Genomic DNA, 144,179 nt, shown 5'->3' with positions numbered 1-144,179 from the left:
GCTTGGTTATCCGTTTCGAGCAAAAGAGGTTGGTGCTCAAGGGAAAACCGAAATTTTTCTAAAGCAAATAGGACCGCCAAGGCCGCACATTCGTAAACTGAGTATTTTGCCTCAGCATCATTCAAACGGCCCGAGACATAGGCCAAAGGTTGCCGCCGACCTTGCCATTCTTGTAATAAGACGGGTGACACACCCGCACTCGACGCGTCCGTCTCAACTATAAAAGGCTCATCAAAATCAGGCACCCCAAGCACCGGAGGATTAGCGATGGCGGTTTTGATCTGTTCGAAGGCCGACTGCTGGGTGGGACCCCAAGTAAATTTAACTCCTTTTTTTACGAAGCTGATTTAAAGAGGCAGCTAAGGCCGCAAAATTCGGAAAGAACCTCCTGAAATAATTTGCCATACAATAAACTTAGCGACTCCCCGCTAATCAGTAGGAGGTGGGAGTGCGCGCAAGGCTTTAGTGCGCTCTTGGTCGATCCGAACCTCATCGTCTGAAATGGCTCTGAGCACCATGGGACTTAACACCTGAGGTCATCAGTCCCCTAGAACTTAGAACTACTTAAACCTAACTAACCTAAGGACATCACACACATCCATGCCCGAGGCAGCATTCGGACCTGCGACCGCAGCAGCCTCGTGGTTCCGGAGTGAAGCGCCTAGAACTGCTGGTCCACAACGGCCGGCCAGCTTTAGAACATCTCAACTACAAAACGTAGAAGAAAACAGCGCAAAATACCTTACAAGTAGCGAAAGCTGTCCTGCAGATTAAGTCAATCGAACGAAGTCACTCTACAAACAGGGCGCACTTATATTTACATAGCATCTACATCTACATATACATGACTACTCTGCAATTCACATTTAAGTGCTTGGCAGAGGGTTCATCGAACCACAATCATACTATCTCTCTACTATTCCACTCCCGCACAGCTCGCGTGAAAAACGAACACCTAAACCTTTCTGTTCGAGCTCTGATTTCTCTTATTTTATTTTGATGATCATTCCTACCTATGTAGGTTGGGCTCAACAAAATATTTTCGCATTCGAAAGAGAAAGTGCGTGACTGAAATTTCGTAAAAAGGTCTCGCCGCGACGAAAACGTCTATGCTGTAATGACTTCCATCCCAACTCGTGTATCATATCTGCCACACTCTCTCCCCTATAACGTGATAATACAAAACGAGCTGCCCTTTTTTGCACCCTTTCGATGTCCTCCGTCAATCCCACCTGGTAAGGATCCCACACCGCGCAGCAATATTCTAACAGAGGACGAACGAGTGTAGTGTAAGCTGTCTCTTTAGTGGACTTGTTGCATCTTCTAAGTGTCCTGGCAATGAAACGCAACCTTTGGCTCGCTTTCCCGACAATATTATCTATGTTGTTCGTAATTTTAACACCCAGGTACTTAGTTGAATTGACAGCCTTGAGAATTGTATTATTTATCGAGTAATCGAATTCCAACGGATTTCTTTTGGAACTCATGTGGATCATCTCACACTTTTCGTTATTTAGCGTCAACTGCCACCTGACACACCATACAGCAATCTTTTCTAAATCGCTTTGCAACTGATACTGGTCTTCGGATGAACTTACTAGACGGTAAATTACAGCATCATCTGCGAACAATCTAAGAGAACTGCTCAGATTGTCACCCAGGTCATTTATATAGATCAGGAACAGCAGAGGTCCCAGGACGCTTCCCTGGGGAACACCTAATATCACTTCAGTTTTACTCGATGATTTGCCGTCTATTACTACGAACTGCGACCTTCCTGACAGGAAATCACTAATCCAGTCGCACAACTGAGACGATACCCCATAGCTCCGCAGCTTGATTAGAAGTCGCTTGTGAGGAACGGTGTCAAAAGCTTTCCGGAAATCTAGAAATACGGAATCAACTTGAGATCCCCTGTCGATAGCGGCGAATATTGAAGTATATATTTGTATTAAATTAATAAGAAAGTATATGAACGTATTAAAAACGCGAAAGTTGGAAAAAATTGCAGACTCGAATTACAAACACATTTGACTTTTCCTTATAAATCTATGCATTTTTTTCTTTGCATTTTGTTCGTTATTTCGTCGTAGCGGACGTCACATGACATCCCTTGAAGCTCGTTGGCGATCCCTTCACTCAGTTTTTGGTTTTTATTACAGAGTCCAGCCAGGTCTCTGACCGAACACGCTAAGCTACAGTGCCGACATTCATTGAGCTCAATCGAGCACTAAGTTTGGCGGACTATATCTAGCGACTTATCGTGTCATGAAAGCTCTAGTCGTAGCTGTATTACTAACTGAAATTTAATTATAGCAGATTATACCAACACCAATGCGTTTTTGATGGATCCTCAACATGGCGTTGCCTTCAAATGCTATACTCTCATAATAAGCAGGTTACAGTAATTCTTTTACCATCAATATTATTTTACTCGTCATTTTAGTGCAACGAATCGTACAGTTAACGTAGTGTTTTCGAGAGATACTCGTTCTCCTGTGGGTCGGAGACAGAATATACACATACGGGCTTCAAACAGAAACCAATAGGGTGCCTCGCAGCTCTGTACAGAAGGGAGATGGCGTGCGTATGACGTAGATGGCGTCCTGGCATCTTACTGGTTAACGTTGAGATGCACGTTCAGAATATCTGACATGTCAGATACTGATCTGCACGTTCGGAAAGACTCCCCAACATGCTATTTCATTCTCTGGCGCCACAAACTCGGACATCTCAATGTTCGGATGCATGATCCGTGGCCCGGCAGCTTTAGGAGGACCTCGTCTCGCCTGCGTGGCTGTAAGGACGTGTGCCACGGGGCTTTACGAGACGCAGCTTATTTTCTGTCACTTCCAACCGCTCATCCACCCATCGACATACGACTGTACGTCAACAGCGAGCGACAGCATGCAAAAGAGACACCACACTAAAGCAACTGAGGATTACGACACGCCGCCTTGTTTTAATTTTCGCTTTCTGTGTGAGTGATTTTAATACCTATCTTCGCAGTTCAAATACCTGCCATTAGACACTGGAGAGTCAAAGAAACTGGTTGTCTGCTTAATATCGTGCAGGGACCCGCGAGCACGCAGAAGTGCCGCAACACGACGTGGCATGGAGTCGACTAATGTCTGGAGTAGTGCTGGAGGGAACTGACACCGTGAATACTGCAAGGCTGTCCGTAAATCCTTAAGAGTACCATGGGGGTGGAGATCTCTTGTGGACAGCACTTTGCTAGGCATCCCAGATGTGCTCAATAGTGTTCATCTCTGGGGACTCTGGTCGGCAGCGGAAGTGTTCTAATTCAGAAAAGAGTTGCTGCAGCCACTTTGTAGCAATTCTGTGCGTCTGGGGTGTTGAATTGTCGTGCTGGACTTGCCCAAGTCCGTCGGAATGCACAATGGACTGAATGGATGCAGGTGATCAGACAGGATGCTTACGTATGTATCACATCTCACAATCTTATCTAGACGTTACCAGGAGTCCCACATCACTCAACTGCACACGCCCAACACCATTATAGAGTCTCTACCAGCTTGAACAGTTCCCTGCAGGCATGTAGAATCCATCTACCACGAGGTTGTCTCCACATCCATACACGTCCATCCGCTCGATACAATTTGAAACGAGACTCGTCCTACCAGGCAACATGTTTCCAGTCATCAACAGACCAATGTCGGTGTTGACGGGCCCAGGCGAGGGTGCAGTCATCAAGGGTATACGAGTGGGTCTTCAGTTCCGAAAGTTCACATCGACGATGTTCTCTTGACTGGTTCGCACGTTGACACTTGTTAATGGGCCAGCATTGGAATTTGCATCAGTTTGCGGAAGGGTTGCACTTCAGTGACCTTGAACGATTCTCTTCAGTCATCCTTGGTGCCGTTCTTCAAGGATCTTTTTTCCGGCCGCAGCGATGTGGGAGATTTCATGTTTTACCGGATTCCTGATATTCACAGCACACTCATGAAATGGTCGCATGGTACTGGTCGTATTACATCGCTACCTCGGAGATGCTGTGTCCCATCGCTCGTGCGCCGCCTGTAACACCACGTTCAAACTCACGTAAATCTTGATCACGCGCCATTGTAGCAGCAGTAACCGATGTAACAACAGCACCAGACACTTGTTGTCATACATAGATGCCGACCGCAGCTTCGTATCCTGCCTGTTCACACGTCTCTGTATTTGAGTACGCATGCCTATACCAGTTTCGTTGGCCCTTCATGTATATCAACAGAGTCTCTGCAACGTTCAGCATATAGCTGTACCTGTGCACATAGCCAACCCTTTCTCCATCTTCTGCTTTACTTCAGTCATACGATTCTTGAAGAAACTACCTTTTAATCTGTGTTTTGTCCCAAACCACTTTGTGTTGAAGAAGTGATTAAATTTCTCCCTGTTAGCAGTGCCCTGTTGGTATCTGTCACAGCTCTCTTCATTCTGCCCAGCAGTGAAACCGCTACCTCTGTCACCCTGTCAACACTACGCATCCTTTCCACGTTACTGTGCATTTTCGTTTTTTTTTTTTTTTTAACCGCTGTCTCACCTGGTAACTTAACTCTTGTTGCCGGCCGCGGTGGTCTCGCGGTTAAGGCACTGAGTCCGGAACCGCGCGACTGCTACGGTCGCAGGTTCGAATCCTGCCTCGGGCATGGATGTGTGTGATGTCCTTAGGTTAGTTAGGTTTAAGTAGTTCTAAGTTCTAGGGGACTGATGACCACAGCAGTTGAGTCCCATAGTGCTCAGAGCCATTTGAACCATTTTTAACTCTTGTTATTTTCTCTCCCTCTCTTACGGCAACCAGTTTACCTCTTCACCAGACTGGATACGTTTTGTATTGTTGCCGTGTATTTCTGTTGTTGTTGCGTTCTTCAGTACGAAAAGTGGTGTGATGCAACTGTGTTCTGTTGTCTGTTCCTTGTGAAGCTGCCGTCACACCGAACGGTAGTGTTCAGCGAGTCCAGTTTCTGACGTCACAGCTTGGAAAAGAAAACACGTTGTGGAGTCTTTTCAAACGTGTATTGCAACAACTAGCATATCAGATAATCTGAAAGTTTCTTTGAACTTGGAGCAGTGAGATTGAAGAACACATCCTACGTCCAATAGCACTATCTCTCTTCAATACATATTGTCTTCCAGTTGAAGTCTTCTTCTCGTGGATTATATACGAATGTATGCTGTTTCAAAGTATCACTGAACTTAATTGTACGATGTGTTGTGACAAAATTACGGGAAAGGTCATACTGGTGATTTAAGAATTTTCCATCTTTAACTTGCGTATTATGAAACCATGCCATCTTAAGGCATCGGCACATTCAGGCTCCGTCAAAAACGCGTAGTTCTTGGTGCAATGTGTTGTAATTAAATATCAGTTAATAACATATCTACGATTAACACTGTGAAGCGATTTAAGAAGTAAAGCATACCCTTCATCTTCTAAGGTCGGTGTAGCGTAATGAGCGGAGTGGCAGAGATGCGGTCATCAGTCCCCTAGAACTTAGAACTACTTAAACCTAACTAACCTAAGGACATCACACACATCCATGCCCGAAGCAGGATTCGAACCTGCGACCGTAGCAGTCGCGCGGCTCCGGACTGAGCGTCTAGAACCGCGAGACCACCGCGACCGGCGCAGAGTTGTAAGATAATGTTTGATAGGTTTGTTTATAAATAACATATAAATAACATTTCTGCTACCAGTCACGATTTTCATTTATTCACATTATACACGACGCGTTCCGGGAACTGATTCCTATTTTCAAGTCTATTTTCTGTTTGTACTATGCCATATTAACGTAATGTTTTCGATCTGTGCGGTTCTACTTTGTTTTGTAGACTTTATTGCAATATATAAAAGACGTGCAATTCTTAGTTAGTTATTGATTTTTATATGTAGTTATTGGCGAAATTTGGAATAACTTGTATTTACACTTTCCTTACGGTCCATCTGTACAGGCCCTCACGCGTTAAACATCACACACAAATTTATCATGTGTGAGACTTTGCACAGTTGGAGCGTAAAGAAACCATAAGAATAATTTCTTCCAAATTTGGCCACTAACTACACACAAAAATCGATAACTAACTGAAAATTGCACATTTTTATATATTGCAGTAAAGTCAACAAAAGGAAGCAGAACGCCACAATATCACGTAAAAATGGCACAGTACAAAGAGGACAAAAACTTGAAAATGGGAATCAGTTCGCGTACAAAACGAATAAAAGAAAATCCTCGCTGGTAGCAGAGAAGTTAATTATAGACAAACCCATTGTTTCCATAGTCGCAGGCTTTCGCAAAACTATTTATAATGGACAAAATCAGTAATGTGTGATGTTTTGCAGTTTCGCACCTCGCTACATTCTAATTTGTTGTTACTCATCTTCGCGTTTCTTAATAGGTTGTGACACTCTCTTATTAATTTAATAGACTTAATTAATTCTATAATATTCGACGTTATGTAAATATAAGTGCCCTCTCCTGGGGGGAGTAAATTTCTTCAACTGGCTCAGTCTAGAACACTTGCATTACGATATTTTGCAGTTTGTAGTTTGAAATCTTGTATTTCACACGTTGCAAAGATTCTGTTACTGAATAGGAAGAGTAATCAGGTAATCAAGTCAGAATGGACTTAGAGGTTTACCAAAAAGTGAGAACGATGACATAATTTTTGTATTATGCGAAGAACTGCTTTAAATTTGCGCCACATTATTTGCAATGGAACTTTTAAAAGATGATGTCCTTATTGACTGGAGATACTCGTAGTACTTTACTCTTCGCTTGATAACGTGTTCATGGATATCGAAGTTTTTATTTATGTTTGCTACAGTCAAAACAACGCAATTAGCGTTTTGGCAAGCGATGAAATGTGTGTTTTAACAGAGCTAGCACAGAGATTTTGCGCCTGTGCATGTAGTAAACAGTGTGATTTGCGAGCCAGATACAGCCGATAACTGACGCTGCGATCTCGTATATCGCGTTGAGACACACGTACCCTGTGCCGTATTCGCTTCTTTTTTGAGTGTTCAGCAGCAATGAGAACTCGCCACGATCAAAGTCGCCGTTCGAATGAAAGGTCCGTGTGCCGACAGCGTAAGGCTGTTCGTCTCTACATAACTGCCGCAACACACGCCCATTTGGGTCTGCTTGCTGTAAACACATCTTGATCTCCCTGTACAGTTATAACCTCCCACTCCCCCCCCCCCCCCCCCCAACACAAACACCCACCCACCCACCCACACACACACACACACACACACACATTTCCCTCCAGTATCAAGCCGCCGATTCCTCACTGCCTCAGTAAGTATCCCAGCGAGCTATCGCTTCTTGTAGCCAAGTTGTTCATTAAATTTCTTATGTCGCCAATTCGATTCAGTGCATGTTCATCACTCACGGGATCTACCCAACTAATCTTTAACGGTCTTTCAAACGCTACTACTCTCTTTTGGTCTGAAGTGTTTATCATCCACCCCTCACTTCCATACTAGGCTGCACTCCAACCAAATACCTTCAGAAAGTACTTCTTAAATCATATATATTCATTGCCGCGTGGGGTAGCCATGCGGTACAAGGCGTGTTGTCACGGTCCGCGCGGCTCCCGTAGTCGGAGGTTCGACTCATCCCTGGGCCATGGATGCATGTGTTGTCCATAGCATAAGTTAGTTTAAGTTAGATTAAGTAGTCGGTAAGATTAGGCACCGATGACCTCAGCAGTTTGGTCCCACAAGACTTTACCACAAATCTACAAAATCTGTATTCACCGTTAACAATTTTCTCATTTTCGCAAGCGGTCCCATGTTATTCCCAGTCGTCGTTTTACGTCTTCTCTACTTTGGCCATCGTTAGTTGATTTCTTACCCAAAGAGCAGAACTCACGCGGTACTTTTAATGACTCATTCACCAGTCTAATTTCTTCAGCATCGCCTGATTTAATTCGACTATTCACTGTTACCACGGCCTTCATTTCATTGATACTCATCCTATGAGTTCAGATGGCTCTGAGCAGTATGGGACTTAACAGCTGAGGTCATCAGTCCCCTACAACTTACAACAACTTAAACCTAACTAGCCTAAGGACATTACACCTGCGACTGTAGCAGTCACGTGGTTCCGGTCTGAAGCACCTAGAACAGTTCGGCCGCCACGACCGGCTCTTATCAAGACACCATCCCTTCACCTGAAATGTCTTTCTAACCATCTCGGACAGTTAAACATTTAAATTATGTACGTGCGAATACGAACATGACATACATGACGCCTTCCAGAAAGAATGGGCAGTCTCGGTTGCAAAATGGTTATTTATTTATTTAAGCCTTCATTGTTGAGTAATGCTTGCGAAAACATAAACAGGTGTCGAACAAACAAAACCGAAGACAAAGCAGGTTCTGGTCCTATTGTGGGATTATCACAAGGGAGCAACATTCAAATTAAAAGACAAATAAGAGAGGTAAAACGAAAAATGTAAAGTGTGCAGGAAAATTGTTAAGAGCTCGTTATAAGAATGAATAGCAAAATGTTACGTATAAAAACTAAGGAATTATCCATTAACTCTGAGAAGAGGGCTTAGACCATTTCTTCCCAACCTGGGGTAATTACCCCTGAAGAGTGAAATGTAATTTTCTGAGGGTTGAAAACAAAAGGGTTCAGTTGTATTTCAGTCACAAAATTGAATTAATTTTAAAACTCATTACTATTATCACTGTTTCGTAAGATTGTGATACTGATTACGTAAGTTACAAGAAAGTAATTTTTTTTGAACTGTTTGCATTGTTATATAACATAATGCGGTGAAGATTAGAGCTTGCAAAACGAACGTATGAACAATATCTTCCTCACACAGTGCATCCACTACACACGTACTTTGTACGATGCGTCTATGACAGTGAAATTGAGACATATGTATCACATCGAGTATGCTTAAGTATCTGATGGCAATACCTTCCACGCCTTGTAGGTGGTTCCCGCAATAGATCAGGATTTGCTACATTAGTCACTTCACAAAAATAAATTAATTGACAGCATAACAGCCGGCTGCTGTGGCCAAGCGGTTCTAGGCGCTTCAGTTCGGAACCGCGCTGCTGCTACAGTCGCAGGCTCGAATCCTGCCTCGGGCACGGATGTGTGTGATGTTCTTAGGTTAGTTAGGTTTAAGTAGTTCTAAGTTCTAGGAGACTTACGACCTCAGATGTTAAGTCCCAGCCGCGCGGGATTAGCATAGCGGTCTAGGGCGCTGCAGTCATGGACTGTGCGGCCGGTCCCGGCGGAGGTTCGAGTCCACCCTCGGGCATGGGTGTGTGTGTGTTTGTCCTTAGGATAATTTAGGTTAAGTAGTGTGTAAGCTTAGGGACTGATGACCTTAGCAGTTAAGTCCCAAAAGATATCACACACATTGGAACGTTTTGAACATTTGTTAAGTCCCATAGTGCTTCGAGCCATTTGAACCATTTGACAGCATAACACAACACAGACCACCACAGGGTATTGTTATTATTAGTGGCAGTAGTCAGACACGAAACATTGACAGCCTGAAGTCTTCCAATTTCCGACAGGCAAGCGGTTTACAAACAGTAGGTCAAAGTACACGAGACACCTTTTAATTTGGTTGATATTAACTGGGGTACAGGGAGTAGGCGAAGCAAGTGTCTGCAGGAAGAGGACTTGTACAGAGGAAGCACGTTCTGTAACGAGATGTCTATTCTCAGTGCGGACTCGTAGCTTTCTTTTCTGAGATTACTTTGGTCAGTCTATAAAGAGGTTGTTAGAAATAAACAGTACCCATTACTTCATTGATTCATCAGTACCAGGTTTTATAAAACATCTTGTGGGGGGGGGGGGCAGGTAAGATTCTAGTTAATATCTTATTGCACTGCGGGGTAATGGTCTCGGAAAGCTTGGGAACCACTGGCTTAGACCAAAGAAATTTTTCTGCGGATCTAATTCCGTAGTCTCGTACTCGTGCGCTTACAGTCTGTTCTTGATTCCAGTACTGCATGCACTGCGAGAGGAGAGGGCTTCGCTACCCCATACTGGTGGGGGCCCGCGTTGAGCTTTTTTGCTTCTTAAGAATTTCAGGATCGTCTGCAGTGCGGTCGCTGTGGTCGGGCCGATGTATCACTTTTCCCGCGGTTGGAGCGAGCGGAAGTCGCCTCCATCTTGTCCGAAACTCAACCCTGAGTTTAGGAAATTCAGAATAGTCAGCCAGAAACATCCATTACTTTCCTGACAGCAGTTTCAAATGGTTCAGTGGGTCTAATCACTATGGGACTTAACAACTGAGGTCATCAGCCCCCTAGACTTAGATCTACTTAAACCTATCTAAGGACATCATACACATCGATGCCCGAGGCAGGATTCGAACCTGCGCAGCAGCACGGTTCCGGACTGAAGCGCCTTGGACCGCTCGGCCAATGCGGCCGGCTACAGCAGTTTCGCGTTGCGCGATAATTCGCCACCGCATCCGATGGCAGTGGCCACTACTGGTTGTTTGCCGGCAGAGTCGGAAGTAGGCAGTTCGAATAGCGGTCGTGACGTAGTTCTCAGTGATACTATGTGGTCGGCAAGTAAAGAAATGTTTGGCGTCCAGTTTCTGACCACCTACGTAAATACGGCCGCTCCCCTCGCAGATTCGATACAGTGCTTGGTATCAAGTCCGATTCCTAACTAATGCAACCTATTGCGCACAGTTTGAGTCGCAACACGACTATGGCTGCACCAAAGCATTATTGAACATGTTGCCGTTGCTGTCAGGGTTCCTCCGAGCCATAATCCGTAGCTAGCACTCATCGAACGCAGTAGTAGCCCTTGCGCGGCCTGAGCGAGGCATGTCATCGAAGGTTCCTGTCTCTCTGTACCTGCTCCATGTCCGAACAACATCGCTTTGGTTCACTCCGAGACGCCTGGACACTTCCCTTGTTGAGAGCCCTTCCTGGCACAGAGTAACAATGCGGACGCGATCGAACCGCGGTATTGACCGTCCAGGCACGGTTGAGCTACAGACAACACGAGCCGTGTACCTCCTTCCTGCTGGAATGACTGGAACTGATCGGCTGTCGAACTGATCGGCTGTCGGATCCCCTCCGTCTAATAGGCGATACTCGTGCATGCTTGTTCATATGTTCAAATGGTTCAAATGGCTCTGAGCACTATGGTCATCAGTCCCCTAGAACTTAGAACTACTTAAACCTAACTAACGTAAGGACAGCACACAACACCCAGTCATCACGAGGCAGAGAAAATCCCTGACCCCGCCGGGAATCGAACCCGGGAACCCGGGCGTGGGAAGCGAGAACGCTACCGCACGACCACGAGCTGCGGACTCACATGTCTGGGAGGGTTTAGTGACATCTATGAACAGTCAAAGGGACACACAACGTCTGTCTTCAGGAGTTCTGGGAACCGGGGTGATGCAAAACTTTTTTTGATGTGTGTAGTTCAGAATACAATGCTAAATGTGGTAATTATGCTGTCGCCGGGCATATTATTAGTCAGTTCCTCTTAGAAGAGCAGCACTGGCCGCTCTGGAACGTCGTAGATGGAATAAAGTCGTTAACAACCTTTCATATTATACTCCGCCACTGACATTACTCACTGCAGTGAAGTGGTGTAGTCGGTTATATTGTAGCCGGTTGTATGTAGACAGGAGAGTGCAATGTGTCGAGCGTGAAGACGTCACAGAGTGGCGCAACGGAGATGTAGTAGAGTCGTAAAACTACCGCAGGCTACTGTAGACTACCTTAACTAAGCGTGGAGTACAGTAGTTGTCTCAGTAGCTTTGGTCAACTAAGATCGTACGTACATCACCTGTGAGTTAGGTATGGTGCACACCCATCGGACGTTGCCTCATAACCGTCGGTTTCATTATGTATCCGTGTCTTACTAGATTCTCCAAAGAACCGGAAGCAGTGAATTGTCTAGAAATTGAGTGATGACATATAAAGGATCGGGTAACCTACGGAACATTCTTGTTCTACATTGTTATCCTCCTGTCTGTTACTTGCAAATAAACAGTAATTACAGCAAAACCGAAACTGACAATGTTTAATTTAAGTTGTATTCGAAAATTGGTGATTTCTAACGTGAAATAGGTGGATGATGGAGTAAAATAAAGAAGACAATACCGATTTATTACTCAGCGCTAGAAAACGCAATTTCGTCAATAAAAAGGTACAATTAAAAATCGCAAAAGAAAATATATATCAAACATCGCTTCAATATATCGTCGATCTGATATAAAACCTGTTTCCGTTATTCATAAACAACTGTAATTATATGTGTCTGCACATAAACTGTATTTGCATCAAAAGTAATTGGTTTGGTTACGTAAAAGCGCAGAAGATACGCCGTCAACAAATTTTTATTATAAAATGCAATTTATATTGTGCAAGGATATAAAACACACTGTGAATGACGTGTCCGCAGCTCGTGTTCTAGCGTCTAGCGTTGCTGCCTCTAGATTACGGGATCCCGGGTTCGATTCCCGGCCGGGTTGGGGATTTTTTCCCTGCCGCTGACTGGGTGTGTGTGTTGTCCTACTACTTAAACCTAACTAACCTAAGGACATCACACACATCCACGCCCGAGGCAGTATTCGAACCTGTGACCGTAGCAATCGCGCGGTTTCGGACTGAAGCGCCTAGCACCGCTCGGCTACTCCGGCCTCCGCCTAGAAGCGCTTGGCCACAGCGGCCGGCTAGAATTTTACAATGAAGGCTTTCACGTCTGGATGTTTCAGCTGGCGAGAATTCTTCCGGATTGTATGGCCGTGGTCCATGGAACTGTTCTATCCGTGATAATCCGTCCAAAGCTACGTTGGACACCTTCGGAGATGCTTTTGTGCTGAGTCTTGCCGACTGACGAGTCGGACGTCGAAGAACGGCCTCAGTACCGTGGAAAGTGGACGTGGTCTGGATTTCACGTGATAGCAGAGATAAACCTTTTGAAGGATAAAATATAATTATCGATCATGGTACGTCAACTAGATAAAAACTTCTCATTGATTCTGTAGCGCCACTGTCCATATATCGCTGAGTTTCATAGCTTCTTCTTTTCTGTTAAAATTATCCCCATGTTTATATATTTCGATGGGTTCTCTATATAGCCGTGGATAACAGTTCGTCATAGCACATAAAACTTCAGTTTCCGAAAATGTCACTACGTCATCACCCGACTGAAGAGCATCTTCCGCCACGGCTGACTTGTCTATTTTCCCTAGTCGCCAAAGATTTTTATGTTCCTTCAACCGTGTATTCACACTTCTCTTTGTAGTTCCAATGTAGACCCTACCACAGTTACACGGAAGCTATGGACAGTGGCGCTTCAGAATCGATGAGAAGTTTTTATCTTTGGCGTACTGTGATCGATAGTTATATTTTATCCTTGACAAGGTTTATCTCCGCCATCACGTGAAATCCAGACCACGCACACTTTCCACGGTATTTAGGCCGTCCTTCGACGTCCGACTCGTCAGTCGGCAAGACTCAGTACAAACAGCAGCACCTCCGAAGATGTCCAACGTAGCTTTGGACGAAACGTCAGGGATAGAAGAGTTCCATCGACCACGTAAATGCAGCCCGGAAGAGTTCTCGGAAGATTAATCGGATTTACAATTTTTTGTGTTAAAACCTCAACAATGATTTAAATATATGGAAAATAAATAACTAAGCACGAAAAACTTAATTTTTATGAGCTTTTCCCTGGAATGAAACAACATGTTACCAGTCACTTCTTAGCTCCTTGGCGCGTTTCGCAGGTTTAAACCTCCATCACCTGGTGGATTTACTTTTGTTAGTATGACATATGTGTGTGTGTCGTGTTACGAGTTTTGGAGGGACTTGTGTCACTGTCTCCAGTGGTCCCAGGTTCCTTTCACTGTCGTAACACATCGCTTGTAGACTGTTATATTTTGCAAAAGTAGGAGTAAGCTATAGGTAAAACCGGGTAACATACAGTATGTACAAGAACTAACAGGGAACAATAAGAGTGTAAGACAAAAAACGAAGTGCTCGGATTAGAAAGTGTGTAAGACAGGGATGTATTTTTCGGCCCTACTTTTCAATCTGTACGTCGAAGAAACAATGAAGGAAATAAAAGAAAGGTCCAGGAGTGGAATTAAAATTCAAGGTGAAAGAATATTTATGTTAAGATTTGCTGATGACATTGTTATCTTCAGTGAAAGAGTTATAGGAATGGATCGAACTCTCTCAAGCGTAAAAAATATGGGTTGAGAGTACATCAGAAAAATAGAAAAGTAATGAGAAGTAGCAGAAATGAGAACAGCGTGAAATTTAAAATCAAAATTGATGGTGACGAAGTAGACGAACGGACGGAATTCTACTGCTTTGGAAGTAAAATGACAGACGGAGCAAGGAAGGCATAAAGAGCACCACAGGCAAAGAGGAGTCTAAACATCAAACTCAGGCCTTAATTTGAGGTATAATTTTGTTAGAGTGTAGTGCAACACTGTATGTGAGTGAATCATGGGCTGTCGGAATATTGGAAAAGAAGAAAACAGAAGCGGTTCAGACGTGATGCTACAAACAAAATGTTGAACATGAGGTGGACTGAGAAGATACGTAAAGAGGAGGTTCTACGCAGAATCTCCAAAGAAAGGAACGTATACAACACACTGGCAATAAGAAGGGATAGGATGATACTGCGTGTGTTGAATCATCAGGGAATGGCCTCCATGATACGAGAGGCAGCTGCAGAAGTTAAAAACTGTAGGGGCAGACAGAGCTCGGAGCATCCAGCAAGTAAAAAGGGCGTAGGGTGCAAGTGATGCCGCGGAATGAACAGATCATCGCAGGAGAAGATTGATCAGAAAAAGAATGATGGTAACGATGGTAGAATGAAATATTTTAGTACTTATCTGATTACGGCATCAGTAGTCCAGGGGCTGCAATAATATATTCTAACATTCCTTTCAGGTCCAGGTTTTAAAGTTTTACAGATGGAATACAGTTTTAGTTTTTCTAACTTCACAATTTATTCCGTTGAACTTCATATAAGCTCTTGCGAATTTAACCATTGTGTCACAACCAAAATTTTCCCAAATATCAAATTTCATTCTCAAGAATTTTTTATTGTTACAGTTCTTAACAGTCTGAGTTAAATACGTCCGACTTCTCCAACAACAGATAACCAACTTCAAATACATACATAAAAAAGTTATGCATCACCTCGGTTCCTAGAATTCCGGAACCTGTACAGAAAACTGGAATAGAGATCAACATCATTTCCTCTTTTTTTATTACTCATGAAAACCACACATTACATGTTGTACCACCACACAACGAGACCTTCAGAGGTGTTGGGCCAGACTGATGTACACATTCGTACCTCTAATACCTAGAAGCATGTCCTATTGCATTGATGCATGCCTGTATTCCTCGTGGCGTTTTTTTTTTTTTTTTTTTTTTTCATCAGTATACTGACTGGTTTGATGCGGCCCGCCACGAATTCCTTTCCTGTGCTAACCTCTTCATCTCAGAGTAGCACTTGCAACCTACGTCCTCAATTATTTGCTTGACGTATTCCAATCTCTGTCTTCCTCTACAGTTTTTGCCCTCTACAGCTCCCTCTAGTACCATGGAAGTCATTCCCTCATGTCTTAGCAGATGTCCTATCATCCTGTCCCTTCTCCTTATCAGTGTTTTCCACATATTCCTTTCCTCTCCAATTCTGTGTAAAACCTCCTCATTCCTTACCTTATCAGTCCACCTAATTTTCAACATTCGTCTATAGCACCACATCTCAAATGCTTCGATTCTCTCCTGTTCCGGTTTTCCCACAGTCCATGTTTCACTAACATACAATGCTGTACTCCAGACGTACATCCTCAGAAATTTCTTCCTCAAATTAAGGCCGGGATCGTGGCGTACTAGCCACAAGTTCGTCGATGCACTGTTGGTCCAGTGTGTCCCACTCCTCAACGGCGATTCGGCGTACATCCCTCAGAGTGGTTGGTGGATCACGTCGCCCATCAACAGCCCTTTTTCAATCTATCCCAAGATTTTCGATATAGTTCATGTCTGAAGAACATGCTGGCCACTCTACTCGAGCGACATCGTTATCCTGAAGTAAGTCATTCACAAGATGTGCGCGATGGAGGCGCGAATCATAGGGTTCATGTCTGAAGAACATGCTGGCCACTCTATTCGAGCGATGTCGTTATCCTGAAGGAAGTTATTCAAAAGATGTGTACGATGGGGGCGCGAATTGTCGTCCATGAAGACGAATGCCTCGGCAGTATGCTGGCGATATGGTTGCACTATCGTAGACACATAAAAAAAAGGTTTGCATCACCGCGGTTCCAAGAACAGACGTTGATTATGCATATTGCATCACAGACACAGTCCCTTTGACTGTTCAGAGATGTCACTAAACCCGCCCAAAGATGTAAACAACCATGCACGAACAGCGCCAGTTAGACAAAGGGGGTCCGAAGGCGATCAGTTCCAGTCATTTCACCAGGAAAGAGGTACACGGCTCGTATTGTCTGCAGATCAACCATGACCACCAGCTGCGTACTTCGTCCCCACACAATGCCACCCCAAAACAGCAGGGAACCTCCACCTTGCTGCACTCGCTGGACAGTGTGTCTAAGGCGTTCAGCCTGACCTTGTTGCCTCCAAGCACGTCTCGGATGATTGTCTGATTGAAGGCTTATGCGACACTCGTCGGTGAAGCCAAACCTGAGCGGTCCATTCGGCATGTTGTTTGGCCCATCTGTACCGCGCTGCATGGTGTCGTGGTTGCAAAGGTGGACCTTGCCATTGACGTCGGGAGTGAAGTTGCGAATCATGCAGCCTATTGCGCACAGTTTGAGTCGTAACACCACGTCCTGTGGCTGCACGAAAAGCATTATTCAACATGGTGGTGTTGCTGTCAGGGTTCCTCCGAGCCATAATCCGTAGGCAGTGGCTATCCAGTGCAGAAGTAGCCCTTGGGCGGCCTGCGCAAGGCATGTCATCGACAACTCCTGTCTCTCTCTGTATCTCCTCCATGGTCGATCAATATTGGTTCACTCCGTGACGCCTGGACACTTCCCTTGTTGAGAGCCCTTCCTGGCACAAAGTAAGATTGCGGACGCGATCGAACCGTTGTGTTGACCGTCTAGGCATGGTTGATCTGCAGACAACACGAGCCGTGTACCTCTTTCCTGGTGAAATGACTGGAACTGATCGCCTTCGGACCCCCTTTGTCTAATTGGCGCTGTTCGTGCATGATTGTTTACATCTTTGGGCGGGTTTAGTGACATCTCTGAACAGTCAAAGGGACTGTGTCTGTGATGCAATATGCATAATCAACGTCTGTTCTTGGAACCGCGGTGATGCAAAACTTTTTTTGATGTGTCTACGATACATAACTGACAGAGGTACAAGGATGCCAGTTTGGCGGGATCACGAATTCAAAGAGATCGTTACACCAAAGGTACATATTTTAATATTTAGATCGAAATAAATGTTCTTTATTTATGACAAAGTTGTCTACCAAATTTGTATTAATGCAATAAATTCTTTCGTCCAATTCTTTTTTACTTAACAAAATTTGAAAGTTTATTTATTTTTATTTAAATGTATCTAAATAAATATCAAGATGACTAGCTTTCTGGGGTACACATATTCTCGCGTAAACACCTTAGCAAATATTTTCAAATATCAAGAGGGATAAAGAAATAGCAATGAGGAATAAATGCCGTAAGAAACCAAATTTTCCAGCAAGTACTACGAACCGTGCAATTACCACCAGAAACGTTTTCGGACGTTCATAAATAAAGAGACCGGTGTCAGTCGATTCAATTCTGAAGAAGAATATCAACCCAGGATTGTTACAAGTATCCTCCTCCCTTGCCCTCTCCACTGATGACGGTCCTTTTCCTGTACGCTTCTCTCTCATTGATCCTCTGGCATATTGGTCGGTGCGTACTTCGCTTCTAATTCCTTTCGCTTCCACCTCGACCCTCAGTTCAGACCAATCCCTCCTGAGTTCAACAACCAACCCACTTGGTTCCTCTCTTTCCTCTTGTCTTCCTCGTTGTTTCCCATACTTATTTCTTTTCTCTGTCCGTATTCATCCATATCAAACGTCCCCCAAACTTATCCTTTTTAGACACATTTAACGCCTATGTAAATTTCAAGTCCCCAGGATGGGGGACGCCGGTGCATCGGGTGGCTCCGGGCGTTATTGCGCCTCACTCCCTGCCTCCCTTCGTAACAGCCTGTGGCTGCAGGCAGCACGCCTCGAAGCCACGTACCTGTGGCTTGCCTGCCTGCCCGGCGCCACTAGCTACCTCTGAACTCTAACACATCTGCTCTGCTCTCACAAGGGGAGGCCACGACGTTTGGAACGCGGATTTACTGCAAACTTCGTACACTCGTAGTACTCCATGGGGACAACAAAATGTGTGAGCAGTAGCGCTTACTCCTCAAGCGTTACTGAGAAAATCGCTAGATAATTTCGGTCGTCGAATATATATGTGTGCGTGGCCATTTTTACCCTGTAGCGGCTGCAGTGGTGCCGGCACCGTAGCCCAGCGTGTTCGGTCAGAGCGTTGCCCAGCGTGTTCGGTCAGAGCGTTAGCTACCCTTTGCAATAAAAGAACTGAGCGAACGGATGAACGAACAAACTGAACGGGTGTCGTTGGACCTCGCCCTGAACAAATTCAGCGAACAATATAGAACAAAATGTATTTTTTTTTTTAAGTTTTTGGCGTTCAGGCCGCTGGGTCGAGTTTAGTTCGCCAGCACTTTTTTTTTTTTTAAATTTCCGGCACAGTCATTTTCTTTACTACCTATATTACAATTGATATAAGGACTTGGAAGATCAGCTGAACGGAATGGACAGTGTCTTGAAAGGAGGGTATAAGATGAACATCAACAAAATCAAAACGAGGATAATGGAATGTAGTCGAATTAAATGGGTTGATGCTGAGGGTATTAGATTAGAAAATGAGACACTTAAAGTAGTAAAGGAGTTTTGCTATTTGGGGAACAAAATAACTGGTGATGGTCGAAATAGATAAGATATAAAATGTAGTCTGGCAATGGCAAGGAAAGCGTTTCTGAAGAGGAGAAATTTGTTGACGTCGAGTATAGATGTAAGTGTTAGGAAGTCGTTTCTGAAAGTATTTGTATGGAGGGTGGCCAAGTGTGGAAGTGAAACGTAGACGATAAATAGTTTAGACAAGAAGAGAATAGAAGCTTTCGAAATGTGGTCCTACAGAAGAATGCTGAAGATTAGGTGGGTAGATCACATAACTAATGAGGAGGTATTGGGGAGAAGAGGAGCTTGCGGCAAAACTTGAATAGAAGAAGGGATCGGTTGCTAGGACATGTTCTGAGGCATCAAGGGATCACCAGTTTAGTATTGGAGGGCAGCGTGGAGGGTAAAAATCGTAGAGGGAGACCAAGAGATGAATACACTAAGCAGATTCAGAAGGATGTAGGCTGCAGTAGGTACTGGGAGATGAAGAAGCTTGCACAGGATAGAGTAGCATGGAGAGCTGCATCAAACCAGTCTCTGGACTGAAGAGCACAACAACAACATCTGCAACTGAGGCCAGAGTAAATTTCACATTAAGTACCAAGAAGTAATCTTACAAAAGAAATTTCTCTCACTGTCTGCGTTATAGCTGTTGCAGTACTGTGACAGAGTACTTTGCACCACTGCTTCTCTTATTAGCGAATTCTTATGTTCCTTTACCTCGATTCACAAGCATATATTTCTGTTGCAAATAAGTAGAAAGTTTGATTAGAAAACGTAATCACTTTGCTATTATGAATCTAGCGGCCTGTTTCTCGCAATGAAACCAAACGAGCGACCGCTGAGGTTCTGACGTGCGAGCATAGCACAATGCGTCACATACGACTCGAAATATCTCGTGTTGCAATTCGACAGGTTTGCTCTATGGAGCACATGATGCATCTTAAGATTTCGTTCGCGTGATGTGTTCATATAAATTCAACAACAAAAAAGTTTTCCCACATGCCTAAAATTCGGCAACGTCGTCATGACACAGATTTTCGTAAACTTTCCGTGCACCCCTATGCCCTTTAAAACTTGCTACCGCAAATTAAACTCGAATGAAAACTCAGTGCAATTGTTACCGACGACGTTGACAACAGTTACGTCGTTGTACTGTGAATACTGTATTAGTTAAGTGAGATGTTAACATAAACTCAAATGAAAACTCAGTGCAATTGTTACCGAAGACGCTGACGAGATATCCATCGTTGTACTGTGACTAACGTGTTAGTTTAAGCGAGTTAAGTGAGACGTTAACACCACGCGTATGTTCTGAGCTAGACGTAGCAACTCCGCTCCACGCTACCACACCACGTGCTACTGCCGAATGTCAAAACTAAAGCAAAAAATATGGACCGACTGCACAGATTGTAGTGTTCACCATGACGCTATGATTGTGGCAGGGGTAAAGCATGCTCGCTGTTTGCGGTGCAGGCGTACTCTTCGCAGGGACCGCATGTGCAGGCGAGGTTTATCCGCAGCGATCCCGAGGGACAACTTGTAGAATCCCCTTCCGGGCGGAGAGGGTAATCCCCGCTACTGTAACAAGTGGTCGGGGGAGACGCCCCGAGAACCTCCTGGCGGCGTTACACGTGCGCGGGAATTGCCCTGTGCTCAACAGGTGAAGGGGGCCGAGTTTTTCCTGTTATAACAACGAGTAAACTTTCATCTGAATCTACAAGTACACTATACAAGCCACTCTATGTTACAACGTAGCGCTAGTAGTTATTTTCTGTCCTATTCCCATCGCGTATTCAACGAGCGGAAAACGACCCAGTTCGTGCCTCTGTGCGCCCCGGTATCTCCCTCACCTTCGGACGTCGCACACGGATCGTGCTTTGGAATATCCATGTTCACTGTGCCGAGTTCAACGTGGGCTGGACGATATGAAACGCTGCAACTTGGGCCTGCGGTTCGTGCGTCTCAACGTGGTGTACACAATCTCAGCGCGCTCTAGCGTCAGGCGTCGGCTGTATCTGGCACGCAGATCACACTGTTTACGAAATGGACGGCCGTGGAATTCCTCTGTTATCTCTATTGAAACGCACATTTCCTCCCTTGTCCATATGCTAGACACGTTGTTTCGTCTACAGTAGGGCCTGGGCTCCATCTTTGGCCGCTAGCTCACGTACGACCACTTTGATGTAATTAGTGAATTTTCAAGCTTCTGCTGAAAACTAGCCGATCTTACAACACTGTACTGCAAAGAACATGAAATGTGCTAGGGGGCCGCGCGGGGTAGCCGATCGGTCTCAGGCGTCTTGTCACCGTTCGCTCAGCTCCCCCCGTCGGAGGTTCGAGTCGTTCGTCGGGCATGGGTGTGTGTGTGTGTGTGTGTGTGTGTGTGTGTGTGTGTGTGTGTGTGTGTGTGTGTGTCGTCCTTAGCGTAAGTTAGTTAAAGTTAGATTAAGTAGTGTGTCAGCCTAGGGACCGATGACCTCGGCAGCTTGGCCCCATAAGAGCTTACCACAAATTTCCAATTTTCCAAATGTGCTATTTGATTAACAAACAGTGCAAGAATAATGGAGTATTCCCAAAATTCATCAGCGTGAAAATTAAAGCTTCCTCCACGACAGCAAAACGAGCTAAAAAGCTGCACTTGATAATGGCCTAAGGTCAAAATTGCAGTAGCAGAAATAAAAAGTTTAATAGTCACTGGCGTAAACATGATGTCTTTCACCAAATTCGTCTAGTTCTGGTAACAGCTAGTGGGATAACATCGGAACCATATCACAGCATGAGGGGGTTGCTGGTTAATTTCTTCGCAATAAGGAAGGTAGTCTTTTCGCCCAAATGCAAATATTTCGAGACCGGAAGCTAAGATACACTGCACATTCAGCTGTCATCACAACCTTAGTGCGAGCCGCCAAAGTTGGAAAAGCTGCAAGTAATTGTTCGCAAGAATCACGTCACGTATTCGTATCATGATCACTTACCCTCCGCCACACACCTTCCGGTGGCTTGCGGAGTATGGATGTAAATGTAGATGTAGATGTAATTCCCTCATGTTACCGGATCGAAATGAGCGGTGACCTCCTTATTTCATCCAGTGACGCGTGCAGCTACTGGAAATGTTCATGTCTGCCGACCGCTTCCTTGTCAATTTTGCTGGTGGACGAAGCTGTGGTGCATTTAAGCTTTCCGTGACGTCATTATCGTTGCCATTTTGGTCGGGTGTTCCACAGCATGGTGCGTCTGTCGCAGATCCAGTTGCAAAGGCTATTCCTTCCAGTTTCCGAAGAATAGCAGCCACTGGCACTTTTCCTTGAAGCGATTAAAAAAAGAAATTCTCTAACCTTATCGTATGTTCAACCCGTTCGTTTCTTTGCATCCACCCATACGCTGAAAAGAAAATATTTTCCAGTTGTGAATCTGCTTGTACCCGCCGGTGTAACACAAATATTAACAACAGCATCAAAAATGGTTCAAATGGCTCTGAGCTCTATGGGACTTAAGTTCTAAGGTCATCAGTCCCCTAGAACATAGAACTACTTTAACCTAACTAACCTAAGTACATCACAAACATCCATGCCCGACGCAGGATGCAAACCTGCGACCGTAGCGGTCGCGCGGTTCCGGACTGTAGCGCCTAGAACCGCTCGGCCACCTCGCTCGACCAACAGTATCACCTTGGTAGGAGAACTGAACACCATCACAAGCCAGGGCATTCGCCTGCTTTATTGTAATCTGAGTGACCTCTACCAGAAAACAAAGGTACTAAGGGCAGGGTACATTATTTTCAACCTACACTACATCTCCAGATCCACGTAACGGCCAGGTTATATGTTAAGTTTCCTGAATGCTTTTCGATCGTGACAGCCTTCACAGGGAAGTAGGAAAAATTTCTTTAATTTCTCTCGCTGCTGGTTTTGCAATTTAGACGACCAACAGCGCGTATAAGCGTTGGGGTTTTCATTTAACCGCACACAAATTTGCGTCTGTCTACGGCAAGGAGTTCACAAATGGTATCAGTCACGTCATCTACGAACCTTACTTTTCAGATAAAAATAAATCTATGATACGTTGCCACTTACTTGTGCGTTTATGCTCTCTGAATTACTTTAATCAAAGGATTGCAGCAGATACCTCTTTCGTTCAGCTCCTTAACGTAGTTATATCCTGCATGCTGCCCTACCAGACTTTCGCTGCTGTGGCGCTGATAATGTTTTTGTGTGTTGAGTCTGCCACGGATTTCAGCGATCAAAGGTACATAAATTGTGTGTGTGTGTGTACAGAGAGTGACAGACGGTCATATGAATACAATGCTGTTATATTGTCGCAAAAGCCCGTTTCCCACAATGCATTGTGTCGTAAAGGAATAGTTATCCTCTTGGTGCTAAGTTTCTTATGTAAAGCTCAAAAACTAATAATTTAATAGGCCCATTTTAAGAAATAACAGCTCTGAATTTACGAGCTACGGTCAAGTTCCAATGTCTCCGACCTTCTTTTTCGTGTAATAGTTGCACAAAAAATTGTACAGTTGCATCGTTTCTCAGAGCCGCAGCGAACGCTTCTTTAGGAATTTGTTTTGATCACTAGAAAGTCGCAGACCCACGACTGAACCTATGTGATCATTTGATTTCGTTTTCCTACAAAGTGTTACACCCAGGTATTTGTGTGAGTTGGACGATTCTGGCAGTGATTCAGTGATATTGTCATTGAATCTTTTTTTTCCTTTAAGGATTTCCGAGATCTTCGATTCCCCAGCACCTGGGGAGGGGCGGGCTGACAGCAGCTTAATACGCTGCTCTACAGCCAAGAGAGAAGTTACACAAACAATGGTTAGAGAACAAACAATATAAAAAGGCGATACAACGGTGACTTTGTTAATAACAGTAAAATGGCGGAAAGTTGCGGAAGTTAAATTACAAAAACAAGACGTTGATGATGCGGAAGAAGACACACAGGAAGAAGAAATGCCCTATTAAAGAACGCGGCGACAGTCTGGTTTCTGAGATAAAAAACACAACTAGCGACAATGTGGTGGCTATTCGCAACACTGACAGGGGACGCACAACACTGAACACTCACTATAGTAACAATGGCGTGTGACGAGGGCCTCCCGTCGGGTAGACCGCTCGCCGGGTGCAAGTCTTTCGATTTGACGCCACTTCGGCGACTTGCGCGTCAATGGGGATGAAATGATGATGATTAGAACAACACAACACCCAGTCCCTCAGCGGAGGAAGTCTCCGACCCAGCCGGGAGTCGAACCCGGGCCCTTAGGGCTGACAGTCCGTCGCGCTGACCACTTTTTTTTTTAATCTCATTTTGTTCTAAATTGTTCGTTGTGTATGTTCGGAGCGGTCGTCCTAGGACACCCGTTCAGGTTGTTCGTTGAGCAGTTCACTCAGTTTTTTTGTTACAGGGGGCAGCTAACCCTCTGACCGAACACGCTGAGCTACCGTGCCGGCGGACCACTTAGCTCCCGGGGGCTGACTGAAGACTCACTAAACCAGCACTGTAGAGGCCACAGGGCGGGGGAAATTGTTCAATCCTGCCTTGTCGTGAAATGTGTGGGGCCTCGGAAGCCTTCCTCCCCGGAATGCTAGTCAACACTCAAACAAATCGTCTTAATGAGTTTTATTTCGAAATGAACAATGACAATACTTGACTTTCTCGATAACACAGAAGCATCGCAAGCAAAGGGCGACGTGCAAATAAGAGATCTCTTCAATATATACAATTCCTAAGTTCTGAAGTGCCTAATCTTGATTGTTAGCACACTGGACACGCACTCGGGAGGACGACGGTTCAATCCCGCCTCCGGCCATCCTGATTTGGGTTTTCCGTGATTTCCCTAAATTGTTTCAGGCAAATGCCCTTTGCAAGGGCACGCCCGATTTCCTTCCCAATCCTTCCCTAACCCGAGCTTGCGCTCCGTCTCTAATGACCTCGTTGTCGACGGGACGTTAAACACTAACCACCACCACCACCACCGCCTAATCTTGATGCTGCCGTAGAATTTGGCCGCGACCGTTCGGTAGCGTCGCTTATGTTTTCTTCGCGTAGAGGCCGCTGCTGTCTCGTTGTCGTCCTAGAGCGGGGTCGGTCAGCGTGCGATTGGCCGACGTCTTCTTCACATCCCTCTCTGCTCCCTCGTTACCGACTGCCGTTCCGGCGCTTGACGTTACGCCGCAACAAGTACAGTCACAGTATAGTACGCTTTTTCGTTTCGTGAAGTACAGAGTTTTACATTTCTGAACATTTAAAGCAAATTACCAGTCTTTGCAGCACTCTGAAATCGTATCAAGATATGGATGATTGTTTATGCAGCCTCTTTCAGACAGTACTTCATTATAGATAACTTGACCTGTTGTGTTAGACCTTTATACCTCTCAATGAGTGGATTATGGCTGAATGTTACGTTCCTACATTCTATTAGTGACTACACGAAGTACTGAAAGTCAAATTTTTGTTGCTCTTGCAAGCTATTAGACAGGGAATCTACACATGACCAGGTGACCGGGTGACCGTTTTAGGCATTTTGCTCTACAGATTGGACCGTGATGAGACTAACTTGATGTTTCACTTTTACCTCTGCTTGATTTGCTGCTGGCTATTTATCTGTGTTGATCAGACAACACTTGCTGTTATTAACTTTTCATAACTGGGATTCACAGCCATGCGAAGTTTCTTGAAAGACATCATGTTTACGCCAGTGACTGTTAAACTTTTTATTTCTACGATTGGAATTTCGGCCTTAGGCCATTATCAAGTGCATCTGTTTTGGCTTTAAGCCATGTCTACTTTATACAAGCTGACACATTTATATGTAGTTGTCATTTGCTGTTATACACATATATATTAGCAGCGATACAAACTTATGTAACAGCAAACATGTATATAATATCTTCACTTGATAATCGCCTAAAGCCGAAATTTCAATGTTGTTGTTGTTGTTGTTGTTGTTGTTGTTGTTGTGGTCGTTGTGGTCTTCAGTCCTGACACTGGTTTGATGCAGCTCTCCATGCTACTCTGTCCTGTGCAAGCTTCTTCATCTCCCAGTACCTGCCGCCGCGGTGGTCTCGCGGTTCTAGGCGCGTAGTCCGGAACCGTGCGACTGCTAAGGTCGCAGGTTCGAATCCTGCCTCGGGCATGGATGTGTGTGATGTCCTTAGGTTAGTTAGGTTTAAGAAGTTCTAAGTTCTAGGGTACTGATGACCTTAGCAGTTAAGTCCCATAGTGTTAAGAGCCATTTTAACCATTTTTTTTAATAACATCGGATATAGGCTACAATCCTGTCTCACTCCCTTGCCAACCACTGCTTCCCTCTCATACCCCTCGACTTTCATAACTGCCGTCTGCTTTATGTACAAATTGCAATAGTGGAAATAAAAAGTTTAACAGTCACTGGCATAAACATAATGTCTTTCAAGGAATTGCTGTTGTGTTTTTTAAGCCTCTGGCGATGCCTCCAAAATAGGACACGTTGTGCAGAGAAATGTGCCTTATACCGCGGTCTAATCCCCATGTAGGGTGTCCCAGCTATCTTGTCCTCCCAAAATATCTCTGGAACAATAACAGCTATTGGAAAACGATTTTCACAGGTATCAATGTAGGGCTGGGGCCCATGAATGTACATATTTGGAAACATTCTAAAACGAAAGCATATGTGTTTTTTAACACAAATTTGTTTTTTTTAAATGGACCTTCTATATTTTTTCTTCAACAATCCATAGCATGACAAAGCACATATACAATGGCGTTGATTGCATCGCAATATTCCCATTACATCCCGAGATATTGAGACGCGAATTTGACGCTTGAAACACCAGACATGCGCTGCTAGCGCACGTCTTGAGGCTCAGGCGGGAACCCCGTGCTGCCCGTAATCGCGATGTGACTGACATGTGTAATCACACCTCCATACTTATCAAGAGGTCCGAAACAAGGGTAAAACTTTTAGTCCACTTGCTCGTTTCACTAAAACCATCAACATGAATTTTACTATTACGAGTGAATGATTAAGTGTCACTTGCGCTAGATCTACAGTAAAGTCTTAACGTTGAACGGAAATACCTTTTTAGTAACGGATTAACGATAAGCGAAGTTAATTTTGTGACTAACGTTGCGGTACACAGATATGTTACAGAACCGCATCACCTCTAACTTATGGGATAAATACCTGCTGGAATGTACGACGTTAATGCAGGATGGCAGCAGACCGTATTATTCGTTTCGGACCTCTTGATAAGTATGGAAGTGTGATTACGCATGTCAATCACATCGCGATTACGGGCAGCATGGGGTTCACGCCTGAGCCTCAGGACGTGCGCTAGCAGCGCATGTCGGGTGTTTCAAGCGTCAACTTCGCGTCTTAGTATCTCGGGGTGAAATGGGAATATTGCGATGCAATCAACGCCATTTTGTATGTGCGTTGTCATGCTATGGACTGCTGAAGAAAAAATATAGGAGATCCATTTAAAAAAAACGTAAGTTTGTGTTAAAAACACGTATGCTTTTGTTTTAGAATGTTTCCAAATATGTACATTCATGGGCCCCAGCCCTACATTAATGCCGGTGAAAGTCGTTTTCCAATAGCTGTTATTGTTCCAGAGATATTTTGGGTGGACAAGATAGCTGGGACATCCTGTATAATAAAAATCAACAAGAATGTAAAATGTATATATGAAGACAGTAACTGTGCTCGAAAGAACAGATACTGTTGATGACAGTGCAGCTTTTCCCTGGAATAATTGATGACTAACTGAAACCCTCAGCTGCCGACAGGTGTTGTTGATATACCTCGATGTGGACAGCTGAAAATGTGTACCGAGCGGGACTCGAACCGGGGATCACCTGTTTACATGGCAGACGCTCTATCCATTTGAGCCACCGAGGACACAGATGAATAGCGCGAGTGCAGGGACATATCCCTTGCACGCTTACCGTGAGACTCACATTCCCAACTGTCCACAGTTTCTCTTACGAGAATCGCCAAAGCGTGCGCGAGTAATGAGTGGATGGGCAAATGTCTATAAGGTACATTACATATGTAGAATTGTGGACAGTTGGGAATGTGAGTCTCACGGTAAGCGTGCAGGGGATACGTCCCTGCAGACGCGCTGTTCATCTGTGTCCTCGGTCGTTCAGACGGACAGAGCGTCTGCCATGTAAGCAGGAGATCCCGGGTTCGAGTCCCGGTCGGGGCACAAATTTTCAGCTGTCAACATCGAGGTATATCAACAACACGTGTCGGCAGCTGAGGGTTTCAGTTAGTCATCAATTAATGTAAAATGTGTCTCATACGGGCAGCTCTTCCTGTGTACTTGCTCGTGTACGCCCCTCTACAGAAGAATGCTGACGCAGCTCCCGCTCTGCTCTCGCGCAGGATCCTCCGGCGGCGACGTCGGCGTCGTCCAGGGCGTCGCGGCGGCTGCGCTGAGCGGGCGACGGCGCGGGCGGGCGCCGGCGCCAGGCGCGCCAACCCGTCCGCTGTGAGGCGAGGCCGCCATGTCACGGCGGGCCGCGCCGTCCGCAGTTGGCAGCCCTGCCCCTGCCGGCGCCGACCGCTGCGTGCTCGCCTGACGGGGGAACCCCCCCGCCGCTCCGCCGCTACTGTGACTCTTCGCCGCTCCGCTACATATCTACCGAGAGCTACTCGCTCGCCCTCTCTTTCACACACACACACACACACACACTCTTTTTAACCTTACTCTCCGCGACAAGCTCCTGCTCGGCATTCCGCGGCTGACGTTCTTCACATCTTCGTACACTGACATTGTGCTACAGACAACAGTGAGCCGAAAACTCGAAAGTGTGGCTTACGAAACGGTACGTGTCGATGGATGTATAAGACTGCCACTGTGAAAATAGATCACAGTTGTATGTAGTCTAGTAAACTTAATGCGCACAATACTCCTTTGTGCCAGACGAAACCAAAGTTGCTACGTTTCCTTGAAAACGTATCTGTAAACATTGTGAACTGACAGACTGTCACTTTATTGTAAGTCGTTTGGGTTGGTGTTCGATCTGTGAGGACATTTCTGGCACTGCAGCGAGGCAGTTTTTGCGGTGCAGAGATTGACCACGCGATCATAAATCACTCGCTGTGTTACCTGATCGTAGCAAGTAACTGGCGTGTTGTGCGTCACAAACAAGTTGGCACAGTTGTACAAGACATCTGGAACGAATCTGAAGTAAAAGTGTTTACGTTGTGGTGTTTTGAACTGCTGCAGCGTTTGTTTATGTTGCGAGTGGCGCGAGTAGTGATATAATTCGTGTCTAGCTGTGAGATCGCCAAAGCTGACCAAAGATCGTGCTGTAGAACCTTTGGGCCGATTTGCGAAGAGCTTTGGGCCGTTCAGTGCCGAGGCTAGTGCGACCACGTGTAGTTGTAGTGTGTTTATCTGTGGTGTCGGAAGCAGTATCGAAGTACTGCAGCGTTTGTGTGGTGAGGATTCGAAGCAGGCGTGTGTGACACAGGCTTTAGTGCTGCGTTTGAAAGGAATTTTACACTGAGTGTGAAGTCGTGTTGGTGAGCGACGTCTTCTCCGGAAAGAAGTGACGAGTGTTTACTGTTGGTGTTAAGTGATCGTGTAGTGAGGGCACTGAGTGGCGTTTAGTATCTGTTTAGGGTGAAGCTGTGTCGTTCAGTGCGTGCTGTGGTGACGCAGAGATGCGTTCCCCGGCGCCACGCAGTGCTCGCGCCGCCCCGGGCGGCTCGGGCGCCGCCTCCACGGCCCCCGGCGCCGCCCCCGGGTCTGGAGGCGGCGGCTCGGCGGCATCGGGAGGCGCTGCGACGCCGCCCCCGCCCCCAGCATCGTCATCCGCCGGCGCCGCTGCGTCCGCGGCGGCCGGAGGCGGCAAGAGGGGCCCAGGGGCGGCTCTGCCCCCACCGCCCCCCAGCAAAAAGAGGAAAGTGGTGAGTACCATCTTATCCGCGATATATACGTTACGCTGTCATCAATTACGGAATAGTGCGATACGACGAGTCAACTTTGAACGATGACACTGCGAGCCCGTATGGCGGCCATGTTGTCATACAAACACGGTATATGATCAAAGGATTGGGACGTCCTCAGACATACTAAAAGTTACGTATTGCCCTCTGTCCCCTGTAGTGGCAATATTTGTCTGTACTGCTTGACGACTGATAAATGAAATATAAATGATTACGTTGTAAGTTAAAATTAAAATAATCTTGATCATTTTCTTCATGTGGGGCACCACAGTGGCTTATATGCTAAAGGACATTTTGTATTTTTCGCTTCCGCTGTTTCTCACAGGTATTAAGTTCATTTTACCTTGCACGATTCGGGCTTACATACCATTTCCAAGTGTGTGTTTACAGTTAACGTGTTAATAAATGGGTGTAAATTTTAAGTTGACAAACCAGAATAACTCGAAAAATAAGCTTCACACGGAAAAATGTGTAGAATCCAAAGTAGATTATTTTCGAGGGGGACATCTGCTGGTGCTAAAATTAGCCCGCCACCCCGGTCCCCTGCGGGTGGGGCGGGAGGGAACTTTAAAATTTCAAAAGGGAACCCCCATTTTTTAATTTCTATCTAAAAAAAACTACGTACATTTTGTCTTAAACATTTGTTTAGATTCTTGGTAGTTGGCGCTGTAATTCAAGAAAATCCATGCTCTCATTTTTGCGTGTAAAGTGGGTAGGAATAAATAAAAAAAAAAAAACGAGCTCACTCGTTAGTAAATAGGATGTTTGGTTAGTTAGCTAGTCAGATGATTTGTTTTATAATTAAAGTTGTGTGTGCTTATGACCACGAAACAAACAAAACTTACCCGAATCTGCAGAAAAAAATAATATTTGGGTCAACATTTGTAAAACTCTAATTCCTCTCTCTCAAACCCCACCCTATAAGAAGAAAGGGAGAGTTTTAAACGAATCAAAATTTACGAAATACATAAGTATTTTTTATTTTTCCGTAACCATTTTCCACGCAAACATGAGAACATGGATTTTCTTGAATTACAGCGCCGACTGCCAAGAATCAAAACAAATGTTTAAGACAAAATGTACGTAGTTTTTAAGTAGAATCTGATTCTGCAATTCAAGAAAGGGAGTTCCCATTTGAAACTTTGAAGGTGCCTCCCGCGCCACTCGCAGGGGCTAATTTTAGCACCAGCAGATGTTCCCCTGGGAAATAATCAACTTTGGATTCTACTCATTTTTTCGTGTGAAGCTTATTTTTCAAGTTATTCTGGTTTGTCAACTTAAAATTTACACCCTGTATAACGTGCAAGCGTTTGAATTAAAACCAGAAATCTTACTGTGTGCTGTAACAGTAATTATTGTAACTGCTACTTATAGGAAACTGTATGTGCTCGCTTTCGTTGGCGAACAGGAAATTGTTCGAAATATATACAATATAACTCAGTTTGTGTTTTTATGCCTGCCATCAGGTATGGTGTGCTAAATATTCCTATCAGTAAACCAGGCCAAAAAGTAATACATGGTAATTCCATTTGTTAACCAGTGTTATGTACATTTGTGTCACTTAAAGACTTTAAGTACAGTATATACTAGGCAGACAGTGGGAAAACACCGCATAATTCAGAGTCAGTGGAATGATCTGTGTCGCTGATATATTCTCATTACTCTGTGCATCCCCCATTATTCGTTGGACATCTTTCACTACTTTTTACCTGTCTTCTGGTATCACATTCACAATTGCCTCTTTCAAAACTCTTCCCACGTCAGTCAACGGGTTTCTTTTTTTTTTTTTTTTTTTAGGAATATATCGTTCGACCTGATTCCAAATATGTTTTGTCGCATTGAAATGGTAATGGATGAGACGGAATCTGAGCGCTTTATACCTGTCTCTTTTTGCCATTTTATCCACAAAGTAAACGGATACTATGGCTTGTGTTGCAAAACAGATTCTAATAATTTATTTACAACAGCAGGTGTTGAAGACTTTGCTGTAATCTTCACGGTTTCAAAAATTTTTGTAATAAAATGTACTCACATTGAGCCGGAACCTCATGCCAAGTTGTTATGTAGATGAATTGTAGCACATTATGAAACGATTTGCCATAAATAAAACATTTAAAAGGCACCTTGTGCTCGTGGCTGTGTGTGTATATTTAGATGATTGTTACGTCATAAAAAACAGTACACAATAAAATGCGTAGCAGCACATCTAGACGTATTGTGTTGTGTATGATGTAACAATCATCTGTGATGTACACATGGAGCTTTTTGGTTTTAAATCTTTACGCTTGACAAAGCTTTGCATAATGTGCTACGTTTTATCTCTATGTCCACCTGGCGTGAGGTTCCAACTCAAAATGAACACATTTTACATAAAATATATTTGAAAACTTGGAGGTCGAAGCAAAGTCTGTCGGAACTGGTTGTTATGAATAAAGCAATATTTATGCGATCTTTGCTTTAGAAAGGATTTACCAAGTAAAACTGATCGCTCCTTCTGATTTCTCAACATGAGAAAGCTCAAGTCTTCATGCGTCTGCTGCAAAAAGCAATTCATTGACGGGAACGATGTTTGGGCTTGTTGTAAGTTACATCCAGATAAAAGTTTATAAATGAAGCTGTGATCAAAGGCTGATCTGTAGCCTAGTCCGGTCGAGATTGGAAGTTAACAGTTTGGGTGAGTGTTGACAAAGTCAAAAGACACGATTTCACAGCAATTTCAATAAGACACATTGCACTTTTCGCGGTTGAGACATGCTTTCCTCATAAATAAAACATTATTTAATGCCACTGCTCAGGTATATTCCTGATCAGTATGTTCCAACCCGTTAGTCATTTCAGAGGTTCGCATATGTGACGTCATCAGGTCGACCTAAGCTGTTTACAGCTGGTAACTAGTCCTACATTTTTCATCCACTATAGAATATGTATAAAATTACCTATCTCAAATTTTACTTTTGGAGTACTAGGTGAAAAGAAAAATTTTCTTTATGTGCAAAAATGTCGGAGGTACATTGTTTCCCGACGAGGACTTTTGACGCTATGGTTGTTCAGCGAACGAGTTCAAACTTCCTTGTGATGCATATTGTTTTATATGTGTCGGTAACATAGAGGGAAGATGAAGCTCTTGGTATACGAGACGCTCGGGAAAAGCTGGGTGCCCGTACGAGTGAAATTACAGCCATTATTCGTGAAACACCTGCGGGTTACACAATCATTAGAACGCAACTGTCATTTGTGCGTTGATGTAAACGTATGACATTTTCAGCAACATTTCTACAGCACTGTGTATCACAAGGCTGTTCGAACATCATCTCAACATGATTAGCTACAAACCCTCAACGCACCCTTTGCGGGGGAACAATGGAACTGTGACATTTTTTGTCACTAAAAAAATTTTCTTTTTATCTCCTATAAACTAAAATTTTGTGAACATAATTTTTTACACTCTGTATATGCACATAATATACACCATAATACACACCATAATACACGTTGGGCATTTGCCTATTAACTAATACTTTTTTCCGAATTTACCGTGCAGTTTTTATAATTTAAAACGGCAGGTCCGTCAAATATTTAGGGAACGAGACCTAATGAAAATAGCGATACTGCCTTAGTGCCGTTAACCCTGACATTGCGATCTGCTGTATTTTTTAATGGAGGCAGTTGCGTCTGGTATGTTGCGTTAGCCGAGATCCAGGTCAGGTTTGAAGGATGTCTGTTTGTCAGCCAAAGAAGGCAGTGAATGTTTAATCTTTTCGTTTCTCCTGTACATTATGCGTTCCGTCGTTAGACTTATGTCCTATCTGGAAACGACAGTGTCTCTTACGTGGTCAGATATTTTCAGGTGTCGAACATCACCGGTTCTCGCGAGATCACCGAAGCGCTGTCGCGCGTGGTCGGCACTTATAGATGGGTGACCATCCAGGTGGCCATGCGATGTTGCCATTTTTCGGGGTGCACTCAACCTCGTGATGCCAATTGAGGACCGAATAGTAGCGGCTTCGGTCAAGAACACTATCATAAAGACCGGGAAACCGGTGTGCTTACCCCACGCCCCTCCTATCCGCATCCTCCTCTGAGGATGAGACGGCGGTCGGATAGTCCTGGTAGGTCACTCGTGGCCTGAAGACAGAGTGCTTTTTATTTTTTTATTTTTTTTTTACATGTTCGAAGGTGTTACCTATAAAATCATTCCCGCTCAAGAGCTCTGTAATGTGATTTACGACATCAGAGGCTCAATGAATACGTGAGGTATGTGGACAGCGAGTCTGGTATTTATAAAGTTTAGTACAGTGACTTTCTTGAGCTGCTTGGCTTCATTTAACTGATAAAAGATGGCCAGTTGTATCGTATGCTTCACTAGGTCGCCCCTACCGCTCTTAATCCGTAGATCATGTCCACGATAAAAATTGCGTAGGGGAATGTCTCATAGAATTGGAGGGGGGTTTACGCTACTTGAGCCAGTGCAGACGGAAAAGTACGTCTCGTATGGGTACTCCAGGATATAGAAATGATGTGTATAGCATGATCTGCCTTGTTACAAGTGTCATTGCCGTGAATTGCCGTTAGGCGCCGCTACTGGTATCGTGACGTAGGGTTCAAACATTAGCGTCAGTGTGCCCCAAAGTTGCAGGCAGACAACGTGGGTTTGGACAAGTTGAGCCGGTCTGTACTAGTAAAGCAGTTTTATCACAACAACAGCATTAAAGGAATACGGGGACGTCCTTTTTCTGCACGGCGATGGAGGAAAATGATTCGTAATTTCTAATTAATTCACGATACGGGAATTGTTCCTAGGAGAGACCGACGGCCAGATGGTACACAAATTTCTGAAGAAGTTGCCGTTGCCGTGGCTTAGAATGTTGGACGTAATGTGCGATCTTCAAGCAGTGCACGAACTGCGTCACAACAGCTCAGCAATCCATGGTCCACCGTCCGAAAAGTGCTGAGAGCGATTGTGAAAGAGTATCCGTACAAATTTCACACAACTCACAACTTTTGGCACGTGACATTTCTTGAATGGGCTGAATTTGATGATATGGGGCTGTAGAACATATTGTGGGGCGATGAAGCACATTTCATGCTCTCTGGGACAGTGAACAGTCAAAATTGTCGAATTGGGGGATAGTCACCGCCAACGAACGTTCACCAACTTCACCTGCATAGTGAACGCGTCACTCTGTGGTGTGGCTTCACGTCACAGTTCGTGATTGGCCCATTTCTCTTTAACGAACACGGACTCAAAGAGCCAAGGATAAGCAGCGTGAACGACAGACATTACTATGATACGTTACTCTGACGTTTGATCCCTGCTCTACTGGAGACAGAAGCTGTGGACTCAACTGTTTTCATGCACGATGGAGCTCCACCTCACATTGCTCGTGAGGTCACTCAGTTACTCGTAAAATATTTGGCAAAAAAAAAAACTATCGGCCTATCGGTCCAAGCTGCGTGGCCATCAAGGTCACTAGATTTGAACCCATGTGATTTTTGGTTGTTTGGTTACCTGGAGGTTGGGAAGTATCAGAGAGACGCTAACATACGGTGGAGGTTGAAGGCGAGGATGGCGAGAGAGTTAGCGAACTTCGCTCCTGTGATATTTCGGGCAGCAGTGGAGCAATCAGTAGAGCGGTTCCAGGCTGTCGTGGGTGTAGATGGTCACTTTCTTTATGCTTTCTAAGCACTGTGGGACTTGACATCTGAGGTCATCAGTCCCATAGGCTTAGAACTACTTAAACCTAATTAACCTAAGGACATCACACACGTCCATGCCCGAGGCAGGATTCGAACCTGCGAACGTAGCAGCAGCGCGGTTTCGGACGGAAGCGCCTAGAACCGTGCGGCCACAGCGGCCGGCGATGGTCACTTTGAACGACGTTTGTAACCTGGAACGCAACCATGGAATCCATCTAACAAAATGTTACCGTCTCATGTGGAAATTCCAATGTTTGTTTCAATGGTTTATTCGTCGTTTCTCTTCCGAAAGTCCTTAAAATGTTTCCACAAAGTTTCATTGTCCCAAGATCACTCGTTTTTCATGAGGCACTCTCTTATATCGAAAATATAATTATAACATCCCTGTACTTGTGCATGGGTACGTAATGGCTGTTCAAGGAATCCTAATTCACTACCGACGTCTATTAAAGAGACATGTGTGTGGCAGAGACATGTTTAATCTGAATTTAATTACATTATTAATGACATAATGCAAAAATCATTCGTAGGGCTGTTCGACCACCACATGTTCAGCGCCCAGTGATAAAGGAGTCTTGAGGGCCACTTAAGTTCACTTTCCTTAATCCTGACACGTTTCAGTAATTATTATCTGTAAAATGAAACAAATACAGGAAGTCCAACAGCTCCAAAGAGTCACTTGAAAAACTGTTAATACGCTAGATGAATGGAAACAGTCATGTACGAGGATAATCACAAAAGTAAGGTCTACAATTTTTTTATAATTACATAGACCTGGTTATTCTACAATGGTTTACATCAGTTTACAGTTTGAACATTTAGCTATTTTTCGACATAACCACCATTTCTATCGATGCATTTTTGTAGACACTGAGTATTGTGCACCTGTTTTGACGAACAGTCATCATACAAGGCTTGTAGATACTCAACTGAGTACGAAAATGCGCATAATATTTGGCGCAATCAGATCTACTCCAGCTTATTGGCTTCCACTGTTAACCGGTATAACGCCTCCTGATGTACGCAGATGTACTGCCCTTATGAGAGAATTCCACAAGATCTCCAGGAATTCTAACCTACCCGTGCATAGCGACCTGCCACTTTTAAATCGTAAGAGACTGAAATCACACCATCCAGCTCTGTGCGATGCTGCTGACATGGTTGCTAAGGATTTCAAACCTCTTTGAAGAATGGAAAGGTCGGCGGGGAGCGTTGACAGATGTGCACCTGCATAACATCTTCTCGGGTGCTAAACTTCCAAGTGGATTCGACCTACCACGCAAGACCTGGACTACTCTCAACAGAATCCGTACAGGCCATGGCCGATGCAGGGATGCTCTCTTTAAGTGGAAGAAGCTGCCTGATCCAGCCTGCGACTGCGTGGCTCCATATCAGACTGTTCACCACATAGTCAGTGAATGCAGAATTCGAGTCTGTCACGGCGCCAAAGAGGACATCCTGCTAGCAACTCCAGATGCAGTCCGCTGGATTGAAGGACTGGATACTCAGTTGTAAAAACAAACTTAAGTTTCTTGTGTGTCAATATGTTCATATGTATATGTAATTTAATTTCATGATGTGTGTGTATTAGCCACACGGTAAATAATAAATAAATGTAGACGCTGTGGCAGTTTTTGTATGCCCATGTCATACCAGCTCGCCACCATGCTGTTCAGAAAGTTACGAACCTGTTCTTTCACCTCGTCGTCGGAGCTGAATCGCTGGGACCACAATTAACGCTGACAGGTACTGTGAGACTGTGGAAAAACTCAAACGGGCAGTTCAGAACCGGAGAAGAGGAATGTTGAGCAAGGGCGTACACATTCTCCATGACAACGCTCGCCCAAACATCGGTCGGCAAACCGTTGCTCTTCTGCAACAGTTTCAGTGGAACATAACCACCCACGCACCCACCCACCCAACGATCCTGTAGTCCTGACTTGGCGCAAAGTCCCTGTTCCCTAGGTTAAACGAACATTTGCCCGGAAAGCGATTCAGCTCCGACGACGAGGTGAAAGAACCGGTTCGTAACTTTCTGAACAGCATGGCGGCGAGCTGGTATGAGATGGGCGTATAAAAACTACCACAGCGTCTACAAAAATGCATCGGCAGAAATGGTGATTATGTCGAAAAATAGCTAAATGTTCATGCTGTAAACTGATGTAAACCATTGTAGAAATAAACAGGTATATGTACTTATAAAAAAAAAGGAGATCTTACTTTTGAGATTACCCTCGTATTAAAGATTTTTCTCAAGTGACTCTTTTGAACCGATGGCCTTGCTGTAGGTTTATAGTCCGATTATGCGGATAATCTGCAGATAGTGAAAGTCGCATCTGAGGAAAATATAACAGCCATCAACCCTTCTGTTTATCACTGGGTGCTTTAATGCACTATTTCCCGTCTAGCTTTGCAACAGTGATAAGCAAGGAGCGTCTGCAAGAGCTGATAAGCCACGTAGGCTTAAACTACAATATGAGTTAAAGAAAAACAGTTGCTGTTGAGTCTGTCATCCCTTCTCTTTAACACACCACGTAATCGTATGTTTTAATCTGCATTTAAAGTAAACTCCATACACAGACCCTGGTGAGCTCATCTGTACCGACTGAGCGCCGTGTATTCCTCCGCGAGTGGTGACATTGGGTGCGATGCGGATGGGGGTGGACTCAGCACGCCGCTCTCCCGCTGTTTATTAGGTTGTGAGCGTGTGGGTTCTACTTTGTCATTCTGCGCAACGGATTAATCTAAGATGTACCCTTTACCCTGTGGCTCCTGCAAGATGCAATTTCCACTCCCCCCCCCCCCCCCCCCCCCACACACACACACACACAACTACAGAAGTCAGACAGACGCTCCTAACGTTCTAAAGAGAAATGCCTGAAAAACTTTCAGCAATAAATGTCTTCTGGAGTCGTCCCCTGTAAGGAAATGACACAAAAATTCACATTACTTACGTAACTAGTGGGGTACTTGGGTACTGGTGTAGTGCTAGTTAGTGTAACAAAAACATGAAACTAACGAAAGTTATTATTATTATTATTATTGTTGTTATTATTAATGTTATTATTATTATTATTATTATTATTATTATTATTATTATTATTATTGCAAAAAGGCTGAGAAATCACAATGGCACTTTTATTTATGAACTGAACAAGTTATTTCCGGATTTTTTCGTAATGTGAAGTTACTTCTTAATGATAGTATTTACTAACGAAATTTCTATACGAAGATTAAGATTGTTATTGACGTGGCAGAATGGTGAGAGCCGCGCCTACTCAACTTGAATAATTATCTGTTAGAATATTGCTAGGTACTGTCCAGGCTGCCGCATGTGAAATGCAGTGAAGTGTACTGTTGTGGAGGAAATATGGGGCTCACGAGAGCTGTAGCGCACAATACCGTGAGCTGCGATGACTGCTGTCTGCTGCGCTCGCTGCTGACAAATATGATAACTCTCGTTCTATCTATATTGACCTTCGCCAATCACACTCTCCCTGCGCCTTGATGAAGTCGAGGACTCCTATTCGCCCCTAGTCTAACTATTGGCGTGGTACAGTGGTCAGATAACCAGTCCACCTCGATGCCACTCAAAAATTCGCTCGCAGGCGTTTACCTATAACTCTGCCCGTTCACACCGCACAATAAGTGTGGCGGCGAACACAGTGAACAACGCTCAATCGCAAGGACTCAATATAGAGTCGCACTCCAATTCGCTCTCGACAGAGGTGCTCCCCCAGTGAAGTACTGAGGAGAGACTTGTTCCTCACTCTTTGAGTACACGTACGAGCGCACACGCTCTCGTTACGTGTCCTCGCTCCAACAGTGACAACGGAACGGCCCTCTCCACGCCAGACGCGAAGGGGTATATCTTTCGGTCTCGTCCATTATCGTCTGCCAATCAGCATTGCTCTTCTAAAACGGGAGAATCAATTAAGGCGACCAATCCGGAAATCTGTAGCATCGGCGTTTGGCGTTTGCTGTCTCCCTGTAAAAACCTCTGAAACTGCATGCTGTGTTTGTAAAGAATGCGTAGGCTGGGCGCTCCCACACATGAAGCGGAATTTGTTTTTAAGCCGAACACAGGGTCGTTCTCCCTTTCACTCGGGGAAACGCTGTCTGCTCTACGGGCAGTCGCTGGCTGACGTAGATATGTTGACTCGTCCTCTGAAGGGACAGTGTCTCCCCCCCCTCCCTCCCCCCCCCCCCCCCCACCCTCCCGGCGTGCGGTTTGCCTCTCCCGAACTACAACCTTTTGTGACCACCGTGTCTTGAATGTGTGTGTGTGTACGCCAGCCTCGAGTATTTCAACCACGGTGTGAACTTGAGATTTCTCGTTATTTTCATATCGTTTACATGAATTCATACAACATTGACTTTATCAAGTTCGGTTCGAAGGAAGCGTTTTGATTTGCGGAATATGATTGTGAGGGCGGAATATGTAAGCAATGAAGGTCAGGAGACCGCGACGTCTTACAAGGTCTCAGGACCTGGAGCAACTACAACTCGGTTAAGTAGCTTCTCAATTGGCATTCGGGCATGAACTGTAGATAGCGAAACCAGCGTTCTAGTTTTGACTGTGTCATTAATATTTAAATCACAGTGTTCCTTTCATCTAACAGAATTGTTATTCTTGATTCGTTACGTGTTTCGACTCATGCCATCTTGTGTTGGAGACCATTGAACGTAATCATACAGATGCCACAACAGACACCTTCGATTTTTACCACACTTGAAGCTCAGGGCGCTGTCATCAATTGCCTAAAGCAGTCTGACGAAAAAAAAAACAAACAAAAAACTCGAAAAATTTGTGTTCGAAAATTAGAAAATTACTGTTAACTGGAAAACACCTGCACAGGACTAACGCTGTCGTCAGAAGCTGAGTGCACACTGTGGAATCTGACAGTTGTACCCTACCTGAGCCAAAGAATATGGGCACCTCTTAGTGGACATCAATTCAGGGTGCATCCACCCTGCCTTACGACAGTTTGAAGTGTACTGGGGCGCTTTGTGAGGTGTCGGCCGGCCGGTGTGGCCGTGCGGTTCTAGGCGCTACAGTCTGGAACCGCGCGACCGCAACGGTCGCAGGTTCGAATCCTGCCTCGGCCATGGATGTGTGTGACATCCTTAGGTTAGTTAGGTTTAAGTAGTTCTAAGTTCTAGGGGACTGATGACCTCAGAAGTTGAGTCCCATAGGGCTCAGAGCTAATTGAACCATTTTTTGCAATTTATTGAATTGAAATGTGAATAAACAAGGCCTGGATCATAGTCTTTTCACGTTTGATTAATAATTGCGTGAAAATGCGAATGTCCGTAATAACAGGAGTTTCGTTTTGGAAATCAGCTACCGATACTGTGAATTTGTTTTACCATTCTTTACTTCTTTAGCCTTTCTGCACGTCTTAACTGAACTATATTGTCGGTCTCCAGTTGAAGATAGTCTCTAGATCCACAGTGATTCTTTTAAAATATATTAGCTGGGAAGGAAGAAAAACTACATAAAGCTTAGAGGCTACTAACTTCGATAACGAATATCCAAGCAGGAAACTCTGAAATCGCTTCAGAGTGTCTAAAATAATGCAAATGAAATACTCTCTTCCCGGGCCGATCACTGTATGTTTCCGGAAGGTTTTAACAAATGGTTAATAAACTGCATCACGAGACACTTAAACTTATTCCACATTAAATTTATAGTACTCATATACAAAATAACATGCTAGAATTTCTGCTATAATGTGTGTGTCCAATCCATGTCTGTGATAGTCAACAGGCGACAGTTTTCCCGCGCGAATTCTAGCGACAAATTAAAAAAAAAAGGCTACCACCCGTGCATATTGATTGTCGTCTAGACAGCATTGGCTACGCTGTGTCTATATAAGCTGACTTCCCTGATAGTCTCACTCAGCTGTTTCCGCTCCTCTACTGATACTCCACGCCTCCTTTTATACTGGCGGGTCCGCCTATTCGTGTGATCATTCCGGTATCTGGTTACTTTTGATTGGATAGTGTATAGTTGGTGGTTCGAACCCCGCTAGTAAAAACATTCCTTTTACTTCAAAAAAAAAATCCACATTCTAATAAATATGGAATTTAAATAAAAGTAAAAAAGACATACTATCTAGATTGGAACGAGTAGCTTTAGGATTACAATACTTTGACGCATTACATTTAGCCACTGACGCCTACATTAATATGACGTAAATGTTTAACAGTGATCGGAAATCTTGTAATCCTCAAAGGCGTGTTTCTGAGAATTACATCGTACTGTCTTGGGAACATGCTGGCATAGCATTGAATTTCAAATGCTATAAGTATCACGAAAGACAACCTCCCCCTCCCCACCCCCCCTTATCCACCAAGCGAGGTGGCGCAGTGGTTAGCACACTGGACTCGCAATCGGGAGGACTTCGGTTCAAACCCCACTTCTGGCCATCCTGATTAAGGTTTTCCGTGATTTTCCTAAATCGTTTCAGGCAACTGACGGGATGGTTCCTTTGAAAGGGCACGGCCGACTTCGTTCCCCATACTTTCCTAATCCGATGGGACCGGTGACCACGCTATTTGCTCTCCTCCCCCCGAATCAACCAACCAACCCTCCATCCAATCCCCTTACCAGAGATACGTGTGTGACCATACAGAGTATAACCAAGAAAATGTTTTGTGCGGCAATGATTCCGCCCTGTATATGAGCCCCAAGGTTTGCAACAGAAAATGCTATGAGTAACATATTCTAAAAAGAAAGTGTTAAACTTTCAGAATGAATCGTCATATTGGGGTTGAAGCTCTTTTCCCTTTGTTTGCTTTAACAATAGTATGTTTCGATGCCCTGCCAGGCATTTCCGAGGAACAAGATTGATTTTTGCTAAAGGCAGACCCTATCCAAATACATATGTCAGAATGAATTTTTCACCCCGCAGTCGACTGTGTGCTGGTTTGAAACTTCCTGGCGGATTAAAACGACAATGGATTGAGATTCGAACTCCGCACTTTTGCCTTTCGAGGACAATACTCTTACCGACAGGCCTATCCAGGCCAAGGTTCTTGGTTCGAGTCCAAGTGTGTTACAAGGTTTCAATCTATCAGGAACTTTGAAGTCAGTGTAAGTCAGCTGAAGAGTGAACATTCGTTCTGAAAACCACACCCAAGGTTGTAGCAATCTACACTCCTGGAAATGGAAAAAAGAACACATTGACACCGGTGTATCAGACCCACCATACTTGCTCCGGACACTGCGAGAGGGCTGTACAAGCAATGATCACACGCACGGCACAGCGGACACACCAGGAACCGCGGTGTTGGCCGTCGAATGGCGCTAGCTGCGCAGCATTTGTGCACTGCCGCCGTCAGTGTCAGCCAGTTTGCCGTGGCATACGGAACTCCATCGCAGTCTTTAACACTGGTAGCATGCCGCGACAGCGTGGACGTGAACCGTATGCGCAGTTGACGGACTTTGAGTGAGGGCGTATAGTGGGCATGCGGGAGGCCGGGTGGACGTACCGCCGAATTGCTCAACACGTGGGGCGTGAGGTCTCCACAGTACATCGATGTTGTCGCCAGTGGTCGGCGGAAGGTGCACGTGCCCGTCGACCTGGGGCCGGACCGCAGCGACGCACGGATGCACGCCAAGACCGTAGGATCCTACGCAGTGCCGTAGGGGACCGCACCGCCACTTCCCAGCAAATTAGGGACACTGTTGCTCTTGGGGTATCGGCGAGGACCATTCGCAACCGTCTCCATGAAGCTGGGCTACGGTCCCGCACACCGTTATGCCGTCTTCCGCTCACGCCCCAACATCGTGCAGCCCGCCTCCAGTGGTGTCGCGACAGGCGTGAATGGAGGGACGAATGGAGACGTGTCGTCTTCAGCGATGAGAGTCGCTTCTGCCTTGGTGCCAATGATGGTCGTATGCGTGTTTGGCGCCGTGCAGGTGAGCGCCACAATCAGGACTGCATACGACCGAGGCACACAGGGCCAACACCCGGCATCATGGTGTGGGGAGCGATCTCCTACACTGGCCGTACACCTCTGGTGATCGTCCAGGGGACACTGAATAGTGCACGGTACATCCAAACCGTCATCGAACCAATCGTTCTACCATTCCCAGACCGGTAAGGGAACTTGCTGTTCCAACAGGACAATGCACGTCCGCATGTATCCCGTGCCACCCAATGTGCTCTAGAAGGTGTAAGTCAACTACCCTGGCCAGCAAGATCTCCGGATCTGTCCCCCATTGAGCATGTTTGGGACTGGATGAAGCGTCGTCTCACGCGGTCTGCACGTCCAGCACGAACGCTGGTCCAACTGAGGCGCCAGGTGGAAATGGCATGGCAAGCCGTTCCACAGGACTACATCCAGCATCTCTACGATCGTCTCCATGGGAGAATAGCAGCCTGCATTGCTGCGAAAGGTGGATATACACTGTAGTAGTGCCGACATTGTGCATGCTCTGTTGCCTGTGTCTATGTGCCTGTGGTTCTGTCAGTGTGATCATGTGATGTATCTGACCCCAGGAATGTGTCAATAAAGTTTCCTCTTCCTGGGACAATGCATTCACGGTGTTCTTATTTCAATTTCCAGGAGTGTATTTCTTCGGCAATATCTTCTCTTCGCTAACAAGATATGCAGGATAACTTCTGTGAAGATCGGAAGGCATGTCAGAGGTGTTGTCGGAACTAAAGTGGGAGGGCGGGTTCTGAGCCCGTATTCGAAAAATAACAAAAACCAAAAACTGTAATGCATTTGTGCTCGGAAGACAAAGGGTAACGGTAGGAGTCTGCTGTCCGTCATAAAAAATTAATCTGTCAATATGTTTCAGCAATAAATTTATTTTTCCAATTATTCTAAAAGGCGGTTAGTATTGGCCAGTTAAGCTAAAACTGGTATGAAACTCTGGCTGTTATTTTGAAATAAGGTATAGCTGTATAAAATCTTCACGTGGACATTTGGTTTGGTGTAAATTATGGAGAAAGATATTTCGAACCAATACGACTCAAAGCAAGAAAACATTTTCATAGACTTATAAATACATATATTAAAGAAAGTGTGCTACGGGCCATTCAACAAAATAGTTTTCTTTAAAAAGAAATGGGTGTTTGTGGTTTTTATACATGAAAAGTTCAAAATAACAAACTGTTGATTAAAAATCCTTTAAATATGTGGTTTATTGAGCTTGTCACAAGACATTAACTTTCTGAACTGATGCTTTCTGTAAGACAGTTCTGGCAGGTTATTGAGAAGGTTTCCATAGAAACCTATAGCTGTCAGTTTATTTTGTCTGTTAAATCTGTCAGGCAGCTTTAACTCCTCGGCCAGTTCGTCAGCCAACTTTTGAAACTGAATCTTAGCTAGCTGCACTCTAAATCTCTCATATGTAGTACAGGATTTACTCGTCATTTTCTTCCAATGCTGATTTGAAAAACCCCGTTTGAGAATTTATAGAGGTCTACTGGTTACCTACAATGATTTCAGTTTTCTTCGCAGTGTAGCTCTAGGAATGATACAGCGATCGCCAGCAGGCCTTAAGGTCATTTCACCTTCCAAGACACTTCAAACCGCTCGCTCCCTTGCTGTCTCGGACAACGCCCATCGATTACCAACGGCACCCACGTTATTAGAGCTTGACATCGTGCCCTAAATTTTCTGGGGTAACTCATGACTTAGAAAGTGTTGATTGCACAAAAGCGAGCAGTAAGAATAATGTGTGGTTTTCACGGACGGATGTCATGTTGGTACCTTTGAAACGAGCTAGGCATTTTAACTGCGCCGTCACAATACATGCATTCGATAGTGAAATTCGTCACAAATAATGAGTCTCAGTTTGAGAAGAACAGTGATGTTCTAGAACACTAGAGGGAAAAATAACCTTTATTATGTATTATTTAAACTTTCAGTGGCTGACAAAGTAGTTCAGTATGCAGTAACAAAAATATTTGATCATTTGTCCAGTAACATAAACTGTCACAGGTAACGAGGAAAGTTTTCAATCTAATTAAAAATAATTTCTCCAGGACAACTCCTCCTGTTCCATTGACTAATCTCTATTTAAAAGCTAGTAACCAGTAAAAGAAACACAAATAATAATAATAATAATAATAATAATAATAATAATAATAATGAGTGAAGTTTCATGGGAGTGACTAAAAGTAATGTTAAGTTGTCGCTGTATTCAGTCCAAAGAGTAATTTGATGGTTGTTGATGTTTAGTTTGTGGGTCGCTCAACTGCGCGGTCATCAGCGCCCGTACAAAGTCACAATTTTTACGCAGTCAAATTTTTTACCAGTCCAGTCTGTCACGAATGATGATTAATGATTATGATTATGATTAATGATGAGGACGACACACACATCCAGTCAACGCGCAGAGAAAATCCCCAACCCGGCCGGGAATCGAACCCGGGACCGCGTGATCCAGAGGCAGCAACGCTAGCTGCTAGACCACGAGCTGAGACTGATTAGATGGAGCACTCCATGCTACTCTGTGCTGTGCAAGCCTCTTCATCTCCGAGTAACTACTGCAACCTACATCCTTCTGAATCTCCTTAGTATATTGATCTCTTGATCTCCCTGTACGATTTTTATCTCCACGCTTCCCTCCAGTGCTAAATTGGTAATCCGTTGATGCCTCATAACATGTCCTACCAACCGATTCCTTCTTCAAGTCAAGTCGTGCCTCAAATTCTTCTATTCAGTACTTCATCATTAGTTACTTGATCTACCCATCTAATTTTCAGCATTATTCTGTAGCACAACATTTCGAAAGCTTCTATTCTCTTCTTGTCTAGTTATTGTCCATGTTTCACATCTATACTCCATACAAATACTTTCAGAAAATATTTCCTGACAGTTAAATCTATACTCGATGTTAACAAACTTCTCTTCTTCAGAAACGCTTTCCTTGCCATTGCCAGTCTACATTTTATATCCTCTCTACCTCGACCACCCTCAGTTATTTTTCTCGCCAAATTGCAAAACTCTACTACTTTAAGTGTCTCATTTCATAATGTAATACCTCCAGCGTCACCTGATTGAATTCGACTACATTATAGTATCCTCGTTTCGCGTTTGTCGATATTCATCTTATGTCTCCCTTTCAAGGCACTGTCCGTTCCGTTCAACTGTTCTTCTCTGACAGAATTACATTGCCATCAGCAAACCTCAAGTTTTTTGTTTTTTCTTCCTGGATTTTAATTCTTGCTCCAAATTTTTCTTTTGTTTCCTTTACTGCTTGCTCAATATACAGATTGAATAACATCGGGGATAGGCTACAACCCTGTCCCAACCACTGCTTCCCTTTCATGCCCCTCGACTCTTTATAACTGCCATCTGGTTTTTGTATAATTGTAAATAGCCTTACGTTTGGTGTATTTCCCCCTCTAACCTTCAGAATAAAGTAATAGTGTTCTACAGTCATTTCGATAAGAGTCGATCAGATATATGGAACATATCATCATCACTTTTCTGCTATATTAGAAGTTCCTTCGCCTCCCCATTTTCTACGATCCATTGCTTCCGTCTTAAGGCTGCTGTATGTTGTACCGTCCATCGCGTCATCCAGTATCTGAAATCTCTTCCTTCCTCGCTTCCTTTTCCCTTCTACATAACCTTCTAAAACTGTTTTTATCAGTCCGTCATTCTTTCTTAATGTATGCCCAATGCAATTTCTTTCTCTCGTTTTTATTACCTCTACTAACTGTTTTTTTCTCTGCCACTCTTTTCAGTACCTCTTCATTTTTTACTCTCTCCATCCAACTTACTCTTTCCGTACTCCGCTATGTATACATCTCAAAAGCCTCCGGACTTTCTCTGTCTTTCTTCCTCGAAGTCCATGCTTCAGCGCCATAGAGAAGAACACTCCATACAAGACATTTTATAAATCTCTTCCTGATTTCTCTGTCCAGTCCGCTGCAGAAAATTCTCCTTTTCTTATAAAATGTCTCTTTCCTTGTTTTAATTTCTGCGGTGCACTTCCAGTCGGTGTCTATCTTGCTTCCAAGGTACTATTTTTTGCCCCTGTTCTAGTATTTCTCCACTCAGCATAATTTTTATTTCTTTACTGCCTCGTAGTGCCAATACTTTTTTTCTGTGTGTTAATTTTCATCCCATAATTTTTTCCGTTACCTTCAATGGTGTCCACTAAATCCTGTAATTCTTTTTTCCCTGTGGCGAGAAGGACCATGTCATCAGCAGACCTCAAACACCCTACTCATTTTCCTCCAATTTCTACTCCTTTGTCATGTAATGAGCATTGGTCAGTCATATTTTCCAAGTAGAGGTTGAGAATTATTTACGTGGTTTATACTGCCCGACTGACACTGCAAGTTAAAACATGGCGGAAACAGAAAGCGGCATGAGCAGAATTTCATTATTTCGATACAATGACAGAATTTCGTTAGTAAGATACTGAGGCTATTTAAATACTTTACATTACTACATCTTACTTTAAAAAAAATCTGATGCTGAAAATTACAGCATTCTGCTACACTGACGCTTAAAAAAAAAAGGGGAAAAAATTGTGGCGCAAACTCATTAACTACATAACTCAAGTTGTAGCAAATGGAGTAAAGTCTGTGCCTCACTCAAAGCACTGCCTGTGTGCGCTGTTTTGAGGCAAAGCCTGGTATGAGAACACAAAGAGACGAGCCGGTAATCCGCGCACCGCGCTGTCCGACGCCGCTTAAACGGGCGTGCACACACACACACACACACACACACACACACACACACACACACACACACACACTCGAAGCTGGTTAGCCTCCAGGAATGCCATTACGAACAAAACGTCTCGCGCGCTCAGATAGCACTCCAGTCATCATCACACGATTTTGCTGAAACTATTCACCAAAAATTTTTATTTTTGCGTTACTTACAGCTTCGTATGTCAGCTTCATGGTGAAGTACACTTCATTTTGTTACTGGTCTTACACTCATTCTCATAAATTAAGGATAATTGCAGAATGTGGTGGTACACAACGTGACACTACGCAAAACTAGCGTTAATAGCATAGGCACATAGGGAACACACACGACACAGATCTGCAAGTCCATGGTACTGGCACCAATCATAATCCCACCCCACACCATCAAACCACGATCTCCACACAGGTCCCTTTCAAGGAAATTAAGGGGTCGGTATCTGGTTGCTGGTGCACGCCAAATGAAAACCCGGCGAGAATCACTGTTCAGACTACACCTGGACTCGTCCGTCAACATAACCTGGGACCACTATTCCATGACCAACTACTGTGTTCTTTACACCAGGCTTTACGGGCTCTACTGTCACCAGGGGTGAGAGGAATGCACCTTGCACGTCTCCGGGCGAATAAACCATGTCTGTTCAGTCGTCTGTAGACTGTGTATCTGGAGACAACCAGAGGCTGTAGTAAGGTCCCAATAAAGGCCACCTGCAGTACTCCGTGGCCGTCTGCAGGCACTAATGGTGAGATATCGGTCTTCTTGTGGTGTTGTACACTGTGGACGTCCCGTACTGTAGCGTCTGGACACGTTTCCTGTGTGCTGGAATCGTTGCCATGATCTTGAGCTCACACTTGCTGTGTTTGACCAGCCTCCAGTCGCCCTAGTATTCTACCCCTCATAACGTCATCAATATGTATTCTTTGAGCCATTTTCAACACACACTCACCATTAGCACGTCTGAAAACTTCTGCACACTTACTCGCTGCACCGTACTCTGACATGCACCAACACACCTCTGCGTATGTGAACTGCTGCCAGGTCTTCACCCGAGGTGGTTTAAACTCGCAAACCGCCTACCAGAGCGTTGTTTCCCCATTTATCAGCATTATCCTTAATTTATGGGCATGAGTGTAGTTACTGTCATAGTGTGCATTTAAGTAACACACTGCACGAAGTTCCAAATATTTGTGATGAGAAATAGGAGTCGCTATGATTTTGCTTTTGGTGTGTATTACATAATACATTGCAGCGTGTGAAATTTTGCTAAAATAATAAACTTCTCTAGAGACTTGGTAGGAGGCCTTGTATCTCTCACCAGTCGCGAGAAAAATTGATTTTATGTAGCGCAACTCTTGCGATCTCGCGCACCAACGACAAAGCCGGAATGAAATATTAATAACACTCCTCATATCAGATAAACGGTTTGGTGTATCTACGCGAGATTGTGGCAAATGCCGCAAGCAAACAGGAGAGTATCTTTCCATATGGTTAATATGCGAAACTTCATTATCTTCCACGTTATTCTGCTAACTACAAGCCGGCTGTTGTGACCGAGCGGTTCTAGGCACTTCACTGTGGAACCGCGCGACCACTGCCGCCGCAGGTTCGAATCCTGCCTCGGGCATGGACGTGTGTGATGTCCTTAGGATGGTAGGGGTTAAGTAGTTCTAAGTTATAGGGGACTGATGACGTCTGATGTGAAGTCCCATAGTGCTCAAAGCCATTTGAGCTAACTACATATTTTTTCAATTAAAGAATGTTTTTAAGGCCAAAATGAAAATAGTGGAAAATCCAGGATGGAATAGCGAGAGTATTATGGATAGGCAGACTGCTACTCACCATCTATGCAGTTGCAGAGAGGCACGACAAAAAGATTCCTATAGATTTGAGCTTCCAACCACAAGACCTTCTAAAGTAGAAAAAACACCCACATATAATACGAAAATCTCGCTTAGATACACCAAATCGTTTATCTGATATGAGTGGTGTTATTAATATATCATTCCGACTTTTTCGCTGCTGTAGTAGTTGCTATATCTCAGCAGCCAGACAATGGTCGTATCGTCTCTCTCTCTCTCTCTCTCTCTCTCTCTCTCTCTCTCTCTCTCTCTCTCTCTCTCTCTGTGTGTGTGTGTGTGTGTGTGTGTGTGTGTGTGTGTGTGTGTGTGTGTGTGTGTGTTACTTTAGAAGAAGGCGTTGCGGCTGAACGTTCTAAGGTATAGCAGTCCTGATATGCTTGTCTCAACTTCAACGTCTCCTCTATATACAATATACGATATTGCAGCGCCTGTGTTGTTCTGATCATCGTATTTACACTGCAGTATCGTATTTATCTGCCGATACAGGGCAAGCGACTTTAAAGTACACCGTCTGACCTGTACGGGACTACACATAATGTATGTAAGAGCACAGGCCGTAGACGCACGGTTGACGACATACAGAAGTTTGGGTCTCGCCGTGAGTCGTGCACGGATAGTCGAGTGTGTCGCCGGCACGGTAGCTCAGCGTGTTCGGTCAGAGGGCTGCGTGCTCTCTGTAATAGAAAAAAAAAAACTGAGTCAAGGAATCAAGGATCAACTTGAACGGATGTCTTGTGTCGTCCGCCCAGAGAGGGGGAGGGGGGGGGGGGGGAAGGGTCAGGTGACCACTCGCGATAAGCGGGAAATCCGGGTTCGAGTCCGTGTCCGGAAAAAATTTTCGCTGGTGTCATTCCATTCTACAGCTGATGATTGTCATTATTTGCAATTCCGAATACATTTAATGTATTTTCTCTATATGGTGAGCAGCCCTTGCTCCAGTAAACGTCGACTTTTAAATATACTGCGCTTCTGTTTTGTTTACGTACTCACAGCGGTTCTTTCAGTCTTCTTTTCTTCATCTATAAGTTCTAATAACGCGACCATTAAGTTCAGACACACTTTTCTTGACGCTTGCCCATACGGCTCTATAGAACCAATTCTGTGTGTTACGGACGAAGTTGACCGCATTCGGTTAAAATACTGTCTACTTTATAAGTGATGTGGCCAGGTTTGTTCATTTTGATCAGTGAATACAATTTGGGTGTCCGCATGTGCTCGTGGAAAGGAAATCCCTTTTATGTTAACCAGGACATTATTTATCTCCTCACGAATTTGATGTTTGAGCACGAGTCACTTGATTATTGTCGTAAAAGGTGTTATCTATAACGAGGGAAGTAGAAGGTATTAATCTCTTCCTGAGCAGCTTTTCATAATTTGAGAAATGTATGTCGCTGTGGCAATTCCGCGTTTCCTTGCCCAATTTAAACCATACGTAGCCATTCGATTCAAAACGGTTCTTCTCCCCGGCATGCATGGCCACCAGCGTAGGTGATACTTGGGCTTCCTTTCGAAGCAGAATTGTCAGTCCATCCGTACGATGCTGTGTGACAAGCGTGAAAGCATGTCTCGTCCACATAAACAGTTGGACGACACTCACGTCTGTACTCTCGGGCGATAGGATATCTGGCTTCGTAATCGTTGTAGAGCAATTACAGCATATGTTATCCCTCTGCAGTTATTTAATACTAATACAAATAAGAGTTCAGTCGATTTTGATATTCCACTTATAAATACAATTCAGTCATTAAAGTTTTCTCTGTTATTTTCTGCCCATTACCAGCTTCCACGCTTTCCTGCTCATTGCCGCAAATGTTTCCCACTTCTTCAGTTATACTTCTTCTCAGGAAACAAGAACCTGGCCGTTCTAGCTGAATATAGATTATATGTTTTAGCATCTCCACATTGACAACTTCTGTTACTTCATATCACAACCAATTTATTTAATTGATTATGAATATTTCCGGCGTCTGACCAATAATTATGTTGACCATTAACAAAAACTGTACTTCTAGGACCTGTATTGTTGAAGAAACAGAGTATTCAACAACATTATTGGGCAGATCAAAATTAGAAAATAAAATTAAAAATTGAGTCTAGACCCAGAATCTAACTCGAGGATTCTAACGCAAAGCTCTACCCCAGGCAGTAATTGGCCATCCTACCTGCGGAGAATTAAATGAACGTATGCAAAGTGCTTGTGGGTACAGTACACTTACGTTGTATCTGTTTAACGTCCATCTACTGGAAATACGTAACTACTGTCCCCGTCTGAACGTGTTTCGAAAGACCCATTCGTTTCATCTTCAGTCGATAGGCGTCACTGGATGTGGTCGGCATACTTCCCTCCCGGGCGTTGTCAGTTTTCGTGGCCGGAGCAGCTACTTTTCAGCCAGGTAACTCCTCAAAGGACCTCACAAGCGCTCAGTGCATCCCACTTGCTAGCAACGCCCGGCGGCCCGGACAGTCACCCATCCAAGTGCTAGCCACTGGAGCAAGGCCACTGGCTTTCCGGAAACGTGTACGGTAAGAAGTGAAATTTTATTACAGACATTTTTGTACTGCTATATTCTACTCACTGTATGAACGATCTTGTTGTAAAGAAACACAGCGATTCGTCAATGGCCGTAGAACACGTTTGTAGGTGTTGTTACGCCATTGGAAGTAGACTGTATATATCTTTACATACATGCTAAATTTCTTATTTCAAATCTGTACCGAGCGAGGTGGCGCAGTGGTTAGCACACTGGACTCGCATTCGGGAGGACGACGGTTCAATCCCGCGTCCGGCCATCCTGATTTAGGTTTTCCGTGATTTCCCTAAATCTCTCCAGGCAAATGCCGGTATGGTTCCTTCGAAAGGGCACGGCCGACTTCCTTCCCCGTCCTTCCGTATTCCACTGAGACCGATGACCTCGCAGTTTGGTCTCTTCCCCCAAACAACCAACCAACCTTATTTCAAATCTGTGTACATCGCTTTCTCTGAACAATTCTGTGCAAGATGTTATGACTAGTCCTGATCGGTATTTTAGGTCATGCCTGCTCGGTTTGTAAATACCCTTACAGTTTCTCCTTTGAAGATAAAATGCCGAAACGCTGTAGTTTTCAACTTATTTTTAATAAATTCGAGATACATTGCACAGTATCGCCATGAAAATGTCAGCAAAATTGCACGGTTGTGGTAGCATACTGGATATAGTAACTGACTTGTATATGCAAGGTTGTTGGTTTCATTCCACTCTGTCACTTGTTTTAAATAGCTTTCGAAATTACGTCCTACGTCGTGCACTTGAGAGTAAATGGAGTGTACGCAGGAAAATCAGCCTTTCTATGTGACAATGCAGTGCTTACCATTCCTTTGTTTATAAGTAGTGCTCTTACTGTACCGCAGGATTAACTTGCCTACGTCGTTCTGAGAAAACATTCGGCGGGTGGTATGGTGCAAAGAACCTCTACCGTTGTAAATAATGACGAAAATGGAGGGAAGTCTCTCCTTCCCTCCTCTCCCCTCCCATTCGCTTCTCAACAATCACGCAGGCAACCATTGTGGCGCTTCTTCTTCGTGTTACCCATGCGTATGGTGAAAATGCATGAAACTGCGTCGTGTGCTTTTGTGAAACATGGAAGAGGAGCACCGTTAAAAAGCGGTGAAAAACTAATAGTTCTCATTATTTTTGAGAATTTATCGGAAAAACATCTGTCGCTAGCGGTAAAGTGGCTTCAGTATTTCACTCTACAGCAAAGTCTGTGCCATACGCTCTTAAAATCACGCGTTGCTATCAAACGTAAATCATATTGTGTTTGCGCAAGTATTTCTTGATGCTCTTTTTATAAGCTAAAAATATGGTTTGCGCCTGGGCCATTAAAAAGCGTATTACCAGAGTATTATGCCTTTTAAAATTTTAATGACATTTCAATATTTATTGTCTGCTGTTTATCGATTTTATTAATTATTTTCAAATACTATACCTGTCTGTGAGAAGAGATTAAATAAAGCAAATGGAAACAGAATAAACGAAACATTATTGACATTCAGCTGTTGAATGTCACGCAGAAACAAACAGGTTCCACACGATAATCTGCAGTTATTCACAATCAGTGCGGACTCGATGGACCGACTTTCCTTTTTAAAGCCAGTAAATCGTTGTGCTACGCTGCCCCATAAAAGGTAAGATTGTTTTCTTACCCGACTTTACACGGCTGAAGCTCCACAGGAAATAAAATCCAGTGACGTAATAGCAAACGCGGGTAATACGCAGCGTAATGTTTACATCAGGATTGTTGTTACGATCAGTAATGGTATGCAAGGAAGGCTGTGCGGCAGAATGCACGAATCTTGGGTCTCCCAGTATCCTCTCTATTCATTAAAAATGTTTTTGTTCATTTTCTTCCCTCAATTAGGGTATTTAAAAATAATAATTTACCTTTTTTCTTAAATTGGTAATATAAATGTAGCAGTACTCTGTAGTTTATCATTGCTACATTCCTGCAATACGACTCAGAGAATTGTTGTGGGAAGTAGCCAACCAAAAGACTCACAAGTGTGCTAGTTATTGCAGAGTTCATTGACAGGCGGAGGCGTGGTGACGGCGACTTGCGGAAGATACGTTGAGGGTGTAAATGTTGCATAGTTAGTGAGAGCCGATTTTTAGGAACAGAAGTGGTATGTGAGAACTATTCAGCCAATTTTGCCGTTCATAGTACGCAGACGGAGTGCTCCTTGGCAGTGTGTTTCATTTACTTTCTCGTTCAGTCATGTAGCCACTTAGAAACAGCCTTTACTTCCTACTCTTCTGTCGGGTTCCCAAAGTTCCAGAACGCGTTTGATGCAGTTCCACATCTACGAGCGCACGGAATATAAGAGCAACAGTGTGAATTGAAGATTACCCAGCAAACAGAACATAGCAATCGTTCTGAACGGAGAGGACTCTTCGGGCGTAACACTAACTTCGGGCGTACCCCAAGGGAGTGTTAACAGCACTATTACTTTCGCAGTCTATACGCTGAAGGGGTACACCTGCCTAATAACTTGTAGGGCCCCTGCAAGCATGCAGAAGTGCCGCAGCACGACGTAGCATGGATTCAACTAATGTCTGTAAGTAGTGGTGGAGGGAATTGACACCATGTATCTACATCTACATCCATACTCCGCAAGCCACCTGACGGTGTGTGGCGGAGGGTTCCTTGGGTACCTCTATCGGTTCTCCCTTCTATTCCTGTCTCGTATTGTTCGTGGAAAGAAGAATTGTCGGTATGCTTCTGTGTGGGCTCTAATCTCTGATTTTATCCTCATCGTCTCTTAGCGAGATATACGTAGGAGGGAGCAATATACTGCTTGACTCTTCGGTGAAGGTATCTTCTCGAAACTTCAACAAAAGACCACACCGAGCTACTGAGCGTCTCTCCTGCAGAGTCTTCCACTGGAGTTTATCTATCACCTCCACAACGCTTTCGCGATTACTAAATGACCCTGTTACGAAGCGCGCTGCTCTCCGTTGGACCTTCTCTCCCTCTTCTGTCAACCCTATCTGGTTCGGATCCCATACCAATGAGCAGTATTCAAGCAGTGGGCAAACAAGTGTACTGTAACCTACTTCCTTCGATTACGGATTGCATTTCCTTAGGATTCTTTCAATGAATCTGTCTGGCATCTGCTTTACCGACGATCAACTTTATATGATCATTCCAATTTAAATCACTCCTAATGCGTACTCCAAGATAATTTGTGGAATTAACTGCTTCCAGTTGCTGACCTGCTATTTTGTAGCTAAATGATAAGGGATCTATCTTTCTATGTATTCGCAGCACATTACACTCGTCTACAGTTCAGTAATGTTCATGTCTGGGGAATTCAGTGGCCAGCTGAAGTATTTTAACTGAGAAGAGTGTTTCTGGAGCCACTCTGTAGCAATTCTGGATATTTGGGGTGTCTCACTGTGGTGCTGGAATTGCCCACGTCCGTCGGAAAGCACAATGGACATGAGTGGATGCAGGTGATCAGACATGATGCTGATGTACGTGTCACCTGTCAGAGTTGTTCTTAGATGTATCTCGGGGTTCCATATCACTCCAACTCCACACCATTACCCAGAGCCTCCACCAGCTTGAACGTCCCCCTCCTGACATGCAGGGTCCGTGAATTCATGAGGTTGTCTGTATACTTGTACACGTCCATCGGCTCGATACAGGTTGAAACGAGAAGTGACCGACCTGGTAACACGTTTCCAGTCGTGAGCAGTTGCATGTTGGTTTTGACAGGCCCAGGTGAGGTGTACAGCTTTGCATCGTGCAGTCATCAAGGGTACAAGAGTGGGCCCTCGGCTCCATATCGATGATTTTTCGTTAAATGGTTCGCACACTGACACTTTTTGATGGTCCAACATGCAAATCTGCAGCAATGCGGAAGGGTTGCACTTCTGTCGCGTTGAACGAGTCTCTTGAGTCGTCGATCGTCCGGTCTTTGCAGGATCTTTCTGCGGCCGCAGTGATGTCGTAGATTCGATGTTTTAGCGTGAAGTGGTCGGACGGGAAAATCCTCACTTCATCGCTGCTGCTGAGATGCTGTATCGTGCCGCTCCTGCATCGACTGCAATACCACGTTCGAGCTCAATGACGTTTTCATAAACTACTATTGCAGCAGCAGTAACCGATCCAACAACTGCGCCGAGCACTCGTTGACTTACGTAGACGTTGTCGAGCGCAGTGACGCATTCTGTCTATTTAAATATATCTCTGTATTTGAATACGCTTGCGTATGCCAGTTTCTTTGGCGCTTCAGTGTGTATGAACATGGAATCTGACGTACTGCTCTTCGTTGAACCTTCTCCATTTGCTATATCAGTGCTACGTGGTACGCATCCCAGAGTGACGGGCAATATGCAACTATAGACGAAACGAGGTGGTTTTGTGCGCAGCGACCTTTGTTGAACGACTACTTTTCTTGAGGATTTTTCCAGTGAGTCTCAATCTCGCACCTGCTTTACCTGCTATTAATTTTATACGGTCGTTCATTTCGAACCGCTCCATATGCGTACTCCTAGATATGTTCTGTATGTCACTTCTTCCCGTCTTTTTGTTCTATCATGTAATCATACAATAATCTGTTTTTTTTTCATATTTGTGCACAGTATGTCACATTTATTTGTGTGTATGGTCAACTGCCGCTCCCTGCGCCAAGCGTTGATAACTCTGCAGGTGTTCCTGCGTTCCGCTACAGTTTTCTATCGTCTGTATCCAACAGCATCTTCCGCGAAAAGCCTCCTGGAAATTCCTACACCATCTAATGCATCATTTGTACTCTGACGCGCCAGAGAAGCTGGTGTAGGCAGTGCGTATTGAAATACAGATACATGTAAACAGGTACAATACGGCACTGTGGTCGGCAGCGCCTACATAAGACAACATTTGTTAGATCACTTACCGCTGCTATAGGGGCAGGTTATCAAGATTTAAGTGAGTTTCGTGTTACAGTCATTGCACGACCGATGGGACACGGCATCTAAGAGGCATCGATGAGCCAGACATAGTGGCTGAGCGGTTCCAGGCCCTTCAGTCCGGAACCGCGTGACCGCTACGGTCGCAGGTTCGAATCCTGCCTCGGGCATGGATGTGTGTGATGTCCTTATGTTAGTTAGGTTTAAGTAGTTCTAAGTTCAAGCGGACTGATGACCTCAGATGTTAAGACCCATAGTGCTCAGAGCCATTTGAACCATTTGAGGCTGTTGTGAACTGGGGATTTTCTCGTACGACCATTTCACGAGTGTTCCGTGAACAGCAGGAATCCGATGAAACATCAAATCTCCGACATCGCTTTGGCCGGAACAAGATCCTGCCTGAACGGGACCAACGATGACTGAAGAGAATCGTCCAACGTGACAGAAGTGCAGCCCTTCCGCAAACTGATGCAGATTTCAATGCTGGGCCATCAAAAAGTGTCAGCGTGCGAACCATTCAACGAAACATCATCGATATGGGCTATCTGAGCCGAAGGCCTACTCTTCTACCCTTGATGACTGCACGACACAAATCCTTACACCTCGCCTGGGCCCATCTACACCGACAATAGACTCTTGATGACTGGAAACAGGTTGTCTGGTCGGATGAGTCTCGAGCGCATGGACGTGTACGGGTACGGAGACAACCGCATGATTCCATCGGCCTTGCACGTCAGCAAGGGAATGTTGAAGCTGGTGGAGGCTCTGTAAGTGGTGTGGGGCGCGTGCAGTTGGTGTGATACGGGACCCCCGATACGTCTAGATACGTCTCTGACAGGTGACACGTACATAAATATCCTGTGTGGTCGCCTGCATCCATTCGTGTCCATTGCGTATTCCGTCGGCCTTGGGCAATTCCAGCAGGACAATGCAACATCTCACACGTCCAGAATTGCTTCAAAGTGGCTCCAGGAACACTCTTCTGAGTTTGAACACTCCCGCTGGGCACCAAACTCTCATGGCATGAGCATTATTGAGCATATCTCGGATGCCTTGCAACGTGCTGTTCAGAAGAGACATCCACCCCTTCGTACCCTTACGGATTTGTGGACAGCCCTACAGGATTCATTGTGTCATTTCCCTCCATCACTACTTCAGACATTAATCGACTCCGTGCCACATCGTGTTTCCGCACTTCTGCGTGCTCATGGGTGCCCTACACGATATTAGACAGGTGTACCAGTTTCTTTGGCTGTACCGTGCAGTAAGCGCGAAAGCATCACGGAAATGCTCCAGTGGCAGACGATGCAAGAGAAGCGTTTTGTGTGACGATCTGGTTTACTGTTGAACTTCAGAGAGCCTGGAAGTAGAGTATACAAATATAATGGTTTGCCCTACGTTTATGTCGGGAAAAATGCCATGAATATACAATTACAGAGACCTGAGTCTACATGGAGTGTTACAAGCAATCGCTTCCTTCCCGCGAACCATACGCGGGGCTGTGACAGTAACAGGAGTGAAATGTTGCACGAAGTAGCCTCTGCCACACACCGTAAAGCGGCTTCCGAAGTATAACACAGATGTTGTAAAAGCGAAATTTTACTGTCCCGGTGTGGCCAGTCATTGGCGCTAATCAAAGTAACTTCTTGGGACTTGAGCTCAGACGGAAAGTTTTGTTGAAAGTATCAAGCTGAAAGTCATGAGCAGAAACTGAATGCTGCCATCTTAACTATATGAATCATCTCCACCGCATGACACTGAGAGCCGGCCGGTGTGGCCGAGCGGTTCTAGGCGCTTCAGTCTGGAACCGCGCGACCGCTACGGTCGCAGGTTCGAATCCTGCCTCGCGCATGGATGTGTGTGATGTCCTTAGGTTAGTTAGGTTTAAGTAGTTCTAAGTTCTAGGGGACTGATGACCTCAGATGTTAAGTCCCATAGTGCTCAGAGCCATAATTAGTTTCGTCTTTTTTTTTTAGTTCTTCAAATCCTTTTCTTTCAATTTTCTAGTCCATATTCTGCTAGCTGATGAAATTCTCTCTGGCTTCTTGCTTTCGGTCGATTACTACTTGGCTATTGTGAAGTGAGTGTCGTCAGCACCTCACAATGACCGCGAAGCACTCAAACGAAGACACGTGGACGTTCAAGCGCTTGACGCGGATGGAAACCCGAGATAATTGTACCCGTATATATCTCCGATAAACGATGCATATTACGTACTGATTCGTGCCATGACCAAGTAACCTTTACTTACACGATCCGTCACAATCTCAACATAATTTTTCTTATAAAAATAAAAATAACCGGATTCTTTGTATGTACTTGCCAACTTTTCCTTCCGTCGGGACTAAAAAAACTTCAGATGGTGTGCACTGCTGCCTTATCTCCCCCTTGTTACGAGTGCATGTGGCCGACTCATCTTGCAGCCACGTAACGATTTCCTTGACGTCAGCCGCTGCACGCTGTGATGACGCACGCGTCACGTTGTGATTAGCAGTTTGCTCCACTGCCGAAGCTGTCCCTGCGTTTCCAAGTAATGCTGGCCTTCGAGTGACGTCACCGGCACTCGTTACTGAATATTCATAACGAAGCGTGGCGTCTAACACTGCCCAACACAAGGGAAGACTAAGCCCTTTGGCGCAGCGATTTCTACGAGATCCGACGTACCATTAGGGGGTTCCAAAGTACGTATATCTTTTGAAACTGTTTAGGTGGCAGACTACTGTAGAAATTCTTTTAGACTAATATTTCGTTAGCGTAAAATATTACGTAGAGAGTGTTTTTTAAGGATTTATCCATATGAAATCTGCAATAAATGTTAAATCCGCAATTTAATTCATCGTGGTCGGGCGCAGCTGAGCTCTCAACGTAGGCGATGTAATATTATATATTTACCGGCCGAATAGGGATTCTGTTACTTTCGGATACTATCACAGGGAGCAATTACTAACAACTAAAACGCTATTGTGAACAAAAGTTCTCTTCATAAAATGATTCATTTGTGGTAAACAGTCTGAAAGCACGTGTTTGTCTCGTGTCTACTTAACTAGTCGTTTCGCTTTTTTTTTTTTTACGAAATTAAACGTGCTTGTAAATGACAACGTATTTCTACGAATAGAAAGGGTTCGAAATAGTGCAAAAAAAGTGCTTGGGTTACTAAGCGGAAAGAAATTAACCAAAATGAGTGAGTTTCGACATCGGCGTAGAATAGGCCAGCTGTACGGTGCTAGCATTGCCGATTACAGATTTGTTGGATTTCAAAATTTTAAAAAACGCAAGTTGAAACTTTAAGTGATTGTTTCTTCAAAACATCATTTACCAAGTTGATGGGAGCCACAACTCATGTAATGTAAATGAAATTACGTTTCTGTAACTTCTTAGTGAGTTTTTTTCTGCTTTAATACGCAGGATTTTTGCTATTTATTTTTATTTCGATTTTTGGTGCACATTTTTATAACGACTGTTTGTCGGAAATATTGGCTTTTATTTCGGAGTGCCGCAATTTTGTTAAAAACCGTTTTTAAAAATATCCCTACGTACTATGTTAGACAGTATTATCATTTCCAAAGCAGTTTTTAAAATTTTGTTCTATGCTGAAAATTGTCGCGTTCAGAATCTCACCAACAGCCCTCCCACTCGGCGAAAATCTTTCGTCGATGACGTGTACTGTCTCCTGTGTGCAAGCTTTTTACTTTAAAAAAAAATACGTATTACAATATCACGGGTATACAGTGAAGATGTAAAGTCAGTTTTGTAATTCGTCATTTTATGAAAAAATTTGTTAATAACGGTTCCAAAATCGAGCGTCTCCCTGTTCAACGTTTTTAACGTCGCGAAGCTTCCGTTTGCGGAAAAAAATTCTATCAAGCGTCGTGGTGCATGATCCATGTCGGACCAGACAGTCATTATCATATCTGAAAACACACACACACACACACACACCACACACACACACACACACACACACACACACACACACACCGTAAGCCACAGACAACCACATATGCTCAGCGTCATAAATTAGTGAATATTAATTGCCAATGGATGAGGAAGTAGCGTTAACTGAGTCCCTCTGTTGTTTGGGGGTGGGGGGGGGGGGGTGGGGGGGAGGACACACTGGAGTCCAAGCAGGAATTTCAGCAAAAACATCAATCTCTTAGCGTGACTTGTTAATCCCGGTGTTGCTATACTGCTTAGAATGGTGGGTGCCAAGACAGTGTTATGCAGTATCAGATTTCTTAAGCCTGCGTGACGGTTTCCCATAACCTGCTTCAGCATTTTACACTGGGAAAAACTCAAGTTTCGGCAACACTCTTGTCGGCTAGGGCGAAGATGCTGAAGTAGTGCAAGGTGTGTGCATTCAGATCACAGTGAACTTACATGTTGATTTGAACGTGACATAATCACAAAGGAGGCAGGTGACAGTTCTGCATTTATGGTGACAGGAGTCAAACATCAGGCAAGATGTAATTTCATTGCTCGTATGACGCGTTTCAAAATTTATGCATCATTAGTTATCTATAAAAAAATCACATAAAATTTCATAAAAGACAGTAATGGATAGCTATAGCATTCCGCTTTGATTGCAACCATCTGCGCAATACTATGCTACAACTACTCAAGAATGATTTCCGCACATACACTGTGTGATCAAAAGTATCCGGACACCCGCAGAAAACTTAGGTTTTTCATATTAACTGCAGTGTGCTGCCACCTACTGCCAGATACTTCATATTAACAACCTCAGTAGTCATTACACATCATGAGAATGCATAATAGGGCGCTCCGCCAAACTCACGGAGTTCAAACGTGGTCAGGTGATTCGGTGTCACTTGTGTCATACGTCTCCACGCTAGATTTCCACACTCCGAAACATCCCTAGGTCACACTGTTTCCAATGTGATAGTAAGGTGGAAACTTGAAGGGACACAGCACAAAAGCGTACAGGCCGACCTCGTCTGTTGACTGACAGAGACCGCCGACAGTTGAAGATGGTCGTAATGTGTAATAGGCAGACATCTATCCAGACTATCAGACAGGAATTGCAAACTGCATCAGGATCCACTACAAGTACTGTCACAGTTAGGCAGGAGGTGAGAAAATTTGGATTTCATGGTCGGAAAAAACGGCTCTGAGCACTATGGGACGTAACTGCTGTGGTCATCAGTCCCCTAGAACTTAGAACTACTTAAATCTAACTAACCTAAGGACATCACAAACACCCATGCCCGAGGCAGGATTCGAACCTGCGACCGTAGCGGTCGCGCAGTTCCAGGCTGTGGCGCCTAGAACCGCTCGGCCACCCGGCCGGCTTCATGGCCGAGCGTTTGCTCATAAGCCGGTAAATGCCAAAGGACGCCTCGCGTGGTGTAAGGAGCGTAAACATTGAACGATTAAACAGTGGAAAAACGTTGTGTGGAGTGACGAATCACGGTACAAAATGCGACGATCCGATGGCAGTGTGTGGGTATGGCGAATGCGCGGTGAACATCATCTGCCAGGGTGTGTAGTGACAACAGTAAAATTCGGAGGCGGTGGTGTTATGGTTTGGTGGTGTTTTTCGTGGATGGGGCTTGCGCCCCTTGTTGTTTTGCGTGGAACTATCACATCACAGGTCCACATTGATGTTATAAGCACATTGTTGCTTCCCACGGTTGAAGAGCAGTTCGCGGGTGGCGATTGCATCTTTCAACACGATCGAGCACCTGTTGCACTGCCTGTGGTAGAGTGGTTACACAACAATAACTTTCCTGTAATGGACTGGCCTGCACAGAGTCCTGACCTGAATCCTATAGAACGCGCGACTTCGTGGCAGGCCTCACCGACCGACGTCGATATCTCTCCTCAGTGCTGCATTCCGTGAAGAATGCGATGCCATTCCCCAAAAAACCATCCAGCACCTGACTGAATGTATGCCTGCGAGAGTGAAAGTTGTCATCAAGGCTAAGGGTGAGCCAACACCATATTGAATTCGAGCATTACCGATGGAGGGCGCCACGAACTTTTAAGTCTTTTCAGCCACGTGTCCGGATACTTCTAATCACATATTGTAAACATGGCGTTTGTTTGCAGAGTACGCACACAATTCTGCAAGTAGCGGACCAAGAATAAAGTTTTGTCACCAAGTGCCATTTCAAAACGTGTAGTCGCGCCAGGGCGCATGAACTCCATGCATTTATTACACAGTGCGGCTGGTAGATTTTCTTCGTACAAATGGTAATGACTTTACAGTGATAATAAGTTACTCAAAATATTTGTTAAACTCGGGGGTATTTCGTGGCGCCATTCATCGTCAAAAACTACAGTCAACTACTGAGCGTTATGACAATGGACATGCAGTTAAAATATACAACAGCAGTTCAAACATATCCCACAAATTTCAGTACAGGTAATAATAAGAATAATACAATGTTTTCTTTCAGACTAGGACAGTCAATCTTTCAGGCTCTAATCCGATATGTGAAAGTACCCCGTATGCTCCAGACCGCTTACTTCAAATAGAAAACCATTTTCTGCTAATGAGCAGAACCAGTTTCTGTGAAACAGACAATAATGCAGTATAAGCAAAAATCATTCGTGAGTGTTCCACGCCATGTCCATATAAATCTGACAAATGTTCTATGTACCGTCAAACATTAAAGTCGTAGCGTCTTGTGAGGCTTTACAAAAGTTATAAACTCAAAGTATCATTCACAGAGTAAGCATACAATCCTACATTTCAAAGTAGAATATTATAGGCAAACATTACTTGATAAAATATTTTTGTCCCTGACTTTTTGTAGATTCTGATCATGAATAAATTGTGATGTATGTCATATGAACAAACTCATTCCTTGCCTGGTGTTTGACTTTTGCCATTGTGAGCCAGCCAGCATGAATGCGGAATTATTGTTTATTACGTATGTTTGGTTTCGAGTCACACTTCAAGCGATGATATCTGCTTTTTAGCACGAGAATGAACATTGTAACGATATTTATACGTTGTCGTTTTAAATAAAATAAAACTGGTGCATGCCATATGACGTACTGTGAAGGTTTGCCAAGACGGTTTTCTAGTTGACGTTGTAACTTAAGGTAGGGCATACTTGATTGAGGTTCGCACAGATTTACCCGAAAGGATTTCTTGAGAACATTTTCTTCCTTCCAGCGATTCCCATTTAAATTCCCGGATCGTGTAAGCTAAACTTTTTTATGGGCTGTATTGACTGCTCGTGATGCTAGCACCTCGTTTCCGAATGTCTGTTTTCTTGCCTACTAGGTACGACTCTAGACGTTTCCAGCATCTGCAGGATGGTCAGAAACTATCTGAAAAACTTGTAAGGGGGTTGTAGGTTAGGTTATGTTAAGACAGAATGTTCGATACGTTACGCTATTTCCAAGTTAATTACATCTGAAGTTAGGCAATCGGGCCTTTGCGCGCGCAGATTCCAACGGCCCGCCAGATACAAGTACTGTAGTGTCAGCTGTTCCCATAGCGTAGACAGTGCATGAGACAGCTCAGTCGTTGACTCGGATTCGATCCTTAACACCGTTAGCTATGGTAAGTAACTCGTAAAGGGCGCAACGTATCGAATTTTTTCGTAACAGTTATTTCTCAACGCAGCCTACCCCGCGACACCGTTATGGGCTTTTGACACAGTTTCTTAGCACCCTGTACAAAAGGCCTACTCCATGGCGAAGACAGTCACCACGTCAGGATAGGAGTCAGCCTATCTAACGGGTTCGAGGAGTAACAAAAATTTGATTGGACAATATTTGATTTATTGCAGATGCAATCTAAAAATTTGATATGCTGTCGTAATCTACTCATTAACAGGTACAACCTTACATCAAAGCATTAACATCATGACGGAACCTTAAAGTCAGAAACTGATTAAATCTAGAGACAACAGAACAATCGTCGTCCGAATTGCACTGACTGTGTTCTTCAAATGCTCAAGAATGGCTGCGCTTAGCGACGTCCAAGAAACTTCACACGTAATTTAAAACCCGCTTATAAATATTTCTCACTGACAAATGTAGACAATGCTAATTTTACTAGTAGCCTTGGTTAGTTATGTTGCTACCCGCCATACGTGTAAGTTAGGTGTGTTGCATACCTATCGGGCGTTACCTCATAACGATCGCTTTCGGTGCGTATGCCATAAGTGTCCTGCTAGATTCCCGCTAGAACCGGAAATGGTAAACCGTCCTGAAAGTGAGTGAGGATATATAAAGTGCTGCGTTATCTACGGAACATTTTTGTTCTACATAGTTATTTTCCTTACTTAAAAATAAACTATATTTTTAATAAAATTGAAATTGTCGTTGTTTCATTCTGATTTTGTTCGAAAAATGTTGATCTGTAAAGTGACACAGAGGTATGATGTAGTAAAAGTACAGAAAACAATACAGATTTATTACGTAGGGCTAGAAAACGCAATGTCATCAACAAGAAGATAAAAACGCTCAAAAGAAAAATACATTAAACATCGCTTTAATACTTCGTCGTTATTAAACATTTTCTGTTATTCATAAATAAGTTTCGCATTTATCAATTTTACCAGGAAACCCTTGCCTTCGATCACGTTGAAGAACATTCTGTTGAGTACAAAATAGCCGCAACAAATACTTTTTTATGTTTGTGCGAGTAAACTGTACTATACACCCACGATATTAATACACTTGGTCTCCCGTGCCCTTTACCAGAAACGGGAGATGAAGTTACAATAAATTGGTGCAGTTGTGACTAAGGAAAGCGCATTGCACTGTAAATGACTTACAGGCAACTGTGCAGATACTATCAATTACAGCGTGTCCTCGAAGAATATCGCGGTAAAAAGTTAAGACAAGCCGACCGAAGCGCCTTCATCCCTGGTGAAATAATGCTGAAGCCGACAAACACTTGCATCAGTAGTAGTTTCTTCGGTTACATAAAAGCGTAGAAGTTAGGCGATCAGCAAATTTTATTATTTATAGAATGCAATTTATATTCTGCAAGGACATGAAAAAGACTGCTCTATCAACTGAATGATGTCCTGAAACAACCAAAAAAGCAAAGAAACGAAGCGAAATCGTCGGTTCCCCGTAATCATACGATTTACTAGGTCCTTGATGCAGTATAGCAAAACTGCCGAACCCTAATTTCGTTAGAGCAGCTGTATATCCACTGACGCGCTAAAGAAACTGGTATAAGCATGCGTATTCAAATACAGGCAAAATACGGCGCTGCGGTGGGCAACGCCTATATAAGACAACAAGTGTCTGGCGCAGTTGTTAGATCAGTTATTGCTGCTACAGTGGCAGGATATAAGTGAGTTCGAACGTGGTGTTATACTCCGCGCACTAGCGATGGTACGAGGGCTGCTATATATATTTCTGACCTAATAATGAAAATACGAATATTTATCAACGAAAATGGTTTATTGTTTTTCAAAATATTCTCCATCAAGATTTATACACTTTTGCATGCGCTCAAACCAATTTTCGAAGCACTTTTTCCACTCCGATTGAGACACCTCCAAAACATGGTTTTTGAATGCTGGAACAGCATCTTCTGGCGACGAAAATCGTTGACCACGCATTTTTTCCTTGATGTGTGGGAATAAAAAGAAGTCATTGGGTGCCAAGTCAGGGCTGTATGGCGGATGACCCATCACTTTGACGTTTTGGCCGGTCAAAAAGGCGCTCGTTTGAGCCGATGTGTGACAGCTCGCATTGTCATGGTGCACAATGATTCGTCTTCTCTTGTTCATTTTTCGAATTTCTCCGAAGACTTCAGGCAAACAAATGGTGGTGTACCACTCAGAATTGACCGTCCTACGTTGTTCAAGCGGAACAGTCACCACATGACCAGTTTTGCCGAAGAAACAGGCGACCATTTGCTTCGAAGTGCTTCTTCCACGAACAACTTTCGTTGGATTTGGCTCGTCTTGGAAGACCCACACGGTCGATTGCTGTTTTGTTTCGGGCTCATACCCATAGATCCATGATTCGTCACCTGTGACGATCTTATAAACGTCTTTTGAAGCACCGCGATCGTATTTTTTCAGCATTTCTTTACACCAATCCACACGAGCTTTCTTTTGAGCGATTGTCAAATTGTGCGGGATGCAACGAGAACAAACCTTTTTTACGGCCAGGTGTTCATGCAATATCGAATGTATGCTGGTGGGAGAAATGCCTAGGCATGCCTCTATCTCACGGTATGTCACATGAAGGTCTTGCATTATCAGTTCACGTACGGCATCGATGTTTTCTGGCACAACGGCTGTTTTTGGACGACCTTCACGGAATTCGTCTTTGAGCGAGCGTCGGCCACGATTGAATTCGTTGTACCAGTTTTTCACAGTGCTATAGGATGGTGCTTCGTCGCCATACAAAGATTTAAGTTCATCGATGCACTCTTGTCGTGATAATCCACGTCGAAAGTTGTGAAAAATGATCGCACGAAAATGTTCACGAGTTAATTCCATTTTTGTGCCAAATTGATTTTTTCAAGTCCCTGTAAAAGAAAAAAAAAATTGTCGTAAGTCAAAAAGTTCTGAGTACATTTATGCTAAAAAATGTCACTTTCCAATGGAAATGTCAGATTGCACCTGGCAACACTTAGTGTTGCCTAGGCCAGAAATGTATATAGCAGCCCTCGTACGTAACATCTTCCAGGTAGCGATGAAGTGGGGATTTTCCCGTACGGCCATTTCAGGAGTGTACGGTGAATACCTGGAATCCGGTAAAACATGAAATCTCTGACACCTATGCGTCCGGAAAAAGTCCTGCACGAACGGGACCAACGTCGACTGAAGAGAATCGTTGAGCGTGACAAAAGTGCAACCCTTCCGCAAATTGCTGCAGATTTCAATGCTGGCCCAACGTGTCAGCGTGCGAACCATTCAACGAAACTTCATCGATATGGACTTTCGGAACCGAAGACCCACTCGTGTGCCCTTGACGACTGCACGTCACAAAGCTTCATGCCTCGCCTCAATCCGTCAACGCCCTCACTGGACTGTTGATGAGATGGAAACATGTTGCCTGGTCGGACGAGTCTCAATTCAAAGTTTATCGAGCAACTGGGCGTGTACGGGTCTTTCGACAACCTCATCAATGCAGGTACCCTGCATGTCAATAGGGGACTGTTCAAGCTGGTGGTGGCTCTGTAATGGTGTGGAGCGTGTACAGTTGGAGTGATACGGGGCCGGTGTGATACGTCTAGATACGACTCTTGACAGGTGTCACGTACGTAACCATCCTGTCTGATCACCTGCACCCATTCATGTCCAACGTGCATTCCGATGGACTTGGGAAAATGCAGCACGAGAACGCGACAGTCCACACTTCCAGAATTGGTGCAGGCTAACTCCAGGAACACTCTCTTGAGTTTAAACACTTCCGTTGGCGACCAAACTCCCCACATCAATGAGCATATCTGGGATGCCTTGCATCGTGGTATTCAGAAGAGATCTCCACCCCCTCGTACTCTAACGGATTTTTAGACAACCGTGCAGGATTCATGGCGTCATTTCCCTCTAGTACTACTTCAGACATTAGTCGAGTCCATGCCACCCCGTGTTGCGGCACTTCTGCGTGCTCTGGGTGGCCGTACACGATATTAGGCAGGTGTACCTGTTTCTTTGGCTCTTCCGTGTACGACGCATATTTAAGATATACGACGTGATAAACACCGCGATTTGTGAACTATTACGAGAGTGTCATGAAAAGCAGTGGCTCCAAATTTTTTATGTGAGTAATCTCCTGCTTATTAAATAACATAAACGTTATTAGCATTATACATCTGTATTCTTCATGTGTATATGGCCCCTCATTCCGGAGGTTCGAGTCCTCCCTCGGGCACGTCTGTGTGTGTTGTTCTACCGCGCGACCGCTACGGTCGCAGGTTCGAATCCTGCCTCGGGTATGGATGTGTGTGATGTGCTTAAGTTAGTTAGGTTTAAGTAGTTCTAAGTCTAGGGGACCGATGATCTCAGATGTTAAGTCCCATAGTGCTCAGAGCCATTTGAACCATTTTGTGTTGTTCTTAGCATAAATTAGTGTTAATTAAACTAGTGAGTAAGTCTAGGGGCCGATGACCTCAGCAGTTCGGTCCTTTAGGAATTCTCTCTCTCTCTCTCTCTCTCTCTCTCTCTCTCTCTCTCTCTCTCTCTCTCACACACACACACACACACACATACACACACATCTATATATTTATTTCTGAACAGAATGACACTGGCGACGAACCCAAGTTCTCCCAACGAGAGACCATTCACTTTAGAATATTTGACTTTGTTGACCTCTGCTTCATCGCTACCAAAGTGAAGTCCTCGAAGGTGTTGTTTGAGTTTTTGAAACAGATGAGAATTGTGAAAGTTGCCACGTCGGGACTGTATGGAGGACGGCCGACGGCTGTGAGTCTAAGACATCGGACTGCGGCAGATGTCGCAGCGCTGGTGTGCGGTCCGGCTCTGTCAGGCTGAAGTAGAGCGTGCTCCATCTGTGGAGGAATTCTTAGAATTCGAAACTAGGTTACAGCAAGGCTGTTTCTCACCCACCGACATAGTTACGTTACGCACCTCATACATAACACATATATAGCAAGCTACAATTCGGAGCCTTCTAAACGAAGAGGGCTGCAGACTTGAAGACTAACGATGTGGATTGACCATATCGTTTGTTTTATTTAAAAAGTTTTAAGAGTTCCCGCATAAAAATTTGGAGGCATTAGCACGCCGTGGTAGATGTTCCTTAAAACGGCGGCCTAATTAGCCTGAGTACACTCTTACAGTATCTAATAATGAGAGCCCTTAGCGGCTTCTAACAAACTTTAAACGTAATTTCAGAGCTTTGCTAAACTTTTATACACGGGAGCTGGACTCTTAACAGAATCATTAGTGGCAATTACTGGTACTCCAGAACTTGTCGTTCTGGAGTCTTACAAGCAGCTTCCTTCACAGAAGCGTTGTGCGCCTGCAGAGTACTTGCAACAAATGTAGGTTTCGTATTTGCCTTCCCTACTACAGGTGGGTGGACTTGTAAGGTAAGGATTGAGGTGGGTCTCCGCAGAATCGGCGAATAAAGAAACACATGGAGAGCACTGACAAGGAGGGGGGAGAGGGCGGCAGAACTTGTGTTAAGGCATCAGCGAATAACTTCCACGGAACTAGAGGGAGCTGTAGTGGGGTAAGAACTGTAGGCGAAGGCAGAGTCTGGAATACGTCCAGCAAATAACTGAGCAAGTAGCTTGCACTTGCTACTCTGAGGTGAAGAGTTGCACCAGGACAGGAATTCTCGGCGTGCCGCATCAGATCAGTCAGAAGACTGAAGACAAGAAAGAAAAAGCGGCTTCTTCTTTTTCAACTTTTTCAGTTGGCTCTCAACGCCATCCATGCGTATCCCTAGTCTGTGTCTGTGCGATCCCCCAGCGTGATGGTTTTTTTAAAGGCATAACTTGTTAGTATTATACGTAAACAACAATCTCTTGGTTGTAAGCGTTATGTTGTATTTGTTCACATTTAGAGAGCCGTGCCATTTATAACATCAAGTGGAAAATGTGTACTGTCCAGGTTTTTAGCCCCGAACATTCCCCGTCCAGTTGAAACGTCCCCTTAGAAAAATTATATACGACTGTGCTTAAACTGACACACAATAGTTTTAATGGCAACGCAATCTGACTTTCAATAATCCCTCCGAGAGAATGGCCCTGACTAACATTAACCTATATGTTTCACAAATCACTTACCTCACAAAAATCTTGGTTACTCGAACTACTGAAATACAGCGAGCGCCACTACTGCCAGCTAACTAAAGGATTCAAACTACGGAAGTCACTAACTACTGATAGGCACAGTTAGCAAATGAAAGATCTTACTAGAGAACAAACAATGTATTTACCTTTATAATCATAATATATATATATATATATATTATCAGTTCATGACACCAATTCTTACAAATTTCAAAACTCCGCCATCTCTCTCCGCTCATCCACCACTGCTGGCGGCTCACCTCCAACTGCGCAACGCTACGCGCTGTTAACATCCAGCTGCCCAACACTACAATGGCAGACAACAATGCAAACTAGCCACAAACTGCGCACAGCACAGCCAGTGATTTTTCATACAGAGCGCTACGTGGCGTTACCAATATAAAAACCTAAACAGCCTACTTACACAGTGCAGTGCGCTGAGTCGTATTAGTCGAAGACGCTTCGAGATAAAATACCTCGGAAGCTAATCTGTGCTGTTTTTTTTGTCGACGCTCTGAGTGTGTTGGACGGCTTTCATAAATCTACGGCAGGGGTTGCTACCTGTTATCTGCAGCTGTCTGCCAGGTTTCGTGTATGGGCTTCACTTGAGGGGATTTGCGTGGATTTGTGTGTTTTCTGCGACGTAATGTTTTAACTTGTAAATTCGCATGACAAGTCGCTTGCGTAGTATTTCCCATCGGCGCTGCACTCGTCAAGCCGCCTTCAAACAGGTATTTCAATGCGTGGCAGGGTTGCCTGCTCTGTCTCCTAAAGCACAACGAGAGTGCGGCTATCACTACTTTGTCCCGTGCAAGATAGTCTCGTTAACTTGTTGGAAGAGGTGAATGGTTTGTATAGAATAATATGTGAGTAGGTTTCCCTTTTTGTACGTGCACGCTTGAAAAACATTCTCTTCCTTTTCTTTAGTTATTATCTCCTTTTTCTGCACTAAGCGAGCCACTTGACAATGTTTGTTTGTGGGTACTTAAGGGACGATTCAGCCCCTAATAAACCCTCCCCCCCCCCCCCCTCCGGCCTCCCTATTTTCCTGATGCATTCGCATATAGCGCTCTAATTTCACCGATTTCATCGTCGTGGTCATTTCGGAAGACACCAGTTTCTTTCCGAGAGACTAATGCCGCCCCATTCCCAAGCTGCTTAGTCATCAGTGGTATCTGTTCTTTCGAGAACAATTACTATCTTCATATATAGTTAAATGGCTACCCGGTCATTGACCTTCGCCTGTGCGAATGCGCACAGGTTTCCCGAACTCTTACGGGAGTAATGAGTGGATAGGCAAATATCTATTAGCAACATTACGTATGTAGATTGTGGACAGTTGGGATTTTGGGTCTCACGGGAAGCGTGCAAAGTATAAGTCCCTGCAGTTGTGCTATTCATCTGTGTCCTCGGTGGCTCAGATGGATAGAGTGTCTGCCATGTAAGCAGGAGATCCCGGGTTCGAGTCCCGGTCGGGCACACATTTTCAGCTGTCCCCGTCGAGGTACATCAACAATATCTGTGTGCAGCTGAGGGTTTCAATTAATTATCATTTAGATACATGGAAATATTGAAAAATCATTTTTTAAGTAAATTACCACCATTTGACTGTTAATTGTTCATTTATTTTACAATCTCATGATTTCGGTTTTCCAGCCAATTCAAGTCCATGTTAAAATTTGTCTAACTTGTCTTTGATATGTCATCGACATACTTTTGTCTATAAGACCAGAAATATATTTCGTCGACGATGACATGTCAGAGGGAGGACAGACATATTTCAACATGGACTTGAAAATAGTTACGAAGCCGAAATGATGATTGCATAAAATAAATGAACAATTAACAGTAAAATGGTGGTAATTTCTTTTAAAAAGGCCTATATGATTATGGTCCACAACGAAGGAAAAATCGGATTGAAAAACAGATATTTGTTGCCCCTGCAAGCCGTTAGGTAGGCAATGTGCAACAGGTTACTTGTTTCGTGCTACAATTGTTTACTTTTACCCCCACCGTGGGAAATTTTTATTATTTAGAAATGATCATCGTTATACGTTATTTCACGCGTTTGAAGTTCAAACCATTGTTCTGGATTGACTTCCTCTCCCTAATTGACGTGTCACATGACACGCACCTAACGGGACGGCTCCACTCGGATGATAACATTTCGTCATAATACGGGCGCCGACCGCTGTATGGGAATCACCAATCTGGCTGGTAGGATGCTCGCGCTGTGAGCACTAACCGCCGAGTCATTCAGAATATTCCCACCCACGCTGCGCCGCTAGTAAATACACAACACTGTGGCGTAACCCCCGACATAATTCACAGATTCATTAAACGCGGAACAGAGTAATAAACGACGCTCTGGGAAAATTTAACGTACCAGCGATTAATGTTTTCATAGCTCATCTCCTCCCTCCAACATCGCTCGGCAACATTGTGCGGAAACGCCGCTTAATGACTGCCTGATGGTCTAACGGAGAAAATAGCCCGATAGAGGCTGTAATGATCGCTCGACCGTTGCCGTGTTTAAAACGCTGTCAGCGCAGAGTAATGCAGCTGCCAATTGACGTACGAGCATCGGATGCAATGTTTCGGGCTTTGCTTGTAGCCGGCAAAAACGATGGCACAAAATAGAAAAAAAGAAAAGTTTGTCCAATAGGATAAATATACGGCGTGATTCAGTTGCCCTACACATCCAATTTTACGCAACCCATAGTTTATCTGGACTTAAAAAGTCACGATCGATATTTTCATATTCTTTCACTCACTACGCTCAAACTATTAGGCTACAGAAAAAAAAAAATAGCAGCACCTTTTTGTAGGAAATTTAATGTACTTAAGTTTTGTACTGGGATTTGTTTTTGCTGGAAACAGTAGTTTGAGATGTTGAAGAAAAGCTACGGAAGTGACCTTTAAACGCACTCCCCCTCCCCCCCCCCCCTCCCATGCACACACACACACACACACACACACACACACACACACACACACAAACTTACTCACTCACTGCCTGCCACCCCACCGGTTAGGGTTTCTAGTACGTTGCTAATGGCATTCCCTCCTGCCCCAGTACAAAAATTTGCGGCTGCAGGAATTATTTCCCACATTCGACGAATTTTGGTCTTCAGTGGCTTGACCTCATCACACTATCGGCTTGGTCGAACACTTACAAATTGGAAAACTGGCGTTTGCTAAACTTGACCTAACACTGTTGTGCATCTTAACGGCATAAAATAAACAATTGGGTGGCTGTATTCGCCAGGCCTTCTGCCTACGAAACTACTCTGTTCTAAGAGTTGAGTTTGGATCGAATTGTCAACGTAATTGTCAGCGTAACGTTTACAAAAGTCGCTTTAAAAAGTTAAAGAAGTAGCCAACTATTCTAGTGGCCTAATAGCCCGGTCAGCATAGACCAAAAGAGGTCTACTATATGGAATAGTTGGTGGAGTCGGAAAATTCTCTACAGTCGTAGGACAAAGTGCCATGAACAATATACTAGAAATCCTAACTGGTGAGGGGTGAGTGTGGGTTGGAGGTGCGTTTGAAGTTAATTTTTGCGCGTTTCTCTTGAATAACTACAAAGCCGTGGCCTCCAGCGAAACTCCATTAAATTTCCTACCAAGAAATCTTGTTCATTTTATCTGTAGGACTAACAGTTTTTGTAATGGGGGTAACTTGACTAACAGTTTTATTTAACCCTTTCACGTACATGGGACACATTTGTCCCATATATAAATCACCTTACTAATTGGGCTGCAATCATAGTTGATGTGCTGCAGATGCTCTACTTGAAGCAGAGATATTTGTTTTCTTTAATATCGTACATCTTTGGTGGGAAAAATTAGTATATCTACCATTAGTCGTCGGTTATTCTTGGTGGTTCTCACTTCGAGCAGACACACAAGTTTATTCACGTATTGCGTGCGTATTGTGTTCTCTGCCTTACTGTCAAAGCTTGAAAGTATATTCAAGTAAGTTTCTCTTTTACTTTAGACCATTCATTTAGAAAATAAATGTATTTCATCAGTGGAAATCTTTATTTTCATTCTTTGGGACATAGTTGTCCCAATGTATACCACAATGGTAATTTCTGTACTTGTTTTTGAATGTCATGAAATCGTTACTATTACGTAAAAAACGAGCAGAATGGTATTTAAAATTCGGTTGAAAATATGTTATCTTTCATTTTATCAAAAAAGCGGAAAAAATTTGTACTGGTATAATTTAAAATCTGCTTTTAGGTCATGTGCTCCAGAAAAAGAGAATTTTTCATCACTGATGAAAGTGTTACGCAGATTTTGGAGGCTTGCGGTAGTGATGACGAAGATAATCTGTTACTGGATGAAGAAGATAAAATTTTTCTTGAAGGAGATATGGAAGATGAAAGAGAACATGTTATTATAGAAGATGTTGAAAAAGAAATTCGTAGTCCACCTAGCAAAAGAGGGCATACAGACGAAATATCAGAACCAAATGCCGAGGTACCTGACACCCTTCCAGATTTGCCAAAATGTAAATGCTTCAGAACTTACCAACCAAGACAGTTCAGTGATAACATGAATCATGAATTTGGGAAAGTGCTTTTGTTCAGTGGCTGTGAAAATCGTGAAATGGCACAGCCATTTGAAAGTTTTTCTTCCACTATTGGCCTAAAAGATTTGGTGCATGTTATATTAATTCCTGAAAGTATTCGGTATGCAGAACAATCAGGCAACGCATTCAGCACAAATGAAGAAGAAATCAAGGCATTTCTTGGTATGAACCTGGTAATGGGGTACCATGTTTTGCCTACATTTAGAAGCTACTGGGCAACTGAGCCCGATTGAGGTGTTCCTTATATAGCTCAGATTATGCCACTATATCGGTTTGAAGAGATTCGAAAGAACATACATTTTTGCAACAATGCAGATCAGTCAATAAAGGAAGACTGCACATACAAAGTGAGTCCTGTAATTATCCATTTGAACAAAACCTTCCACGAATATCTTAGTGCAACTAGGGCTCAATCTGTAGATGAGCATATGATCAGATTCGAAGGACATAATATTATGCGAGTGTATGTCAAAAATAAGCGAGTCAAATGGGGTTTCAAAATGTGGTGCCGATGTGATTCGGAAACTGGCTGCCTATTTGAGTGATTCATACAGTAGCAAAAAAGAAAAAAACCTCAGGTCCTGGAGTAGGGCTTGGTGAGTCAGTAGTACTGCAACTGACAAAACACTATCTGGACTGGGGTGTGAAATTTACATAGATAGCTTTTTTAACTCTCCAGATTTGCAGTACCACCTCGGTTTACAAAATATCAGAGCATGTGGAACAGTGCGCACCAATCGTAAAAACATCCCAAAGACATCCCCTCCAGACAAGGAAATGAAAAGAGGTGATTCATACAGTCTCAGTAGCAATGGTTTGACAATCCTCAAATGGATGGATAACAAGCCAGTTTTTCTACTGACTAATTATTTCCCCAATACCATGTATGACAGTGGAGAGGCGTCAGTCTGGTTCTTCTGAAAAGATCAATGTTCAATGTCCTCTTATGATAAGAAAGTACAACAAGTGGATGGGAGGGGTGGAAGAAGAAAGTGACTTAATTTTCTTTGACCTTCTTGACATCGATGTAAACAATGCATATGTGATATATTCAAAATTGGCAGAAGAATCAGGATTCAAATCAACACTATCATCCCTAGAGTTCAGACAATGCTTTGCCAGAAATCTAATTGGAAATTATTCAAGTCGACAAAGGAATTTATCATCGGTAGTGAAAACATCATGAAGGTTGCAGACCAGCTGCAATGCAAAGAGTCCAGAGCACCGAATGATAAAATCAGACGTCAGCAAGAGATGTGTTCATTGTGTTTCAAAGTGTGTTTAAAATCGCACTTACAATATTTGTGAACAGTTAGGTGTTAATTTATGCTTTACTTTAAGCAGAAACTGTTTCTCAGAATTTCACATCAAATAGACAACATATACACAGCCTCTGTAATTTTTCGATGTATTAAGTGTAATGTGTTCTGTAAGCCCGCATCTCTTGGTCGTGCGGTAGCGTTCTCGCTTCCCACGCCCGGGTTCCCGGGTTCGATTCCCGGCGGGGTCAGGGATTTTCTCTGCCTCGTGATGACTGGGTGTTGTGTGTTGTCCTTAGGTTAGTTAGGTTTAAGTAGTTCTAAGTTCTAGGGAACTGATAACCACAGTAGTTAAGTCCCCATAGTGCTCAGAGCCATTTGAACCATTTTTTGTGTTCTGTAACTGTCCTTAAAGAAATACGACCCAGCTTTTTTTTAGCAGTACGAATGTTTGAAATAATATATTTTGTTTATAAAACCTCCAGTTACCACAGAGAAACAAATCTTTTAATCACTAGCCCTTTAGTTTTCTTATGTACCTGAATGTGTTAAAGAAGGATAGGAACACAGCAATGAGTCGCAATCCCACCGGGTTTTTTATTAATCTTACATATCCAGATTTCAGCTATAGACAGCCATCTTCAGTGCATGTAATTGAGTAACCGTCCAACAAATTCACATCAGCACACGTCGTACCTCGTGTGTACAGGCCTACGCTACAAGAGCGTTTGCTGCCAGTTTCCAAAGTGTTTACAAATCGGTGTCACAAGTGTATTGCAACCGATTACAATTACAGTGAAGGCCAGTGAAGGTATTTTGTTTGTAACTCCTGTCTCCTTGATTTTCTGAGACATTCACCAAACTTTTAAGACGCTCCTTTTACGAGCTGAACATACGACGATTATGTTTACCACAAATACAAATGTAAATATTGTGTGTGTGTGTGTGTGTGTGTGTGTGTGTGTGTGTGTGTGTGTGTGTGTGTGTGTGAGAGAGAGAGAGAGAGAGAGAGAGAGAGAGAGAGAGAGAGAAATTGTGTGTCATTTAATTCGTAGCATATCATGTATCAAAGGCTGGTTGAATGCGTCATGACCCAAGGCCACAAAGAACGTACGAAAATAATTAAAAAAAAAGTCGACTTGTTTGTTACTCGCAAAGTATTTGCTGTACTGGATTGGTGAATAAAATCGCAGCGTTGTTCCATAGGTTTAATAAACACAACAGATCCACATAACAGAGAATTTAGTCAATAATATATTCTCCTTCACTATTTACAAAGGTTTGCTAACTCTGAGGTAACTTTTCGATTCCGCGACTGTAGAAATGACGTAGTTTTGAGGCGAAGAACTCGTAGAGTCATTTTCGGACCACATTTTCATTTGGAAAGAAATTTTCTTGAATACTGTTCGATAGAGAGAGAAGAGATGGAACTCTGAAGACACAAGATCAGGTGAACGAAGTGCGTGCGGAATGACTTCCCGGCCAAACTTCTGTGAAGTGGTTTTTATCAGTCTAACAGAATGTCGTTGTTCTTGGATTGCGTCTGCAAGACATCTCAGTTGCTGACAATAAATGTCAGCAGTGACGGTTACACCTCGGGGAAGCAATTCTTAGTACACCAGGCCGTCGCTATTCCACCGGCTGCATATCATTATCTTTTGTGGAAGGGTGTTGGCCTTTCTACAGGGCGTTTCTGCTTTGTTTGGGCCCAACCATAACTTTCTACTTCTTATTTTAACATAAAGATACCCTTTCTCGGCACCACTAATGATACAGGAGAGTAGTGGTCGCTGTTGATCATGAGACAATCTATGACGAGCAAACAGAGATGCACATGTGGGCACCCGCTGATGTTTGTGATTTTGGTTTAGAGCTTGCGGTACCCATACACCCGACTGGATGGTGGAATGATCACAGTTCACCGCACTTACCAAACAGAAAAATGTGATGGAAACTTCTTGACATTCCGTCTTGTGGCGTCCACAGCTCCATTCGCTATCTCCGGATCACAAACTGACCATATGTCAAACAGCGACAGTAAACTACAGATAAAAATAGCAAATCTATAAATAAACCCCACAGCAACCGGAATAGCAACACGCAAAACAAAAACGCCAAGACGTCATGCACCAACCTAATTCAAGAGGGTAATCCCAAAAGTAAGGTCTCCTATTTTTTATAAGTACATAGACCTGTTTATTTATACAACGGGTTATATCAGTTTACAGCTTGAACATTTAGCTATTTTTCGACATAATCACCATTTCTGTCGATGCATTTTTGTAGACGCTGTGGTAGTTTTTGTATGCCCATGTCAAACCACATCGCCGCCATGCCGTTCAGAAAGTTATGAACCTCTTCTTTCACATCTTCGTCGGAGCTGAATCGCTGGGACCACGATTAATGCTGACAGGTACTGTGAAACTCTGCAAACAATCAAACGTGCAATTCAGAACCGGAGAACAGGAATGTTGAACAAGGGCGTACACATTCTCCGTGACAACGCTCGCCCACACATCGCTCGGCAAACCGTTGCTCTCCTGCAACAGTTTCAGAGGAACATAATCACCCATCCACCCCATAGTCCTGACTTGGCACCCAGTCACTATCACCTGTTACCTAGGTTAAAAGAACATTTGGCCGGAAAGCGATTCAACTCCGACGACGAGGTGAAAGAAGAGGTTCATAACTTTCTGAAGAGCATGGCAACGAGCTGGTATGACATGGGCATACAAAAACTACCACAGCGTCTACAAAAATGCGTCGACAGAAATGGTGATTATGTCGAAAAATAGCTAAATGTTGAAGCTGTAAACTGATGTAAGCCATTGTAGAAATAAACAGGTCTATGTTTATAGGAGACCTCACTTTCGGGATTGCCCTCGTATTAAAAATGACCCACAGAGGTATGAACAGACTAACTAATATATACAGGGTGCTTGTTTTAACTTGAGACAACTACTCGTAAATATGTCGAAAAGGACGCATCTTACAAACAACAATTGCTAGGTGAAAAGTTGATATTCGTAAAGGGGACATCTGGCTGTGCTACAATTGGCCAACTACCTACCTCTTTCCCCCCCGCCCCCCTACCACCTCGCACCCTGTCGTGAGCAATGTCAAACTTGTGTTTTGAAGTGGGAACGCTCCCGTCCCCATCTTTATTGCATATTTGGATTTTATACGTAGGGATCCACTTTAACAAAGCGATCGTGATTTTAGTTCTGCTACAGATTGTTGACCGATGTTTTGTCGGACAAGTTGCACATAACGAGGTTGTGATTAGGTTAGGACACGAGTGTTAATTCAGGGTTAGAAAACGCGCCGTCTGCTGCGGTTCAGTGGCAGGTCACTTAAAATCACCTGTCGATCCCGCATTCCCGCTGCTCCCAGCACCGCTACGCGTCACACGTCAGCAGCGTTTGTGAAGTCCGCCGCCGTGTTTGTGCGTCGCCTGTACCCGAGCGTTACCTCGCAGCCGATGTGGCAACGTTGTAGCGACAAGTGACAGGCCTGATCTGTGAAGAAATTTTAATTGGACTTCAGTATGCACCTACTCAGTGGAGACTCCTTATGCACGGAGAAGCCAGTAACGCGCCACTATCAGATTTTCACGTAACCGACTGTCCGACCGCGATTACGTGAATGACAAAAGGAAACGTGCAAATAGAGGCGAAAGCGTTTATCTGAACAAAGGGGTCCTTGCCAAAATGCGATGCACTTGTCTATAGGATGACTGCAACGCCAGAGGGCTAACGAATTGCAAGCAGACCAGCGGCACATCGACGATTGCTGCAGAGACCCGCCTTTGACCTTCAACGTAAATAAATGTAATGGAATGCACATAAATACGCGAAAATATGCACCGCTGCAGAAGTCTGCAGGCAGCAACACGGCGTGGCATGACTCGACTATTGTCTGAAGTAGTGATGGAGGGAACTGACACAATGAAACCTGCAGGGCTGTCTATTGATCCGTAAGAGTACTAGGGTGGTGGAGATCTCTTCTGAACAGCACGTTGCAAGGCGTCCCAGATAAGGTCAGTAACGTTCATGTCTGTGGAGTTCGGTAGTCAACGGAAGTGTGTAAACACATACCAGTGTTCCTGGAGCCACTCTGTAGCAATTCTTGATGTGTGGGGGCGTCGCATTGTCCTACTGGAATTGTGCAAGTCCGTCGGAATGCACAATGGACATGAATGGATGCAGGTGATCAGACAGGCTGTTTGAGGACGTGTCACCTGTCACAGTCTTGTGTAGACGTATCAGAGATCCCATACCACTCCAGCTGCAAAGGCCCCACACAGAGCCTCTATCAGCTTGAACTGTTCCCTGCTCACATGCAGGGTCCATGCATTCATGAAGTTTTCTCCTTAACTGTACAGGTCCATCCGCTCGATACAATTTGAAGCGAGACTAGTCCTACCAGGCAACATGTTTCCAGTCATCAACAGTCCAATGTCGGTGTTGACGGGCCGAGGCGAGGCGTAAGGCCTCGTGTCGTGCAGCCGTCAAGGGTACACGAGTGAGTCTTCGGCTGCGAAAACCCATATCGATGACGTTCCGTTGAATGGTTCACACGCTGACACTTGCTGATAGTCCAGCATTGAAATCTGCAGCAATTTGTTGAAGAGTTCCACTTCTGTCACATTCAGCCGTCGTTCGCCACGTTCTTGCAGGATTTGATAGTTTCACCGGATACCTGATATTCACGGAACACAAGTGAAATGGTCATACTGCAAAATCCCCACTTCATCGCTACCTCAGAGATGCTGTGTCGCATCGCTCGGGCGCCGTCTACAACACCACGTTCAAACTCACTCAAATCTTCATAACCTGCCGTGGTAGCAGCAGTAACCGATCTAACAACTGAGCCACACACCTGTCGCCTTACACAGGCGTCGCCGACCGCAGCGCCGTGTTCTGCCTCTTTACATACATCTCTGTGTTTGAATGCGCATGCCAGTATGAGTTTCACAGGCGCTTCAGCGTATTATGGAACAAGTATTTTTGTGTAATCTTCATATTTTGAATATTGCCCGTTAGGCTTTCTAACTTCGAGATATGAAGATCGCCATTCAACTGGTCAAAAATACACTCCTGGAAATTGAAATAAGAACACCGTGAATTGATTGTCGCAGGAAGGGGAAACTTTATTGACACATTCCTGGGGTCAGATACATCACATGATCACACTGACAGAACCACAAGCACATAGACACAGGCAACAGAGCATGCACAATGTCGGCACTAGTACAGTGTATATCCACCTTTCGCAGCAATGCAGGCTGCTATTCTCCCATGGAGACGATCGTAGAGATGCTGGATGTAGTCCTGTGGAACGGCTTGCCATGCCATTTCCACCTGGCGCCTCAGTTGGACCAGCGTTCGTGCTGGACGTGCAGACCGCGTGAGACGACGCTTCATCCAGTCCCAAACATGCTCAATGGGGGACAGATCCGGAGATCTTGCTAGCCAGGGTAGTTGACTTACACCTTCTAGAGCACGTTGGGTGGCACGGTATACATGCGGACGTGCATTATCCTGTTGGAACAGCAAGTTCCCTTGCCGGTCTAGGAATGGTAGAACGATGGGTTCGATGACGGTTTGGATGTACCGTGCACTATTCAGTGTCCCCTCGACGATCACCAGAGGTGTACGGCCAGTGTAGGAGATCGCTCCCCACACCATGATGCCGGGTGTTGGCCCTGTGTGCCTCGGTCATATGCAGTCCTGATTGTGGCGCTCACCTGCACGGCGCCAAACACGCATACGACCATCATTGGCACCAAGGCAGAAGCGACTCTCATCGCTGAAGACGACACGTCTCCATTCGTCCCTCCATTCACGCCTGTCGCGACACCACTGGAGGCGGGCTGCACGATGTTGGGGCGTGAGCAGAAGACGGCCTAGCGGTGTGCGGGACCGTAGCCCAGCTTCATGGGGACGGTTGCGAATGGTCCTCGCCGATACCCCAGGAGCAACAGTGTCCCTAATTTGCTGGGAAGTGGCGGTGCGGTCCCTTACGGCACTGCGTAGGATCCTACGGTCTTGGCGTGCATCCGTGCGTCGCTGCGGTCCGGTCCCAGGTCGACGGGCACATGCACCTTCCGCCGACCACTGGCGACAACATCGATGTACTGTGGAGACCTCACGCCCCACGTGTTGAGCAATTCGGCGGTACGTCCACCCGGCCTCCAGCATGCCCACTATACGCCCTCGCTCAAAGTCCGTCAACTGCACATACGGTTCACGTCCACGGTGTCGCGGCATGCTACCAGTGTTAAAGACTGCGATGGAGCTCCGTATGCCACGGCAAACTGGCTGACACTGACGGCGGCGGTGCACAAATGCTGCGCAGCTAGCGCCATTCGACGGCCAACACCGCGGTTCCTGGTGTGTCCGCTGTGCTGTGCGTGTGATCATTGCTTGTACAGCCCTCTCGCAGTGTCCGGAGCAAGTATGGTGGGTCTGACACACCGGTGTCAATGTGTTCTTTTTTCCATTTCCAGGAGTGTAGATGTATCCTTCCTTGCGCTCTTGAAAAGTAAAACGTACTTCTGAGACTAAAACCCTTATTTAAAGATCACCTATTGTACTGACATTGTCATGTAATTATAAAGTCGCCCGTTTATCATACGTGATTAAAAAAGGTATTGTGTACTTTGCTTTTTTTTTTTTTTGCAATTACGGAGTTAAATCATGTGTAGCGCTGTTGTGAAAGTTCGAAATGCACTGTCGTGTGCCACAGAGGGCAAAAAGGTTGACAAACGCGGGATTAGAGCACTATCCGGAGTATACAAGTTCTCTGGTTCGACTCCCGATGTGGCGCTAGGAGGTTTCAAGGTCAGAGTTGCAGCGGTATTTCCTCTTTGCCCCTTCTCCACACTGGCTACACTTCCTTTTTCCAGCAGAGCTCCCGGTCTAGGCTCTGGTGCCTTCCAGCTAGGGTAAGCGTAGGGAGTCGGGCGCTGGCTCCCGCATCAGCGGGAAATCCTGCGTGGCGCGGTCGATAGCCGGACGCAGTGCCGCCAAATCCTGCCCCCGTGGCCGGTCGCGGTAATCAGAGCGCGCCCTATCAAATAAATCGGCGCGCACAATCGCGTCGGTCGCCTAGGGCTCGTAAACCATCCCCGAGACTGGGCCCGCGCGCGCGGGTCAATGCCGTGCGCTGCAATTAAACGCGCACCGGCTCCACACGGAGCCCTCAGCACGTTAACAGCAGTCCCGGTCCTGAACCAGCCACCGGAAACAAAAAGTTCTCTGGACTGATTGTTCTCCCTCGCACTATACCATTTTCCCTTTCTAATGTAGCTTACCTCAATCGGTAACAACGGAATCGTTACAGAATCACATCATTGTCCGTTCGATCGTCCGTCAGTCTGTATGTTTGTCCTTCAATTAAGATCAATTTTTCTCACAAGGGAAACTGCCTAGCAGACCCGTCTCTGATTTAGCGGCCTACTGGATAGCCCGTCAAAAACTGAACATAAATGGAGCACGGTAACACGGAGGTGCAAAAAGGAGCAAAAGACAAACAGTTCAAGAATTGCCACATCGAGTCACCCTGAATGAGTCTGGCGTCGTGGTGTTGTGGTCGTGGTGTTAAACTGAGATGAGGCAGATCACGTTTCGAATCTTCAGCATACGCAATTATTTTTTCGCAAAATTATTATGTGTGCGTCCGATCGTTGACGCGTCTGTTCGCTGAGGTCAAATTTGTGCCTGTATCCTGTTGTAACGGCCGTTTGCGATAGCGACATGTAACGAAAGGACCTACAGACGTACCTACCTTCTGTTTGCTCCACACAAATACCACATGTTATGACTCTAGAATTCCGTTTTGGAAGCTTTGACTCTTGAATTATTTCAGGTATGAACTACGTCACAACGTTTATTTGTTGTTTTCATTTCTGCGAAAGGTCTGTGAAATATCTCGTCTACTCCGACTATTCATCTCATTTACTTGCGTCGGTAATATTTACTTACCACATGACTTGCCGGGCGGGAGGAGCGCCTGGTCGCCGGCAGGAAACCGCCCGGCGGATTTGTGTCGGGGTCCGGTGAACCGGCCAGTGTGTATATGGTTTTTAGGCGGTTTTCCATCGGCCTCGGCGAATGCGGGCTGGTTCCCCTTGTTCCGCCTCAGTTACACTATGTCGGCGATTGCTGCGCAAACAAGTTCTCCACGTACGCGTACACCACCATTACTCTACCACGCATGAGTAGGGGTTACACTCGTCTGGTGAGAGACGCTCCCTGGAGGGGGTCCACCGGGGGCCGAACAGCACAATAACCCTGGGTTCGTTGTGGGGGGATGAAGTGGACTGCGGTAGTCGTCGTGGGGTTGTGGACCACTGCGGCTGCGGCGGGGACGGAGCCTCTCCGACGTTTCTACGTCTCCAGTTAAAATACAATACAATACCCCATCGCTCAAATTCTGTAGTCAATGTATTGTGTGACAATTGCTAATTGTATAGGTATGTCAGTTCGTGAAAAAAAAAAATTCGTGAAAAAAAGGCCACGATAGAGGTTTGAAAACGGACCTGCCGTTTTGCAGTCGAATACCGTGATCACCCAACCACGACGCAGTGGTTCTTCAGAGCATGTCTTCGCGTTGGACTGTTCACTGTTTGTATTTTGCTTCTTTTTTTACGGTTCACTACACCTCCTTCTTGCTTTGATGCTTGATAGGTGTTCAGTTTTATGACGCGATGTCCATTGGGCCGGTTTACCACTAATGCTGTGATGGGGAACTTCGTGTCAGGAACGGGTAGACATCTCAAGGAAATTTATGTTAAATACCAGAGTCTACCGTGCATTCGTGGTGCAAAAAACTAAACCTCCTAAGGTCAGTCCAATCAAAGTTACAGCTGTTAATCGCATATTTTGACATTGGCAAATTTACAACGTGTGTGAGAAAAGTAAGGAGACAGATTTTTTTTATGAACCATTTTTTTTTTCAGACAACTATATTGTCCCCCTCAAAGTAGTTTCCTTCTGTAGCCATGCACCGACAGATTCGTTGTTCACAGTCTTCGTAGCTGCGCTGAAAGGTTTCAACTGATAGCGTCTTCAACCCTCGCAGTACCAAAGAACGTGGGGGCGGGAGGGTACTTCATGCCGACCTTTTGAAAATATTGAAATCTACTCAGCTACTTTATTTTTTAAAAATTTTATAATAATAATTTATTGTCACCTCTGGTTGTTTTACGTTTTTCGTTTTAAGCTTAATCGCATAATTTAAGTTTAAGCGAGGTGGTCGTAAAGTCTTCCCTCCCCCCTCCCCTCCCCTCGATAATAGTTGCGACTTTCCATAACGGTCGTCTTACTCCACGAATAATAGCATTCCGTGACCTTAGAACACATGGACATTATATTTCTCTGGTTTCACAGCAACAATGGTCCCAACAATGATTCGTTCCCTTTGGTTCTTTATTGTTTCCTGTTCAGTGGCACTTAGTCTAGTCCTAGATACAGCTGTGACTGAAAATGTATCGACAATCACTTACTGAGAGAGAAATATCACAAATTTTGGAAGAATCTACAGATTCTCAAATTGAAGTTGATGAAACTGACTACGCAGTGAGCGAACCTGACGAGGAATGTGTTGTGCGCGAGGATGTGGACAGTAACAGAGTGCCTACAGACGCCGAAGATGAACTCTGGGCACCTGGAGCAGATGACGGCGCAGCTTGCGATGTTTGTGACAAGTGTGTCACAAGCACTGGAATAATTTCTAGCTCCAAACCTCCTCACATCAGGAGACGAGTCGCAAGAAGAGAAGGCATAAGAGACCAAGGTCAAGTAGGAACAATAAGAGAGTCATTTGAGAAGTTTTTGTCTTCAGAAATTGTCAACATCATAATAGAGTGTACCAATGAAGAGGCAGACTGACTCGAATTCATGGCATATATAGGGCTACTTAATATTATTATTACAGATTTATGGTCCAACACTTCAGGAAGGTTTGTTTATGCTGCTACCATGAGCTGAACCAGATACCAGCAGCTTACTAAAATACTAAAATTTAACGACAGAGCCACGAAGCGATCTCAGGAATCGTGATGAGTTTGCTGAAACACGAGCAGTTTTTGATAAAATGAATGAATTACTGCCAGAATATTATTCTGTTGGGATGCACACCGTTATTGATGAAGTGTCATTGTTCCGTGGCAGGTGTCCTTTCAAGGTCTTAATGAAGGAAAAACCCGGTAAATACGGTCTACTTATAAGCATGCTCACAGACGCTAAAACTAGATAGCAGGATGGAGCCTTATACTGGGAAATGAAGTGATGGTACACAACAATCAGATTCCGCTGCAGCTGTGATCAAACGCCTGGTGGTTCCTACAGATAATTCAGGGCGAAATGTCACTACAGACATTGCACTTGATTCGGCGGAACACCTATGGGGGAATCACGAGATAACTGTGGTGGGAAAGTTACAAGCTACTAGGAAACACACACCGCGGGAACTGGAAGGTATCTCAAGACGGGAATTACATTCTAGGAAATTTGCTTTCAGTGATACTAGTACTGGAAATATTCCAATCATAGTTCTTTCTTATCTCCCCCGAGAAAAACCCAAACGAACTCTGCTGTTTCTGCGACGCCGCAATTGGTTCACCTACTAACACTAAGAAGAAAACCATTTATATTGTAATGAGGTTAAAGGTGACGTTGAAACGATATATCAAATAGTGAGGAAATATTCAAGTAACAGGGCTACAACAAGGTGGCCGCTGTCTGTTTTCTATACTCTTGTAGACATAGCAGCGGTAAATAGTCACACACTGTTTTTTTTGAGCTTCCTCGACTGGAACGAGAAAAAAACCTAATAAGCGACTACTTTTTCTTCAATAACTGGGGCTGCAGCTCACGAAACCATACATTGAAGAAAGGGCTACAAATATTGCAGGACTGCCAAAGCCTGTTGTTTCAAGTATGGAGGGTATTCTTGGACGGAAAATTAAGCAGAACTATGGTGCAAAGAAAACTATTTTGTGTTCCAAGTGAGAAGCAGATTCCGAAGAAAATGGTGAATAAATTCGTCTCACAAAACGGTGTTGTGTAACTAAGCTATTTCTATATACCTCACGGTTTCGTAGTATTTTTAGTTATAGTAAAGTGTACTTCTATAGTGCTGTAAGAACTTTTACTACTAATTTTTCCCAAGATAATTAGACTTAGTAAACTTAAATGACGAAGTAAGTGAAAGATAGAAAATGCATTTTTGGAAACATTTTTAAAAGAAACATTCGGGTTCTAGATCCTGATTATGTATCACTAGATCTTTCAAGAGTATGTTATTAATGTAATTCGAGAACAATTAATTAATTTCATTTGTTTTTAAATTTTTTATGGTGGGCGGAAAGTACGCTCCTCCCCGTAGGTAATCTACGTTACTGAAAATGGTTTACCATTGCGAGCGTTAAACATGACGTTCACATTCTTTCTTTTTAAGATATTTTTCAATCCCGGGAAAAGAAAAGTAACAGATTGAGATCAGGGGAATAGGGGACGGGGGGAAGAACAGGACTGTCTTTCGAGGTCAAAAAAATCCGCGATAGAAGCGGCTGTGTGATGTGGGGCGTTATAATGGTGCAGCATCCATTTGTCTGCATGTGCAGAACTTAACGTGTCGGCCATCATGCTTATCGTTAAACGTCGGCTTGATCTCACAAGACCACACACATCTACATTTTCATCGGTTTTTGAAGTTCAAGGTCTCCTTGAGCGAGGTTCATCTTCTATGTGTTCTGGGCCTTGCAAGAATGATTTGTGCTAGCGAAAAACTTGTGCTATTAAGAAACGTTCTCCGGATAGCTATGTTCCAAATTTTTAATGGTCACACTCGCCGATTCCGCAAGGTTAACACCAAATTTCTGTGTTCCGTTTTCGTAACACGCAACAGAAAAACCAATTTCACTGATGTGCTCTCAAAAACCACATGATGGCTGTACGGAGCTGAAAGTCGGACTGAGCATCTGGATGTGATGAACGCACCGGTCTACAGAAGTAGGCTCACTGTTTTTCTCACATACCTCGTACTGGTGTGAACCTATAGATGAACCATGTACACATATAAACAAGTTTATACGGATCCCTCAGAGTGCGCGCACTACACACACTTAATGTCCAGTTTCAAATGGCACTTTTCGCCCCATACACGTCTTTTGTCTAAATAATTTTGCAGCTGGTTTTGATCATCTCCAAACGCTCTAAGACGCTGCTCAGATACTCCCCCAAACCGTTTATATAGATTAAGACCAGCAAAGGGCTAATAACACGTCCATGAGGAACGCCAGATAGGACTTCCGCTTGTGTTCGATCACTATCCGTCAGTTGCTACGATCCACAGGAAATGACGAATCCAGTCGCACAACTCAGACGATACACCATAGTGCAGCAGGAAATTGAAATCGGGCCCTGGCCATCATGTCTTATAAGGATGCAGAAAACTGGAGAGGGCGACTCCATAAGCGCAGAGTAGCTGCTGTTATACGCGAGGTCCTCGAGTATTTGCTGAATGTATTCCAGCCTTACCCTACATGTATTGCCTGACGTCTCAGCATACGTCATACCGATTTGTTAAATATTCCAGCCACTGTTTCTGTTTGACATTCGGTGTTCAGTACAATGTACTGCATTCTATTAGGCCATGTTCATTGAGAAATTCGGGTGTCTGTGACAATGCTGCGCGGTGCTGTACGCCTTAACGAGATATAGTAATAACGAGATACAGTAAGACGGAATGTACGAGGTGCATTCAAGTTCTAAGGCCTCCGATTTCTTTTTCTCCGGACTGGAAGGAGATAGAAACATGCGCATTGTTTTAAAATGAGGCCGCGTTCATTGTCAATACGTCCCAGAGATGGCAGCACCGTACGGATGATGGAATTTTACCGCCAGCGGCGAGAATGAGAACTGTTTTAAATACTGAAAATAGCGACGTTTTCCTTACTTGAACAGCGTGCAAGCTTTCGTTTAACTGAATTTGCGTGGTGTGAAACCAACTGAAATGCATCGACAGTTGAAGGCGACATGTGGTGATGGAGTTACGAATGTGTCGAAAGTGCGTTCGTGGGAGCGACAGTTTAATGAAGACAGAACATCGTGTGACAACAAACCGAAACAACCTCGGGCTCGCACAAGCCGGTCTGACGACATGATCGAGAAAGTGGAGAGAATTGTTTTGGGGGAGCGCCGAATGAGTGTTGAACAGATCGCCTCCAGAGTTGGCATTTCTGTGGGTTCTGTGCACACAATCCTGCATGACGACCTGAAAATGCGAAAAGTGTCATCCAGGTGGGTTCCACGAATGCTGACGGACGACCACATGGCTGCCCGTGTGGCATGTTGCCAAGCAATGTTGACGCGCAGCGACAGCACGAATGGGACTTCCTTTTCGTCAGTTGTGACAGTGGATGAGACGTGGATGCCATTTTTCAATCCAGAAACAAAGCGCCTGCCAGCTCAGTGGAAGCACACAGATTCAGCGCGACCAAAAAAATTTCGGGTAAACGCCCGTGCTGAAAAAATGGTGTCCATGTTCTGGGACAGCGAGGGCGTAATCCTTACCCATTGCATTCCAAAGGGCACTACGGTAACAGGTGCATCCTACGAAAATGTTTTGAAGAACAAATTCCTTCCTGCACTGCAACAAAAACGTCCGGGAAGGGCTGCGCGTGTGCTGTTTCACCGAGACAACGCACCGCACATCGCGCTAACGTTACGCAACAGTTTCTTCGCGATAACAACTTTGAAGTGATTCCTCATGCTCCCTACTCACCTGACCTGGCTCCTAGTGACTTCTGGCTTTTTCCGACAATGAAAGACACTCTCCGTGGCCGCACATTCACCAGCCGTACTGCTATTGCCTCAGCGATTTTCCAGTGGTCAAAACAGACTTCTAAAGAAGCCTTCGCCGCTGCCATGGAATCATGGCCTCAGCATTGTGAAAAATGTGTACGTCTGCAGGGCGATTACGTCGAGAAGTAACGCCAGTTTCATCGATTTCGGGTGAGTAGTTAGTTAGAAAAAAAATTAGAGGCCTTAGAACTTGAATGCACCTCGTATAGTATCCGATCAAAAGTATCCGGGCATATGTTAGTGGACATTAATTTGGTATGTGTCCAACTTACACCCTTATGACGGCTTCAGCTCTCATAGGGACAATTTCAGTGGGTTGTCTGAATGTCTGTGGCAGTCCATTCTTCCTCAAGAGGCGAAATCAGAAAAGGCAATCACGATGGACGTTGCGGTCTCGAACGAAGTCAGCATTGTACCTAATCGCAAAGGTGTTACAATGAGTATAGATCGGGAACCTGGACAGGCTAGTGCAGATCAGGAATTTTGTTGTTCCTAACCTGTTCCCCTATTCGTTGTTGTTTTTTACTCATTTGCCTCGCGTACAAGCGAGCGTGTGTGTGGGTGCGTATTTACGAAACAAGCTGCTGCCAAGGCCGCGCCGCCGCGCAGCAGCAGTGCCGTAGCGGCTGTTGGCTGTCGTTCCACGCGCCGCGAGTTAACGGCCCGGCAACCTAAGCTCCCTCCCACTGGCGTTACCGAGCCGTCTCTGTCGCCTCGTGTCTGCAGCAGCTGACTTCTCATCCCGCACGTCCTCACCTGAGACACACTCGTGGCTTTACCGGCACTGTTAAGCCTGATCTACAACGAAGCGAACACGAGCGAACCATCAACAGCGAGCGAGAATTCTCTCCGATGGTGTAAAGGGTAGTCGAGTGCGTTCGCCGGTGTTCGGTCTGCGTTCGCCGGTGTTCGGTCTCTGCGTTCGCCGGTGTTCGGTCTCTGCGTTCGCCGGTGTTCGGTCTCTGCGTTCGCCGGTGTTCGGTCTCTGCGTTCGCCGGTGTTCGGTCTCTGCGTTCGCCGGTGTTCGGTCTCTGCGTTCGCCGGTGTTCGGTCTCTGCGTTCGCCGGTGTTCGGTCTCTGCGTTCGCCGGTGTTCGGTCTCTGCGTTCGCCGGTGTTCGGTCTCTGCGTTCGCCGGTGTTCGGTCTCTGCGTTCGCCGGTGTTCGGTCTCTGCGTTCGCCGGTGTTCGGTCTCTGCGTTCGCCGGTGTTCGGTCTCTGCGTTCGCCGGTGTTCGGTCTCTGCGTTCGCCGGTGTTCGGTCTCTGCGTTCGCCGGTGTTCGGTCTCTGCGTTCGCCGGTGTTCGGTCTCTGCGTTCGCCGGTGTCCGGTCTCTGCGTTCGCCGGTGTCCGGTCTCTGCGTTCGCCGGTGTCCGGTCTCTGCGTTCGCCGGTGTCCGGTCTCTGCGTTCGCCGGTGTCCGGTCTCTGCGTTCGCCGGTGTCCGGTCTCTGCGTTCGCCGGTGTCCGGTCTCTGCGTTCGCCGGTGTCCGGTCTCTGCGTTCGCCGGTGTCCGGTCTCTGCGTTCGCCGGTGTCCGGTCTCTGCGTTCGCCGGTGTCCGGTCTCTGCGTTCGCCGGTGTCCGGTCTCTGCGTTCGCCGGTGTCCGGTCTCTGCGTTCGCCGGTGTCCGGTCTCTGCGTTCGCCGGTGTCCGGTCTCTGCGTTCGCCGGTGTCCGGTCTCTGCGTTCGCCGGTGTCCGGTCTCTGCGTTCGCCGGTGTCCGGTCTCTGCGTTCGCCGGTGTCCGGTCTCTGCGTTCGCCGGTGTCCGGTCTCTGCGTTCGCCGGTGTCCGGTCTCTGCGTTCGCCGGTGTCCGGTCTCTGCGTTCGCCGGTGTCCGGTCTCTGCGTTCGCCGGTGTCCGGTCTCTGCGTTCGCCGGTGTCCGGTCTCTGCGTTCGCCGGTGTCCGGTCTCTGCGTTCGCCGGTGTCCGGTCTCTGCGTTCGCCGGTGTCCGGTCTCTGCGTTCGCCGGTGTCCGGTCTCTGCGTTCGCCGGTGTCCGGTCTCTGCGTTCGCCGGTGTCCGGTCTCTGCGTTCGCCGGTGTCCGGTCTCTGCGTTCGCCGGTGTCCGGTCTCTGCGTTCGCCGGTGTCCGGTCTCTGCGTTCGCCGGTGTCCGGTCTCTGCGTTCGCCGGTGTCCGGTCTCTGCGTTCGCCGGTGTCCGGTCTCTGCGTTCGCCGGTGTCCGGTCTCTGCGTTCGCCGGTGTCCGGTCTCTGCGTTCGCCGGTGTCCGGTCTCTGCGTTCGCCGGTGTCCGGTCTCTGCGTTCGCCGGTGTCCGGTCTCTGCGTTCGCCGGTGTCCGGTCTCTGCGTTCGCCGGTGTCCGGTCTCTGCGTTCGCCGGTGTCCGGTCTCTGCGTTCGCCGGTGTCCGGTCTCTGCGTTCGCCGGTGTCCGGTCTCTGCGTTCGCCGGTGTCCGGTCTCTGCGTTCGCCGGTGTCCGGTCTCTGCGTTCGCCGGTGTCCGGTCTCTGCGTTCGCCGGTGTCCGGTCTCTGCGTTCGCCGGTGTCCGGTCTCTGCGTTCGCCGGTGTCCGGTCTCTGCGTTCGCCGGTGTCCGGTCTCTGCGTTCGCCGGTGTCCGGTCTCTGCGTTCGCCGGTGTCCGGTCTCTGCGTTCGCCGGTGTCCGGTCTCTGCGTTCGCCGGTGTCCGGTCTCTGCGTTCGCCGGTGTCCGGTCTCTGCGTTCGCCGGTGTCCGGTCTCTGCGTTCGCCGGTGTCCGGTCTCTGCGTTCGCCGGTGTCCGGTCTCTGCGTTCGCCGGTGTCCGGTCTCTGCGTTCGCCGGTGTCCGGTCTCTGCGTTCGCCGGTGTCCGGTCTCTGCGTTCGCCGGTGTCCGGTCTGTGTCGTCTGCTGGCTTTCCACAGGTCCCACGCTAGTAATAGAAGGCACTAAGACAACTGTGCCGTTGGTGAACATTATTGACGACCACCTGTGTCCCATCATGCTTGACACCTTCCTCGACGGCTGTGGCTCCTCGCAGCGTATCAAATGCCAGAATCGTGCACAGTGGTTTAATGAGCGCAGTAGTGAGTTTACGTTGATATCCTGGCTGCCGAATTCGCCTGATTTGAACCCGATTGAAAACACTGTAGGGTGTCAGCTATGCACCAACAACCACCAGCCCATAATGTACTGGATTTGCATGGCCTGTGCAAGGATATCTTGTGCAACACTCGAAACGTACCAAGGACTGGTCTAATCCATACCACGCAGAATCGGTGCTGAACTGCGTTATAAAGCTGGACCAACACGCTAGTAACCAGGTCATCATGTTTCGACTCGTCATTCTATTTCTAATGGGACCATCCCATCGAGTCATTATATAACATATGATCCGTACCTAAGGTGCCTAAAGACTGGAAAGTTGGTGACTCACACCAGTACCCAACAAAGAAAATACGTCTGCTGAATTACTGACCCGTATCAGTAACTCCAATCTGCCGTAGGATTTTGGAATGTGTGCCGTATTCGAATATTACGAATTACCTCGAAGGACACGATTTATTGACATAAAGCCAACACGGACTCACAAAATATCTTTCTTCACAAACACTACAAGCAATGATCACACGCACGGCACAGCGGACACACCAGGAACCGCGGTGTTGGCCGTCAAATGGCGCTAGCTGCGCAGCATTTGTGCACCGCCGCCGTCAGTGTCAGCCAGTTTGCCGTGGCATACGGAGCTCCATCGCAGTCTTTAACACTGGTAGTATGCCGCGACACCGTGGACGTGAACCGTATGTGCAGTTGACGGACTTTGAGCGAGGGCGTATAGTGGGCATGCGGGAGGCCAGGTGGACGTACCGCCGAATTGCTCAACACGTGGGGCGTGAGGTCTTCACAGTACATCGATGTTGTCGCCAGTGGTCGGCGGAAGGTGCACAAGCCCGTCGACCTGGGACCGGACCGCAGCGACGCACGGATGCACGCCAAGACCGTAGGATCCTACGCAGTGCCGTAGGGGACCGCACCGCCACTTCCCAGGAAATTAGGGACACTGTTGCTCCTGGGGTATCGGCGAGGACCATTCGCAACCGTCTCCATGAAGCTGGGCTACGGTCCCGCACACCGTTAGGCCGTCTTCCGCTCACGCCCCAACATCGTGCAGCCCGCCTCCAGTGGTGTCGCGACAGGCGTGAATGGAGGGACGAATGGAGACGTGTCGTCTTCAGCGATGAGAGTCGCTTCTGCCTTGGTGCCAATGATGGTCGTATGCGTGTTTGGCGCCGTGCAGGTGAGCGCCACAATCAGGACTGCATACGACCGAGGCACACAGGGCCAACACCCGGCATCATGGTGTGGGGAGCGATCTCCTACACTGGCCGTACACCTCCGGTGATCGTCGAGGGGACACTGGATAGTGCACGGTACATCCAAACCGTCATCGAACCCATCGTTCTACCATTCCTTGACCGGCAAGGGAACTTGCTGTTCCAACAGGACAATGCACGTCCGCATGTATCCCGTGCCACCCAACGTGCTCTAGAAGGTGTAAGTCAACTACCCTGGCCAGCAAGATCTCCGGATCTGTCCCCCATTGAGCATGTTTGTGACTGGATGAAGCGTCGTCTCACGCGGTCTGCACGTCCAGCACGAACGCTGGTCCAACTGAGGCGCCAGGTGGAAATGGCATGGCAAGCCGTTCCACAGGACTACATCCAGCATCTCTACGATCGTCTCCATGGGATAATAGCAGCCTGCATTGCTGCGAAAGGTGGATATACACTGTACTAGAGCCGACATTGTGCATGCTCTGTTGCCTGTGTCTATGTGCCTGTGGTTCTGTCAGTGTGATCATGTGATGTATCTGACCCCAGGAATGTGTCAATAAATTTTCTCCTTCCTGGGACAATGAATTCACGGTGTTCTTATTTCAGTTTACAGGAATGTACATTTAGATTTCCAGGACACTTTTGATACCGTTCCATACAATCGACTTCCAATCAGATTGTGCACCAATGCAGTATCCTCTCAGTTGTGCGACCGAATCCGTTATTTCCTGTCAGAAAGGGCACAGTTCACAGTAAAAATGGTTCAAATGGCTCTAAGCACTATGGGACTTAACATCTGAGGTTACCAATCCCCTAGACTTAGAACTAATTAAACCCAACTAACGTAAGGGCATCACACACATCCATGCCCGAGACAGGATTCGAACCTGCGACCGTAGCAGCAGCGCGGTTCCGAACTGAAGCGCCTAAAACCGCTCGGCCACTGCGGCCGGCACAATTCGTAATAACTGACGGAAAGTCGTCGAGTCAAACAGAAGCCATATCTGGCGTTTCCTAAAGGAGGTCATAGGCCGTCTGCTCTTCCTTATCTAGGAGTATATAAATGATTTAGCAGGCAATCTTGAGCAGCTGTCTTACGTTGTTTGGAACTCCAGTACAGCACTCGTGGGTGCCGTATCGCGGACGCAAAGTGGGGCCGAGGCAGTTCCAAATAAGTTTTATAGTATGAATATAATTTATGGATTTGTAGTTTTAGCTTCACGATGTCCACTGTAGACAAACGCTAGTTACTGTTATCCGACTGAAACCTAGGTAAGTTCTAGGCAAAAGGCGCAAACGAACCTGTTTATTAAAATTAAAACCTATGATGAACTCATGAAGCTGTCTGCACAGGTGCTTTTCGATCTCCAAAACCCTTAGAATGCGTCAGCATGAAATGTATTACACAATTCTACACCAGAGATCAGCGATATAGGGGTTTATTTACTCGAATCTCTCGGATACACTTCTTGGAAATGGAAAGGATCAGAGATCCTTTTTATTTTTTTTATCATTTGGCACCCGTTCTTACTTCAGCGACCTACGATAAACTGCAGCCAGAAGTGGACCAAGTTCCTTCGTAATATTTTTGACTTTCTAACATAGCTTGCCGTCCTTATTGGTACGTGATTAGCATAACGCAACGGGTCTTTATTCACCATGCCATTTCTGGCCGTGTATCTTAATCCGCTGTCTCCTTCAGCATCTGGCAGAGAAGTGATGGTCAGATTGCATGTCCCTACGTCCGTGGCGCGCTCATATTTTTAACTCCTTTTATGACAGTCTCGTATATTTCGCTTCGCCTTTGTGTTCCCTGCAGATGCTTTTACGATACCGCGCAGCCCTGCCGACATTTCCATCTCTCTTTATCGCGTACTCCGTGTTTTGTTTGCCAGTGGCGTGGCGGGTCTTGTCCAGAGCGGTACAAAACTTCGTCGCATTTCTTCGTTGTCTGCTCAGTGTTTTATATTTTTAATTTATATAAAAAAACCACCTCAGCAGAATTATCAGCTGTCATATTGCGTCATTTATTTTAGCTATCTTTGGCGAATGCAGGGTCTCTCTTTCATCAGAATCCTTGAGATGTTCAGCCTGTTCTGTCCATATGTTAGAAAAATTTCGTATGCCTTTTGAAAGATCTTATAAGCTCAGAATCGGTGGATCAGTTGTAATGTGCCAGACTACAAATCCGAAGGTCAAAGAGTAGATCGCTTGTCACTCAGCGACATTTACACTGATCAGAACATTATGACCACCTTTCTAATAGCCGGTATGTCCACCTTTAACACGAATAACAACGGCGAAGCCTCGTGGCATGGAAGCAATGAGGCTTTGGTATGTCCCTGGAATGAGTTGGCACCACATCTGCACAGCCAAGTCACGTAATTCCCGTTAATTCCGGGGAGGGGGCGACACGTTCTGGCGGCATGTTCGATCACATCCCAGATGTGTTGAATCGATTTCACATCTGGCATTTTGGAGGGGGGGGGGGCGGTAGTACATCAAGTGGAAATCGCCACTGTGTTCCTCGAACCACTCAATCACACTCTTGGCCTTGTGGCACGGTGCATTATCGTGCTGAAAAATGCCACTGCCTTCGGGAAACATGATCCTCATGAAGGGATGTTCGTGGTCTGCAACCAGTGTGTGAAGTCCTTGGCCGTCTCAGTACCTTACACGAGCTCCATTGAACCCATGGATTCCGACGTGAATGTTGGCTAGAGCATAATGGTGCCACCGCCAGGTTGTCTCCGTCCCGCAGTACAGGCATGAAGGAGCTGTTTCTGTGGAAGAAGACGGATTGACGCCCTCTCATCGGTATGATGGTGTGTGTGTGTGTGTGTGTGTGTGTGTGTGTGTGTGTGTGTGTCTTCTTGAGACAATACAACGCTCTGCCACTGTGCCTGCGTTCAGTGCCGATGGTCACGTGCCCTTTCCAGTCCTAATGTTAAAACTGTCACGTTGAACGGTAAATTTACTTGCAAAACCTTTGTTGAAGAATTTACTTTATTTACTAGCGATTCATCAAAAACACATTTAATCGCACTAGGTGAGCGTGGAAGTAGTTCCCAGGAAGTAACTGATGGAAAATGAAATTACTTTCAACAAATGTGAATTTTATTCCTAAAAGCTTTTTCAAAAACAGATTTAAAATTATAAGCAGAATACCACCCTCGAAATATCAAGTTACAATTTTATTTAGAGGCAGAAAGACAGTATTAACAGAATGAGCCTTCGGGATGAAACGCTTGCCTCCTCCCTTTCAACACTGCCCTAGTAATGACCGCTCACAATAACCTCTGAAAGAGTACGCTGGTGCAAATCTGCAACACAGCAGATTACTTTAAACAAAAAAAAAGTTTAAGAATTCACACAAACACTCTCACTAAGAAATTATTTGCTACCAAAAGTGAAATTTGTTTTTAAAAGGGCTCTTACGGTGCAAGGGTGGCAACTTTATAAAAATGACTATTTACATAAAACCCATAAAATGTAGACTTACATAAAATGTAAAATATGCTGTACATTACATATATACCACCTCGCAAGATGATAGGCAAGATAAAAACATATTTAAAGAATTCGGCCTTTAAGCAATAAATTCGTTAACACCGAATCCGACAAACGTGATAGAGGCAGCTATTAACGTATGGCAGGTTGACAGGAGGGGGGAGGGGTGTTTACTAAACAACCCGAGCCGCAGCTTGCTCTAAACCTCCCCAATTCCACAAGGGAAAAACGGACCACCCAATTCACAAATGACCACCTTCCCGCGGGTGGGTAAACGGAGAAGAATGGTGGGACGACTGGAAAACAAAACGGCTGGTGGTCTGACCAAGAAAAGAGGTAGAATTTAACAAGTAAATGAAACAACATATCACTTCTAATAAACTGCGATTTCTGGCGAAGACCTGGCGCATCACCCCAAAATCGCTCTCCCGAACCGTCCGCTGCCAGCCGCTTCAACGGACGCAGGAAGGCGCGCCGACCTCCCGTCTCACGGCGTCGCAGCTCGCACCGGCCAGAGCGATGTCGTGGTTCCGCTCCTGCTGCTCTCGTGTCAACCGCGAAGCCACGACCCCTTTCTATACGGCGCTGCCCACTGGACTCACGTGGCGACCTCACATGCGCCGACGCTCCAGGCGGACAAGTCATCTCGTGTCTCAGTGCGCGACCGACCAACCGACCAAGCTAACCTCCAGTGACCGTTGCCCGAACAACTCGAGCAGACTGGCGGCCTAACGCGCAGACAGATGCAGGAACTCAGCCCGGACCGGGCGACCACTAGCTGAGTTCTCTTACTGGCGGACTTTAAAGTTGATCCAAAGGACAGACATACTCCGACGTCAGACACTAACTGCCGCACAAATGCAGACGAGAGACAGACCAGCAACTGGTGACGCGAGACTGACCTAGCCTCACTGTGACGGACTCGCCCAGACTGACAAGACTGCCCTGGTTGACCAACTGCCTCCGACTGACTGCCCCCCTGGCAAGCTCCTAGCCCTCTTATATGCACGTGAACAACCTTCCCCCTCTCACACCAGAGCGAGACACCAAAGCTGCGATTGCCACAGCGGCGCCACCGCCGGAAACGGAAGGCGACTGTTTTCCACTAAGCTGTGCGGCGCGCTCTTCGAAACAGCAAATTTTACCGCGGCTCACACGTGCTTGTGTTGTCGGCCGTGGATACGAATCGTTAGTATTATTCGCGGAATGTGTGTTCAGGCACACTTGTACTCTGCCCATCATTAAAGTGTGACTTCAATCCTGTTCTGCCAGTCGCCTAGCCTACGACGAGGGGCGGTCGCCCGACCTCAGGACGTCTGGACGTGGTTACATCTTGCTTTCGCCACGCGTTGAAGACACTCGCGACAACAGTCCTCAAACACCAAACAAGTCGTTCAGTTTCCGAAACTATCGCGGCGAGCCTCCGGGCCATCTCAATCCACACTCGGGCAAACCAGATAGATCGCGCGCCTTGCCCATTCTGCTCACGGACGGCACTCACTGGTACTGCACGCACCGTGCGTGTGTCTGACGAGCAGTCATTCCTTGCCAGGTGACGCTGCTGTCGTCTGGACGGGTTCATCTCGACAGTAGGTCTTCGGTGATAATTTTATGGCTGATCAGAGTATTTGTCGTGCACCACTTCTTACACCTCTGGCAATATTCGTTGATTTTGAAAAAAATGCCGAGTTCTACCGTGGTTCGGAATCGACATCAAAATATAGGTTTAACTGGCTGGGTGAGTCAGTTCAGAGGTCGGAGGAACGCAACGGCATACTCTCTCCAAAAGGATCGTGCCTAGTAAAGCTCTGTGGTGTCAACTGCCCCTCGGATTGACGAAAGCTTTATCTTCTAAATGTGACATAATCCGGGAAGTTCAGAATTTGTTTCTTTAATTCCATTCAACGCTCACAAAAAATTGTCGTCGGACTATAATTTCGATCAGTAACGTGTATCTTCAGGTCCATCAGGTAAAGAGAAACCAAGCACAACTGGTCAGCAACATATGTTTTGTAAACAATAAATTAATAAACAGTCAATTTAATAGATATGAGTAAAGCTCCGATTGATTAAAACAACTCTCACTCCCCAGCATAAATATTTTCGAACGTCTGATTACCTTAAAACTGAGTTAATATGTTAAATATCTGCTGTTAAGCATGTAACTGGTAAAAATTTTAGAAAACGTTTGAAATTGTGTGATAAGCTTGTTGAAAGTCGCGAAATGCTGTCATTATGAAACTCTGGATGATTACAGTGTGGGGTAATTTGTGTTCTACTGTAAGCAAAAGTCAGTGTTTCACGCAACTCCGTGTATGGCGCGATTTCTCCTGTCTCGTACAGTGATCTACGTTTGCGAGTACATTCAGTGGAGTCACTGATAAACTTAGGTACTGTCTGCAAAATGCGTTGCGAATACATTCGGTAGCAAATGAGATGTAAATTAAAATCGGTTGAGTCCTGTTCGTTATCGGAATTAACCAGACAAATCGCTTTACCAGCTAACTACGGCCATCTACCACCACCCACCGAATCAAGAAAGAGCTATCAATCCGTCAACACTTCCGGTTTCCGGGTCTGGTGAGGTTTCCCGTGTTGAGTCAAATTAAGTTGTTGCCCTTCCGTCAATGCCTTTAAGTTTCACCTTTGCAACCATACTTCGCCCGGATCCCAAAAGCTTTTGTTTCCCGGAGACTGCCCGTCGAGTCATCGTAGGGACTGCTGCGGGTCACTGGCTGGCATCGTTTATTGTTAGAACTAGGGCGGTATCTCGTAGCCTTCGAACCTTTAACTTTCGTTCTTCAGCAATGAAAACATACTTGGCAACTGCTTTCGCTTCTGATTCGTCTTGCGACGACCCAACCTCTAACATCGCAATACGAACGCCCCCACCTGTTGCATGAACAGAAAAAATTAATAATAAACTTTTGTCCTTTGATTATTTTGTAGGCGTTGTCAGCGATAATAGTTTCGTAAAAGTTTAAAATTGTCTGTAAAGTCTATTTGAAACCACTAAGAACTCTCATTCTCAGATACTGACTGAATGAAGCTCGGATAGCTGCACGCCGCTAGTTAGAGCTGCCTCAAGACAAAGACAGTTTCTAACTGTAACACTTGTCTCTCTGAAATATTTAACATAAGATTACCCCTGTCAACAGGTAGAATACATTTTAAATTCGTACAACAGTCACGTAAAATATTGAAAATGAATTTGTTTTTAGCCCTTGACAGGGAACTTCGAAGTGATATCGGTTTCCGGGATAGTCGCTTAATAATATGGGTACATCATCCGTCCAAAAAATTCCGAGGCGGGACAGTAAACTACGACAATACACACGTGTGGCCAGCTGCAAATCTTCGAGCAATCATGGACGGGACGTCAGGTGCGGTTCAGTATCGATGTATTTGGATGGCAAAGTCGAACGGCCATACACTTCACTAAACAGATTACTAGGTGCTGTGCGTACAGAATTACCAACGTTACTGAAGAACGTTGCCCTTGTAGAAAGACCAACGACTGTGGTTTGTGACTACGCGGCGCCACCCCTTCGTCTGCAGATCATGCGGCACGAGCGTGCCGTAACGTTTCGTGGGCGATGGATTGGCCGAACAGATCCGTTGCCATGGTCACTCCTTCCACTGGGCATGAATCCGTCGGATTTATGGCTAAGGGAACATCTAAAGACTTGGTCGTACGCTTAAGTCATTGCCAGTATGCAGGTTTCAGTAGCCTGTGACCAGTGCGTGTGGCACAATCCTAATGGAGCCAGGAATATTTGAAGTGAGTGATTCACCGCGAAGAAGGACTGAAGGGTGTGTCAGGATACGTGGTAGCCACATGCAGCACTTCCCACAATGTCTGCTTCTACGTAAGAAAAATGGTTCAAATGGCTCTAAGCACTATGGGACTTAATTTCTGAGGTCATCAGTCCCCTAGAAGTTAGTACTACTTAAACCTAACCAACCTAAGGACATCACGAACATACATGCCCGAGGCAGGATTCGAACCTGCGACCGTAGCAGCAACGCCGTTCCGGACTGAAGCGTCTAGAACCGCTCGGCCACAGCGTCCAGCTTCTACGACAGGATAGAGTGGTCCATATCTCAAAAGGCACTGTGTTCCAGACATGTCATCATAACTTTTCTCCTAGTTTCGTCCAACACTAAACCCTGTAAGAATATGTGACACGTTTCTAAAACACCTTAAAGCGCAAGTTTAAAAATATGATAAAACATGCCTCCATAAACTAGAAAACCCTTGCATTATCATTAGGTGATAAGGCCCTAGTTGCATAGTCACAAGACATAGACAAAGTTGCTTGTCATGGTCAAACAGGTGTAACAACACAGTCCGTACCAGGAACTGCGAACGGCGTTGCTACAGGAAAAAAAAAGAAAAAAGGAAATAGCTTATGTACTACGCGGTAAGCCCCCATAGCATCGCTGTTTTAACTTGATCAACCGATGTACGCACGTGTGCAAACCTTGAAAACGAAAATAACTTTCGGGTGACGTGTCACTGCCAAATAACGTAGCTCGAAGAAACTTGGCACAGATATGGGAAGAATCGCTATAGTGTAGCACAGAAGGTTAGTGCAAGAATTAGGCCATGAGATGAACAGAAATGACAGCTCTATTACAAGACAGCGATTACATTGAGGTCACCGCGATTCACGATGGCCAATTCCACATTACAAAAGGCAGGGCTTGGTTCTTGATAGGGTGTGTGATCACTACGGATTCACAGGCATGCTCTGTGCAACGTGCTCACATAGTGGCCACCAGGTTGGTAGACAGTTCTTGTGGCAGGGCGTTAAATTCTTCGACCAGCTCGGTTCACAAACGCTGGACGGTAATTGGTGCATGTGCACGTGTTCCAGTACGTCTCCCCAACGTATCCTGCACGTGCTCGATGTGATTCATTTATTTATTTGACCTGATCATATTAGGGCCATCAAACCCTCTCTTACATCGGACTAGTGTTCTAGACATGCAGCATTTCACACATCAGAGTTACATCAAGACAATAGTTTAAATAAGAAAATTAGATTACTCTAGTGACAAGAAGAATAGAGACTAATGGCTAAGACCTAATAAAGCAAATGCTGGCAGTATTTTTACAACAGGTGCTATACATACAAATTATGATAAAAGCAATAATAATAACAGTAAAAAAATCAAATAATAATGATAAACATCAGAAAAAGTGGCAATAGTAATGAAGATTTGTGCAGATGTGCATTAATATCTCGGTGTGTAAAGTAGATGTTTACTCTTACAGCGAGATTTGGGGAACGGAGATTTAAGGAAGGGGAAAGAGGGAGGTAATAAGGTGAGCGCATTTGCGAACAGAGGAAGGCATTACTGTTGCTTAAGTAGATACGTCATTAACTGTTTTTTGAAGCTGGACATGTTTTTAAGTTCTCTAACATAACGAGAGAGGTTATTCAAGAGTCGGGTTCCCGCGACTGTAAAGGACTTGGAGAAGATGACTGAGCGATGCAGTGGAACAGAGAGGATTTTATTATGATGGGAACGTGTGTTTCTGTGATGTTGTTCCGACATGAGCGTTAGGGACGAGCAGAGATATGAGGGACAGTGTACATTTACAAGGCAGTAGATGAGGCAGAGTGTATGGAAATCTCTGCGTTTGTCTGCACGCAGCCAGCACAATTTTGCATATGCTGGTGAAATGTGATCAAAAAGTCGAACGTCACAGATGTATCGGACGCAGGCATTCATAACCAGTTCCAGACGTCGCGAATTTCCCTGAGAGAGGCCTTGTAGGATAATATCGCTGTACTCAATGATTGGGAGTATAAGCGTTTGTACTAATTTCTTTTTATATTTTTGTAGGATATGAAGGGGTGCTGATGCTTTTTTGCACACTGCAGTTACGTGCTCTGTCCAATTTGGATTTTCGTCTATTATTACTTCCAGTAATATTTGTTCCATTTAGGATAAGAGATGGTACAGATTCCCGGTGTTTTGGGCTGATGAGCTTAGAGTGACCAACAAGTACCGCTTGGATTTTAGATGGGTTTAGTTTTAGTCCTATGTCCTGTGCCCATTTTGATAGTGCATCGAGGTCAGTATTGAAATTTTCAATAGCTTGGTTTCGCACATAGATACAACTGAAGGTCATCAGCATACATATGATATTTGCAATAGGTCAGAATCGATAACACATCATTGACAAACAGAGAGAAGAGTATAGGACCTAATACTGAGCCTTGGGGAACGGCTGACACTACCTGGCGCCATTGTGATTTTATATTTCCGGTCAGGACGCGTTGCTGACGAGACGTCATGTATGAGCGAAACCATTGCACTGCACTTGGTGAGTAGTTTAGACCGCTAAGTTTCTGCTAGTAAGATGTCGAAGTCGACAGTATCAAGATTTAAGGCTTAAGAACGGCCAGACCAGTCCATTCACCTTCCAAGAGCTCCTCGACGTGGCCAGTTCGATGCGGTCGCTCGTTGACGTCCAATCAAACGTTGCAGGGTTTCCCAGGTAATCCCAGATAATCTCAGTAATGTTCATGTCTTGGGGAGATTGGGTGGCAACGTCTCTGGAGTCACTCTGTAGCAATTTTGGACGTCTGGGGTGCCGCATTACCCTGCTGGAATCGCCCAAGTCTGCCGGAATGCACAGTGGACATGAATGAATGCAGGTGAGCAGACAGGCTCCTGTCAGGGTCATAAGTAGACGTATGAGGAGTCTCGTATCACTCCCAACTGCACACGACCCACACAATTACAAAGCCTACACCAGCTTGAACGATCCCCTGCTTACATACAGGGTCCATGGATTCATGAGGTTGTCTCCATACCCAAACACTTCAATCCGCTCGATACAATTTGAAACGAGACTCTCCGACCAGGCAACAAATTTCCAGTCATTAGCAGTCCAATGGCGGTGTTAACGGGCCCAGGCAAGGCGTAAAGCTTTGTGTCGTGCAGTCGTCAAGGGTACACGAGTGGGCCTTCGGTTCCGAAAGCACTTAGGAATAATGGCTCATTGAATGGTTCGCACGATGATACTGTTAATGGCCCAGCATTGAAACCTGCACCAATTTGTGGAAGGGTTGCACTTATGTCACGTTGAACGATTCTCTTCAGTCGGCCTTGGTCGCGTTGTTCCTTGATCTTTTTCTGGCCGCAGCGATGTCGTAGATTTGACGTTTTACGAGATTCCTGATATTGACGGTACTCTCGTGAAATGGTCGTACGGGAAAATCGCCACTTCATGGCTGCCTCGGGGATCCTGTGCCCCATCGTTCGTCTGCCGACTATAATTCATTCAAACTCAAATCTTGATAACCTGCCACTGTAGCAGGAGTAATCGATCTAACAACTGCGCCAGGCACTTGTCTTATATAGTCATTGCCGACAGCAGCGCCGTGTTCTACTTTTTTACACATATCTGTATATCAATACGCATGAATATACCTGTTGCTTTGGCGCTTCAGTGTTTGTTTACATAATATGTCTGTATATCAATACGCATGAATATACCTGTTGCTTTGGCGCTTCAGTGTTTGTGTACATAATATGTAATGGGGAAAGATTATTACCACAAATTTTTATAAGTTCATGTTCGATTTACTTTACATTTCTACACGATTCCCTGATGAACATTTCGGTCGACATAGGCTACATATTTTTTAATATACACGATATATAAATTATGCATTACAGATACATCCCTCCAATTTGTGATTTAAAAAGGAATCAAAGGATAATCTAAGATTGTCCTCGATGGTGAGTGTTCATGGGAGGTGAGGGTATTATCCGCAGTGCCCCAGGGAAGTGTGGTAGGTCCACTGTTGTTTTCTATCTACATAAATGATCTTTGGGATAGGGTGAATATCAATGTGCAGCTGTTTGCTGATGATGCTGTGCTGCACGGGGTGTCGTTGTTGAGTGACTGTAGGAGGATGCAAGATGACTTGGACAGGATTTGTGATTGGTGTAAAGAATGGCAGCTAACTCTAAATATAGATATATGTAAATTAATGCAGATGAATAGGAAAAAGAATCCTGTAACGTTTGAATACTCCATTAGTAGTGTAGCGCTTGACACAGTCACGTCGATTAAATATTTGGGCGTAACATTGCAGAGCGATATGAAGTGGGACAAGCATGTAATGGCAGTTGTGGGGAAGGCGGATGGTCGTCTTCGGTTCATTGGTAGAATTTTGGGAAGATGTGGTTCATCTGTAAAGGAGACCGCTTTTAAAACACTAATACGACCTATTCTTGAGTACTGCTCGAGCGTTTGGGATCCCTGTCTAGTCGGATTGATGGAGGACATAGAAGCAATTCAGAGGCGGGCTGCTAGATTTGTTGCTGTTAGGTTTGATCATCACGCGAGTGTTACGGAAATGCTTCAGGAACGGGTGGGAGTCTCTGTAGGAAACGAGGCTACTGAGGAAATTTAGAGAACCAGCATTTGAGGCTGACTGCAGTACAATTTTGCTGCCGCCAACTTACATTTCGCGGATAGAGCACAAAGATAAGAGAGATTATGGCTCGTACAGAGGCATATAGGTAGTAATTTTTCCCTCGTTCTGTTTGGGAGTGGAACAGGGAGAGAAGATGCTAGTTTTGACACGAGGTACCCTCCGCCACGCACCGTATGGTGGATTGCGGAGTTTGTATGTAGATGTAATTGTTATTACTAAACGTTTCTACATGACTACTCTGCAATTCACATTTAAGTGCTTAGCAGAGGGTTCATCGAACCACAATCATACTATCTCTCTGCTGTTCCACTCCCGAACAGCGAGCGGGAAAAACGAACACCTAAACCTTTCTGTTCGAGCTCTGATTTGGTTTTGTATTGTTGTGTGTTTGCAAAGCCAGAACCGGAAGTGTAGAATGTGATTTTTATGAATGCCAAGCGTGAAGACGCAGTGATTCGTCGCATTCTGTTGACAGCCAGAGATTCAGATGTGCCCTTCCATTTAGAGAGATTGCAGTTTTCCACGCGGTTTGCATTGGTTGTGAGTATCAACAAGGCACAGGGCCACTAACTTCGTGTGTCAGATAATAAATATCGCGTCCAGCGCCGGGCACTGCAGGTAGCCTTTATACAAACGTGGTTTTGAAATGACCACCGCGCCGCGCTCTTTAATTTGAGACGTCGTGCATGTCTGTAAGTTCGTTAGTGTCCACAGAAGGTGCATTTATTAAAAACACAATAGCGCTGCCGCCATCTTCCTCGGTGGAAACGCCGGAAGTGCAGGACACCGGACTTCCGGTGCGAGCCGGTTTGAGGGAGAGTTGAACTCGCCTGTGGGGACCCATTTCCGCAGTGTCTGGGGTCTCGCTGGGATAAACGGCTTTTCACTGGTAGCGCACAGTCGCAATAAGAACTTGTTTCCTGTCCAGCAGTCCAGTACAGCGTGCACTAATGTGCGACACGTGTTACTAGGACTACTTAGATTGACAATATGTTTAATGGTCAAATAACTGCGATCAGTAACTTTATTTTCGTGATTTGTTTCGCCTTTATCAGTTACAGGCTGCGTTTCCCATCACGAGCCGATGTCTAGGTAGGTTGCAATGTGACAGATTGGTTGTAGGTTTCGCCAAAGCGAAAAACTACCTGGAGTGTCAAGGGCTCGGCATAACTGTGAACACATTTCTTCTCCGCTCATCTGTCACAAACTTGTCTGACAGACCGACGTCCGCTACTGGTCTCGCTCACAGATTCACAGATCACGGACCACGCCCACCCTTAATGTTGAGGGGAAAATCTCCCTAACAATCTCACTACCGTAAAGGAAGGTTTAATTTAGCCTTTCGCTTCCCTCTTAAGGGCATTATCATCTTCCAGAACGCACTCGAGGTTTTATACGCTTGGAAATATTATGTCTATTGTCTGTCCTATGGTGTTACGTGGGTACGGAAATTTAAAACTCGGGAATTTCAGTCTGGCTGTTTAAGTGAGCTTCTTGTGAAGATGTCTGTTGGTGACCTGAACCCTCTTTACCGACACCGCTTTTAATTTGAGTTTTACTTTCTCCTTTAATTGCGATATAATTAATTCAGATCTCAATGGGTACGTAAAATACCATTGCGTGATATTTACTTCACTAGCGATAACTGGAGCTCAAAGAATATCTTTGATTTACTCACCGAAATCTATCTTCAATAAAATGGTCAAATTATTGATAAATCGGAAGCAATTTTTTAATTTTTAATTTCAGCATAGCAACGGCCGATAGTCATCTTGGAAGCAATTGATTTGGTTTTATTCTCAGGTGCGTTAATGTTGACTGTAACTGTATGAATTCTAAAAGTTCGAAAAGACGATCGGACTACTGAACGACTGAAAGTGGTCACAGGTTCGATCGCATTTAATAAATCTTCGTACATCTAAATTGGACGATGGTGGGACGTCAGCTAATATAATTTTTATAAAAAATGAAACTCCTCCAGCTGTAATTAAGATTTCATATTTATTTGGCTACTAGTTTCGACGTTGCATCAACGCCATCTTCAGGCCCGTACACTTTGATGATATCAATTGTGTGAGACCAATAGGTGCTCCACATGGAAGGCGGGCAGTAACCAGTGTTAAGAAATGGAAGTTAATTCTGGAATGAGATTTTCACTCTGCAGCGGAGTGTGCGCTGATATGAAACTTCCTGGCAGATTAAAACTGTGTTCGCCGACCGAGACCCGAACTCGGGACCTTTGCTTTCGCGGGCAAGTGCTCTACCATCATTTATTTTTTAATCTCATTATGTTCGCTTTTGTTCGTTGCATCTGCTCGGGGCGGACGTCGTAAGACATCCGTTTAAGTTCGTTGTTGATCGATTAACTCAGTTTTTTTTATTACAGAGGGCAGCTAACCCTCTGACCGAACACGCTGAGCTACGGTGCTGTCTGTCCACCTGAGCTGCCCAAGCACGACTCACGCCCCTTCCTCACAGCTTTACTTCTGCCAGTATCTCGTCTCCTACCTTCCAAACTTTGCAGAAGCTCTTCTGCGAACCAGTTAATTCTGCTGTAATTGGCAATTGGGATTTAACTCTACACCGAAAACGAAAAGATTCCGCATATAAACATGTTACATTTTGTGACTGTTCTGAGGTTCAATCTTCAAACAATTGGAAAGGAAATTCTGAAGGATAAGACCAGGTTAAAATTAAATTCTCTCACTTTAATTGTTCTACGTTACACACTATAAAATACAATTCGACAACACATCTGATCATCGATTATAAATGAAAATGAAATGGCCGATTTAACCATTGTATGTTCCTTTTGTAATGGAATACAGAGGATCTTTGTCCTCTTTCTTTTGCTTCAAAGTGGTCCTGCTGCAATGTTTGACGGTCGCTTCTTTTTACACGCCAACGGCCGTGCCGCAGTGGTTGCCCTCAGATCACCGATGTTAAGCGCTGTCGGGCTGGGCTAGCACTTGGATGGGTGACCATGCTGTCTGCCGAGCGCTGTTGGCAAGCGGGGTGCCCTCAGCCCTTGTGAGACAAATTTAGGAGCTACTTGATTCACAAGTAGCGGCTCCGATCTCGTAAAGTGACATACGGCCGGGAGGGCGGTGTGCTGACCACACGCCCCTCCATATCTGCAACCAGTGATGCGTGTTGGTTCAGGATGACACGGCGGCCAGTCGGTACCGTTAGGCCTTCATGGCCTGTTCGGGCGGAGTTCTTTCTGTTTACGCAGACGTATTATTTAACATCATTTTAATTACGGTTTAGTGATGACTTGAATAAAAAGAAAGGGGAGAGGGGAAATGTCTTTAACTATGGCTGCGGCGCCATAACTCCGTAGTCAGCTCTCAGTCTTAGACGTCTTTTTCCTAGTGGCTCGCCAGGTCGCTCGTACAATTCTTCTACTGCCTCTTCGGCTGCTTTTGGCCGCTGTGTGTAATATTCCTCTTTCAGTGCTAAAAATCTTTGCCGCATGTGCTAACGCTGTTAGCCAGGCAGTAGTTACGTACTCTGATACAGGTGTGATAAAACTGCAACACATGACACTGGCCACTGCCCTTACATAGCCTCAATATGTCCTTGAAAGACAAAATTACACATATTACTGTACAAAGTACACAGCTGAACACGTTACATTACTGGCGCCTGAGCTCTGAGTTCTTAGAGATGTTAAAAAAGATCTTCTTTTTATGAGAAAATCTGACATGTCTAATGTTGGTTCCGCGTCAAACTTACAACGAATGAAAATTATAGTTTTAAACAAAGCTGCCAACACACACTGTGAATAAACTTTCAATAACTGGCTGTGTTCCATAATGTATTGAATAAGAATTACTTTAAACTTATCGCTGCTGTACGTATTACACATTAATTACCACTAAATTGCATCAGCTTTACCGTCGTGATATTAGTTTTTTGCTGCAATCCTTGGTTTTTTGTGTGATGTCTATCTTACTCGGTCAAATTGTGAAAATTAGTATTATTTACAATGGCTGCTTTTAAACCGAAAGAGAATCATAGCTCTACAGACAATCGCTGATCTCTACTATCTAATAATGCCGCAACACCGATTGTCTTGCAATTTATTTCGTTCCAAAATTCACCTCTCAGATTCAATATTCCGGCTCATAACTCAAGTTGTATTGCGTTAATAAACATTCTGAAGCTATCTGCCAGTAATGCTGTTCAAGCACTGTCAGTTGACGCTATGTCTGTACAGATTACTTGAGGCATTTAGAAGTTGTAAATTTTAAAGATGATAGATAGATTCGCATCTTTCATTGTTAGCACCTAAAGTGCTATTATTGTACGGGGTGGTTAGAAACTGCTGAAAAGCTTGTGAGTGTGTTACGAGGGATGTTCCGCTGAAAAATAACTGTTAAAAAAAAATTCCGTGCCCGCATCTCGTGGTGGTGCGGTAGCGTTCTCGCTTCCCGCGCCCGGGTTCCCGGTTTCGATTCCCGGCGGGGTCAGGGATTTTCTCTGCCTCGTGATGGCTGGGTGTTGTGTGTTGTCCTTAGGTTAGTTAGGTTTAAGTAGTTCTAAGTTCTAGGGGACTGATGACCATAGATATTAAGTCCCATAGTGCTCACAGCCATTTGAACCATTTTTTGAAAAAATTCCGTACGTTGTGCCGTTTGGTAGTTGCTTAGTAATGATGTTAGGCAATTAGCTCATTGCGCGCGGAAATTAAAGCAGTTTCATGCGGTAAAATGCAATAATTTACAGACATCTGAGGGTCCTTGAGCTACCGTTTGTGCAAACCCCTACTAATAGTTAAAAAGTGTCTTTTTTCGGGGGTGATTTAAGGTACAGTTGTTCGCTTTGAGGAAACCAGACGAAGACAAAGTTAAAAACCGGTGTCTCTGGCGGGCCGCTTGAATTTGCATGCAAAACAGCCTGACTGGCTAACTTCAATATTAAATTAATCGGAAGCGAAGCAAAGTATGGAATATTTTTGTTCACAGCTATTTCTCAGCACAACCTACCACGCAACACCGTTACAAGTTTTCCAGACTGATTCTGGCCACTCTGTATTTCAAAGCGACTAACACGAAACACGGAACCCACACCATTAGTGGATTGTCTATCTTATCGCTTCCAGAGCAACAAAAATTTTGTTTTCAGTATTTCAGATAATTATTAATCGAATTTAAAAATTTTAGTACCGTCATAATCTAATCATTAAGAGGTATAATCTTAAGTTAGACGTTTAACACAATAAGACACGCATTATAATTAGATGACTGCGTATTTGAATGGAGGCAGCGTAACTCATGGCGCGCAAATTACCCAGACTATATCCATCCAGTGTTGGTGAATGAGAGCACTCAGCGACTTCCAACAAACTCCACACATAATTTCAAACTTTTCTCACTGACAATCCACAAAATAATGAAAGGAAAAGAAGTTTAACGCTTACATTTTTGCTGTTAATGCAGTTAAACTTCAGTACCACACATGACGTTTTAATTTATTGTTTCCTTACTAACGTCTCCATTCGCATCATAGTTTGCAGACAGTATTCACATACACTACTGAATGTACCTGCAAAATTACATCCTATGTTTTGCTTAAAATACAGCGCAAATTACCCAGACCACATTTATCCAATGTCTCATAATGAGAGCACTTAGGTCCTTAAAACAAACAATCATAATATCAAACTCTTTCTAAACATTTTGTCATTTTCATGCTTAATGTTAAATATTTAACGCATTAACTCCTCCTCCTCCTCCTCCTTCTTCATCTTCTTCTTCTTCTTCTTCTTCCGTTATGGCCTCTATAGGACCACGGATAGCCCCTTCGTGGACTACATTTTCCTCTTCTTCTACCGCAACCTCCTCATTCTTTCTCTTCTTCCCTTCCGCTCTTCTTCCGAGATCTTCAGCGTCCGCTTCTCCTGTCGGCTCCAGTCTAATCTTTTCCTGTATTCTTTTCTGTCATTGATCTCCGGCATATTGGTCGGTGTGTATTGGTTCCTCCAATTTTCCTTTCCTTCGACCTTGATCCCCAGTTCCAACCAGTCCTTCCTAAGTTCAACAACCCACTTGATTCCTGTCTTTCCCCTTGTCCTCACTGTTGTTTCCCACACTCTCTTCGTCATTCTGTCCATACTCATTCTAACTTCATATCCAGCAAACCTTGCCCTTTTGAGTCTGATTTCCCGGGATATTGTTCTCATTTTCTGGTACAGTTTTTCTCAGTGTTTTTCTCTCTTCTTTCTCTTGTTATTCAGCACTATTTCTTCTTAGTGTCATCGTCTCAGCTGCTTATAATACTGCATTCCTCACCGTTGCCTTGTAGTGGCTTATCATTGCCTCTGTGGATATATTATTTTTATCTATATCTCTCTCGTCATGCAGAAGGCTCACCTCATCTTCTTTATCCTCTCTGTTATTCCCTCCTTGCTCCTGTTCCTTCCTGTTATAAATTCTCCCAGGTAATTAAATTTGTCCACCATTTGCACAGTGCCCTCCGGTGTTTCCCAGACGTTTCAATCTGTTTTACAATTAGGATTCGATTTTTTACAGAATCTGGGGTGCACTGGGATATAACGAGTGGGTGTTTGGATGCACTACCCGTTTCTCTCTTTCGCGTGGTACCATTGCTTACTCTGTATCTTTGTGTGGTTGTATTTCGCTTATGCGGTGGCCTGACTTAATTTTCCAACATAGCGCCATCCTCGTATTGGGCGGGAGCCAGGAACGCCAATATCAGAGGTGATGATTGATGTCTCTAGCGCCGGTTGATGTGCGGTGACGACTCTACCCTCGTAAACAATATAGAACGAATTCTTTGATATGTACATAAACACAAGTCTCGTTTGTGGAATCTGTTACAAACAAGTGAAAGCCCGGTTGCTCCTTGGAATCCTAACAAGAAAAGCAAATAATGGTTAAGTGGACGTAGGCCAATGAGAGCTGGCCAGTGTGGCCGAGCGGTTCTAGGCGCTTCAGTCTGGAACCGCGTGACCACTACGGTCGCAGGTTTGAATCCTGTCTGGGGCATGGATGTGTGTGATGTCCTTAGAACTACTTAAACCCAACTAACCTAAGTTCTAGGGGACTGATAACCTCAGATATTAAGTCCCATAGTGCTCACAACCATCTGAACCATAGCCAATGTGAGTACTAGAAAGGTTCAAGTCCGGTTTCACTTGGAGTGTTCTGGAGTTAATAATGCAATTGAGGCGCTGGGAACCATAAGGCCTGTCATCGATCTTGAGATTGTAGCGTGTATGCCTGCTCTTGCCTTCTGCTGACCTTATGATGAACCAGCATTACGTATATCTGTAACCCTACACTGGACGTTTGGACACTCACGAAAAGCTGTGTCTCGGATTTCTCGGATATTCATTTCCATATGAGCACAAATCATAATTTTGTTGTTCTGTGCTGCTTGATTGTTATCCAGGGTTCAAAATATAATTTACTGTCTACAGCGTTGGATGTAGAAGTAATGCTTCATAATCGGAAGTGTATCAGGAGTGTTACCTGAAGCTCTAGCCTCAGTAGGTGCTTAATGAAAATGAGCATAAAACGGGCCGTGACTCGTTGGAGGAGGCCATAACTGTGTGTGTTGTGCTCGTTCTGATTCTACAGCGATATTGATTTTAAACATAACTGTAAATAGAGACTATTGTTACTAGCCTATATTTGGAAATTTTGTTGATTAACGTTGATCACAAATATAATCTTAAATATTAATATGTCATAACAGGAAGTGGGTAAATCATGTTAACATTTTAAGTATACGATGTTGAGATTTGATTAAAAAACAGTTCAGACCTAGAAGAGTAATGGCTTGTCTTTAATTTTCACAAACATCTATTTATGTTTCTGTGCTTTGGGTCGTCATACTTCTCAATGCCTCGTTTAGCCTTGGTCCCGGCATTGGGAAACAGTATGATGAAGTAAAGTCTCTGCCCTAAGCTCCGGTAGTGATTAGAAGTCAAACTCAGCACGAGGTCCGTCCAGCGATGGTTCCTAGTGAGATCTCTGACTGAGGGGCCGTGGAGGCAGTTGGCGCAGGGCACGCAGATTTCGGTGTAGAAATGGTTCACATGGCTCTAAGCATCTTAGGTCATCAGTCTCTAGACTTAGAAGTACTTAAACCTAACTAACCTAAGGACATCAATAAACATCCAGGCCCGAAGCAGGATTCGAACTTGCGACCGTAGGAGCAGTGCGGTTCTAGACTGAAGCGCCTAGAATCGCTCGGCCACAGCGGCCGGCTAATTCGGAGTACAGATGAGTTAGGCAGCTGAGACCGAAACGCCAACCAGTCATTGAGTGCCAGCCCAGATATTGTCGCGGCGCATGAATACAATGCGAACTGGAGCCAGGCATGGTACATGGAGAAGGAAAATAGAGCCCCTGGTCGCAGGGCTGTAGTTGAGTAAGTGCCCTCTGCGGACTTCGAGCCTGTAGTTCCGTCTGACAGACCTCTGTGGACAACAAACCAGTGTGGTGTTGTTTTTGTTGCTGTTGTCTTTGTTTGACCGGACCATTTACCAACATGCGGGACGTGGGCAAATATTTGTTTACCTTCAAGGCGGTAGTGCCTGAGGCGGCATCTGACGCCTGAAGCGTGGCCACCCGCAGAACGTGCATGTGTTGCAGGGTGGTGCGTGCTAGAGTAACAGTTCACACCAATGCAGGCGAAAGCGACGTCATTGTGACATGTACACAATCTGCCGAAGATGACGCAAGTTATGCTTTGACTTTCGTGACCCGTTCGAGATGCTAAACTGCTGAATTAAAGGGGCATCTCATTATATCCTGTTGCTATATTCATTACAGTTGTGAAAGCTGCTGCTGTCTTTTCTTTCTTTGAAATGAACATTGTGATTCAATCGTGTAACTGCTGATGTACAATGACAGAGATTCCCTGTTCGAGCCTCAGAGGAGTGTGTGAAATACACCAAGATGCACCTTCCCTCTCACGCCACGTAAAACAGGATAAAGTTATTTCTAAGATCGGAAGAAGAAAGCATGTCCTTTGTAGCTGTAATATTCAAAAATGGATTTCGTACGTAAGCTTGAGAACGGTTGAAAGGGTTTCACAAGTTTTCCAAAACACACATAGTATTTTTTAGTTCCATTAGAAGGCCAACCCATGTGAACGAATTGTGTCCCATTTGCGAATACAGATCATACAAGAAAAACATTCCAGAACATTTCCAGTAACACTCGGTTACTATGTAGCGGAATATCTGAGATTAGTGTGTCCAAGTACAGAAAAAAAACCAGAAGACTCCATTCTAAAAGAGGACCAATTGTAGATCTGTGAAGCAGTATGTTCCATACAGCACTCTGGTGTGTAAAACTTGCGGACGAAAGTAACTCTCTGAGAATGAGTGGCTGTCAAGTAACACAACTCGATGAAACGTCGATCGTACCTAGAAAACAACTGCTACAAATTAATGTAGACGGTAAGTGAAGGAAATACGCAACGACACGAATAGAAATGACATATTCGAAGACAATAATCACTATCAAGTCACCGCTACTCATTATGGTCCCTGGACGTGAAAAAAAGCAAAACGCTGCAACGCCAAAGAAACTAGTATAGAGATATGTAAACAGGCAGAATACGGCGCTGCGGTCGACAACGCCTATGTAAGACTACAAGTGGCTGGTAGAGGTGTTAGATCGGTTACTGCTGCTACCATAGCAGGTTGTCAAGATTTTAACCAGTTTGAACGTAGTGTTATAGTCGGCGTACGATCGATGGGACACAGCATCTCCGAGGTAGCGATGTATCTGCGATTTTCCCGTACGACAATTTCACGAATGTACGGTGAATACCTGGAATCCGGTAAAACATGAAATCTGCGGCACCGCTGCGTCCGGAAAAAATTCTGCAAGAACAGGACCAACGACAACTGAAGAGAATCGTTCAGCGTGACAGAAGCGGAACCCTTCCTCAGATTGCTGCATATTTCAGTGCTGGGCCATCAACAAGTGTCAGCGTGCGAATCATTCAACGAAATATCATCGATATATGCTTTCGGAGTCGAAGGTGCACTCGTTTACCTTTGACGACTGCCCGACACAAAGCTTTAGAGCTAGACTGGGCTCGTCAACACCGACATTGGACTGTTGATGTCTGAAAACATGTTGCCTGGTCGGACGAGTCACGTGACAAATTGTGTCGAGTGGGTAGACGTGTATCGGTATGGAGACAACCTCATGAATACATGGATCCTTCATGTGAGCAGGGGAATGTTCAAGCTGGTGCAGGCTCTGTGATGGTGTGGGGCGTGTGCAGTTGGAGTGATGTGGGAGCCTCGATACGTCTAGATACGAACTCGGACAGGTGACACGTACGTAAGCACCCTGTCTGGTCCGCTTCATCCGTCCGTCTCCATAGTGTATTCCGACGGACTTGGGCAATTCCAGCAGCACAATGCGACAGCCCATACGTCCGGAATTGCTACACGAGTGGCTCGAGGAACATTTTCCTGAGTTTAAACACTTCTCTGGCCACCAAACTCCTCAGACATGGACATTATTGAGATCATACGGCTGCGACCGGGCAAGCGACTTTCATGTACATCTCACCTGTAGGGGGATATAAGTAATGAACGTACGAATCCAGGTCGCAGACGCATGGCTGACGACATACGGAAATTTGGTTCTGTCCGTGAGTCGTGCACGGATAGCCGAATGGTACAGCCGGCACGGTAGCTCAACGTGTTCGGTCAGAGGGGTAGCTGCTCTCTGTAATAAAAACACAAGTTAGTGGATCAGCGATGACCTTGAACCAGCGTCATGGGACGTCCGCCCAGAACAAATACAACGAACATTTACGAACAAAATGAGATCAACAACCAAAAAAAAGGTAAGGCGACCACTCGCGATAAGTTGCAAATTCGGGTTCGAGTCCCGGTCCGGCAAAAATTTTCATTGTCGTCATCCCATTCTCTAGCTAATGGTTCTCATTATTCCCAATTGCGAATACATTTAATGTGTGTCATTTATGGCCCGTGCAGCACCGCAGTTGCCTCGACGCCGGTTTTGGATAGCTCCATCTCGCCATGAACTGTATACTTTAAACATGGCGGCTCTCGAATACTTCAAAAACGTAGCCATTTCGGAAATTCATCCACCTTTTGTACGAAAGCCAACGCTGTCGCCCTTCTGGACGTGAGACAAGCCGCCGTTACGGCTGTCACTTGCCGTCTGTCAGCGGTAATCGCTCGTTGGCGTCAAACGTAGGCGGTTGTCACATTAATGTGACTGGACCACGCATATCCGTGTGGGCTCAACCGTTGTTCACGCATTGTTAATCATGCAGTTAATAGCGATACAAATCTGACACTATTTCATCACACAAGAAAGTTCGACCGAAGAGCGAACAGGCAATTTCACGTCAAAATGAAGGATTTGCCGCAGTATCGAACACAGGACTACTATCATCGTTCAACAGCATTTAAACGACTCACCCACGACGACGTAATTACACTCATGCTCATAAATTAAGGATAATTGCAGAATGTGGTGCCACACAACTTAACACTGCACAAAACAGGTGCTGATTTAATAGGCACATAGGGAACACACGACACAGATCTGTAAGTCCACGGTATTGGTGATGAGTTGAGGAAACCGCCCGAAACACATGTGCTACAAAACGCCACTGTTTCCTGCGCCTGTACCCCGACATCAATATGGGATATGATCACCATGCACATGTACACGGGTCCCACAACGGATTGGCATACTCTGGATCAGGTGGTCGAGCAGCTGCTGGGGTACAGCCTCCTATTCTTGCACCAGTGCCTGTCGGAGCTCCTGAAGTGTCGTAGGGGTTTGAAGACGTGCAGCGATATGTCGACAGAGAGAATCCCAGACGTGCTCAGTGGGGTTTAGGTCTGGAGAACAGGCAGGCCACTCCATTCGCCTGATGTCTTCTGTTTCAAGGTACTCCTCCGCGGTGGCAGGTCGGTGGGGTGTGCGTTATCATCCATCAGTAGGATGCACCCCTGAAAAGGCGGACATACTGGTGCAAAATGACGTCCCGATACACCTGATCTGTTACAGTTCCTCTTCAAAGACATACAGGGGTGTACGTGCACCAATCATAATCCCACCCCACACCATCAAACCACGACCTCAATACAGGTCCCTTTCAAGGATATTAAGGGGTTCGTATCTGGTTCCTGGTTCACGCCAGATGAAACCCTGGGGAGAATCACTGTTCAGACTATACCTGGACTCTTCCGTGAAGATAACTTGGTAGCTCTGTTCCAATGACCGTGTACTGTGTTCTTGACACCAGGCTTTACGGGCTCTCCTGTGACCAGGGGTCAGTGGAATGCACCTTGCAGGTCTCCGGGCGAATGTCTGTTCAGTCGTCTGTAGACTGTGTGTCTGGAGACTATTGTTCCAGTGGCTGCGGTAAGGTCCCGGGGAAGGCTACCTGCAGTATTCCGTGGCCGTTTTCGGGCACTAATGGTGAGATATCGGTCTTCTTGTGGTGTTGTACAATGTGGACGTCCCGTACTGTAGCGCCTGGACACGTTTCCTGTCTGCTGGAATCGTTGCCATAATCTTGAGCTCACACTTGCTGTGTTTGACCAGCCTCCAGTCGCCCTAGTATTCTACCCCTCATAACGTCATCAATATGTGCTCTTTGAGTCATTTTCACACACAGTCACCATTAGCACGTCTGAAAACGTCTGCACACTTACTCGCTGCACCGTACTCTGACATGCACCAACACACCTCTGCGTATGTGGACTGCTGCCAGCGCCACCGTGCGACGACCGCAGGTCAAATGCACCGATGGTCATACCCCGAGGTGATTTAAACGCTCAAACCGCCCACCAGAGCGTTGTTTCACCATGTATCAGCATTATCCTTAATTTATGAGCATCAGTTTAGTAGTGACACTTGCTCACCACTCACAAACCGTGCTGGTAAGTCCTTACAGCAGTTTTGTCAATATCTCGCTCACAGAGAAACAAAAGACAGCAACAGCTTCGAAAATTGAAATGAATATACCAAGTGAAGATATAACTGCTCAGTTTATTCGTCTCCTAGGATGGCCGCCGAAGTTTAACATTACGATCACAAAAGTCTCAAGTACACCGTGTACGCGCGTTAGTGACGTCAAGTCCGCCCGAATCGGTGTGAACTCAGTGTTACCGCAGAAGTTTGCGTGTCGTCTGCTGTTCAGACAGCTCCACATGCCACCACCTGGCTAGCTATGCTGCCCTGTGCCTTGGAATCGCTCTATGCCGCGCCGCCTGTGCACACGAGCGCCAGTTCTAAACCAAGTGCAGTGCTTCAGAGCTACCAGTGTGCTCTGTTCAGAGGACGGCTAATCTCGAGTCGCGCCATGTTGCAAACACCTGCTGTACCGTTGTGTTGTTCTGACCTCCGCGCGCTCCTACATAGAGACAGAAGTGCCAGTTGGGACCACAGCTTTGAGGCTGGCTATTTTTACAAGTAAAGCCACAGCGCAGCACAGCACAGCTGTAATTCCGCGCCTGGGTGCGACAGCTGCGTGGCGATTCCCACCTGTTGCGCTACTCAATTTCCGGCAGTAGCCCCGCGTTTAACAAGAGCCGTTGACAAGGCAGGGCGCAGGAAATGGCTCGCTCTTCGCTGGCGCCAACCCAGCCGGAAGGCGTGTCGTGTCGTGTGCTGTGCTGTGCTGTGCTGCGCTGTGGTGCGCTAGAGAAACGCACGAGCGCTTACTCACACCCGAAGCGGCAGGACCCCAAGCTTGGTGCAACGACTGCCAGTTGGCTCTCGGTGTTAACAAATGTAACGTATTACGCATAAACAAGACGGAAAAACCCATTATTGTTTCAATAAGTTTGCCGGAAATTTTACACGGGTCTTACACGACATAATTTCAACATTCGATTTAAAGAGCATACCAGAATGACTGACACCAATAATTTCACAGTGACGACACATTTGAGAGACCGCCCACACCGTTTCAGAGGCCTCCGAAGTCGTATAAATACTACAAACAAGCAAGAAAAGTACAGTTACGGATGGACTAGAGGAAAAATAAATACACATACATGTAAAAAGAGAGCGGGCAAATAAATATAAACAAACCGACAAAATTCCAGGTGCTGTGTTGGCAGAAGAGCCAACACTGTGATACAAGTGGAGGCCGAAATGCATGCGTTTTAGCTCACGCAGGCTGACGTGAGGAGGGAAGGACTGTACTGACGTGAGGTCTGAAACATGACAAGGAATTAGAATTCAGAAAGCGGACGTAATTAGTTTGGTACTTAACTTTAAGCCATTAATGATGAACGTCGCTCTTCATGGTACATGAGTCACAATATTATATGTAATTATAGTAACGGAATATGGCGCCTTGCTAGGTCGTAGCAAATGACGTAGCTGAAGGCTATGCTAAAATGTCGTCTCTGCAAATGAGCGTATGTAGTCAGTGAAGCGTCGCTAGCCGGCTGTAGAACTGGGGCGAGTGCTAGGGAGTCTCTCTAGACTAGACCTGTCGTATGGCGGCGCTCGGTCTGCAATCACTGATAGTGGCGACACGCGGGTCCGACGTATACTAACGGACCGCGGCCGATTTAAATGCTACCACCTAGCAAGTGTGGTGTCTGGTGGTGACAACACAAGAGGGATATTCGGAAAGTAAGTTCCAATCGGTCAAGAAATGGAATCCTCTGTCAAAATCTAATAAAGCTTTGCACATGTGTGTCACTGTCTCTAGTATGCCTGTCGGTTATATCACTTCGCTCTTTTGTTCTGAAGGCATGGTTAGCAGATAAAGATGCGTAAAAAATAGTGTCTTCCGCCAAGTGTGACATCCTGATGAGAGATTTCGCCTGATGTTATGCAGCCCACATTACGTATGTCATACGGTTTCTACTATGTGACAATTCTCGGTCGCAATCTGCAGGGCAATGAAAATGCTCCTGCAGCGTTTTCGATGGGAAGTGTTTGATCACCTACACTTCGGCTCATAATTGGCTCCCTCTGTGTTTCATCTCTGCTCGCATTAACTACTGGCTATGAAGACAACGCTTTCGCACAGACGAGCTATAGATGAGCGTAGAGAAATGGCGGAAAGCACAGGCGGCTGCCTTCTATGACGAGGGTATTGAACAGTTGATACAACGTAACGACAAATGTCTAAATCGGAGTGTTGACTATGTAGAGCAGTGCCTGGAAGCTGTAGCCAACTGTTGGACATAAAATATTTCTGATTATCACAGTGGTTTCCATTTCGCGATCAATCGGAACTTACTTTACTAATAGCCCTAGAACATATAATTTTCAGAGTCACCATGTACCCAGGACATATCGACAGGTGCGATCAGCTGGGTGGTAGCGACTCTTTCTTCGTATATCTTCGAATAGTTGTTTACGCTAAACTAGAGTGTGTCGAATCAACCTGCCTAGGGCAATGCTCCACGCGATACATTACGAATTTTTTTCATGTTTATTTGCGAATGCCGCTACAGCAATACTTATTTTAAATCGTTGACGGCTATTCACGTTCTTCTCGCCCGTATATATATATATATATATATATATATATATATATATATATATATATATATATATATATATATATATATATATATATTTAAGGAGAGTAGGAGTATGCGCTTCAAAATGAGTAACGGGTAAAATGAGCTGACGTAATGTAAATAATAGTGATTCTATAATAGCCTGGCTCTAAAAATCGATTTTTCCATTATTCTATGACTACACGGTTGCAGATCAGTTTCTGGAAGCAGTTCGTTGCATACTCGTAAAATATCTGGGGGTATCCGTACTGAGCGGTTTAAAGTAGAACGACCACATAAAAGTGATCCCAGATAATGGAGATGCGGAACCCACCCAATACTGGAATATTGCTCGTCAGCCTAGATCCCTACCCTGTACCATTGATAGAGGAAATACAGTAGGTCCAAAGAAGAGTAGCACGTTTCGTAAATGGATTCATTTTCTAAGCGCGAAAGCGTCTCGGAGATGATCGATCAACTTCCGTGGCAGACGCTTATAAAATGACTTTTTTTCATATGAATATTTGTATGTGTGTTTGGAGAGAGAGAGATTTTTTACTTTAAGTCGTGACTGGTACCGGAATTTTCGTTGCTGCCTCCTTGAATGATCAGGTTCTGCACCAGTTGTTGACGTATTACAATTTGGAGGAAGTTATTGCTCTGTGAGGTTTAAAATACAACTCTGTTAGTTACTTGGCCGTATTGCGGATAGCGTTGAGCCCAAGTTTTCGTAGCTTTTCATACCTAAGGGACCACTATTGTAAGTAAACAAGATCAAACAGCAATCTGATTTTGGTGAGAGAAGGAGATTGCTTGGCATACAAACTTCCTTCAAATTATACGTCCTGCTACACCAAAATTGGTCAGTGGAGTTCAGCACCATACTATTGTACGAGAAAATAATCCAATTACTGAAATTAAGAAATTATGAGAGGTTGTTACTTATTGAATGAAAACTATAGAGAATGCATTTCTTTTCCTGTATTTTTGTGAACTTTGTACACTTACAATTCTATCGATTGATAGACGGCGACGGGACGGTAATGTTCACCTCCTTTTCCAGAAACAAGATATTTCTATTATTCACTTCCAGAAAATTTGTATATATAGAAATGTTTGGCAACTCTTACACATACTTAACTCGGTTTTATCACTAAAATATTCATTTTCATTAAATGTAAGAATACGTTCTGAGCGACGGCCTAGCAACATGCCCTATTTCCACAAGATACAGATTAACAGTTCTCTCTCTTTTTTTTTTTTTAGGGAGTCCATATTTAAAGATTCACAACTACTATCGTTGCGGGAACTGCTCGCTAAAGAGTTTGTTGCTGTCCAGCTACGCTACGCTTCACTTCACTTCAAGTACTTTTTGAATCACATTTACATTTACAGTATTTACATGTATTACTGCGCTTCTCAGACTAAAATCAGACACAAATTAATTAAAAAAGGGGCAGTGAGGCTCACATAACACTACATGCTGCAAGAGGTGCATTCTCACACAACCGTGTGGTTCACTGTAACTACGTAACTCCTCCCCCACAATGTGGTCCTGGAGCCATACTGACAATATATCACATATTGGTGGAATGTCCCCTTCTCTCGGCCCTTCATGTTAAAAATAGTTTTCTTGATTCCTTAAATTTAATATTAGCAGATGATCCACAAATGATTCAACTGGTCCTGAGTTTCCTCCGTGTTTGGTTTTTATTTCTATATATAAGGTTCTACTGTATTCTTGGTTGTGGTTGTCACTTCTTTTACGGTCTTCTCGGCCTGTGACCCCATGACCACACCACTTTTCCAGTTTGTAACCCCCCTGCGGGCCCGGGGTTAGGATAGGCCCGAGGTATTCCTGCCTGCCGTAAGAGGCGAATAATGAGTCAGCCATTGTGATGGTCCCCTGTTGGGTTTGACCAACATTTTTCAAAATGTACCCGAAGGGGGATCCATTTGGGAAGGGCGCCTTACATGGTGTATCGTGTCTGTCGTGCGTGGAGATCATCAGCCCACTTTGTCGTCGTGGCATTGCAGTCCCGCTCATCCTCCATCTCTTGGGCGAGGACACCTTACCTGGGTGCATTTTCGTCCACCCACTATACAGTGTCGTTTTCTGCACGGACGAGGACCATGGAATTCCGTTGTTGGTGGGGCCGCCAAGTACCCTGATGGTTGTAGCCCCCTGACTACACAGGGATCAGAGACGAAACTTTACACTCATTTGTTGACATTAATGTGGGATGTGTCGACCGTTCCCCAACTCTGCTGGGGACACTTTCAGCAACATGCCTGAATGTCTGTTGAGGAATCGCAGTCCGTTCTCTCTCCAGAGCCGAAATCAAAGAAGGTAGTGATGTTCGACACTGTATTCTCGAGCGAAATCCACGTTCCAGCTGATCCCTAAGCTATTCCATTGATTCCAAGTAGAGACCCGGGGCATGGCAGTTCATCTCAGGAATGTTATGGCCCACACACCAGTCACTCACATACGCTGCGTTACGACATGGTATCCGAACTGCCCCTCTGCTGTGAGCGATACACAACGCCGCAAAATGTATTGATATCCTTCCGCATTAAGCATTCGCAACGAGGGGACCACGTCCACTGTGCATCGGCGTCGCTGCTTACACCATCCCACGTGTCGTTTGGGATGGACTACACAGATGTTTGGCGTACTGTATAAGCTTGACCACCACTGTACTCTACTGTTTTAACTCCCAACGCACAGTCATCGCGCAAGCTGGACTGGTGGTAGCGCCTTGGAAGTCACGACTGATTCGTTCCGCTGGTTGAACCGTAAATTTACTTTCAAAATCTTTTCTTAAACAACTTACTAGCGATTCACCAAGTACATTAACACATTTAATCACACTAGGTGAACGTGGAAGTAGTTGCCAGGAAGTAACTCGTGGAAAATAAAATTACATTTAATAAATGTGAATTTTATTCCTAAAAGCCTTTTCAAAAACAGATTTAAAATTACAATCAGAAAGCACCCGCTAAATATCAAGTTACAATTGTTCAGAGACAGAATAACAAAATTTTTTTGTTACAGTAGGAGCCTTCTGGCTGAGAAGCTTCCGCTCCCATTCAACATGGCCATAGTTACGACCTCTGAAAAACTACACTGGTACAGTTCTGCAACACACCAGATTTCTTTAAACTAAAATTTTAACAACTCAAACACATTAACTATGCACCCCGTAAGAGGGATGAAAATGGTACAAATACTCTCACTAAGAAATTATTTGCCACCAAAAGTGCAATTTGTTTTTAAAAGGGCTCTTACGGTGCAAGGGTGGCAACTTTATAAAAATTACTATTTAAATAAAACCCATGAAATTCAGACTTGCATAAAGTGTACAACATGCTCTACATTACACATATACCGTCTCGCAAGATGATAGGCAAAATAAAAACATATTTCAGGAATTCGGCTTTTAAGCAATAAATTCGTCAACTCCGAATCCGACAAACATGACTTAGGCAGCTGTTAACGTATGGCAGATTGACAGGGAGATTACTCAACAACCCGAACCGCAGCTTGCTCTAAACCTCCCCAATTCCACAAGGGAAATCTTTAACTTTAGAACGTGAATTTAGAGTTATTAAAATCGAAATTAAAAAGCCATCAGTGGGGATAAAGTCATCAGCATAGTTGCAATTCTGCTCAGACGTGGCAACAATAAATACGAGTAATCAAACTCTTGTAATCTACATCTACATTCGATGCTAAATCGAATGACACCCCACTTCTTTTCGCGTCCACTCTGCCCCCCCCCCTCCCTTTTCTGCGTCCTCTCTGCCCCCCCCCCCTCCCTTTTCTGCGTCCTCTCCCCCCATCCGCTCCCCCATTCTTTTGCTTTTTCTCTCCCCCCCCCCATTTTCCCCCTCCTCTGTTCGTGTCCTTCTCCCCCCCCCCCCCCTCCATACTTCTTCGTTCTTTATAGTCTAGTGTTTCCGTGAGTGTTCAGTGTTGTACGTCCCCCTTTTTAACTGTTGCAAACAGCCACCATACTGTCGCTAGGTTTGTTTTTAACTGTTGCGAACAGAAACCAGTCTGTCGCCGTGTTTTTTAAATTGTGCCTGTCCATTTGCTATGTGTTTTAATCAGCATCACCGACCCTTTGTTTTTATATTTTCTACGCAACTTTCAATTTAAAACAGTCACCGTTTTATCTCCTGCTCTTATTATTATGATATCTCCTAATTCTGATTTTTTTTAACTTTCTGTAGGCTGCAGAGCGGTGTACTTTGCTGCTGCCAGCCCGCCCCCCTCTGGGGCAATCGAAATCCAATAAAGAAAAAAGAAAACAAATGACACTGCTTCTGCTCCCACCATCTGCCGCTTTCTAGGATGGATAGGTCTACTGACCTTGCCTCCTTCCTTACGTACGGCAGTGTGAGCTGTCTATGATCTGTGATGAAACGCGGGCAGAAATACGGCATAGATGCTACACTGTCTGCGTTACGAACATAAGGAGACTGTTTTTGGAGAACGATTTAGACAAACGATTGAATTTGGTCAAAAATTGTCGCGAAATACGTAACAAATTGCATCGAAAGTAAATATGTAAATTGGAATCTAACACTTCATAAATACTAATTTAGGCTACCCCCATACCGTCGTTTTACACTGTATCACTATGATACATTCTGGGGGTCAAGAACGTTTTGTCTGTGCGCCCATTGCTTAACGTGTATACACTGAAGAGCCAAAGAAAACGGTACACCGGCCTAATATCGTGTAGGACCCCCGGGAGCACCCAGGAATACCGCAACACTACGTAGCATAAACTCCACTAATGTCTGAACTTATGCTAGAAGGAACAGACACAACGAATCCTGCAAGACTGTCCAAAAATCCATGAGAGTACGGGGATGGAGGAGGGGATGGGGGGTGGGGGGGTGGAGATCTCTTCTGAACAGCACGTTGCAAGGCATCCCAGATACGCTCAATAATCTTCATGTGAGGGGAGTTTGGTGAAGAGAGTTCCTGGAGCCACACTGTAACAATTTTGGTCACGGGTTATTCTGCTGGAATTGCCCAAGTCCGTCGGAATGCACAATGGATACGAATGCATGCAGGTGATCAGACAGGATGCTTACGTACGTGACACCTATCAGAGTCGTACCTAGACGTATCAGGGACCCCATATCACGCCAAGTGCACTCGCTCGACACCAGTACACAGCCTTCACCAGCTCGAACAGTCCCCTGCTGACATGCGCGGTCCATGGAGTCATGATGTTGTCTCCATACCCGTACACATCCAGCGGTCGATACAGTTTGAAACGAGAGTCCTCCGACCAGGCAACATGTTTTCAGTCATCAAAAGTCCAAAGTGGGTGTTGACGGGCCCAGGGGAAGCGTAAAGCTTCGTGTCGTGTAGTCATCAAGGTCACACGAGTGGGCCTTCGGCTCCGAAAGCCCGTATCGATGCTGTTCCGTTGAATGGACACTTGCTGATGGCCGAGCATTGAAATCTGCAGCAATTTGCAGTAGCGTTGCAGTTCCGTCATCTTTGTTCAGTCGTCGTTGGTCCCGTTCTTGCTGGATCTTTCCCAGCCGCAGCAGTGTCGGAGATTGGATGTTTCACCGGATTCCTGATATTCACGGTGAAATGGTCGTACGGGAATCTCCACTACCTAGGAGATGCAGTGTCCCGTCGCTCGTGCGCCGACTATAACACCACGTTCAAATTAACTTAAATCTTGATAAACTGCCATTGTAGCAGCACTAACCGATCTAGATACTACGACAGACACTTGTTGTCTCTATCTGAATACGCATACCTATAGGAGTTGCTTTGGCGCCTCAGTGTATATAGATCGTAATTCCTCTTCACGCGCTCTGCGTTCCACAGAGGCAATGTAGGTGACGTGGAGTTTTCTTTTTTTTTTTTTCTTCAGACTGTGGAGGCAGCGAAGAAGAAAGCGACCGCCCCCGCGGTGCGAAAGCTGATAGCCAAGGTGGCGGCCACGGCAGCCGCCAAGGGCGCCCGCAAGGCCAAGCCGCCCCCGCCGCCCCCGGCCAAGAGGCAGGACCGCCAGAGGACGGCCGCCGCCCCCAGCAAGCAGCAGCCGCAGTCCAAGAGCCCCATCAGGAAGCAGGTACGCGACGGCCCAGCAACTAGCTCCATCTACACGTCTGCGTGCAAATCACGGAAGTCGCAATATCTTTTATTATATGAACACTTCTGGCCAGGGACCATGTTCAACTCAGTAATACGCTCTTGGCTTGGTCTACATCTACGTTATTATTCTCGGCAATTCACAGTTAATTGCCTGGCAGAGGGTTCATAGAACCACCTTCATGTTATTTCTCTACGGTTACACTCACTAACAGCGCGCGAGAAGAACGAGCACTTTAATCTTTCTGTGCAAGCTCTAATTTCTCTTATTTTATCATGGTGATCGCTTCTCCCTTTGCATGTGTCCGCCAGTAGAATATTTTCGCCATCGGAGGAGAATGTTGGTGATCGAAATTTCACCAGAAGATCCTCCCGCAAAGAGGAAAGGCTTTGAAACTTCCCGGCAGATTAAAACTGTGTGCCATACCGAGACTCGAATTGCGGACGTTTGCCTTTCGCGGGCTAGTGCTCTACCAACTGAGCTACCCAAGCACGACTCACGCCCCGTCCTCAAAGCTTTACTTCTGCCAGTACCTCGTCTCCTACCTTCCAAACTTTACAGAAGCTCTCCTGCGAACCTAGCAGAACTAGCACTCCTGAAAGAAAGGATATTGCGGAGACATGGCTTAGCCAGAGCCTGGGGGATGTTTCCAGAATGAGATTTTCACTCTGCACCGGAGTGTGCGCTGATATGAGCACTTGCCAGCGAAAGGCAAAGGTACCGAGTTCGAGTCTCGGTCCGGCACACACTTTTAATCCGGACAGGAAGTTTCATATCAGCGTACACTCCGGTGCAGAGTGACAATCTCATTCAGGAAAGGCTTTGCTTTATGATTGCCACCGCAATTAACGTATATCATTTCGGTAGCACTCTTTACCCTTTTCTGCCGTAACAAAAAATCTATTCCTCTTCATTTGAAGAGTTTGAAAAATCAGCCAATCAGTTGGAAGTGTAAACGTTTACTAGCCCTTGACTTAGATTTCGATATTTGTGAAAATATCTTCATTAGAAGTAGTGGGCCCTGTTTCTATAATTTAAAATTAATGTCCTTATACCTGTTAACAGCCTTCGATATCTGGGCAGGCACGTACTTCAAATTCTTAAACATGGCCGCGAAGTATGTGGACATAAATTTTTCTTAAGAAGATACTTTTACAAATATCGAAACATAGGTCGAAACATGGGTCAAGGGCAATTAAGCCTTTACTTGCAACTGGTTGTTTGATTTTTTCTACCTGTTCAGATTTCCACAGTTGCTGTTTCGCAGCCATGTTTAAGATTTTCTTCTGAACTTCATATCCTCCGTCAGTCACATCTGCTGCAGATCGCTCACCATACATGAATAGTCCAGAAGAGGGCTGACAGGCGTGGTGTTAGCGGTCACTCTAGTGGCATTTTTGAATTTTTTAAGTGTTCTGCCAATATAAAAGGCTATCTTTGGTTTGATTTTTTCCTCAACATTACCCATTTTATTGTTACGATTTAAGTTATCAGTAATTGTAATCCCTTAGAATTTAGTTGAATTTACGGGCTTTCGATTTGTATGATTTGTCGAGTAACCGAAATTTGCCCGCCCGGCTAGCCGTGCGGTCCACCGCGCTGCTTCCCGAGCGGGAAGGCGCGCCGGTCCCCGGCACGAATCCGCCCGGCGGATCAGTGTGGAGGTCCGGTGTGCCGGCCAGCCTGTGGATGGTTTTTAGGCGGTTTTCCCTCTGCCTCGGCGAATGCGGGCTGGTTCCCCTTATTCCGCCTCAGCTACACTATATCGGCGATTGCTGAGCATACACTGTCTTCACGTACGCGTACACCATAATTATCCTACCACGCAAACATTGGGGGTTACAATCGTCTGGTGTGAGACGTCCTCTGGAGGTCCACTGGGGGCCCAAACGCACAATACCCCTGGGTTCGGTGTGGGGCGGCGGTGGGGTCAGTAAACTACTGTGGCCTGTTGTGCGGTTGTGAACCACTGTGAGGGCTATGTCCAGACGAAGCTTCCCGTCGTTTCTAGGTTCCCGGTTTAAATACACAACACAAATACAAAACGGAAATTTAAAGGATGACTTTTAATAGTCTTGTGGATGACCTATTTTTCGTTATTCAGAGTCAGTCGCTACTTTTCGCATCATACAGATACCGTGCCTAAATCATTTTGCAATAGGTTGCGATCATCCTATGATCTTACCAGACGGTAAATGACGGCATCATCTTCAAACACTAAGAGGTGTGCTCGGATTGTCTCTCATGTCGTTAATGTAGAGCAGGAGCAGCAGTTGCCCTGTTACTTCCGTTTTACTCGATGACTTGATTCAGTTACTACCAACTTGACTTTTCTGACACGAACTCACTAATCCAGTCGCACAACTGAGGCGATATTCAATAGACACGTAATTTGATTAGAAGTCGCTTATGCATAACGGTGACAAATTCCTTCCGGAAATCTAAAAATATGGAATCAATCTGACATCCTCTGTCGATACGACTCACTACTCAGTGACAACAAAAAGCTAATTGCGGTCACTAAGTTCTTTTTATCACTACTGATTATAACGCGTTGTGCTGTTACACCTTCAGCTCTGTGATATAAACATTACAGTAGATGGAACAGGCTTCCATAAAATAACAATTTTTATAGTAGTTGTGGTGACGCGTAAGTTAAATACGTTACGGATACAGAGTTATCAGTAAACGGAAACATCTTAAGACTCAACATCTGAGGCCAAACAGTCTCTCGCCGTGCGGCGCATTTCAGAATAGACGTGTTCGGCCAACACGCTTAACAGTTTATGACGAACATGGTCTCCCATTTAGTTTCTAATGTGAAACAAATAATTTGCCTCCACAAATATTAAAATTGCAGCGTAACATATTACATTACAAAACACTGTACTGCTTACAGTAAACGTTATCATGTGTTAGAAACGTGTAGGTTATCACGTGAGGCTACATTTACAGCATTTTTAAAAATAACCGCGTTCCAATTGATACATGTGCAGAAGAGACAAAAGACCGCAAATGAGCTCTTTAATAGAAGCATAAATCGTAACTAATTTTATTTCCTATATTGCATTCAGATTCCCTCCCCCCTCCCCCCGTACACACACACACCAAAGGGGGGAGGGGATGGCAGCAGCGTAATATGCTGCTCTACAGCCTACAGAAAAGCTAAAAAAAAAAGATAGAATATTAACAAACAAGAAAAAGGCAATAAAAGAGTGCTATTATAAAAAGCGTAAAATTGCAGAAAGTTGTGGAATTTAAAATGTAAAACCACTGCGGTAACGGTGCGGATGAAGAGAGACAATAAGCAGACAGGCACAATTTAAAAAAACAAGGTGACTGTCTGTTCGCACGAGATAAAAAACACAACTGGTGAAAGTACAGTGGCTGTTTGCAACACTAACAGGGGTGCAGAACACCGAACACTCACTTAAAACAGCACTATACAGGTGCACGGCTGCAGATGGTTGGGGGGGGGGGGGGGATGAGGACCCGGAGGGGGGTAAAACGGGGGGAGGAGAGGAAAAGAAAAAAAAGGGGACCTGATGGAGGGAGGGGACATCTACATCTACACTCCGCAAGCCACCCAACAGTGTGAGGCGGAGGGCACTTTATTGCCACTGTCATTACCTCCCTTTCCTGTTCCAGTCGCGTATGGTTCGCGGGAAGAACGACTGCCGGAAAGCCTCCGTGCGCGCTCGAATCTCTCTGATTTTACATTCGTGATCTCCTCCGGAGGTATAAGTAGGGGGAAGCAACATATTCGATACCTCATCCAGAAACGCACCCTCTCGAAACCTGGACAGTAAGCTAAACCGCGATGCAGAGCGCCTGTCTTGCAGAGTCTGCCACTCGAGTTTGCTAAACATCTCCGTAACGTCATAACGCTTACCAAATAACCCTGTGATGAAACGCGCCGCTCTTCTTTGGATCTTCTCTATCTCCTCCGTCAACCCGACCTGGTACGGATCCCACACTGTTGAGCAATACTCAAGTATAGGTCGAACGAGTGTTTTGTAAGCCACCTCCTTTGTTGATGGACTACATTTTCTAAGTTCTCTCCCAATGAATCTCAACCTGGCATCCGCCTTAGCAACAATTAATTTTATATGATCATTCCACTTCAAATCGTTCCGCACGCATACTCCCAGATATTTTACAGAAGTAACTGCTACCAGTGTTTGTTCCGCTCTCATATAATCATACAATAAAGGATCCTTCTTTCTATGTATTCGCAATACATTACATTTGTCTACGTTAAGGGTCAGTTGCCATTCCCTGCACCAAGTGCCTATCCGGTGCAGATCTTCCTGCATTTCGCTTCAATTTTCTAATGCTGCAACTTCTCTGTATACTACGGCATCATCTGCGAAAAGCCGCATGGAACGTCCGACACTGTCTACTAGAAAAGGAGGCCTTTGGCGGACACGACTGGTAGTGGGGAAAGGCAGAGGAGAGGAATGCAAAAGGCCTCGGGGAAGGAGGGGGGGGGAGAAGGGAGGTTAGGGGAAAAGAAAACAGGAATGGAAGGGGGGAAGGGGAAACCGGGAAAAGGACAGAGGAGAGGAGGGGGAGATTGGGATCAGAGTTGACAGGAGGGATAAAGGTAGGGAGAGAGGGCACCATCCAGGAGGGGGAGTCGACGGAAGCCACTTTGGGAAAGGAGATGTAGGGGGTAGAGGTGAAGGTTAGGGCGGACACAATGGTGAAGGCACGGCAGAGGGCGGGGTTTGGAGGGGAGAGGAGCAACCAGGGGATGCGTCGTACACATACACGGGAGAAAGATCTATTTTGACAGCAGGTGAGGAAGGAAATCCTTTATACGACATTCTAAATAGAGAATCACAGAAAAAACTGTTAATGACAGTAAACAGTATTGACAACGATTACACACAACGTGAGAGTGCTGTACTAGATAACCCCCAATGTTATTGCGCATGATGTGAGAGGGCTGGACTAGGTAACCCTGGTATTATTGCGTTTGGTCTCTGCTGGCCGATTTCGGAAACACAAGAGCGATGATTACCAAATAAAGCGCATCGAATTGCGAAAGATTTAAAAACAGCTGTGCATATACTGTCAGGTTGAAATATCGCGATAAAAACTCTCGGTAAGCCGACAGAAGCGCTCTCACTCCCAATACCAATAATACTGTGGTCGACTAATAGGGATTGTCTGTATTCTAACGTACTTGAATGGCATTTGTGTGCATTAAATATAACATTCTGAAAACAAATTTATACACAGCAAAAACTGTTAGATATACAGTTTACATAACTCTTTAAAATAATTTGTATCACGCCTTTATTAACATGAAATAGCCACAGGCTCTCTAACTGTAATGTATTTCGCCCACCAACATCACATATGCGTCAGGAAAATGCGCAGGAGTCAGCACAAATGTCAGATAGCACCAGGATCGACACATCTGTAGTTAATCAAAATAAGCCTTGCCGGCAGGGGTGGCCGAGAGGTTCTAGGCGCTACAGTTCAGAACCGCGTGACTGCTACGGTCGCACGTTCGAAACCTGCCTCGGGCATGGATGTGTGTGATGTCGTTAGGTTAGTTAGGCTTAAGTAGTTCTAAGTTCTAGGGGACTAATGACCACAGCAGTTGAGTCCAATAGTGCTCAGAGCCATTTGAAATAAGCCTTCCTTTACCGCCCTGTTCTTTCTGTTGCACAAAAGTGTTGATTGTGATAACGTGTCGAAGTGTCTGTAGCAAGTTTATAAACAGTGGTTAGCAAAATGCAAGGGCGTGGCAGGAGATGCCAGCAGAGGGCAGCCATTTCGTTTCAACAAAGTCAGCGATTATTATTATTTTTTGTATTTGTGAACACCGGACCAACAAACGCACAGGAAGGTCACAGCACATTCTAAGGCTGTAAAGGACAAGGTTCGTACCTCCAAACCTGTTGCTTCATTAAGCAACTTAAGTAGGACAACAAAAATTTCCGACTGGTAACAGATAAATATTTAACAGAGCTTCGCGCTATGCATGTGTATACAAAATTCAGGAAAAATTGTGTCACATGAGCCACACCACACAACTGCACGCAGAGCTATAACAATCCCATGGCTCGCCAGTTTGCCCTCCCCACAGTGGGATTTTATATACTTAGTAGAGGCTATTGCTGGGTGTAGTTTAAGATACGACGAGATACTTCTTACCTTCACGAACTGCTTGCGCCGAAATAATTTGTGACTTTGAAGGACGTTTTTAGTTTTTTATTGACTAGCTATTTTAACTCCTTATCACTTGGTGATAAACTAGCTAATTTTTGATACAAATAAATGGTCTTCCGCGACCTGTGCCAGGCTCATTAAAACCCTTCCGAATGACTGCCGCGTAATCTTGTAAAACACTTAAAATACTAAAATCAGCCGACGTTTCGGCCGTCGTGTTCCGAGGAAGGCCACTGTATGTCCGCCAAACTGTCGGCTCATTTTAGTATTTCCAGGATTTTACAAGATGACGCAGCTGTACAGCGAGAAGCTATTTTTGTTTCTAGTTTATTCTTCTATTTTTTAATCGAATTGTAGTAGTTTTAATCACCAAATTTAGGAGCATCATTAAGGGCATGAAAGTTATTATTGTCTATAATAATTTGAAAGAATACGTTATTGGTGTGAGAATGTATGCAAGATCAGTCTGATTGCTTCAGTGGGTGAGTAAGAGAGAGAACTGCTGAGTGAATGAATGAATGCATGCATGATCATGAATGAAAGGATGTAAATGAATCATTAACTGAGTGAACTTGAATGATGGCATGAACGAACTGCAGTGAAGAAATGAATGAACAATGTGAATAACAGAATAACAATTAATGAAGGAATGTGAATAACCGAATTGTTGTTGTTGTTGTGGTCTTCCGTCCTGAGACTGGTTTGATGTAGATCTCCATGCTACTCTATCCTATGCAAGCTTCTTCATCTCCCAGTACTTACTGCAATCTACAGCCTTCTGAATCTGCATAGTGTATTCATCTCTTTCTTGGTCTCCCTCTACGACTTTTACCCTCCACGCTGCCCTCCAATGCTACGTTTGTGATCCCTTGATTCCTCAGAGCATGTCCTACCAACAGATCCCTCCTCCTAGTCAAATTATGCTTCAATTTTGTCTGCTCCCCATTTCTATTCAATACCTCCTCATTAGTTATGTGATCTATCCATCTTATCATCAGCATTCTTTTGTAGCACATTTGGAAAGGTTTTATTCTCTTCTTGTCTACACTATTTATCATCCATGTTTCACTTCCGTACATGGCTACACTCCACACAAATACTTTCAGAAACCACTTCGTGACAGTTTCGGTGGGTGAGTAAGAGACAGGACTGCTGAGTGAATGAATGCATGCATGATTATGAATGACAGAATGTAAATGAATGATTAAAGGGATTTAAAAGAATGACAATGAATCATGGACTGAATGAACTTGAATGATGGCATGAACGAGCTCCAATGAAGAAATGAAAGAACATTGTGAATAAGAGAATAACAAATAATGAAGGAATGTGAATAAGAGACTAACAAGTAATAAACAAATATGAACGACAGAAAGACGGAAAGATAGAACGAACATACATCCATACCAGGTTAATATACGAACATAACGATGGAGTAAATTAATGAACAACAGTGTGTGTTAGAGAGAGAGAACGTGAATGAATGTATGATCGTGAGTATCGAGTAATGTGTGGGGACAAAACTGACTGTAAATAAATGAACATCAATTGCAGAACGTGAGTAAATTTCTATGAACAAAAGAATATGTAAACCAGTGAGTCTTACCATGTTTGTGGCAATATTGAAATTTATTTATTTCATTAATGGTAGAGTAACGCACTGCCTTGAAATTTAAGGTCGGTCGGATGCTTCAGAAGCTAATAGCAAAGACTTCCCATTGTTACAGTATTATTGGTAATCAGTTGTTAATGCTTTTTTTAATAATATAAAGAACATAATATATTAAGTTTTCTCTGACGTTACAGCGCATTGAATGCTTAACAATTGTTAAAATGGTTCCATATAATTTTTTACTACCTAGTTGATCAGAATATAATTTAATCTATACAATGTAAATGACAAATAAAAATTTAAAAAAATAAAAAAAATGTAACACAACGAGCGTGGTTAAGAATAATGTGTAATATACAGGGTGTTATAAAAAGGTACTGCCAAACTTTCAGGAAACATTCCTCACACATAAATAAAGAAAAGATGTTATGTGGACATGTGTCCGGAAAAGCTTAATTTCCATGTAAGACCTCATTTTAGTTTCGTCAGTATGTACTGTACTTCCTCGATTCGCCGCCATGATGTCATACGGAATGCTGCTAGAACATGTGCCATTACAAGTACGACACAACATGTGGTTCATGCACGATGGAGCTCCTGCACATTTCAGTGGAAGTGTTCGTACGGTTCTCAACAACAGATTCGGTGACCGATGGATTGGTAGAGGCGGACCAATTCAAAGGCCTCCACGCTCTCCTGACCTCAACCCTCTTGACTTTCATTTATCGGGGCATTTGAAAGCTCTTGTCTACGCAACCCAAATGTCGAGACTCCTCGTGATCTTATTGCGGACGGCTGTGATACAATACGCCATTCTCCAGGGCTGCATCTGCGCATCAGGGATTCCATGCGACGGAGGGTGGATGCATGTATCCTCGCTAACGGAGGACGTTTTGAACAATTCCTGTAACAAAGTGTTTGAAGTCACGCTGGTACGTTCTGTTGTTGTGTGTTTCCATTCCATGATTAATGTGATTTGAAGAGAAGTAATAAAATGAGCTCTATCATGGAAAGTAAGCGTTTCCGGACACATGTCCCCATAACATATTTTCTTTCTTTGTGTGTGAGGAACGTTTCCTGAAAGTTTGGCCGTACCTTTTTGTATCACCCTGTATAGAGGTAAGTGATATGGTGTTTTTGGATGAGTAATACAGTCTAAGTAGAATGCTAGTTAGTGTTGGCCTATTTCTATCTGTTTCAGATCAGAAGGTCTCGGTACAACCTCGAGCTATTATCATGTGAAATGAACTGAAAATAAACGTAAACCGTCTGTCCGCAGGCGCCGAAGAAGCAGGCCGCCGAGGTGAAGAAGCCAGCAAAGGCAGTGAAGGTGGTGTCGGCGGTGGCGCGCGCCAAGCCGGCGGCGGCGGCGGCGGCCGCGAGGCGCCCGGCGACGCCCGCGCCGCCGCTGCGCAGCAAGAAGCACCTGCTGCGCGCCGGCGCCGCCTCCGCCTCCGCCTCCGCGGCCACCCCGCGCCAGAGGGCGGTCGCCGCCGCCGCAGCCGCCGCCAAGAGGCGCGGCCCGCCGGCCAAGCGGGGGCCGGCCGGCGCCGCCGCCCCCGTGAGGAAGCCGCAGCAGCAGCAGCAGGCTGGCAAGGCGACCGCCAAGCCGGGCGGACCCAAGAAGAAGAAGCAGGCGGCCGCTTCCAAGGAGGAGCCGAGGCCGGACGCTGCGGACCAGCACGCCCCCGAGGCGCCTCCGCCCCCAGAGGCCAAGCCTGCGGGACCGGAAGTGGCCGCCCCCGCCACTGCCGCACCGGAACCGCCGCCGCGTTCTCCGGCTTCTCCCGCGTCCAGAAAATCGCCATCCAGTCCGCACCAGGCTGTCCTGGAAGGCTGCCCCGTTCCGTCTGACGGAGCGGCTTCTCCCAAATCGCCTCCCCTCCTTTTACCCCCGCCGGCCAGCCCCGGTGACAGTTCGAAGCCCAAAGGGAAGGACAGCTCTGAAGCGAGAGCCAATCAGACAGTCCCTTCTGGGAAGTCGGCTCCAAAAAACGCCGCCTCCGCTAAAGATAGCGCCTCTAGAATCGAAAAAGTCTCTTCGCTGTCAAAGACTTCGGCAGCAGACAAGGCCGCCCCACCGAAGTCGCCGGCTCCGGAGCGGTCTGCCCCGCAGAAGGGCTCCGGTGACAAACTTAGTTCTTCCTCCAAAGTCGCGGAGAAGATTAGCAGTCAGTTGCGTAGCTCGACGCAAGACAAGACCAAAGTAGCGCCCGCAGAGAAGTCGGGGAAGAGCTCCCCTTCGGACAAGCTGGGGACCAAATCCCCCACGGCGGACAAAACCGTCTCGCCTCGAGTGTCCCCCACGACAGGTGTCGCGTCCCCGAAATCGCCAGCCGCTTCTTCGAATAATCCACCTTCGCCGGCTAGCGACGCCGGGAGTAAGAATGCGAAAGAGCCCCCTCGCGAGGATCCCGCGAGACGGTCCGCAGCTGCGGAGACGGGCGCAGCTCCGGCCTCGCCGTCGGGTGCCACCTCCGGCGATAAGTCGAAAGAGCAGCAGTGGGCGGACGCCGTCCACCTTCCAGAGTCACCCAACAGGACGAGGAAGTCCGGCGAGAGTGACGGGAGCGTGCCCAAGGCGACGGCTACAGTGGCGACCAACACCTCACCGACGACGTCGAGGAAGTCCGCGGAGACTGTCGGCGCCAGGAACAGTGGCGGGTCCTCACCGAGGACGGTGGCCTCGGCGTCGACCAACACGGCGACCGGGAAGAGGTCGCCCAGAGAGGAGCCGGCTGCCGCCACTGGCAAGTCGACGGCCAATGCCGCCACCAACACGGTGCCCAAGAAGAAGTCCCTCTCGTCGGCGACGAGCGTGGCGGTGCTGGCGAAGAAGGTGAAGAGCCGGGCGGACGTGGGTATGCTGGCGCGGCCGCAGCTGCCCGGTACGGCCCCCTGCATCCAGGAGCTGCTGCTCATGGCCACGCAGGCCATCAGTGCGTACACCGAGGGCGACGACGAGGACGAGGACGACGACGACGCGGGCTGCGGCGGCGCTGCCGCCAGGGGCGGCTCCAAGTCGTCGTCCAGCGACGCCGGTGGCAGGGCCAAGAGGTCGGACAGCAGCGCCAGCGACGGGGAGAGGAAGAAGCAGAAGAAGAAGACCAGGAGGAAGAAGATGCTGCTGCTCGCGTCCGACTCGAAGAACGCCGCCGGCGGGGCGCGCACTAGTGCAGCCGGCGGCGCCGAGTCGCGCTCGCAGTCGTCGTCTCCCACCGGCAGCCCCTTCGGCAGCCCCGGCGGCAGCTGCAAGCCCGCCTCCAAGAAGAGCGAGCTCAAGGACAAGATCATCGCCAAGATGGTGGCCAAGAAGGCAGCGTCGCTGCTGGGCGCGGCGTTCGCCAGCAGCATCAAGAAGGGCCGGCAGGAGGAGAGCGACGGCGCGCCGGGGCAGGTCGAGCCCCTGGAGTACCCCGCGGTGGAGGAGGCGGAGGGGGCGGGGCCTAAGTCGACGTCACCTGCCCACACTGCGGGCGCCAGCCCAGCATCGCAGGCAGCCGACCCTCAGTCTCCTGCAGAACCTGAGGACCGCAAGCCCACAGCTGCCGAGGTAAGGTCCACTGCATTACGTCAGCCGTAATCTCTGAATACCAGCAGATGGACAGCTGAGAGTCACTTTCAACAGTTTACTCCATTCTGGGGTCCACACTCCTAACAGAAACGTTAAAGGAAGACATTGTTCCTAAGAGGCTATATGTCTGTAATATACGAGGGTCAGTCAAAAAGTAATGCCTCCTATTCTACGTTTAATTGTCAGGAAATTTAAATGCAATTACATAGGTTGAAAACCACAACATTGAGGATCATTTTGTCATTTTTCAATGTAATCTCCGCCCATCTCTACAGTTTCGGTCTATCTTTGAACAAGGGCATGTATCCCAGCACGGTAAAAATCACAGCTCTGCTTCCTAAGCCATTGACGCACGGATGTTTTGACGGCCTCCTCATCTTCAAAACGAATCCCACGATGAGCTTCTTTCAGTGGCCCGAACAGATGGAAGTCTGATGGTGTCAGGTCAGGGCTGTATGGGGGATGAGGCAAAACTTCCCATCCAATTTTGACAATCTCGTCAGAGGTGTGACGACTGGTGTGTGGTCTTGTATTGTCATGCAAAAGAAGAATATCTGCCATTGATTTTGTTGGGCGAACTCGCTGAAGACGTGCTTTAAGTTTTTTGAGGGTTGTGACGTATTGAACAGAATTTATTGTGCATCCCTGCTCCAAAAAATCAACCAGAATCACACCCTCTGTATCCCAGAAAACTGTTGCCATAACTTTCCGTGCCGATCGCACAGTTTAGAATTTTTTCTTCCTTGGCGAGCTTGTGTGACGCCACTCCATTGACTGCCTCTTTGATTCGGGTTCAAAAAAATGCACCCATGTTTCGTCCCCGGTCACAATTTTTTTCAGAAACTCATCTCCCTCCAAACGGAAGCGCTGCAAGTGTTGGGAGGCTATTGTTTTCCTTGCCTCTTTATTCTGATCGGTTAACATTCTTGGAACCCACCGTGCACAAACTTTTGAGTACCCCAATTGTTTAATAATCGTGATCACACTGCCTTTACTAAGAGAAATAATGCGACACACTTCATCTGCAGTCACCCGACGGTCACCACGAATGATGTCATCAACTTGCTGAATGTTGTGTGGAGTCACTGCACTCACCGGCCTGCCGCTCCGCTTTTCGTCAGTCAACGGTGTTTGCCCTTCAGCTTCCTTACAACGACGAACCCATCGTCTAACAGTGCTGACATCCACTGTCACAACACCATACACCTTCTTCAGTCTTTCATGAATGCGTATGGGCGTTTCACCTTCTGCATTCAAGAATTCAATCACACAACGCTGTCTCAAACGAACATCGATGTCGGCCATCTTACAAACTTCTGCTGTGCTGCCACCTGTTGACACAGAAAGTTACTACTGCAGTGGATTGCAGAAGAAGGTTTGAGGAATGGCGCCAAATTCAAATTTTTCACTTAACTTAATTTTTTTAAGTAGAAAAAAAATGGGAGGCATTACTTTTTGACCGACCCTCGTACAACGCAAACGATGTTCTCAACGTTTCACAGTCGTATACGGGAAGTCTAGATGAACAATTTGGTATGACACTTGTCCATTAAGCTCTCCTTCTCAGGAGAGCTTCTGTGGAGTTTGGAAGGTAGGAGACGAGGCACTGGCGGAATTAAAGCTGTGAGGACGGGGCGTGAGTCGTGCTTGGATAGCCCAGTTGGTAGAGCACTTGCCCGCGAAAGGCAAAGGTCCCGAGTTCGAGTCTCTGTCCGGCACACAGTTTTAAGGGGGGGTAGGACGTCAAACGGGCCGGCTTGGAGCAGGAGAGTCACCACACATTTTAATTTCCACTGTCTATACTTTTACAAATAAATTCATAAAAATTTTTCAACACGACCAGGAAGGATTCAGGATTCAAACTCTTAGCAATGTAAGTTCAAAAGTATAACAAAACAAATTTTTTTGTGTGTGAAATTTCGTCATATTTTCACTTACTATTGGCTGAATTTGTTGCTACAGGTACACTTTTCTTCACAAGTATGGGAGATTCTTCAATGAATTTTGCACAGCATTCTAACCATACGTACAGGTGTATGAACCTCTAGAATTTTCAAAATCTATTAAAAACTCTACTAAAAATTGAGATAATTAACCATAAAATTTGAGTTTTTTCTAAACATGAAGTTTAAAAAGTAACAGCTCATTCATTTTTTCATTAATTAAATAAGTTCTAGAGTTTCATACACCTGTAACTATAGTTTGTATGCTGTGCAAAATTCATCTAAGAATCTCTCTTACTTGTCAAGAAAAGTGTACTTACAGCAACAAATGCAGCCAAAAGTAAGTGAAAAAATGATGAAATTTCACACGTAAAAAAAAATTATTTTGTTATCCTTTTGAACTTATATTGCTATGAGTTTGAATCCTGAATCCTTCCTGGTCGTGTTGACAAAGTTTTATGAATTTGTTTGTAAAAGTATAGACAGTGGAAATTAAAATGTCGTGTGGTGCCTCTCCTGCTCCAATTCGGCCCGTCTGACGTCCTACCCCCTTAATCTACCAGGAAGTTTCATTTAACATGGTAAAATGTACTTCTATTACAGTGCTAACTAACTTCTATGCAGTGTGAACCAAAATTCGCCGTCTCGGATGCGACAGCGCTCTTCCTTGGATCGTGCCTGTCCAAAGATGTTTGTAACATTCTGCCTCATACATATTTTCGGTAGAAAATATTTTTTTTTGACACTTTCGCTGCGGCATCGGTGCAGGCGCGCAGCTCTCCAGTGCGGGCCGGTAACACCCTGAAACGGCAGGTACGGCTCGGAGCCGACGCCCCTACGCACACCTGACCTACATGCTGACGCGAAGACCTTGTAAGATCTATAGTATCATGTTCTATACTGACTTAACGATGACACCTTAGATGCATTACTTCAAATAAGCTTCGACTGTATTGTGGTCACGTTTTAAATTCTGTTTGCTGTCTGACACCTATAGAGGTCACAAGCGTCATTCAAATGTTCGTGATTTGTTGATAATGTAACAAAAAATACAGTTCAAACAAGCAACAAATCCACTGCATTCAGGAAAAATTTGGAGTCCAAAACGCAAATTCTTAAGAAGGAAAAAGTAAACCGGTTTCATTTGAAATAACATGTACTTCAAATGCGCAGTTTTAAGATTGACTCGTAGAGGTCGCAAATTTAGTAGCGTGTTTGCTCCTGCTATGAGAGAATTAGCCGTCTACATTTATCACAGACGCCCAGGGGAAGCCCGGATGTGTAGAAATTACTAAGCGAAACTCGCCCTACGTGAAGGATTCTTTCGTGTCCCCAATCACTTCAATTGCGGTGCTATTAAAACAAATTTAGCACATTAAATTCTTTCGCAAAAAACTGAAGTGAACGCTTTACAACGCAATAAGAAATGTGTCGACTTAAAATAAAACCTCATTTTCAGAGTACTCGTGAAAAAAGGTTCTAACCTTTCACGTCATAAAAAGAAACCATGTAATGTCAAAAGAAATAAAAGAAGTTTGATAATCGGAATTTCCGAGATATTGTAGCGTTTTTGCTACTTATGGGAAATCATACAGCAGTTCAAGCAGTAACCAAGTTTGTCTGGGCAGGTTGTACACTCCTATGGTGTATCAGTGCGCTTGCCTTGTTCCGCGCACTTCCTACACACCTTACCTGCAGTAGCTTCCCGCTTTTGCACAACGTGTGTTTGTTTGTGATGTTTCTTGTTCACATTTCGTGGAACGTCCTTTGGTGGAAGGAAGCCCTTTACAGTGTTCATTCTGTAATCGTACAACGTCATTTTATTTCCTGAGTAATTGTTGCACTGATATAGAGAATTGAAAAGTTCCACGTCAATGACGTGAAAGAATAGTTTTTTTCGGACAG

General features: G+C 45.2%; 1 protein-coding gene across 1 annotated transcript; it reads left to right on the top strand.

Moving 5' to 3' along the window:
- Positions 1–29,646: 29,646 nt before the first annotated feature.
- On the top strand, positions 29,647–140,340 carry LOC126291446 (neurofilament heavy polypeptide-like). Its single transcript, XM_049984960.1, has 5 exons — positions 29,647–29,892; positions 75,581–76,105; positions 128,738–128,938; positions 138,037–138,106; positions 138,260–140,340. Exons 1-5 carry the CDS (start codon positions 29,647–29,649, stop codon positions 140,338–140,340), a joined length of 3,123 nt encoding a protein of 1,040 aa, XP_049840917.1.
- Positions 140,341–144,179: the final 3,839 nt, after the last annotated feature.

Source organism: Schistocerca gregaria, chromosome 9 (genome assembly GCF_023897955.1).
Source record: "Schistocerca gregaria isolate iqSchGreg1 chromosome 9, iqSchGreg1.2, whole genome shotgun sequence".
NCBI lineage: Eukaryota > Metazoa > Arthropoda > Insecta > Orthoptera > Acrididae > Schistocerca > Schistocerca gregaria.
The sequence above is the reverse complement of the archived record's forward strand: the minus strand, read 5'-3'. Positions and strand labels throughout refer to the sequence as shown.

Coding starts and splice junctions, on each gene's coding strand:
- LOC126291446 (XM_049984960.1), top strand. CDS start 29,647: ATGCGTTCCCCGGCGCCACGCAGTGCTCGCGCCGCCCCGGGCGGCTCG. Junction 29,893..75,580: donor CCAGCAAAAAGAGGAAAGTG/GTGAGTACCATC, acceptor ATCTGCTTTTAG/GTCATGTGCTCCAGAAAAAG. Junction 128,939..138,036: donor AGAGCCCCATCAGGAAGCAG/GTACGCGACGGC, acceptor GTCTGTCCGCAG/GCGCCGAAGAAGCAGGCCGC.